Below are 128278 nucleotides of genomic sequence, written 5' to 3'. Positions count from 1 at the left end.
GCTACTGACGCACTTCATCAACATGATTATGTGAGCGGTAACCATAGAGACCTCAGGGTGGCTGTGGAGGGAGCTGACCAATTAGTTGAACTACTTCCTGTTTCGTCACAGAAACATTTTTCCATTCAGGAGGAAACAGTTTGTGCCGCACTTAATTCATGCACCTTTTTACTCCATTTATTTATACTTCACTTTTGCTCTGTGATTTATTCGGAGCTTTTAAAACCCTTTTGGTTAAAACATTTTTAATAAAAATGTTATCTTTATTTTGTTATCATTACATATTCTAAAAACTCTACCAGAGTAGAGAAAAATCAAAATACAGAAATACAGAAATGAAAAATAAAGCAATTCAAACTGAATGAGTGTGTTCCCAGTGTATTTCATACCACTTCATACCACATACACAAGTCCATGACACACACCAGGGCACATATTCTTTTGTACTCATTAACACATACACTGTTGTTTATTTTTACTCAATCCTACATACATCCTTCAAATCCTCAAAGGGAGCATCAAATTATACTACCACGAAAAATCGTATCATTTAACTTAAACTTCAATATCCACATTTTTAAAAAATGATTGTGGCTTTTTTCAGAATGAAACTATGCATGTCTGAATACATTCTCAAGATCTGTGTATTCTCTGCCACTGATGAGAGGAGTGAGAAAGTGGTGAAAGACTGACTATCAATCTTTTTTATTTATTTATTTTTTTTAGCGACATGCTGAAAAAAAGAAAATTCTAAATATTACTCACCTGGTTCTTCACATTTAAGTGGTAAGTCTTTACGCTGGTGATTCTACTTTTAATGTAATCTGTGAGAAATTTTTTCTATGAGCACAACAAATTAAAGATGTCCTCGCAGACATCTACCTCCCATTCGCACTGACCTCCGTCATCATGAAGTTCATCTGCTCTCTACCCTGCCCTTGCCCACCTAGACCATGAGGGAACTGTTGGGATCACCTCGCACATGCTCTAGAAAGAACATTAGAGAGGCCCACATGTCCCTCCTGAAGCCGGGGCCAGAGTTGTCTGACTGTTTGAAAACGGCGCCACGACCGCCATGATCCACCCCTAAGGCGTGGATCTAAGTTTCCTAAGGAACAGACGGCAGGCATTGGCTGGATGCCAGCACCCTCAGCAGGGGTCCCCGGTGATGTTACACAGGTGCGGACACCTGGAGCAGATCCCTCTCTCTCTTTAACTCCTTCACTCTGGAGGAGCGGAGCAGAGACAATTAGAATAGCGAGCATTGCATTTACTTTTACCGTGTCTTTTGTTTATTTGGAATTCAGTTCTAGCTGTTTGCTTTGGTTTTTTTTTTTTTGAATCCCATAAGTTACAAAATTGATTGGTGCTACATATCTCGTGTCGGCCGTCACCGTGATCAGTGATCGAGCAATTTCACTAGTTAAAAGGACCAATACCCCACCCGTGAACCCTGTTCACCGGCTCGGCTATTCCGTAGTGATACTGTAATAATCAACTGTGATGACCTCATCCGCAATCTCTTTCCCCTTCCCTCTTCTTCCCCTCACACACATTCACAGGCGGTGACCAGTCGTCATCTTGGCTCCGACAAGTGCGTAGTCACCGTCACTCTGTTGCCATCTTGGCCATTTCAGACGTCACTCACGTGACTCTCCGGCCATCTTTACTGCTCACACACTCACACCCAGACGCTCACACACTCCTTCTCTCTCCTCCCCACACGCACACTCCCTCAAGATCCATAGATAGACTGGTGCGATTGCGGTTGCTGTGCTATTGGGATTGTCATCGCTATCACTATTTATTAGTGTTACTGCATATGATATTACTACGGTTACCGCTAAGGCTATCCATGTTGCTAACCCATTCTTATTACATGTGTGTTACCTTTTGTATCTCCAAATTACTCCTACTAGTGCACAACAGGAACGTATGTGAGAACGCTGTTGATAGACTTCAGCTCAGCATTCCACACCATCATCCCCCAGCACCACATCCATACACTGACTGGGCTCAGACTCAGCACCTCCATCTGTGACCGGCTGCTGGACTTACTCACAGAGAGACCCCAAACACTCAGGGCCAGCTCCGACACCTCTAGTACCACCATGCTGAATACAGGAGGCCCCCAGGGATGTGTACTGAGTCCCCTACTCTTCACCCTGCTGACTCACTACTGTACAGCCAGGTTCAGCACCAACTACCTCATAAAGTTTTCAGATGATACCATAGTAATCTCATAAGCAATGGCGATGAGGCCAACTGCAGGAAGGAGGTGAGCCTCCTGGCCAGCTGGTGTGGAAATAACAACCTTCTGCTCAATGTGGAGAAGATCAAGGAGATGGCATCAGGACACCTTCTACTGAGGCACCACAAAGCGCATCCTGATGCGCTGCATGACTGTCTGGCATGGCAGCTGCACTGCAAGCAATACAAAGACCCTGTAGCAGATAGCGAATGCAACCAACAGGATCATCGGTGTCCCGCTCCCCTCCCTCACAGACCTGTACAGCACCCAGCTCACTTGGAAAGCTGTCACCACTGAGACAGACCCCACTCACCCCTCCCACCCACTGTTCAGTCTCCTGCCATCTGGGAGAAGGTACCGGAGTCTACGGGCTCGTTATACCAGTCTGGGAAACAGCTTCATCCATCAGGGTGTTAGGAAGCTGAACTCCTTACCAGCATTCCCCCACTGAGGAAGGACTCAGAACTGCTGCTATTGCAGTGGGCACAGCTGTTTCTGAAACATTGCAACTGCTCATCTGACCTCATTGAGGTCTTTACGTACAAATAATTATGCACATAATATGCAGAAATTGCTCATTCACTCTTCACTCCCTGCATAGTCTGCTTTGGTATATTAATTACAACTTTACTTTACTGTAAAGTCTAGATTTAAAATTTCTAACTTCTATTTTTAATTTTGTATTTTTTTCTGCTCTTCTATATTCTCCACCTTATTTCCCTTTGGTTATATGTTACACCGCAGAGGACAAAAGGGTAAAAGTTATTTTGATTCCTCTGTGTATTTTGTGTTTACTGAAGAATTGACAATAAAGTTGACTTTGACTTTGACTTACTATCTCCCTGTTACTTTCTTTATCAGAGAATAGATGAGACAAATCATTTTGGTCATTAGAGTTGTGGACATCCTGCCTATGATTGTAAAGAACCAAATATGATTACGACAAACACATTTGTTATTATTCATAACCTATTTGTCATTGTGACACGAATTGACCACACAGGAGTTTACTGCGCTGCAGGGAATCCCCCATAATGCATTAATAGATATTAATTCATATTGGTGTCAGGAGACCAAATGTGTTCATGTGAAGTTTTATGGCCTCTTCTTACAAACTATCCATTAATGAGTAGAGCTTTGTATTGATAAACTATTAAAAGAAAAAAATATCAGGAGGCTTGTTATGAGTGTGAGCAGATGAGACAGCAGGATGAGGGTCAATCCCAATGAGGACTTTGGTTCAATGCTATTTAAGTTATTAATCTTTTGTATGCCTGGTGCTTAAGAAGGTTGATGCTGAAGTCAAGGTGCTCAGATTGTTAAATTATAACTACAAATCCCCATCGGACTGTTCCCCCCAGAGAGAGTACAATCACACTGAAGGTGGAAGTGGCACATGGTGTTTCTCCCTATTGAGGTTGTGACTTAAGAATACTAATTTTTGTAACGTTAACAGATAGTGTTTGGAAAGTCGCCTGGAAAGTTTAAGACCTGATCATGTCTTGAGGCAAAACAATCTAAATCCTGGGATACTGACCAAGTTTACAAAATCTCTCTTTTGATAAATATGTATCTGAGAAACACTTGGTAGCCCTCTAAATTGGGGCCACATTATTTAATGTTACTTGATCCAAAAAGTGAATAAAGCTACATGATTAATAAATTAAAAATTTTGATACCAGTTGATAGTTTGAGGAAGTCTTGTAAGTTTTATCTGCCACCAAATGTTGATTGTTATTGATCAGCCATCTAGCAGGTGGATGTGGACTCTGGCTTCAAACATTTAAGCCAGCTCTTTTTTTCATTCTAAGACCATCAGGAAGCAACTCCACTAACTGTAAAAAAAAAAAAAAAAATGGTATTGAAGTCTATGTGAAAATGTCCTTACTTCTCACTTGACTTCTTAGCTCAGTAAATGTTTTCCAAATGAGTTTATGGTCTCATTCCTGAGTTAGAAGTATTCAATACATGTATTTTTTTTTTTTTTTTTTTTTTTTTTTTAATGATGGTGCAATTTAAAAAAAGAATAGACCACAAAACAAGGGATGCAATGGTGGTGTGGCTACAGTGTGAGTGATGGACTGTACTACCCAAAAAAGACAGAGCACAGAGCAGGTCACTCTTTCCTCTGCTCCATCCTCTTATCCTAAAATGTTGTTTTCTGGTTAAAAAAAAAAAAAAAAACAAGCCAGAAAACGATCACATCACACACTTGGAAGCTTGGAACTAGCAGCTAACAGATTAGGCAAGTTGGCATGTTCACTTCAGAGCTAGAACCAACATTGATTTTGCTTGTCACCACTGGAAACAGATCTTATAGGGATGAATATTTGGTGCTGAACTTGCAGGCATACTCTACAGCTGTAAATAAATGCTAACACTGTGTTTATAAATAGCTTCTACAGTAAATATATTTCAAACCTGTTTCAAATAGAAATCAATTTGATTGAAATGTTTTCTAAAACTGTTTGTTTGCAACAAAGTGCAAAGTTAGGATTTCTACAAATTCCCAGTGGAAATGATAACCTTGTCTGTATATGGCAACAAGAATGAATCATTAAAAAACAATAACAAAGTGGATTTACTTTCAAGAGTACTCCCAAAATTCTATTTATAATCATTTACAGACCTCCAAGAAACTGTGCATGAATTGAATGATGAATTCATTGATTTACTGTCAGATATTTCCAATGATTTTAACTGCTTTGTCTTTGGGGATATCAGCATTGGCATAGATAATAAGATTGATGGCAAGGCCAAAGGAATTTCTTCTGTATTAGACACATGTGGTCTGGTCCAGCATGTTCAAGAGGAGACCTAGGCCACATTCTGGACCTGGTTATTTCTAAAGGTGTTGACATTTCCTCTGTTGTGGATACTGATCTGGCCTTGTCTGACCATTTCTGTGTTTTGTTTGATTCACTGATCATTCGGAATGTTAAAAAAAAAAAAAAAAATCTGTTAAGAAAAGCTACATTAATGAGAGAACAAGTGTTCTGTTTGTCGAGGCCATAGCTACACCACCAACAGTGAGTGCAGAGTCAGTTGACAGACTCTTGGATCATTTCAACTCAAAAATCCTGGATGTAATGGATGCTGTTGCACGGTTCAATATATGAGCTGTACAAACAGAGCCTGTGTAACTAACCAGACAGTCACATTTATCTGACATAATTAACAAGAGCGTCAACAATTCTCACGCACTGCGTGGTTGATAAACTTACAAACCCTCCAAAACAGATAAGCACACAACCCCTCTCCACTGAGAAATGAACCTTTTTTGCCAAAAAAAATCTGTCATTAGACGAAACATTATTTCCGAACAGAGAAACTAATCTGTGTCTAAAACCTGGGAATAATTCAACTGTTATTCCACAATTTAATCTGATTGATTAAAAAATTGTAAAAGAAAAACAGTCCAGCATTTGAAATGAACAACATACGCAACATGCTGGATATTATTCCATCTCACGTTTTAAAAACTAGTTTCAGCTCAGTAGAAACTGATCCCCAACAAATGAACACCTCAGAGGTATCAGGCATTTTCCCAAGTCACTAAAGATACAGGAGTTGCCATTAAGGCACTGTTTAAAAAAAAAAGGAAAATCAGAAACTCCTCTCTCAAGAGGATGCAGAAAAACTATTCCATGCATTCCTCCAGGCTGGACTACTGCAACTCATTACTATCTGGATGTCCAAACAAATCTCTGAAAGGCCATCAGCTGATTCAGAACGCTGCTGCAGGAATATTAACAGGAACTGGGTAAAGAGATCACATCTCTCCTGTGTTAGCTGCTCTTCATTGGCTGCCGGTAAAATCCAGAGTAGAATCTAAAATCCTTCTGTAAACATATAAAGCTCTTAATGGCCAAGCTCCATAATATCTCAGAGAGCTCATAGTTCCTCACTGTCCTAGTAGGCCACTCCGCTCTCTAGATGGAGGTTTAGTTGTGGTTGCTACAGTCTCCAAGAGTAAATCTGGAGGCTCCTCTTCTATGGAACCAACATCCAGTATCGGTGCGGGGGGCGGACTCTTTAGCAATTTTCAAGACCAGGCTTAAAACCTTTTTCTGTGACAGAGCTTATAGTTAAATAGTCCATCTACTCTTTAGCTATGCTGTTATAGGCCTAGGCTGCTGGGGGAAGGACTGAGCACCTCTCTATCTCTCTCTCTCTCCCTCTCTTTCCTATCTGTTACAGAACGTAAATGTAAATTATCACAGCTATGCAGATGACACATAACTTTATGTGGTTCTGTCACCATTGACTGCAGCCCATGAGGCTCCTTTTGACACTGTCTTGAGCGAATAAACAACCGGATGAACCAGAATTGTATTCAGTTAAATAAGGATAAAACTGTGATTATTCTGTTTGGCCTCAAAGAGAAGAGCATTAGGAAACTACCTCGAGTCTTGATCTCCCAAGTTCATAACCTTGGTGTGTTAATTGACTCAGATCAGATTTTCAACAGCCACATCAAAGCTGTCATGAATACAACTTTTTACCAACTCAAAAACATCAACAGAATTAAATGTTTTGTTGCCCAAAAAGACCAGGAAAAGCTCATCCACACTTTCATCTCCAGCAGACTCGATAATTGAAATGGCCTTGTGACCGGACTCCCAAAAGAAGTATTTAACAGCTGCAGCTCATCCAGAATTCTGCTGGTAGAGTTGTAAGTAGAACAAAGTGAACAGAGCCCATTACACCAGTTTTAAATCTTTACAGTGGCTCCCAGTGAGTTACAGAGTAGCTTTTAAAACCCTGCTACTAATTTACAAATTACAGAATGGTTGGGAACCAGAATACATTCTTGCCTTGCCTTTAGAATTCTGCCAGAATATTCCTTGAAGTCATGATAAATGAAAAACTTGAGGAGTCAATTCCAAACTAAAATGACTTGGTCAGGAGGGGAATTTGAGCAGAGACGTTAATGCCCATGCACATCAATTTTAAGAATGATATAATGTCCAGGTGTAATCAATCACCATCCATCTTGGCTCAGAATTCAGTCCATTATTCCTGTACAAAAACCACAAATTACATGACTCTGCTCTACAGCTTTCATCTCGGCCCATGGTCTTCATAACCACCGATGCCGTTACACAAGAAGAAAACAGCACTTTAATGACTTTAATGAATCACTTTCATTTCTGAACAATTGTTCCAGAGAAAGAAAACGTAAGGCCTTCTGGCTGTTGAATAAACGTTAGGTCACAGTGCCTTTTCTGTAAGTTACTTTTCAACCTAATGTAATGTTTTCTTTTCTTATGTAACCACACCTCAGGCACCTCATACATAATTATTCATCTTCAACCACTTATTGCAAACCTCATGTTTATCACTATCCTCCATGGCTGCTCTTCACACTGTTAATGTAACAGACTGAATAAGACTGTTCAAACAAAACAAGTAATGTGAAGATATCCAGGGGGGACATCATCAAAATAAAAGATTACAGTACTTATATTATAAAGTACTGGTCACTGAAGCCTTAATGAGCATTGGTCAGTTTAGCTTTTTAACACAAAAATATTAATGCAAACAAAAAAGGTTCCAGATCAGATCTCTATTTTTTCCAACTAAATCTCACATTATATAGTGTAATCTTTTATCATATTTTGTTATTCTATTTTATGTTTGATAGCTCCAGGATTGTAGTTGTAACAGTTTTGTCTGTCACACGCTTGTATAATAAGAAAAAACAGTGAGAAGCAAAACTACAACAAGTATATGAATAAATGTATGTGGTAGTGGTCTTCAAGTCCTGTTCTTTAACTTCCAAAGGACAGAAGGACAACTCAAATTTCCACCTCAATCACTTATTTCCTTTTGGCTTTGTCAGTTGATTGCGCTGTTCAGAAAATTAGGTTGTCAACCTTTAAAGACAGAGTTAAAAAATAATAATAATAATTAATTTAAATTCTAAAGGAATTAACAATGAAAACATTTTAAATGAATTAACTACTTAATTCTTTTAAATGGAATAAAGAAAAAAAAGTCTAGGTTCATTATTTTTTTCTAAGGTTTTAGCATTTAACTGTGTGTTTCCCTTTTGTATCTTATACTTTTATTTGTTCATACTCAAAATGAAATGTTATTTTAACACAAATTCATTCAACACAAAGTCAATAAAGTCAATGCTGCTTAAGTATAAACTTGATCATATTAAACACCATTCCAAACACCATGAAAGTGAATAAAACATTGCACTGATCATTTGCATCTGTGGACTTGAGGCTTCTTCTCTCATAAGATTGTTTCTCTGAATGACTGGGCACCTCCATTCCTTCTCAGGTGCTCTAAAATCAGTGATATTGACTGATCAGATGACAAACAGCTGCTTTTCTGCTGTTGGTGTGTTGTTCTCCGAGATCCATTCTGAGATTCCGGTCAACAGTGGTCTTCGTTACCTTCAAACATCACACTGAGCTTGTCAGCAGTACAGGCCACTGTAACATCAGCCAGGAAGCCCTCTGGCTTGGACTCATCTCATTTTAGCACCTGAGCAGTTAATGCAAAATTTTACATGAGTGTTATGATATGTGATGATGAGTTTTTGAATAAATGACATTTACTTGCATTTATTTTCAGTTTATTATGAGGCATTGTTTCGCATGTTCTCCATTGTATATGAAATAATATTAGAATTCTAAGAATAGTATAACTTTCATTTTGTGACATTTGAATTGAGGTCTCCTCCCTGACTATATAAGCAGTTGATTGTTTAAAAAAATAAAATGAGTGCATCTTTAAAACATAATATAACTAAAAAAACACTTAACGAAGCAAATGTTTAATCCAATAATATATATTTATAGACATACCGCGTTAGTTTATCTATAATATTTCTAATAAATTGTCAAAAAGTAAAATGCTCATAAAGAACAGTGACTTAGACTTTGTTGCAACAAGTGATATTTATGGCCACCTCCCCAAATCAACAATATTCTTGGCGGATGTGCTTATATTGGAATCACTGTTATTATGAACGGTGCACTGTATTAAGGCTGGAGAATGTGCAGTCAGTCTAATGGCTGCGTTGGAATTTAATGGAAAATTATGACTTATTTCGTGTAGACAAATGTCAGATTCATTTTCTGGCATTTAATGACGATGATGTGCAAACGTCAGGCCTTTTTTTCCATCACCCGTTTCTGTTTTTCATGAATGTTTTATTCATAATGTCAGAACTGCCTCAGTGGATGTTCTCTATGTCAGAGACTATCAGCGCCACTTCTCCTCACACACCGAGCCAGAAATAGGAGACGCAGCTCGGCTTTTGGCTGTTTAAGTTCTCGCCTCTATTCAGCTATTCCTGTCTTTAGAACAGCAGCGTTGTTGTGTGTACACTTTGTATCACATAACAGAATTAACACTGTTACCTTGGCAGTTGTCACTTGGTTGAAAGCCCCTCTAAGATATTAAAACATTTCTTAAGACATGACAGACTGTGAGACATTTTGTGTAACTTCTTATAAATGAAAAACAATAAGCTCAGCTAATTCAGGGCTTTATATTGTCACCAGAAATGTCAATATTTTCCATAAAAATAGAAACAAAAACCACCATCAGATCAACAGCACACAATATACATGGATTTAAATCAAATTTAAATTCAGGTTCTGTGAATAAACTCTGCAGGCTGTGTGTGCAACAAGCTTCCAAATAAAAATAAACAACTTGCACTTATCCAAACAAATGACAAAATTTGTGCTGATCAGTCATGACACAGCAGTGGAACAAGAACTGATAAGGTACAGAAATTAAACATCCCCAAACATCTTACTCAGTCATCACCTGTGAACAAAACAAATACAACAGCTGAAACGCACAAGCTGCCCTGCTCTGTCAGCTGCACATGTAGAGCAAATGCAGGATGCAGGATCTGTTTTGAGGTCACTGAGTCATTCCATGTTATAATAAAATATGTACGGTTAATATGTCCTTTTTGACCCAGTGTTGTTGACATGGATCATGGTTCAGTCTTATTTAATTCTTCTCCTGCATGATGGAAACTCACATTACCACGTCAGGTTTTATAATAACTTTGGAACTTGAATGTCACCATCTTGTTTTTACAACCAATATTTGGAAGAGAACTGAGAACTGAGAGCTGAGGAGGAGTGAGGGCTGGATCTGCTCTTTGCTCTACTCTGATCGGGTGGTACAGTCAATCACACTGTAGTCACACGCCCTAATTCATCCCGTGCTTTATGGTCTGTTCACCTCTAAATGCAGATTGCAGCAGAAGTGACTGTTGACAAGCTAATATCCACGTTTTCGCAAAAATGTCAACATGAAATGAACACCATGCTGTATTGAAACTTGAAACTAGACACTGAGTCGTTAAGTAAACATTTACTGAGCTACTATATCAAGAGAGAAATGGGGACATTTTCACATAAAAATCTGTTTTTACATCCAGTGGAGTCACCTCCTTGTTGTCGTTAGATATAAAGCAGGTTAAGGCTCTTCAGCTCTGGCTTCTCCTTTCAGTCACAGAATGAATGCTCTCTTTTATTATCAGTTTATCTCAGGAACCCAAACCAGAGCTATCAGCCAACTATCAGTAACGCTGACTACAAAGTGCTGCTCAGTGTAAATTTGTGTTATCCCTTGGGCAGGTCTGCGCTGATACATCATAACAAATACCCAGCGAAGAAGAACCAAATATGGAACTGTTTGATTACACTGCATTTTACATAAAGCTGAGTTCTTTAGTTCTTTACTTCTTTTACTGAGATCGTTACATAAAAATCCGTCTCTGGCTGCTTACCTGTGTCATTATTCAGCTGTTGGCCGCAAAACACTTAGGATCATTATGTTATCTCTTTCTCTCTCTCTCCCAAAGCGGTTGAGGCAGATGGCCGTCCTCCCTGAGCCTGGTTCTGCTCGAGGTTTCTGCCTCTTAAAGGAGGTTTTTTCTTGCCACTGTTGCCAAGTGCTTTCTCATCAGGGGATCTGTTGGGTCTCTTTAAATAATTTATAAAGAGTTTGGTCTCGACCTGCTCTATATGTGAAGTGCTTTGATGTAACTTTGCTATGATTTGGTGCTATATAAATACATCTGATCTGATTTGATTCATAACATAATAAAAACCACTAGATCATTGAACAGTGTTTTGCTCTGGTGTTTTCTTGCAGTGGTGATAAAACAGCTGGAGTCGGTTTAACACATTCTACTTCCCTCCATTTTCTTGTTATTCTATAAAGTGAAGTTTTCACAAACTGGGTGAGCATTGATTTCCGCTGTTCTACAATTTTTCATTTTTTTTTATGAATTAATGAAATGTATATCTTGAAATGTTGGGAACAATTTGTTTTGTTTTGTTTTTTTCTTTTCAGCTAATTCCACCAAATTGGTATTGACTTTTTCAACGAAATACAACTCCTTAGACAGATGCAAAAATAAAACAATTTAATAGTTAAAGGTTCCCAGGCTTTGAAATCTTTGTAATATCTTATTTCAAAAGTGATGGAAGAAGAATTTCAAACAATTTTTACAGCCAAGCACCATTAAGAAGTATTTAAGTAATGATTTTTAATTGATAATAAGCTGACTCATTAGCCAGCTGTGGAAGATATTCACGTCCACTCTGGAGGTTTGTTCTGGATCTATTTGTTTCTAGTTTACCTTTCTTTCACCCTCTCGTCGTGCTAGATACAAGAGCTCTGTTGGCCCAAACTTAAAAGTTCCTACTTGTGTCCTTTGTCTTGGTTACTTGAGGTCGTATCGGCCTCTCAGCATGGCCATTCCCAATGTCTGCTGGTTTTTACATTGTTTTGAATGACACCATATACAAACAGTGTAGGTGATTTAACAGTTTTTAATTATAACTTTTGTACAATAGATTTTACATTTTCACAAGCTAAGAAGTTAATGTTGCCTGCTGAATGCTGAGCGAGCCTGCATCCCCACAAAAGCAGATGGAATGGAGATGGACGGCAAACATATTCACCATCTTTACCTTTTTTGTGGGCTCTTAAACATCAGGAGGAAACAGTCTCCAATTTCAAGGCTTCTTCAGAGACAGATGAAGCAGTGAACAACCTCTTTAGTCTTTGCCCCATCTCATGTTCCAGATACGACTCTGGGATTCAAATATAAAATGATCGGACAACATTTTAAGACACAATTCTAAGAAATGTGATCAGTCCCAGATTTTTGCAACTCTGAGATTGTTTCTTGCAGTAACTCATGACATTTCTCTTCAACTCTCAATCCAAACTGCACACATTCAATCTGCAGTATGTAACTCCAACCTCTGCTAAAATATACCATAGAAAAGTCTTCAAATGTTATGGCATAGAATATATTTGTCTTTAAACATTTGATTTATTTCCTTCACAGTCACCATGCAATGACAATTTTCTTCCTTGCTCAGCTTCTTGTGACTGTCATCATAATTATTTCAGCGGTAAAACCAAAGAAATTACTGTAACAGCACAGGTGCAATAGTCAGAAACAACTGTCAATCTGTGGCTGGTCCATTTCATTCAATTCAACTCACCTACGCAATAAAAATTTGTAAAGTATAGAAAAATAAGTTCAAATCTTAGCTCAAAAACAAAAAGAAAAAAAAAAGTCAATACTATACTGAAGCAATATCATGAATGAGGCTACAGTACAAAACAATATGCTGAGGAAATACAGTTGTATAGAACTACAGTAGGAGAGTTACATTGATATCCTTTATCTCAGATGCAATAATATTCCATAATCATGTACATACTGGGTGAAATATACACATAAGTTGACATAAAAAACAATATTCTGGTTTATTCTATTTACTCTATGTTGTATCAGGATGTCAAAATAGCTCACAATGCTCTGGAACAGAATATCATTAGACATTTATTTTGTCCAATTTATAGTTTCAGCCATGTACATACAGTGCATATACCATGTTTATGCTCAGTAAATAACATTTAGGTCCTACTATACATTAATCATGTTCTGAGAAACTACAGAAACCCAAGCAGCGTGTCGTTAATGTTCTTGATCGGTGTTCACGTGTCAAACGGTAAAGTGACCTGTTGATCACGCCGCAGTGATGAACGCAAGCATCCAGAGCTGGTGCCAAAAAAAAAAAAAAAAAAAAAGAAAAAGCATCACCTCCATCTGAGAGGGTAATGACAACAGACCCTCATCTATATACGACAGCCGCTTGTTGCATTGCGTTGGTTGCAGTGCTGTGGGGGCTTTAAAACATAAAATCAGAAGCAGACAATAACGCTCGGAGGATTTACGATAATTGACCATTTGTTAAACCCCGCCCCTAAATGCCCACTGTCCAATTGTAGCTTAGCAACTGTAACTATGAGCAGCAGGACTGTCGAACTGCACTGGCATGCACGAGATAGTACACGAAGTAGCACGGCATGCTAAATATCCAAACAGATGGAATTGGTTAAGGACTGTATCAATGCGCTGCTGCTGGCAGCTAACGTTAGCATGCTAACTTTCAGCCGCAGTCGCTGCTGCAGACAGTTGGATTCGACGCTGTTACTTGGTTTCTCAAACGCAAACATTTAAAGGAACAGTTCGGGAAATCTCCCACTGAGGGGTATGTCAATCCAAACAAGGGTGAAACAGTTTCGTGATGTTTCTCGAAGTGGTGCGTGATAACTGGTAGAAACAACAAATGAATCAGTTTCATGTTAAGAGACTTCCCGCAGGATGCTGTATCAAACATGTACTCTTACAGCCCAAAAATAAATAAATAAATAAATAAATAAAAGCCATGGCAGACGACATGACTAAACCATTACAATTATGGTTAAAGTCAGACTTCCCCACGTTTGAAATGAAATGTACCGTTGGGGATACTGTAAAAATATAGCTCGATAAAATATAGAACATAGCTCTATCAATTTAATTTCAATGAGGAGACGGTACCTTTTGTAGCGTTAAATGGGGTGACATTTGGACAAAAACAAATGTAATAAATAAATAATGTTTATAATTTTTCACCATATCCTTTAAATACTAACACTGTCTCTCAATAGCTCTCCAGTTTGCATGGATTGCTAGATGTTTTTCTAGCCGCTAAGAGCTGTCAATGTCAGTCGAAATAATACAAATTAAGCTGGAGAATTTCCCAGTCAACACAAAGTCATTCACTGGATCGTAATGAGTGCATTTGTTCTGAGAATTACCAGCAGCATCAAGGGTGATGGTCATCTAGGTAGGTGCTATGCTATGACAGATGTGGGGACAGTGACAGGGGCTCGTGGAAGTCAGCAAGTGGTCAATTTAAGGTGAGCATTCCCAAACGCACGTGGACAGTTTCACAGCTGATGCAAGATGTGGCAACACTGACCTGACAGATGAAGATGGTGTGGAGTCTCAGAGCGACGGAGGTGAGAGCTACAATGGAATACACTCTACAACAATAAGCTTACTTTTTTTCATTATTTATTTATTCTTTTTTTTTTTTTTTTTTTTACATTTCCTCAGCTCTGGTCTGATTTTGTGGACGCAGTGCAGCAAAGCACATCAAAACTCAACTTTTAAACAGTAACGCTCACATGAAACTGCAGCAGCTTCTCTGTCGCCTTCCACAGAGAAACGCTGAACATGGCTCGGACTAAGAGTTACACGTATGTACAATCACCAAAGAGTGGGGTGGACGCTGACATCCACAGCAGCACATCTCCTACTGTACTGTGATCTCCCACTCTGTCACACTGTCAGCACAAATAAAAGGAGGAGAAGCTGGGACCGTACATGTTCGTGTGTGTTTTTGTCTGAATGTGTGAAAGTGTGCAGTATGTATTTGTGGGTCTTTGCTTGTGTGCTTTTGCTTGCGGCAGTGTGTGTTCAGTATGAGCTACAGTGAAGACAATTTCGGCACAGATGCTTGTAACTTTTCTGAAGGAAAAAAAAGGCTCTTGAGTGATGTTTTTTTTTGTTTGTTTGTTTTTTTTTTTGTTTTTTTTTCTTGGTAAATATTCACAGACTGTTCATTCACCTAAAAAAAATAAATAAATACCAGATCACATGATTATCAAAACATACACAAACCACAGAGGAGACTGAGTAACATCTAAAAAGCTGCCCATGTGATAAAATGTAGCTGTTACTGAACTGACTGTGACTTTTAAAGCGAAAGATCCCACCTATAGCCTCAACACACAAACAGACGCAGATGAAAACTGCCATTTCTGCCCAAGTGAGCAACATGAAAGCTTTAAATCCTTGTTTTTTCCTTTTTCAACTAACCCAATACACACAGCCAAACTGAGTTTACATGTATAGTCGATCACCGTTTTAGCACAGAGCTGCAGTGCAAAAAAAAAAAAAAAAAATCTTTAAAAGATCAAAGCTCTCCAAAATGTAATAAAAAAAAAAAAATGAAAACAAAATGGGAACCCAAATCAAGACAGATTTCATAGGGAAAAAAAAGTAAAACTGGTATTACTGAAAGAAAGCATGTAACTTCTTATTTTCCTTATTCTTTTATACAAATGTGTGTTTGTCAGTCAGTTGTAATGTGTCGCTGTGAAGCAGAACGGCTACAAGTCGCCCAGCGAAGAGGCCGTTGGCAGGATGCAGTAACACAGCCAGAGCAGTGAGGGTAGCACATACACCAGGCCTGCAGGCCGTCTGGAGATAGCCAAGTTTCTTGGGATGGCATTGGATGTACTTGGACTGTCTATCTGAGGGTCCTGAGAGAGAGGTAGAGAGAGACAGGGAGAGATTAGTGAGAAGGAGTAAAAACTCACTTTTCTTGTTAGATTTCTCATGATACAAACTAATTGTTTATTTATTTTTTTTTTTTGCATCACTACATATTCAAGTTAACATGATATGATTTAGTAAGCCATTCAGCTGGACATATCTGCCGTTGTTTGCAAAAGGGAAAGCCTAGTGGTGGCATTTAATCAGTTATGGTTTGATCACATTGATGTAAAAACAATTACAATTACAATTACAGCTCAGAGTGTCTCGCTCTGAGGCTCCACCTCTTATAGGAGGGAAGCTCAGTCAGTATGTCATGTCATGTAAAAACCAAACCAAAAAAAAATTTGCTGATGACTGATATTTTTGTTGTAAAATGAAAAAAAAAAAAAAAGGTTTTATTACCCAGTCATTAATTTAACAAAAGGTTACCTTGTTTCAAAGATCATCAGCAACTTTCTAATTTTAAAATGCACAAAGTGTAACACTTGAAAAAGTAAGAAATAGCAGGCACCGAAATTAATGTCATACTAAGTATATATCTAAAATTTTACAGTATATAGTTTATGGAGAAAAAACAATAAGCCTGTGAGCTGATCACACTGCTTGTACTCCAGCCATCCCCTTGTTCTCAAAGCTGAACAATCATCCTGAAAATGTGTTTCCACTGAGAAAATGGCTTCAACTGGTCTGAATATCCATATTGCTTAACAAAGTTACATGAATCACTTGTTGCTGGTGCCTCTGGATCGTGTCTGGAGCACAGGGCCCTCTTTCATGACAGTTTGATAAATGATGATGAACTTCAAAAACAATAGCATCAAACTCTGCCAAGCATTTTAAACAAAGAGTCACTGTAATTTTTCTGGGTTTTGGCTCTTTATTTCTGGATCACACAACCTGATTATGATGTTTACCAGTGTGGACATCCTATACCCGCTGGGACACACCGTCACCTAAGGTTGCAGTTTAATTCATGCAATTGTGACATGTGATATTTGTGAAGATATTAGACTGTTTTGTTCAATAATATCATATTTTAAATACCCTCTAAATATATTTATCTGGTAAAAAAAATCAAAAGGTTGTTTTAATAGATAAAATGCCATAGTGGAAACTTCCATTTGTGTGTGTGTGCAGTGTGTACATTTGCATGTGCCACCATGCATAGCAAAGCAAATGGAGGGCCTCAACATCGGTCTGCAGCTTGCTAATAAAGCTGCAAGCTAGCAGCTGGGTCATCTCCTCAAGACCTGCCCCTGCTTCTATTAAATGTCACTCCAGTGCACAACAGTGCCTTATAATTGTACAATGACATTTACAGTGAACTTTAAAAGCCACCAGATAAGTAACAATCTCATTTGAGCCCCAAAAAAACACAAAGAGCAGGAGTTTACAAAGGAGGCCGTGGCTATCACTGTAAGAGGAAAGTCAGAGACTTCCAACAGCATGGTTGTAGTGTCTGTAATGATGCGATGAACTTGAGGAATTTATTTTGGTGTTAAATAAAATAGCTTCCTGAGATAAACTGGAGAAGGATGAGTTGTTAGCAGGAGTTTAGAGACTTTGATATTATTCCAAAGTTAAAGACACCATACACTAATAGGAGTTTTGACTCCCTTTGCAGCCAGCGGTGGTCAGAAAATGCAGCATTGCCTTGCACATTCAGGTTTAACTGTCACAGCCATGCAGCGTTTTTTTTTTTTTTTTTTTTTAATTGATCAGAACATAGTTTTCTATGCAAAACTTCATTCATTTGTTTTTATTTGTAGCGCCTTCATTTAAATCTGGTTGTTCACTGAATGCATTTTGTTATGCAACTGACAGCAAGCTTACCACACATAAGATGCCATCAACAGTTGAATTTGACTTCAATTTCTGAGCCTGCAACAGCAAAACAGAATTAGAATTAGAAAAGAATTAGAATCCGGTCCAAAGTCCATAAATCAGAAATAAATTGATGAAGATTGTTTCAAGACTATAACTCAGATGATGATTTTCTATAATTAAGTTAAGCCATCAACAGTGTAGTTAGACTGAAAACATTCTGGAAACAGATTAACACAACGCAGGGGCTACACTTCATATCCTCCTCACATCCAGTCTGCGTATTTAGAAGAGATCTGTACTGATCTGATCATGAAAGCAGGTAAGACACTGAACTGGAAAACACTCCAGTAACCATGGAGAGTTTATGCACAGTCCCGTAAAAATCTTAAAGCCACTGATATTTACACTCAACAAGACAAAGAGAGAAGCTGCGAGCAGAAGGACCGCCTGGACCAGACTCTGATTTCATCTTCATCATCATTCAGTGACTGTCCCACACTGTCGGGGATTTTCCTCTCTCTTTCTCACAATCACATACCCACTCTCTCCATGTGCGGAACAGAATGTTGGATGGCCTCAACTACTGATGCTTTGATTACTTTTCGCCGTACTGAACATTACTAATGGATTATTAACATGACAGCATGTGCTGTGTTTCTGATAAAACAGGGGATTGGGGATGTGATGTGATTAATGTCCGTGCTTTTCAACTAAAACTAACCAGTGAAGGTTTGGTAAGATGTGACTCCTGTCCTCTGAGTTTAACATTTCAAATAAACTTTCGCATTGAAACACAAGACCTCTTCATTGTTTAAAGGCAAAAAACTAGACTATCTTTAGAAGTGAGTCAGACTGGCTGGTGGCAGGGGAATAAAGTTCCCTTCCACCATTCACATTGATTATTTGTTCCCTCAAACACGGGCGCAGTGGGAAGACAGTGAAACACATTAGCAGCTTAAACATAATTGGTAATGATTTTTTTCAATATCCACTGTCAGTGTTTTTAAATCTCTCCACCTCTATGGATAAGAGAAGGTTAAGGAAAGATTGTGGTTATGGCAAATCAATGATTATACACTGATGTACAGACCAGGTAAGATGATTACGGTTAATAAAGAGGAAAACTTTAATAACAAGTCAATGACAGAACATAAAGACTGGCCTTCGGCATCCCACTCCTTGTCCTCCACCTCTTTCTGCCTCGTTACTCTGATAGCAAGCTGGACATGAATTCTAAGGTACAGATGAGTACATTATAGGACAGTGAATTATAGATTAGCAGATCATAGAGCTACAGTAAATTCCTGGGATACTGTGCCGAGTCATTGAAGAAACTGGAACGTGAGTCTATGTATGACTTCATACATATTTTCTTAGCAATGAAGCGATGAAAGCAGCCTGTGACATGGTCACTGGAGAAAAAAAACTTTAACTTTAGGTTTTTGGTTTAAGGCCAAGAAACAGAAACAAGTAAGAAAAGATCATGGTTACAGTAGAAAAACTTTAATTGTTGGCCTGTAAAACAACACAAAATCCATTGCATTAAAAATAGACGCACTAAAACCCCAGCCATTTTCTTCCTACCTGCAAAGAACTTACTTTAGTAATGTAAGTAGTAAAGTACTTTTTGCACTAAAACGTTACAGTGTGATTTATTGAATCCTGTCAGATTAAATAGAGTACTTTTCAGAAATTATAGAGCTGTAACTTTAATATTAAGGAAAAATGGAATCATGTAAAACACATTTTTACCAATCAACTCATATCAAACCAGAGGCTAAACACACAGCAACAACAGCAACAACAGCAATAACAACGTGAAGCATGCTTAGAGGTTACTCTGGACCGCCCTAACTATAACCACGTACCTGTGAGAACAATCACATCATGAAGAAAAAAAAAATTATAAATGTGCAAATAAATGCAACATTTGTCCAGTTGATGACACATCACATTGATAATCATTGTTATCTCTGTGTCTGTACACTTCAGGGATATTTCTAAACAGATCAGAAGTGATTGTGCTGATTGCATGGTGAGCTGATGTGCTGATTTCCTACGCAGGCTCTGTAATCAGCCCCCCACCATCTTGGCCCTTTCAGTATATATATGTCTATATACTGGACAACATATATAAAAATAAAAATGGCTACATATACTGTAAGTGTCTCAAGTGTCTCATATTATTGTCTTTTTTTGTTACACTGTAGAACTTTGAGATTGTGTTAAATGTAAGTGCGCTACAAATAAATTATTTCGACATTATTGCTATCATTATTATTATGGCAGAAATTGTCAGGGACATGAAACAGTTCAAGTTCAAGTTCAAGCATGAAAACTGATCTCATTTCATGTTCACCTTTACAGCACTGTGTTCATATTGTGTTCATAACTTTGTCATAATGAAAACTTCCGTAGAAAAGGTCATAGCTGAATCAAACTTAGCGATGTTGGTGCAGTTGGTTTAAAGCTTAGCATCTGCTTTTTACTTCTGGTGATTGTCTTTAAGGCTTCAAATCCTTGCATCACGATGTCGGCATGAACGGAGATGTTCCTGCTTGAAAATATTACAATTTCATGTTGCAGTATGGAAATGTTGGTATTCTGGTAAGGTTTTATTGTTTTTAGCTAATATAGTTAGACTAATATGCTTGTTTTTGCCTTCTGTTGCAATGGGTATAGCCACGTAAAGTAAGAGGGGCGAGTGTCCATAAGCTTTTCCCTCTACCGACACCCTTTCAGTTGCAAACTTATTCATTCATTCATTCAAAATCCTGTTGCCGAGGAACCAAAGATGATGCAAACTTATAGGTTGGCTAACAAAAAAGGCGGCCTGCATACTTTTCTGTATTCAGGGTGGATGCTATAAGTGAATGCAGCTCCAACTTTGGCTTAAGGGTATTTATGTGTGTGTGAGCTCAGGCTCTCGGGTGTGACAGAATAACAAATGGCTACAGATACGGGATCATGAATTCAGACCAAAGGTAGGGACGTACAGAATGTAGCGGGCACGGTAATACAGAAACTGAGAAACAGTGTTCTGTTATTACGCTTTAACTTTAGCACTTAAAAAAAAAAGAAAAAAAAAAGCCAAAGCTCAAGTGGAATTATGTCCATAAATCATGGTGTGTTCGCAAGGTCCTGTAAAAGACCCAAAGTGAGAAACAAGCAGAGAGCGTGGCAGCAAAAAAATATAAGATGCCTGAGAAAGATGATGACAAAACACAAGTCATGCTTCATGATGAGGGTCCCATCTGTGTTTAGAGCTATTGCTTTGACAAATTAAAGGTGTTTTAACGTCACAGAAACAATGAGAGAAGACAACAGTAATGTTTGCTGCTTAAGACTGAGCTCGTGAAGGCAAGTATGTGCGTTTTGGATCAAATCAGTCGAACGTTTAAATTATACGAATGCGAATATGGGGGAGCCTAGATTCCATTCAGAAAGTAGGCTCCATCTGCCATTCCACCGGTTTTAGTTTTCATAATGTCTCCACCAAAGGACAAGTAAAAACCAAACCCGAACAAATTCAGAAATTTACAAGGGAGAATGGAGAAGTCTTGTCCACCTGAAGTTGAGGCTTAAGTGAGGCTTAATTTTATGGTTGTTCTTTTGAGGAGTAATCATGGCAGTTTTTTGTTTTTTTTTTTCTCTTGAATATTTGGAACCAGAGTCTCCGCTGCACTAATTACCTCACCGTCATGGTTGGCAGAACCATAGATCCTTCCAGGCACAAGCACAAATGTGTCAGACTGTGTTTTCTGGATGAACTTAAATTGATGTGGTCACAAACTCCAGGCATGTACACTGTTGGATCAGCTGTATACATTAAACTACTGTTTACAACAGCATAACAATAATCCTGAGTTGCCCATAATGCACTGTTAAACTTTTTATCCCCGATCATCTGTATATATATGTGCCAGCTGCCACAGTTCACCTGCAGGCAGGAACAAAAACCTATGTGTATGCTCACTGGCCGTCTTTCTTTGTTTTTTCAATCATAAACAATCTTTTTTCATTTGACTTTCAAGTGTCTGAATCTGACCGCCCCCTGTTGGATCCAATAGCAGGCTTCAATCCATAGCTTTGATTCTGATTGTTAAATCACATACAAAAACTACTTGTGCGAAATAACCTTGGTTTATGCGAGAAAAAAAAAAAAAAGTCCAGCTCCTACCCTCATAAGATTAATTTTCCATTTGCACGCTTTTGAAAGTATCTGTCTCTCAATCCTGTGAGCACCACACAGAAGTGTCCTTTGACCTCCTTGGTATTTAGTGTGGAAGTTTTGCCTATAAGCATATAAATATTGACATTACTCGCCCTTTAATAAGAAACAAAGCGATTCTTATTTCCAATTCAATAAGATTTGGAGGCCAATAAATTTAAATATATGTGGTGTTTTATATTTGCCTAATACCTGCCTGTTCTGAAAAGTCATATTAGCATGTGGTAGATTTCCATATTTGTCTGGGGCACTTTCTGCCAGTTTTTGGAGTCAACTATATTCATAAGAACAAGATGATCGGGCCTTGGGGTTTGTAAACCGAGTGCTGATGTGTATGCAGGTATGTGTCTGCATTTTCTCTTGAGTGACTGTCTGTGCTTTATTTGTGTTGGCTCTGCTGATGGTCCTGCTCTGATGAGAGTTGAAAATGGTCCTTGTAGTGTTTTAATTTCCTCTGAAAACTTAGTGGGAGGAGATGGCCTCTTCGCTCTTTGTAACGCTGGTAGTGACACAAAGGCAACAGAGCAGAGAAATTAAAGAGAGTAAGAGACCGAAGAGAAGAACTGAAGCTACACTTTGGAGTATAAGGAAGGAAGACGAAAAGGAGAGCTGCAAGTTTCTAATTTATTTTGAAGAGTGTCGTCAAAGCCTTTTGTCAGAACATTTCACAAAAGAGTCAAACTCCATTTGTGAACACTGACAAAGGGCACAGTAAGAGGAACACAAACCTCACCAGGAGCTAAGGAGCTTTACGCTGGGCCACCTTTTTTTTCTTTCCTCCTCTTTGACTCTTTCAAGCTGAGGTAAATGCACTGTTGTACATGTTGATGGGTTGCCATTGCATTACTGGTAATGGTTGTTATCCTGGTTTCTGTGTGTGTGTGTGTATGTCTGAGCGAATGGATCTAAAAGAGAGAGATCAATGAGCAGAGTGGAGTGAGTCTTCTGACAGGGCTGTCCCCAGAGTGTGTCATTACAACAGCGCAGCCTGTCTTGATGAAAACGCACTTTCTACACGCACACACAATAACACTTAATCGCACACACATACATGCATGTAAACGCATTCCAACACATTGAGTAACCATATACACATACATACACACTAGAAAAGTGGTTTAGCAACAACCCTCTCATTAACTTGTACTTGACGTCCTATCAGAGCAATGTAACAGCACACATGCACCGGTACACCACCAGAGCTCATTAGAACTGGAAACTGTGTGTGTGTGTGTGTGTGTTCGTGTCAGTGAATATGTGCACTTACTGAACTAAACTGTCAGGCCTGCATGCCAGCTCATACTTAGAATATACGTGTGTTTGTCTCAATGGGGCAGTACAATTAAATTTAAGACTTGTTTTGCTGAAAACAGTTACAGACATTGACACAAGTCAAAATATGTAATTGCAATCCGTTATGAACCAAATATTAGTTCTTGGTGATATATCTAATGAACAGCAACCTTTTTATTGCAATACGATTATGAATTTATATCATGTTGTTCGATTTAGTCTTTTCTGGTTCCAGTCAGGGCCCAATTAATAGTGATTTTAGACCCAAGCTCCAACTTTAAAGCTGCATCAATTTTTATGGTTAGCAATGTATCATCTGACTCTGCCTGTAATGTGAGGGGGTAGGACCAGGATGTCCTGGTCAGGGTCTGCACCGAATGGGAAGTCTCATCTTGACTCCAGCCCCTCCAGACCCTTTCATTCTAGTCTTTCCCCTCTTTACTCTGTCCTGTATTTCTCTCTCCACATTCCTGATTAGATAAAGTTATTAAAAACAGCCAAACGTGTTAAATCCAAATCACGTATATCACAGAGCTATTTTTTGACCTGCAACTTTACTCTCACACCTTGTAATTAACCCTGCCTCCAGTGGCAGACAGGCTGATGTCAAACTGTCAAAGCTCTGACAGGTCCATCACTAGGATTGTAACTATATGGTGAATGTTGCAGTGTTTGCCAGCTGAAGAACAGTTTCCTCAGGAGTCAACGGAAACCAAAATGTATTTTTGTTGCATCACTGGAAACTCCCGGTTGATACTGGTGTAGGTTTGTGTAGCTGGAAGTGTAAATGAGCAGTTGTCAATACATTTAAGAATCCAAAACAATTTTTCAAGCTGGTCATTTTTCAATATTTGCTGGATGCATTATTTCCCCCAAGTAGAAAATTAGTGCATAATCGATTACGACATGCCAGAAGGTGAAAACTGGTTTTGATTGAAGAAACGCAGTAGGTATAAGTTTTTGTGTTGAAACAGTTGCAGAATAGAGGTTTAATGCAACAGTACAGACACTCATCTGTCTGAAAGGAAGTAATGCTTGATGGTTGTGAATGTATTGGCCTTCTTGAACAATAACAACAGAAACAGTTAAGATGGTCATTTATAAACACAAAGATTAAGGTGGATTTTATCTTGAATTTACAAGAGGATTTTCTCTAAGCGTGTGTAAACAGTTAACAGCTTCAGTGATTTTATGGTGCTGCGTTGGATTGGAACGTTATTGAAGGTGAAATGGCTCTCCAAGTCTCTCTCATCGCTCTGCTGGTAATGACGGTGTTATCTTCACCTCCTGCCTGACCCAAGTGCCCATTCCCTGTGTTCAGGATTGCAACAAGTAAAGCCTCTGTTTCATGAAATAGGTCATTGTTGTTGCTGTAGAGCAGGAGCTGCTGAAGAAATACACAGTCTGTGTGCCTGACACTCAAGTTTTTGTGGAATGATCAGGGGAAATACAGACAACATAACCTGCTACTTTCACATGGAAACACTGATCTCCTGTATAACATTACTGTGTTTTCTTGATGCATGTATCTACCTCGGCCCCCTCCTGACCTGGACTTTGTTGCTTTAAAACTACATCACCGCACTTAAACCTTTCACTCCTGTCATCATTACTACACCAACTAAATGTGGCAACAAAACCTAACTATGAGATCATAACACCCTCCAGACAAACGACCTGTAGGTTTGTTGTACAAGGTGAAAAGTCTTGTTCTATTATGCACACAGAGCAAAGAGTCGCTGTCCTGCACACTCTAAGCTCAGTTTTGGTCTCCACTCCAAAGGAAAATATTTGCGATTTGGCTCCTAAGATTTCCACCATCTGATTAATAACTATAATTTGTTTTCTATCCATGCTTTTCAAAGGTTTAGTGGATAGCACTTACAATAAGGACAGCATTCACATTATATTTTAACATTTTTGCAGCTTTATCTTGACATATTTCATGTTGCGACAAAACTAGATAAACAAATTGATCCTACCAGAGTGTAAAAAAATTGTTTGAAAGTGATGAATAAGCAATGAGGTATGTGAAACTAAAAGAAAAGAAAAAAGACAAACAAACTGTCAGTCGTGAGAGCTGCAGCAGTAGATAAGTAGACACTGTAGACCTATGGATATTGCGAGTAATAGAAAAAGTTAGAAAATCAGCTGCATATATGAAGCGAATTGGCAACTCTGAAACTTGAGCCATTCGTAAAATCTTTCTTTCTACAAAAAAATAAAAATAAAAAAAATAAATAAAAGTAAATAAAAGGATCATATTTCTCTCACAGTAGCTAGAACACTTGAAACCATTAGTGTAGTTGGCCTCTGAATCTAAAGCTGGCTGGAGGCTGTGTGTGTGTGGTGTGTCACCTGTAGGCTGCCACAGAAGTGGTAGATTCCAGGGTCCGTGTTGATGTGGTTGTCGATAGTGTTGGGGTTGCGTTCGCGTTTCCTCTGGTAGGGAGTGGTGGTGGATGTGGTGGTCTGGACGGGGGACATCGGCTGCCACACTCCCACATCCGTCCCATTTCCAAAAGCCTGGATGGCATTCCCTACAAAGCAAAGCGGGGAGATCGAAGCTATTAACCGAGAGACCCAAATGAGTGGGAGGATGGTGATGGACGATGAACGATTTTCTTATTTCTAATAAGAAAATCATTACATAAGGGGAAGCATCTGTGACAAATACCATGAATGGGGTTGTTGATCACAACCCTGTGCAGCCAATACAGCCCCACCCCACCCAAGTATATATAGTGCAATTAAAAATGAGCTTGCATGCATGGCTAATGTCTCAAAATGTGGCTCACTTCAGAAAGAAAACGACGATGAGGGGAAATTGAGTATGTGGGAAGTTAATGAGCTCAAAGTCAGATTGTACATCAAACCTGAGAGGACATTTAAACAGCACATCTGACACACTGGAGTGCTCGATGCCTTACTGCTGGAACATAAAGCACAAACACAGCTGCCGCGCATCGGTTCAGCCTCAGTCCACACGTGTCAATACGTGCAGTTTGAAATCATTTCTCTCCTGCTGTGCCACTGTTTATTTTTCTTTTTTTCCTAAAATGTTCTTCTTAGTAAAACCCCATTCGCATTTTCTTGTTTCAGTAAAATGACAACTGAATGAGATGTTTGCATGTTGGCATTGGTGATAACATGTAATGTAAATTACACAATTACTAAATTACAGAGCACACAATTTTATTTTATTTTATTTATTTTATTTACCGGAAAACTACAATAAAACGGTTAAAGGTTTGTTTATTAGAAGCTGATCCTTATTTATTGAAAAGATTTTAATGCATATGTCTGTATGACTTGTTTTTCTTCGAGTAGAAACTACTACTTTCAAAAGAATGTTTTAAACGCTGCATTCTTTGATTTTTCTAATGATTATGGAAGCTCCAAGCATCTCTTGGGGAATCTGACTTTGAGGTAAGCTGAGGTAGTAAAGCACCACTTTGCACCACCAGAAATATCTCATGGTAATTCCATACTGGTCTATTTGTCAGTGAATGAGATCTCATCATTAATCACAAGCTTGCTAGTCCCTATCTTAAAATAAAGCCTTATATTGCACCAGCCTAAACCACAATTAAAGGTGAGTTAGAAGGTACTTAGGTTTTGTTATCACTTGGTTCCATTATAAATTCACCACACAGTCAAAAACCCGAGTGCTGATGTAGCTATTTACCATTAGAGTCCATTAGTGGCCCCATTAATAGCCTTCTATGGCTTTGATGTAAAAACACGCACACACACATGAACACATACCTGCACACATCAGAGAAAAGCTGAGCTTTGGAGAGATTGCTTGTGGACGTGATGATGTTCTTTCTTCCAACAGCAAATTATGACCCTGATACTGTGATGAAGACAAACTGAGGCGATCTGAATCGTGGGTCTTTAACCCCATAGAAAAATTCAAACATGCGCAATGAAATATGATTGTGTCTAAATGATGTTCCGTCTTTCAGTGTTATGCTTTGACAAAGTTTGTGCATTACACGATATGAATGTGAATATAAAAATAATAATAATAAAATATTAACAACACAAACATCAACAATAATTGCTGTTGTTATAATATTGCACTCATATGTTATTATAATATTATAACCATTATTATAATAACCTTTAAAATGCTTCCTCAGAATCCTTCAGAGATTCTTTGATATAAAAATAATTGAGCCTTTCCACTTGTCAGATGTAGGTGGTATTCAAAATAAAACATGCGAGAAACAAACTGTAATTTAGCTGTCTCACAATAAAATAACGTTCATCAAAGCAAACTGCCCTTAGCGCAAGAACAGCATCAGTCTATTCTGTCTGTACACATTGTCTTCAAAGCTGAAAAGCGTCCCACTAATAAACTACACAAAAAGGACTGGTGTTTGAAATCATTACATATGTATATCATTTGAATATGTGCTTAGAAAGCTGCTACTGAAAGTATATACATGAGAACAGGAGGAGTCATATGAACCAAGAGAATCAAGCAATACAACTTTTTTTCTTGCTGAAAAAGTCTGTCATGTTTTGAGTTCTGTCTAGTGCGTTCGGTTTGTGCTGTCACTTCCTGTTTTATTTTGAAGTCCTGGTTCTGTCGTGTTCCACGTTGTTTGCTTCCTGGTTGTTCCTTCCTGTGATTGCCTTCCCTGCCCTAATGTGGTTCACTTGTGTCTTGTCTAGACACTGTATTTAAGTCCTGTTTTCTGGTTAATCCTGGTCAGATCCTTTTCTCTTGTCCTTGTTGATGTCGTTTCTCTGTGTCTCTGGTTTGTTGTTGGTCTGCCTGCCTGCCTGCGTTTCTGTTGTCTCTTGTCACATGTCTCTCTGCTTGTCTTCCTGTTGTTCCTCCATCTCAGTTCTTTTGCAGTGTCTGTTATTTTGTAATTATGGTTTAGTTCATTAAAAATATTCATTTTCACACCTACCTGGTTCTCTGGCTCCTGCGTTTGGGTCCTAATTCCCACACCACCACCCCCACACAAACATGACAAATTTAGGTTGCAAATATCTTTGGGTGTTGTCAGTCTCAAGTCACTGTACCACAGTTGCATTGTGAGGCCAAGTGGTTATCTGCAGCACAACGGGCAACATTCATCCCTCAGATACTGAGAGTTTTGAAGGATGATGGTATATCTCAGTGGTGGTCAGTGATGTGCCCTTGACTTTTCTCAAGAGCCAGCCACTTCTCTTGATTCCTGCTGATCTGTTTCTAGATATTTCCTTGTGCAAGAGGGACCTGGATACTGAGTGCACTTGGTATCTCAGCAGGACAGAATTACTTTCAGTCATCTCAGCCATACATTGTCTGATTTCAGCTAAGACAGACGTCCGAATGATGTAAATTTTTCTGAGAAAGGTATTAAGTCCGCGTTTGACAGCTGACCAACGAGCTGTCAAGGACAAGACATTAGGATGTTAGCATGTATGTTACAGGGCTCACTTGTGTCTGGGGACATGTTTTAACACATGCTGCTCAGAGTCACCATACATGGCGGGGTCTAACCCTCTTGTCTCTCTTTGCCTCCCCCCAGTTGAACTGGCTTCTGTTTGAACACCCTCTGATCTAGAAAGAACCTCTGAGTTAGTTTCACTCTGAACATTCAATAAACGGGACTAAATACAGAACTAAATACTAAATAGACCTGGACTGTCCTTCGTTCCATCTGTTTTACACAAGTGACCTCATTCAAACACAAACGACACAAAATTCTCTTTAAATGCTCATGCATTGATCTGCACCGCCATACAAGTTGGTGACATTAATGCCCCGAGCCACCCCAAAAGAGGTCACCAAGTTTGGAAAAAAGTGTGACCCCCCCAGAACTGAACTGCTTTGTTTGCTTTTTGAAAACGTACTAGATTAGACGTCAGCAAAGCTTTGAACTGCAAGTTAAAAAGGCCTGAAAAACAAAATAAGATATTCATATTCAAGTCAAGTCAGCAGAAAAGCCAGCAGGGGAGGGGAGTGTCATGGTCGAATAATTTGAGTGTAATTTCTGATAAGTATTATTTGGGACCACACTGCACTCATGCGCTTCATGCGCACCACATAAGTGTACAGTAATACAGTGTATTACATGCATGTGACAGTGCTGACTTAAGTATCTCTTTGAGATGCAGCATTAATACTTGTGTATAATATGAAGGAGTCAGTTGGTTCAGATTGTGTGTGTGCTGGTGATTAGGAAAGCACATTGGTTTGAAAGCTAACTGTAAGTCAAAATATTTTAAAATGTATAAAAAGTTGTTTCTATGTGCCCGAGATGCATTATTCAGCACAAAATAAAACATTATCGATATCCTACAGCCCTTACATGTGCAACCGTTGCTCGCAATTGTAACTGTGAATATTTAATCTTTTGCTTATGCCTGTGAGCGTGTGATTGTTTCGCTGGTGGTATTGTGCCTAGACAGAAGAAGCCTGATGAATGTATTGTACATGTTGATCGGCTCTGTCCTCCCTGTCTCCTCACCTAAGGCCGAATTAGACGCACAGAGCACAGTGGCCATTTGTGTTAAATAGGTTGCATCTGATATTAAGCCTAATGCTGACATAAAAGCATCTGTGCTTTGCTGATTTCTATTCAGGAGATTGCTATTGTGAATTCAGAAAAAAATATTATCTAATTACTTATATGGGGCCTGTCTGACACCTCTTTTTTCATTTACTGTCCTCTTGGTTGTTTATAATTGACTGAGGTGGAAGGTGAAGGAGGTGGAATAAGCGGTAACAGAAACACTGCAATCACAGTTTTAAGTTTGTTCGGAGATTAAGAAATGATAAAAGAAACTACAAAATCTTGTGTGTGTCTGCCTGAAGACGCAGAGTATTATTAATAATGTATCAATGGGACTGGAATTGTCATCAACAAAGCAGCTACAATTAAAACACCAACAGTTTGGTGACAATGATTATTTACACTGAACAGACTCAAGCTGTCAAAGCTGAGGACAGAGGGGATCTCTGTCTAAGGTAAATGTGCTGTTTTTGGTTTTCATATATTCAACTCCTAGAAGGGAAAAAGGAGCATATTACTTTGAGGGCACAGCACTTATCTTTGAGTTCATTTGGATAATAAAGCTAAACACACACTCAAGATCCTCTGCTTCTGCTACTGTTTAATCAGGACACATAAAAATGTTTCATAGCCACTGCAGACTGGACAAGCGCACCATAGTATACAAGATGGAAAACAGTGTGTTGGGGCTATATCTCCCCAAATCACACAACGCACACTTGCACTTTAAAGTTCCCATATTGTATAAGTGTAGATTTCAGTTTCTTATTTGAATATAAATCAGGTCTAGGCTCTGCATTAATGCTGTGAACGTATCAAAGGTCTCAGTCCACAGAGAAATCTTAACATCTTGTATTTAGAAAAACATAACCTTCTAGCTGTCAGGGCATTTGGAACTTTGTGTTGTCCCAACAAATCCAAGTCAGGCCAACCTGGACTCACCTAACAACATTACCCACAAAGGTTTCTTTTTGTGTTAGTCTAAAATGTCCTATATTTGTTTTGGATTGCTCCGAAAATACAAAGCCAATCAGTAAAAAAAAGCTCAAATCCTCTCCTCTGATTGGCTGACTGACCTTGTTTGTTACTAGAGCTCTGGAGAGAAGCCTAAGAGAGGAGATGTAAAACTTAATTAAGGTGGATTTTAGCCCTCAAAATTTCATATGTATCTTCCGAAGGGTACCAACACATCAAATATAACAGACAGAGAGTAAAGTAGGGGACCTTTAACCTGTATGAAATCCTGACACTACCTCTGATGGACAAGTATGCCACATCCTTAACCTGCAATCCATTCTGAATCTATCCAGAAATCTGAGAAAAGAACTCAGATCTCAGTATGTGCTTTGAAGTCAGTCCCGCCACAAGACAAAAAAAAAATGTCTTGTCTGATTGCAGAAAGCACCTTAAAATTCTTGAGCAGGTATTTAAATGTCTCATTAAAGCTACCTGAGCTCCAATGTGCAGCTCACTGATTGGTCCTCTGGGAGCTGCATCATCTCTTCCCAGAACTGATGATATCAACACATTTGAAATCCTATTAGCTCAGTAGTTTCAACAAATAATAACTACATGAGCTGTGGACATGAAAGTTGAATGCTATTGGGTAGACCTGAAAATGTTTTCTGAGCTGAAATTCCAGGTTCTCAAAAACAACAGCAAACTCAAATCCAGTACTAAAATCAAAATTGTCATGCCTCTCCAAAATCTAGAACAAAAATAGCTCGATACGAGAGGTCAAACACCAATACACATTTCCTTAAAGCGCCCGGTCAAACATCATCATACAAAAACATCAACATAATCTGAGCTTCGCAAATGCAAAAATAATGGTGTGTTTGAAAGCATATCATCGGCCAGCTGCATCTGTCTTAGCATTGGCAGTCAGCAGCTTACAGATGCCTACATGAACACTTTATATATATGTATATTTTATGTTTACTGTCATATGAGAATGATGGTGATGTTGGACAAAGTGAAAAAATCTGAACACAAAGAGATAACAAAGAGGAACCACATTAGAAATGTTTTGAACACATTAAAGCACCAGTGTTCAGAATGCTAAAGCAGTGGTTTCAAACCTGGGGGTGGGGGGGGCTCTGAGGGGTCACAAGATAATTATCCACTGAAAACTTTAGGTTGACATATGACATCACTGCTGAACATGGGAGAAGGGGCAAGAAGCAGAGTAGCTGGCACCATAAGATGATGCTGCTGCAAATAAGTGCCCATCTACCGCATGAGCCAGCCATCATATCCTCAAACAACAAGATATCTATAAGAACATAAAGTCCTCTGTCTCTCTCTATCTGCCTCTGTCTTCCCATACTCTCTCTTTCTGTCTCTTTCTGACCCTGTAGCTGGCATGTGTCAGGACCTTCAGAGTTGTCAGTTCCTCTTACTGCTGAGCCAGCTTAATCAGAGTACAAAGAAGCAAGGGGGGCGGGAGGGGGCATGAAAAGGGAGATGGGGGCAAAGGGATGGGATGAGCAGAAAGAGGCGAGCAGGAGGAGAACAAGTGAAAGAGGGATTCGTAATGGTGACATAAGGAAGCAGAGAAGACTGGGAAAAAGACTCATTATGAGAAGCCAGAGGAAACACGCTCCTCCACATTGCCCTTCACCCCCATGCAGTGACTACAAGCAAACACCACACATATAGAGAGAAAAGACCCTTTTACGAACTAATTCAACTGCTTTGATCTCATAAATCTCATCACAGTGAGACACACAAGTGTAAAATTGTGTGAACATGCAGAATGGAAGGCACATCTTGTATACACAAACAAACGCACGCACACACACACACACACACACACACACACACACACACACAGATGCAGACTTACAAACAAGCACATAAAAATTAACACCTAAACACTCACAGACATGCACAATAGCAGCCTTTATTATCTATGGCAGCTCAACCTCATAACATTGACCTGTAAAGGGATAGCAGGGAAAAGAAAACAAGGGGAAGCATGGGGGCGAAAAAAGAAGCGGAGACAAATGAAATAATGAAAGAGAGAAGAGTTAGTGAAAATGAGGCTGCATTATGTAGGTGTTTTCTCATCAGGAAACTTGGAGAAGACAATCAAACCACCCACTTTGCCCATGTTCCACTCTGCCATGGCACCTTTCTGGAGCATAAGCCTGCTTAGGAACACGCTGACCAACTGAATGCTAAATAAGTGTAATGTAATAGCTTCCTTCATCAATAGAACTACCCATTAGCTTGATGCACCAGTGAGTTAACTTGAAAGTAATAGTAGGAAGCATGTGGTTGTCTAGAGGAATACATGATGGGATGACAGTGAACTGAAGGGCTCACTTATGACAGAGCCAGATTACTTTGGTTGGTTTTCAGATCAGCACCACACTGCACATAATTTTAATGAATCTGAATCAGTGTGAAAACTGCTTATTATATTTGAATTCCAACACAGAGGCTTTCTGATTCTGGAAGACGATGCCTCTCAAAGACGCCTTCAATGATGTCATTCCAACGTGAGTTAGCATGTTAGCACTTCAGTTTCCCTCATCCTCAAGTTTGTGGGTTTTTTTATGCCTTTCGGTAAGATGACTGAAATGACATTTGACATATTTTACATGTTCTTCATGAAATACAAGTAAATATCCCAGCCAATGCTATCAAACCTTTAGCTCGAGACAACAAAAGCTGACAAGGACATGAAACTTGGAATGAGTGTAACATAGAATTGATTATAGGTACCAGTCCACCTTTACAGCCTCAATACAGCCTCAAAACACAACAGTGTATTTTATAGCCACACCTTCAGCTTGTTAGTCACAAAGCTTGTCTTTAGACTTAGAAGTAAAATCATATTGTGTCATGTAATTTTAACTGAAGAAAAAACTAAACAAAACAAAAAAATCTCTTTTTCTTACTGTCTCTGTGTATGTGTGAATCTATATTTTGGGGCCTCTCTGTAGCATTACAAACAAGAATGTTGTGACACATTGTGATTTGGATTGTGGCAATATCATAATGTATCTATAATGCCTGACCAAAATGATTATTATTTTTTTTAATATTTAATGAAGTTTAGTTTGAATTAGTTAGTTAGTTGAATAAAGTTTATATCATAAATGTTACATTGGGCATTACACCCAATTCAGGTAATAACAAAACCTTTTTCCTTGGTCATCTGTAACATCTGTACCTTTTTTTCCAAACAGCTGCCTTTTTCAATGTCTTTTTCCTTTATTTTGCCAAGGGGATGGTCTCATAAATGTATGCATCAAATATGACACAGCATTTCAATTTAGATTAAATTTCATTTAGCCCTCTAACTGACCCTCAGACCTACTTTTTATAAAAGGGCAAAGCATTGCAACATTGCTTTCATTTCTCAAGGTGCCCCTTTCCAGCCAACGCATATTTTGAGTTCTGAAAAATACCTGATTAAAAAGAAGGTCAGTGGTGCTCAGGCTGAAACTGTTGTCATCTTGAATCTCAGACACCTTTAAACAAGAGCTGCGCTCATTCATCCAGCTTAGGTGTCCTTCAGAGCGATACTCTATGTGTGACCCTGTGTTGTGACCTTCATACAAGAATCAATGAAGAATCACATTACACTTAAACTGTGATGTAGAGGGGACACAATTACCTCAGAAACACACAATCAATGTGACTCTCATCACCACAGCTCAATAGAAATGGCCTGCAACTTACTAATCCTGGCTTGAAATAGGTGTGTTTAAATGTGTGTGTTTGAGGGGAGACTGTTCATTACAGTCGTTTGGATGAAAGAGTCGCATTCTGTCAATGGTTTGCAGGAGTTTAGCTACAGCTTTTAGCCATGCACGTGTTCTGTTCAAACACAGTATGACTGGTTTCTCTATAATGCAAAGAGATAATGCAAGCATAGCAATTGGATATATTTGGTGAGAGAAGGAATAAAAAGGGAGGATAAAAGAGCAGAAGAGGAAGAGCCCCTGCTGAGTGGAGAGGATGGAAATAGAAAAGAACAGACAAAGATTCAAAAAAACAGATAAGCCTGAGCCACAATAGAGGAGCAGAAGAAAATAGACAACAGAGGGATAACTCACGGAGGCAGGTGTTCTCCGTGAAGAACTCTGTGAACTTGTCACACTCGTCCTTGTTGTTGCCGCTGTTGCTGCAGTCGCAGTAGGGGGACACACTGATTTTGGGCGAGCGCAGGTAGTTGGGAGTCATCACCGTACCTGCAGCGGGTGAATGCAAACACAGTTTTGAATTTGTGCATTCAACTACTTTTGGTTAAGCAAGAAATGTGATCTCCAAAACGAAAAAGTTCACTGAAATGTTATCAAGAGCACCCCAGTGATTGTGAGGGTAAAAAAAAAAAAAAAAAAAGAGAAAATTAAACACCTAAAGAGTAGGTTGGTATCCTCCTTCTGTACAGTATGTCACAAGAACCGAGTTAAATCATTGCTGCATTTATTTCCTCTTCCCCCATGCAAAGGAGTGGTTTAGTGTGGTAGAGCTTCTCTTGGAAGCAGAATGCAGAGAAGCCGCAGTGAAGAATAGGCTCTCAGTGAAGGAAAGCAAATAGCTTCATACAGTGATTTCTTACTCCCCCGTGAATTGTTCCCTTATGCTGGCTGCGCTCCAAAACAGGCCTTCTTGTTTTGCAGTAGGCAGAATGAATTGGCGCTGTGAGGACAGTGTGTTTCTGTGTGGTCTGGTTTTTGCAACTACTGAGGACTGATTTTTGACAGGCTCACTGTTGTGGTGAGGACATAATGGCTTGTAAGTGATTGAGACTGAGATTACTACTGGGGTACGTGACAGGGAGCAAAACTTGTGTTTTCGTTTCATGGGGTTGTTCATCGTTTCAATCAGCCACTGTAGGCCATCAAGTTAACTGCTGAGTTGGACAGTCAGAAAGGTTGGAAATAAATCTCCATTTTAGACAAACCTCTTAAGAGAAAAAGAAGACAAATGATAAAATTATGAGTGAAAATATCCATTACTGGTTATAGTCCCATCTCTGGCTTCGACCTATTTTACTTGCAGAGCTCAACTTTCGGTTGGCCTGTCAATAACTCATCAGATCATCTGACTGCTCGTTTGTCATATGGTCAGACTCATTGTGCTGTTTCAGCATTTCCAAATCTCTGCATTTGCTTTCCTAAGTACAGTCCGTGTGTTGCCTTGGTGTGATTTGCACTCCAGCATATTGGCTCTCTTGGCAGCTGCTGAATTTCAATTATTCTAAGATGATAAACTGTTCTCAAACCTTTCTTTGAGACTGAGAAACTGACTGTTTTTGACTGTCCCAAACTGACTGACTGACTCACTAACTTGTCACTGTGTTGGAGGTTCTGGCTCAAAGAAGTTCAATTTGCAAGGTGTTTGCAGTTCTCAGTTTTGATAACTTAGCAGAATGTCTCTAGATTTAGAGACTTCTTTTGAAAGATGTGCATAAACTTGGTCCATGACTGGACTGCATAAGAATGCTGACTGGGACTGACTGCGTTAAAAGTTTACTGAGCTGCTTAATTTGACCGGATGTTCAGGATCTGCAGCTAAGCGGAGGGTCACTTTATTTTACTTTACTACAAGTCTCTGTTACAGGTTAGCAACTTTTTTTTTAAATAAGTTGGACACACTTTCCTATTCATTTGAATGAGAAGGTGTGTCCAAACTTTTGGCCTGTACTGTATGTATCATTGTATCATTGTATATATCAGAAGAGTCATCAGTAAATGCTAATTAATCTAAAAGAATACTATAAATAACTTAAACACCAGGAACAGTGAATTCAAATAATAAGCCTCTGCAGCACAGCAATAAAAGTTTCTGCGGCCTGAAACGCTGGGGGGCTTTTAATTTGAAACACTTTCAGAGAGTGTGAAGTTTGCGTTAACATAATTCAGTAACTTCAACACAGTAATTGGTAGCAAATGGCTGAATGTAACCTTCAAACAAAGGGAGTTGGAAACCTGTCTCTAATAAAGCACTGCTACTGTGTGTTCAGGAGTTCAAGTTAATAAAGACTACAGTATACTGTTGTGGATCCCAGATGGCGAATGTCTTTGTTCTTTCAACTTATGTGATGGGGGTTTTTTCAGAATACGCTGTGGTTATTAGATCTAGATTTGATCATAGGCGGTCCACACAGATACAAGGTCACTTCCATCAGATCTGTTCTTCCAGTACTCGACTAATTCAAGCACTGACCTAATGTAACTTAATTTGGTGCAATCTTAACAGAAATAAGCAAACAAAAAAATAACTCATAAGTCATACAAGAAAAGTAACAATAGGCTTTGACTTAATGCCAAAATAAGGCTGTCCAATAACGTTTGAGTGTCCATTTTAACTCACCAATCAGCCCAGAGTAAGCGAGGAGACAGTCAGCATAGTTCTCCTTCAGACAGCCCGACAGCGAGCGGGACTCAGGTTGGCAGTTGACAAAGAAGTCTGCCAGTCGTGACCTGCAATACACACACACACATAAAATCATTCTACAGCCCAATGGACTTTAGATGAGGAACTCAGATGGCCTGTGGGGCTAGAATATGTGGCAAAAATGGCCGATCCAAATGAGTGCATGCTGGAAGTCATTTCTTTCAATGTAATTAGTCCTCATACTGGCTGCCTTCAGCTGAGTAAGATGACCTGCTTATGCATGCTGCGGCTGTTCTCTATCCTGGAGTGTGGAAGCCACTCTCCACTAGGTCTGTTCTGTTTCATTTACTGTCCCCACAAACGTTTGTTTACACAGGAACAGTCGCATGTGAAATTGAAATTGGAGTTTGGATTCCCAAGAAATCCACCAGTTGGTGAGATTGCATGTACGCAAAGGGACACCTGTTAATGTCATCTCTACACCCTAATGTCTTTGTTACAATACATACATACATATATTGATCTATAGATCTATATATATATCTTATTTTGGCCTCTGTTACTTTTAAAGCCTCTAAATATTGTAAATATTTTCCAACACTGAACTCAAGTGGTTGGAAAATCAAAGCTTGTACACACACTACTTTAGCCATTATATTTAACATTATGTCTCACATTATGTGTTTGACAGTGAAACCAAAACTGAGTGCACTGGAAATGTCACTTGTAATTTTAAAATAAACAATAAAGTTCAACCAGACGTACAGATGTTGCCATGCTCATTCTACTAAGTTTGTCACATTGGCTTTTGGTTTGTTGTCAAACTAAATAAAATGTGTTTTGATGAAAACATTTAAAGGTATACTGTTAATTAATTACAACCCTCGATCTCAGATGCAAATAAGTCAGGTTCAGCTTGAATAAGAAAAAATCTAATAATAATAACAATAACAACAACAACAATAACAATAATAATAATAATAATAATAATAACAATTAATACAGAAATACAGGATTTCCCAGCTCATAAGCATGTTCCTTCAGTGTGCAACTTGTTTTTAAAAACACTTTTGTGTTTTGTCTCCCCAGGGAGAACAGATTTTTATGGTTGAGTGAATGAGACAGTTACAAGCTCATACCGGGAGACAGTTTCAGGCATGTATTGAAACACATGCACTCTCAATATGCACTGACAGTTTGATCTATCTAATCACAGCAATTTGGTGCAGAGCAGCGTGTAGTGAGAGTTGTCAGCAGCATCAAGTATACTGCACCTGACATATGGCGAGGGAACTTGTGAGAATGCATGGCTTTAATCTATCTGTGCTAGCTGACAAATGGACTGGGAGGAAGCAGCGCGGCAGTGAGACCTTTTGTTGAGCCCCAACCATATGTCTGACAGACAGAGAAAAAAAAAAAGAGATTGAAGATTGAAGGAAGGACAGAAACTTGTTGGGTGAATTTACTGTTGTCTTGCTGTCTGCTGTCAAGTGGACAGGAGGGGTCCAGGAGGAAGGATGGAGACCTGAGGCCATGAGACAAATGGAGCTCATTTATGATGCCTAATGCTTCCTTTTAATTCCAAAGAGCCACAAAACTGCTGGCTGTAGGCACAAAGAGACGATGGCACACACACACACACTCCTGTAAGGCTGATGTCAGATGTCCATCATGGAATTGCTCTTTTTTAACTATAAATGCAGGAGCTCTGCAGCTCTGTGCACTTTGTGTTTGTATGTATGTAGGTATGTGACTGGGTGTGTTTGTATCTGACTCCGGGCGTGAAGGCAGACAATTTTTTTCTGCTGGTGTTGGTAACTGTGGTGACTACACAATGTTAGAAGATTTCTGTGGGGTGTGTTTACATTTGTGTTTGTGGGCACAGTACATTTTAATGACGATGTGGACACAGTCGGGACTTCCTTGTTCCACAAAAGGTAAACAATGCAGTTTTAATGTTCCAATTGACTTTGCGGTTAAGATTCAGGCTTATACAAGGATAAAGTTCAGTCTCCAGGGGAATCTATGTCAGTCAAAGCAACATCATCATACATGACCAGAGCAATCCTTTGAGCTGGGATTGTGGACTTAAAGAAAGCTTTTGACTGCAGAAACAACTTGGTCTTCCATCTTGTGACCATACGAATAGCACAGTTAACACAAAGGAAGGTTGGTCAGTCCAGGACGCTGACATGCAAGGAACCATGCAGTGGCAAAAGAAAATGCAAGAACTTTGCATTTTTCTGACTGCTGAATGTGTTTTGATGCAGTGTTACAGTCGGAACTTTAACTTTAATACGCGGCGGTTCTGAGAATGTTGTGATTGATAGGTGTGTATCAGTCATGAACACCTTGCATCCTCATATCTTGTCAGATGTCTTCATTCCCCATTTCTATGTAGACTAATTCACTCTCTAATAAAGGTATAAAAAGACCTGACACCTTCATTTGCTTATCTGTCAGGGTCGTGGGGGGATGCTGGGGCGAGGTTTAACCCAGACGGGCCACTAGTCGGGCAGCATGGCGGCATAGTGGTTAGCGCGGTCACCCCACAACAAGAAGGTCGTTGGTTCGGTTCCCGGCAACTAGTGTGGCAATTTTTTTTAGGATGCACCCTGTGTCTTTACAGGCCACTTTAGCCCATTGCACTCCCCCACACTCAACCTTTGGCCTAAATTCTTATCTTATTTTCTAATATATATGCCGTTGTTGCAGCAGCATGGTGGCATAGTGGTTAGCGCTGTCGCCCAACAATGAGAAGGTCATGAGTTTGGTTCCCAGCTTGGGTCCTTTCTGTGTGGAGTTTGCATGTTCTCCCCATGTCTGCGTGGTTTTCCTCCGGGTGCTCCGGTTTCCTCCCACTATCCAAAGACATGCACGTATAGGTTAACAGGCGATTCTAAATTGACCGTAGGTGTGAATGGGAGCGCGAGTGGTTGTTTGTCTCTGTATGTCCTTGAGTATTGGCCCTGCGATGGACTGGACACCTGTCCAGGGTGTACCCCGCCCCTCGCCCGATGTGAGCTGGGATTGGCTCCAGCAGCCCCGTGACCCGGATACGGCTGAAGATGAGTGAGTGAGTGAGGTCACTTGTCTATCACGGGGCCGACATGTAGTGACAGAGATCCACAACTTTTGACGCTCACATTCAGCGGCAATTTAGAGAGACTAATTAGCCTAGATGTGCATGTCTTGGGATTTTCAGAGGAAACTAGAGTACCTGGAAGAAACCCAAACAGGCACAGGAAGGAGAACTCCACACAGAAAAGCCCAAAGCCTGGGAATATGACCCATAACTTTCTTGCTGTGGGGTAACAGTGCTAGCCATCATTCTGCTGCACTGCTTCACTCTGACATACTTATGAAACAGAATAAATACATTTTAGGGCCTTTTGTTCCCTACCTGCAGATGTAGTTGGTCTTGCAAGAAGCTTGCAGTTCAAGACAGTTGGGTTTCTGTTTTTCTTCGTATGAGCAGACGGGGACGATGGTCTGACGCCTGCGTTCAAAGCACGCTGTCTGGTCGCTCGGTGGACATGAGCAGAACAGCATACCGTAGCTGTGCTTTGGTGGAACCTGTTTGGCAAAAAATTCACATTCGTTAGAGAAGTGAAGTCATCTTTACTACCTTCATTTTTATCCCTTTTTATGGCTTCATCTTCGGGCTACTTGCTGCGCTTTCAGATACATTCCCACTGTGGATGTTTTACTGTAATGTTCACCAAGATTTATGATTCAACTGAAACCCAATATGCTTTTATTTACCTAGTCAGTAATTTACTAATAATAATTTACAGTCACTTGTTTTTCCTCTGCTTACAATAATCTACATTAGTAAATGTTTTGAGAGGGAGAGTGAGGTTTAAGTAGACAAAATATCCAAATATTGATTTTAAGACCTGCCATTATTCTTGAAAACAGAGCAGTAACAGGAACATAGTCATTTTTGTTCAAGCAACGGGCAGAATTTGATAGATAATTGTGTAAAAACAACTCAATTTTAGATTCAGTAATTTCTGAAGCTAATGCTGAATGACATCGTAGAGAGTAGTGCCACTGTAACAGCAGATAGTTAGGCTGCAACGGAGGAATATCATCATAGTTTTATCCCCAACACTACGAAGCCCAAAGCTAAAGGCTGCTCACACAAAGAAGACTGTGATGTGAAAAAAAGAAGCCAAATGGCACTCCATGTTCAGATTTACAACACCACAAGTTCTTTGTAGTTTTGCATTTATTCATATTGTTGTGTAGTTGAAGTGGTCCCACTAAAACTTTTCCCAAGAGAAATCATGGGAATCGGCTTTTAATTGCAATTTTTCGCATATTTTTTTACGATATGGCACTGACAGTAAAAACATCTCTTGTGTTTGATTACTGAATAAATGTCAACGCTCAATGCTGGAAAAAGAAGAGCCAGAGCAAAAAGGCCTGCGTGACTATTTATTATCATTCTGACAGCCAGCCCATCTGACTTATCCACAGAATCATTCTTACTTTTGAAGTAAGTCCTTCAGGAAGGACATTCAGCTTTTATCACATATCAGTTGATTGGAAAACCTCCAGTGGGTTGTTTTGTTTGTTTGGTTTTTTGATGATCTGGTATCAGATGTGCCTTGCCTTGTCAAAGAACTGCCGCAGGGCCTTGTGACACTTCCTTTTATTGCAGACCTCGGCGGTGGAGACGCGGCTGGTGCAGGGGCTGATATAGGATGAGCGGTACTTCTTACACGTGTCATTCAGGTTGCAGGCCTTGGCGGCATTCAGGCAGTTGTTCTCTCTGGCCACTGCTGGTTCACCTGAAGGAGAGGAGGAAGTAAGCAAAATAATACTTCTAACTTGCGTCACAAAGATGCAGTAGGTCAATCGATAATCCCTCAATATTCATCATGTTTGCACTGCAGCTCAATTTAAATGCAACAAATTGCAAACTGCCCACAGAGCAGACTTTCAGATTCCTCAATGTATTTTGAGACCATCGTGTTACTTTGTGTTGCTCTAGAAATTGACATATCATTCTGTATGAAATGTGCTGATGCTATGCGCTTAAGTAAAGATTAAATATAAATGAATACATAACTGCACAATTAACAAAAAGGCCACAACTTAAAATGTTTCAAATGGCATGATTAGGTGAAATCAATTAACACGAAAAGGAGAAAGAAGATGCAAAATAAAGGCATATGCTATGATTATTTTGAGATATCATTAAAGGTGTTGTCATGTTTGGAGTTTTGTAGTCAGGTTTTGAGTTTGGTCTGGTTTGTGTTTCACTGTCAGGGTTTAAGTTTTGTTATGTTTTGAGTTCTGTCTAGTGTGTTTGGTTTGCGTGGTCACTTCCTGTTTTACTTTGTGTTTATTTGTGTTCTGTCGTGTTCCCTGTTGGTTACTTCCAGTCGTTCCCTCCTGCGATTGCCTTCCCTGCCCTAATGTGGTTCACCTGTGTCTTTTCTCTTCACTGTATTTAAGTCCTGTTTTCTGGTTAGTCCTAGTCAGATCCTTGTCTCAGATCCTTGCCGCAAATGTATTACACCTCTGCCTCAGGGCTCCTTGTTGTCTTTGCCAGTGTTTAGATGTCTTGCTTCGCCTCACAGACCTTGCTTCTCTTTTAAATAAGATTTAGTGTTTTTCCCCTTTGCTGTTGAATAATCCTTGAGCTGAACCAACCATATCCAAGAATTTGGATTTGGGTCCTTTGCAGCTTACCCATTACCAGAAGCACTTGCATGAAAACTGGCAAAACCCAATGTAGCTGAAAGCTTTAGAAAAACCAATTAAGTAAACCTTGTTGATTCACTGAAATTTGTTCACAACTTCTTCACAACCAGTCAGACTGATACTAGTGTAAGATATAAGTCATACTTAATGGAGGGTTTGCCTTAGCTGAAAGTATACTGGCATAATTCAATGGCAAATCTGCAATAAATCTAATAAATTACAGCCTTTTGATAATTATGATGACTTGGGACTTTTAAGCCCTCTCAAGGTTCTGGAGCCTGAGCAGATAATTCACCCTTTGGCCACACTTTGCTAAAGATATCTATTTGCGCTGTGTGTTCATGTGGAGAAAAAACATCAAATTTTTTTTTTTTTTTTTTTACTCTTAAATAGCAATAAACAAATCAGGTATCAGTGGGAATCCACACACCACACAGAGAAGACAACACATGATCAAATCATCGCAAAACAAGAGAAACTCAACTCTGCAGGCTGTTGTGTTTCCACAACAGTGTTCAGAAATAAAGAGAAGTAGTGGAGAAAGGCAAACAGACGTCTTCTCAAAACAGGCTGGTGACCAGGGCAACATGCTCTACTGTCTGTATCTTTGGATGTGCAGGCTGATACAAATGTGTCTTTTTAAGTCAGTCTTACAATGTATCAGTGGAGCGTTGGTTAATACATGTATATATGTTAATGAGGATCACAGAACCCCATTTCTTGCTTGGCCTGCATCAAACAGTAGCCCTTGTCTACGTTGTCTTTGTGTGGTGACAGTTTGTGAGTGTAAACACTATAGTCACTACTGTAGTATCATGCTCATCTGTCAGGCTGGACTAATTGGCAGGATTCTCCTGCCCCCTTATTAATTAAGAATTTATTTTCTATTAAAATGGCGCAACCCCCCCCCCACCCCATCCCCCCCTCTAGTGTGGGCTGGACAGGAACCATGTTAAGTCACCAAACCAATCGGCTGATGAAGGATTGTGTTGTGCAGGGCAAACTATATTAATGAGATTCTGCACATCAAGGCGGGGAGGACGGAAAAGACGACTGGCGATTAAAATGGACACGAAAAATGAGGGGAGGGGTATGGGCTGATGGACTGATGGGCTGATGATGTATTAATTGTCGACAGACAGTTTTGTTTGTTCTACCAGAGAGGAAGGGGGTCCAAATGATGAATACTTTCCAAAACCTCCAGCAGGCCCGGAGAAAGGCCACTACTGGCTGACTCATAGCCTCCAAATGTCAGTTTGGAACACAACATCTCATGAGCATTCAAAATAAAACGGCCCTTATGCAAGTACGCTGTTATACTGCATTAAAAATGCGCAGTTAAAGCTGTTTTTTTGTCCTCTGGATGACAATTAAGTCAAAAATGACTCCTGTTTTATTCAAACTGGAGTTTTTGCTGTAAATGAAGATAGATTTTCTGTACCATTTAAATGATATTTTATGTCTGTTATATGAGAATGAAATAATATTGGGTTTGAGTAAACAGAGGTGGGCAAAGTGCACAGTCAATGTATAGATCCTCCCGGTCAAATGCTACAATAAAATTCAGGTTTTATTTTTACTGTACTGGAGAACTGAAATTACAGAATCAACTGACCCAAATCGCCGTATAATCACAAAAGAATCAAGTTTGGACAGTTAATGTCATTTCCTTTTGTTAAAAGCAGTGGTTGAGATTCGTCAAACTCCTAAAATAAAATAACTCCACTTCAAAATTTCAAAAACAAGATTAGAGATCTGGCCTCAGCTGAGGAGTCCTCTGGCTCACCTTTTTACAACGCAGTCACTATCAATCAAAGTTCAACCTGAGCGGATCAAAAAAAAAAAAACAACAGCTTTTTGCATTTTCAAATTAAAGCACTTTTCACACAGCTGACTTTGGTCTCTTTGGAGGAATGTAGATGTGTCAAAAGTACAATATTTGCATGTAATACAGCACTCAAGTCAATTCCGCTAATAAATGTCTGAATGTAACATGATCATTCTTTTAGTTTTGACTTAGGTTATCACTGCATGCAGTTGCAGGGAAGGGGAAATTATTACAGACATGGGAGCATCGCTCTGGAATGGTTAGTTATTGATGCACCTCCATATTCATTGACAGATTTTGTTCCCCACCTCATTCATACTACATTTAAGTATAATTTGTCTCAAAGCTCTGCTGTAGCCTGTCATTTTGGCATGAGAGATTTACAAGAAATTGCTGAGGCTAAAAAGTTAATCCCCTTAAATCAGCATAATAACAACATTTCAACACCAGTCTTTTGTAATGACAGCTGCATTGTAGTGTTGATGAGGTTTTAGAGGGGGATAGTTTGTTTCAGTACACATGATAGTCTGCAGAAACACACTCACACAGGTGCACAAGGGCAGCAAATACTACAGCTTCATTATTCAAATGTATTTTATGGCAGAGGGAAATCATTTGATGAGAATTTTCGGGAAAATATTTAAATAATGAGAAGAAATGAAAGGCGTGGACAGAAATGTTCCTTCAAACAGCTATTTATTTCATACAGCACTTTAACCAAAACAGCCGTTTTCAAGTGTCTCCCACAAATAATGAGCGACATGTTGAATAGATAACTGAATCAAACAAACAGAGGATATCAACCAATTGAAAAGCTTCACTTTCCTTCCATCATCCACGCTGTATCTGTCGCCTCTCCCTAGATCAGTGCACTTCATACACTTGAAGTTTACACTTTTGTTCTTTCAGCTGCTTCAAACTGAGAGATCCCTCTCCATGAACCCTACAGTTTCTCCCCTTGGCAGACCAGCGATGAGTTTGACTCTTTTTGGTGTCAATTGCCTTATTTGAAAGGATTTGATCAATAATGGATGGGGGAGAAGAGCCATTGGGTTAGGCTGTGTGGGGGGCATCACCCTCAATTTTTCATCCAGATTGAGATTGATATGGGCACAGTTCCATCCTCTTTCAGTCTTAGTTATCACCAAAACATATATCCAAAGAAAACAACAGATGACAAGAGGTAAGTTAATGTCAGGAGCCAAAGGAAGAAGAGGGAGGAACTGCAGTCACTGCTTGTGTTGTCGGATTAATACATATGAAGAGTTTTGAAGCGCCTTCAGTGTCAAAACCAGTTGGCATTTAAAACATCTACCAAAGCTTTTAATATATTTTTTTATCCTAAAGGCCAGAAGGACACATTCTTTTATACTGTAAGAATCCTGAGACTGAACTCACATGAGACAGATAGAGCACTTGGCCTATACGTTCTTTTTATATCAGGACTTTTTCTACAACATAAAAGCCTCATGTGAGCCACCACCAGCCTGACGTAAACTTTAACTGTATGTGATTGACAGCCTCCTTCACTCAAACAATAAATTGAACTTTTCTTTCACCCCAGATGAACACATTGCTCACTGTGCTGTTGCCATTCAGCAGACAACAATCTTTTCTAATATATTCTTGATATACCTCATGTGAGAAATATGTCAGAGGCTTGTAAAATCCGACTTTGGTTATTTATTTCTTGATGAGGTTTGTCAGTTTGCAAGTTTCGGCAAGTTATGCCGTCACCTGCAGCTTCTGGCTTTGTGAAGCTTAATTTATTGACAATAGAAGAAAACTAGGTCAAAAACCTGTGTGGCTAGATCATGTAGGTTTCTTTATGTTTTCTTCTCTTCTCCTTTGTGTACTTTCATATTACATTATATTTTATTACACCCCACAAGACTGTGTTGTGATTTCATCTTTAATTATTTGGAAAATTACTTTTCAGAAAGAAAGTTAGAAGCTCCTTCATGTCAGTGTTCTTGTACGCAACACACCAAGGTGAGCAGGTGGAGGGATATATACACACGTTATGTGGCAGTGGGGCAGATAGATGGAGATAGAAAAATAGATAGACAGATACTTCATTCCTTCATTCCTGAAAGAAAATGTGAGGCATCCAGTAGCCTAATGAAGAAATACACAACCTGCATAGAACCCGCATATAAAAACCGATACACAACACACACATAAATTATGAAGCAATAACACCATCCATCCATCTTCTACTGCTTTTCTGTTCTTAGGTTGCTGGAGCCAATCCCAGCTCACATTGTCTATCACAGGGCCAACACACAAAGACAAACAACTGCTCAGGCATGCATTCACAACTACGGTCAGTTTAGAGTTGATCTAAACATGCATGCTGTTGGATAGTGGGAGGAAACCGGAGTGCCCAGAGGAAACCCACACAGACACCGGGGAGAACATGCAAACTCCACACAGAAAGGACCCAAGCTGGGAGCCAAACTCATGACCTTCTCATTGTTGGGCGACAGCGCTAACCACTATGCCACCGCGCTGCTGCAACAACGGCATATATATTAGAAAATAAGATAAGAATTTAGGACAAAGGTTGAGAGTGGGGGAGTGGAATGGGCTAAAGCGGCCTGTAAAGACACAGGGTGCATCCTAAGAAAATTGCCACACTAGTTGCGAAAAGGAAATAAATTTGCTATAGATTCTTGAAAAGTCAGGAGATCCATAGCACCAACGTACGATATATAGACATTGCCTGTAAACTGCTGTTGGCAAAAAAGGGACAGCTCTATAGAGTAAAGATGGAGACAAACTCCTGTGTGCAACAAGGTACTCAATGATGAGGGTCATGGCAAAAGCACAGCTTTCACATAAATGGGCTCTTATTCCCGATATACATAACTTATAGCATAACATATAACATAAAACATCACCAAGTAGGACAAACAATCCTCATCACAAAGTGGGAGCATGTGTGGTGAGCGCTTTGCTTTAGCCATCTCTCCTCCCCATTAACAGCATGGTTGGGGTCCCCATTCTCACAGACAAACACACTCAATAATGCATATAGTATACTTTAATACCCTCCTGCGCCTCTAGTGTCAGCAAATACATCTGCTGAACTCCCCTTGCACTCCTGGCAGATGGCATTGTCTCTCAAAAACACACACACACACACACAGACATTGTGTACTCTGACAGGGCCCACACAGGGTGGGGGCCAGGGCCATCTGGAGGCCTGGTAGGGGGAATGAGGCCCCCCAGAGTGGCTAATGTTTCCGATTCTGCCTCAAATTGATTATCATGTCGCCTGCTTCCTCCACTCCCACTGCCCTTCCAACCCCCCCACCCACCTCCTACCTAATTTCAATTACCATGGGATGCCCCTGAGTCGAATCCTGACCCCACCCGCCTCTGCACATGATTCCTTCAGTCCTTGTCCCAAATTTCCGGCACTGCCTCTTTTCACCCCTTCACTCTCTCTCTGAGACTTCTCTGGACTTTCGTACCCACAAAAAAAAAAAATCCCCCTTTTCTGTTTTGCTCTCTGAGCTTCTCTGTCATGTCTGTATCCATGCAGATTCTGGATGTTCTCCAATCATTACCTCCCTTCCTTTTTCTCGCTCATCATCATCCATCTCTGGACTTCTCTCTTGTGGCTTTCATGTCTCTTGTTTCTTCCTGCGCCTCTCTTCCCCTCTGCCATCTGCCCATTATTTCTTCTTTGGAGAGAATTTGAGTCATTTAATGGCCTTCAGTGGCATTTCTGCTCAAAACTGTGTCACAAAAATGACATCATGTCAAGCTTTGTGAATGATCAAAAAATTGATGATGGCATTGTAGTGTAACTTTATTATCCGCTGGACTCATGTTATTCTACTCTGTGTTATGGGTGCTGCTTTTCCAAGAGAAAATTTATGTTTGCGCAAAAATTTACATTGAATGCTAAGAATTGAGTTGACGCTGAGTTACAGATGATCAATCGAGAGGCCAAGAGTGGACTTGACTTGTATTGAATGTCCATGGTGGAGTTTATCATGTCTAACACTCATCTGACGAAAAAACACTGACATGGGACAAGTTTTTGCCACTGTATGTAACATATTTAATTTGGCATCAAGAGAGTACAGAATATACCGTCTGACTTATAGAAAATACACTTTTGGGAACATAGATGTGCGGATAAAATGCTTGCAAATAGCATTCCTTTGCAAACTAAACCAAGGCTGGGCTGGTCATCCAAAGCAAGAGCTGAGGGATGTAACTATGAAAAGGTACAGTAATCCTCTGGGGTTCAGGAATATCCCAAACAAGGTTACAGCAAATATTAATGGCATTTAAAGATATCTTGTTTTCAATCAAGAACATCACATCTGCAAGTGTGACAGCAAAAAAAAGAAAAAGAAAAAGAAAATGCTCAAAGAGGCATGAAAGAGGAAAGATACAAGTTGTACACCGTGGTCCCACGATGCCACAATTTCGTCCATGTCATCGATCTGACCATGCTATTGTCCTTGCCACCAGGTTTCCTATAGTTGCTGTGTATGTAATTGGCCTTGTCTTAGCCATTTGGAATATAAAGTCATACCATTGTCCCAGTAGTATTTGTCATTGTGTTTTGTTTTCTTTTTTCTTTTTTTGCTCTTTTTTACATAAATCTGCTAGAACACATTACTACAATTCATCCAGCCAATCGGGGGTTGCTTGACAAGTGTGTTTGTTTGCGCTGTAGCGGTGGAATCAGCAGCCGCATGAAGCGCAAGTGGGTGACAAACTACAATATGGAGCCTCTTTTTGTTTGCTAAGAACATAAAAAAAAAATGTAGAGGGATTTGTCTTGGTGACGAGGCAGCAGGCAGATTACAGAACAACATGCTCACACGGTGGGTGGGGGCAACTACATTACACACAGTGAAATGATACATGGCTAAACAATAGGGCTCTAAATTAAGTTGTGTTACATGCTGGCATCTCAAATTGCAGATACTGAACACAGAATTATAGCAGTCATACAAAATGAGCTAATTAGTTGATTACCAGTAAAAACTAAATGGGATTTTTTTTCGCTAATTGATTAATTATTTCAGTCCATCATTAACAAAAAAATCTGTGGTTTCAGCTTTTCAAATATATACCATTAACATGATATAAATGCTTAAATTCAACATAAAGTAAGGCATTCATGCAACAGGCTTCCTGAAGCACATACTTGCCTTTTTTTGTCCAATTATTATCAAACATAAATCAACTTTGACACCAAAAAGCTAATCATTAGTTCATTTCACTCATATAAGTTCTCATATTTCTCATATTAGTTCAAATATGAACATCCTTGACTGCTTGCACTTGGTTTACTTATGTTATGTGCCCTGATTTGAAAACATGGAAATAATATTTCACTTAACCTCAGATATTTTATGACCAAATTCATGCTGCCCTTGTTGACACACGTGTTGATTGTTCATTGTGTAAATTACTTTGCTTGCACCTCCTTGCCACTTTGAGAAATTACAGCACAACTCTATTCAATAGAAGAATCTAACGTAATAAACAAGGCCTGGGGTCTCTTCTCCACGAATCTCTCCCTCCCTCTGTTGATTATCAGTGGCAAGTTACCATGCCATCCACTTTAATGGGCTCTACGCTTGAAAGTGCAAGACAAGCAGAAATGGAGAGCGAGGAGCGCTGAGAGAGAAGAGAAGAGAGAAACTCAAGGTTTTCTCTACTTCCCCTTCACTCTTTTCTTTTTAAACTTTCCACCCCTGTTCTTTCTATGCTTTTCTGTATCTGTTGTCTTTCCCTCTCTTTTTCTATGTGTTTAATAATCTCCTTCTTTGTCCCAATGCTGTTCCAGTGCACATGGTACAGTGTGCAGCAAATACCATAACTCACAGTTCGTAGTAATTTAACAATGTGGTGTAACAGTCTTTATTTTCCTTTCTTTTCCTTTCCATCTATATATCCTTCTATTAGCTCCCATCATCTATACCAAGTTTTTTCTTCCAAATCCATTGGTTTTATTGAGCTTTATTGGCACACTTTCCAATACAATTCTGCCAAAGGTGATTATTTCTGTTTCCCATTAGCTGTTCTCCGTTTACAGTCTCCTGACCCCACATCCCATTGCAGTATTATATCTCTTCCTCCACCAATACATCCCTTCACCTCATTTCCTTACCTCACCAAGACAGGTCTGGACAAGAGTGCTTACCTGAATATATTATATGCTTTCAGTACCTCATCAACTCTTCCATTTTCATACATGAAACTTATTTTCTTGCTTAAAATCTTGCTTTTGGCCCAAATTACTTATCCTCAAACCTGGGATTATAAGTGCTGGAACAAATGAAATACAACCCTGAGACAAATTTTATATGTTGGTTAAAAGTTTCCTACTTTCTGCCTTATGTTGCGCCTTTATCCCAAACGCATTCCTTTTTGAACCCCTCTCGTCTACCTTGTAATATCGACAGGCTATCAGCTCTCTGCTCTTTGTAGCAGAGTTGTTCACTTCAGCACCTTTGGAGCTTCATGCACTGTTGCTGGCTCGAATCCCAGCAAAGTTGCTCTCCAGTTATTCCTTTACTCTGAATTTGTTTCTGCTCTTTAACTCTGATAAACAATGCCAAAATTTCAGAGTTAACTCCTGCTTAAAGGCCCTACATAATCAAAAGGTGGATTTCCATGTGTACTTGGATTATAAATCAGGTTTGGTAAATCCAGTGAAAGTATCAAAGGTCCCAGTCCAAAGAGAAATGCTCAGAGCCTTTATTCAGAAACTGAGCCTTAAAACCAGCTGTCAGGACTTCCATAACTTATGTCCCAAAAAGCAGTTCTGAGTGACAACCCCAAGCTCAGCCCAAATTAACCCATTATCCAACTTTTGAAGATTTGGTTTCTCTGAGTGTGTACCAGAAATCTGCAATAAATATTTATATATATTATATATTTATTTTTTTTGATAACTCAGAAAACAGTCAGCCAATCAGAAGACAGTCTAAGAACTTATGCATACGTGCCACACCGTGCACGTATGCACGGTGTGGCATTTTCAAAAGTTTAAAATTGATATGGTGGAATGAAATAAGAAGGGAGATAGGGAGTGGAAGAGGAGAAGGGAAGGAAAGGGGGGGGGGGGCTCTCCACACTGATGAATCTTCAGCCAGGCCTGTTTTAAAACCTGTGTGCCAGTGTGGAGATCAGCCAGTAAGAGGAGGTCCAGTGGGGCTACTGCAGAGATCTATGGCGCTTTAATATCTCACACACAACACATTCCAGTACAGCATTGTACAGTACACTGCCCCCTAAATGCCCACCCCCAGCACACATCTCCATTCCTCTTAAAGTCTTAAGCCTTTGACTACAAGTCACATGCTGCAAACATACAATTTACTCTCACATATCGAATTCTCATCTCCGAGGGAAACCATCCAAAAGAGTAGATTGTGACTCCTGTTCTTTCCAGAGCTCTACTGTGAGGCAAGAGTGCTAACCACCATGCCGCCATGCTTCCCTTCACCAAATCATTCATTCATTCATTCATTCATCTTCTACCACTTATCAGTACACTCTGGACAGGTTGCAAGTCCATCGCAGGCCCGACACATGTAGACAGACAAAGATGAACAACTCCTCACATTCAGATCTACAAGCAATTTAGAGCCACCAATTAACCATAGACACGCATGTCTTTGAACTGTGGAAGGAAACCGGAGTACCAAGAAGAAGATCATGTAAGCACGGGGAGAACATGCAAACTCCACACAGAAGGGCCCCAGAACAAACTGCAACCTTCTTCTTGTGGGGTAACAGAGCTAACCACTATGCCACCTCGCTACCTCCTTCACCAAGCCAGTCAGGCTAATTACAAAAACATGTCATTGTACCATTAAACGATTTAAGAGACCATACATCCTGAATAAGCACCTGAAGCATCTACATTGCAGTGATGCTGAGAGGACATTGCCAATTGTTGGCCTTGGTCAAGTACCACAGCCAGCAACAGGATTCCTCACCAGGGTGAGCATTGGTTTGATACAATCTGGACTTTCTGAAACAAACATCACAGAGCTGCACCTTATCTTTCATCTCAGAACACCTCTTAAGAACACTGCCATCCACTGGTACCGGCTTTATGCTGTGTATGTATGCTCCTCAGCATATTTTAAATGTGCCCTAATTGTTTTTCAGCCCACATTCCCCTATCAGTGCCACTTCAGGCACAAAGAGTGTAATGAATAAATGATTATTTATTCTACAGTGCTGCCAAGCTTTAACAGCAATGTCTTCCTGTAACAACGTCCTGGTTATTTAGGATATTACCGGACCTCAGTGAGAATAGTTCTCACTGAAAATTTATTTCCCACTGATGGTATAATAAACGCATGAAAACTGCTCACTGTGAAGCTATCTGGATTATCCAAAGTAATCATGTAGCTATTCTTCAAATAACCTGATAACTATTTAAAACATTTACTGTCTACATTTCTGGACAAGGGGTACGTTTTTTAATCTTGGATGAACTAAAAATTATTGCAACAACTTTTGTTGCCTTTTAAGATAGTGACCGTGTCAGATTATATGATCATAGTCATTGTTCGGGAACTCTTCCTCTGACTTGGTTGAGAGACATGACAGACAATACATTGGACCCTGACCAATCACAGCTTGCTGTCCGGCCCAGGTGGCAGGGACCAAGTTCAATGTTCACTTGGCAGCACGGCAAATATCATTCCTCTTTCACTGCTGCTCCAAAACACAATTTTAAAGTTATTCAACTAAAACTTTTGTCTTCAATGTGCCAAATCTGAACTATTATCTTAATGTCACGCGCTGTGGTTTGCAGCCCTCTGTACCTCAAAGCTAATGTGTCATCTAATCACTTTACCCCAGCTGCCAACCTCATATCTGGACAATACCCTTACTGGCCATTTCCTTCTGTTTAATATATCCTGCCATTCTGTCTACAGAATCTCCTACCTCTGGTCCTCAGCTCATATCACCAGGCGCTCTTCCCAAGCCACCAATATCTCCCAGCCCTTCTGCCTCTCCCACCCCCCCATCTGTGGTCCCTCTCTGAACATCAAACAGTCCACTGTGGAGATGGATGTGGACATCTAACAACTGGATAGCCTGTTTACTCCTGTGTGAATACAAGTTGCAACACAAGCACATGGCACATAAATGTATTCAGCAGCTTACCCCCAACTCTGTCAGATTGATTTACAACAGTGGAACCAATGTGCCAATGGATGTGTTATGCAGCCAAGAACGGCATGAGGCCGGGTGGAGGAGTGTGGGGCAGTTACTGTTAGTCCCTAATTAGTCCTGCTGGTGCCCTTTCAGGTGTGAGAGAGAGAAGTGAACAGAGGGACAAAGAGATAGCAAGAAAAACCTGAGAGACAAAGTTCCATTTAAACAATTGACACTGTTAATTGTCCCATTGTTTACACTTTTTCTGGATTTCACTTTAAGTGTTAACTCTGCACTACAGCTCAACTCCATGAACTTCATGCAGCAGCATGTTCCTGCCTATACACCCCCCCCCATGCCTATCTCTCTCTCTCTCTCTCTCTCTCTCTCTCTCTCTCTCTCACTCTCTCTCTTTCTCCCACTCTCAACCCAACCGGTTGAGGCAGATGGCCGCCCCCCCTGAGCCTGGTTCTGCTCGAGGTTTCTGCCTCTTAAAGGAAATTTTTCCTTGCCACTGTCGCCAAGTGTTTGCTCATCGGGGGATCTGTTGGGTTTCTTTAAATAATTTTAGAAAGAGTTTGGTCTAGACCTGCTCTAGATGTAAAGTGCCTTGATGTAACTTTGTTGTGATTTGGCGCTATACAAATAAATCTGATTTGATTTGATTTGCTTTAATATCCATTGGATGCTGCATCTGTGTAGTTATATATCTCTCTCTGGCTTCTCTTTGGAGCTCTAGCAACAACAGGCTGGGGTGGCCAGAACTCAGAAAACCCAAATCCTGCAAAGTTGAGTCCAGTCTTAGGGGTGTGGCTAAGGGTGGAGACAGTTTCTTGTGACCACACAAAGTTGCACTTCAAAACAATCACAGTATTAATATGTCACTTGATTTAAAATCAGACCACATGGTTGTCTACTTTAACACTATTTGATACTTTCATATTTCCGTTGACTGGAAGGCAGAAATTGAAATTCTTTTTTCTTTTGCCCCAAAAGCTCAATCAATCCAATCAATCATTTACGCTCAGTTTGATAACAATAACACTCCACCTTTGCTGCTGCTAGCAATCTTTTTCTCTTTTACAAAAACTAAGTCAGGATGTAAACCATCCAGCTTTTCCTTTATGCCTGGAGGTAGTAGGTGCTGAAACTAGTCTGGCGGCCCAGGACTTTCAGATCAATACTGAAGAATGGCACCGTGGTCAGATAGCAGTCGCAAATAGAGAAAAAAGGGGGAGACTGTCACTTTGTCATCAGGATGAACAGATCATTGGATTGCTAGCAGTCAGACTTGACAATTAACTGCAAGCTCTTTTTAATCTTTCAGGTTGACAGGACTATCTTAAATTGAATAAGAAATTGGTAATAACTTATTGGTTCATCTTAAAGGATCCAAACAGATACTGTAAGGACGATGGACTGAGAGATAAACTTTACTTGACTGGGAACAGCTGAGTGTCTAAGAGAGAGAGAGAGACAAACACAGGACTTCTGATGTGTCCTAGAACAAGACTGGATCCCTATGAGCTTTGCATGCATGTAGTTCAACCTGTGCTGCATGATTTATTTCAAGTCAATGAAAAGTTATTTTACTCAACAGAGCATAACAGAGCACAATCCTATCTGCCTCCCCCTTGAAGAAAATAAAGTTTGATTTTGTGGTATGTCGACCTCAGGAGTCTAATCTGTTGTCCAGAGTTCTCTGACAAGTTGCATTTGGTTACATTTTTTCATCTGTCATTTCTTCAAGCTTCTGTCCCTCTTTGTATTCAGGATTTGATTATTTCTGACAGTGTCAAAAGGTACCTCGCAACAGAGATACATCACAACTTTCAACACAGAACATCTGTGAATATAATTAATCTGTTTACACTGTTGCTGTAGTTTATTATTATTATTATTATTATTTAAAGTAGTGCAGATCCTGTAATCATTTTCAATCACTAGTCACAATCAACCACCCAAATCAGGAAAAAAACTGAAAAATCATGAAGGTGAAAGCTGAAAATCAGCAGTGAACTCTCTCTTCATTTGTGGGAAGATTATTTGGTGGTGGTGTTGGTCTTTGAGGTAGGTGGATCTTGCTTAAAAAAATGGAGCATGTTAATAAATAATTCATTCAATCATGTGTGGTGAGACATACGTATACGGTATGACTAATACTACACATTCTGTGATATTAAAGGGCCCTAATGCATCAGGTCTATCTAGAGTCCATATAAATACAGCAAAAGTATCCAAGGTCTCCATCCGTATTCACAAACTGAGTTTTAAAACCAGCTGTCAGGACTTCTGGGACTTTGTGATGTCAGAACAAAGTCACTGTCCTCAGCCATGTTGCAAGCTCCACCCACCTAGAGCCACCATTTTTGCTTTCTCCTGCTTTTCGTTTGAAGTTTGCTATATTTTTTTTTTAGATCCTTCAGAAAACAGACAATATAAAGTAAGTAATACGGGATATACTGTTTACAAATACATCAACTGGCATGTGTCATGTCTGCTCCTTAGTTAAGTTGTTTCATTCACTCATCGTGTCACATCCTTGTTTTACTCTGAACAGTTCCTCACCCTTGTCTGTTTCAGGTCCGTGTCCGGCCCCTCCCTCATCCTGTGCACACTCGCTCCCTGATTATTTGTCCCCAGCTGTGTCTCATCATACCTCCTTCCCTCGTGTATTTTACCTTGTGTCCTCCCTGTAGGTCCTGTGCCAATTTCTTGTACCTTTGTTGGCACATTCCAGCATTAGTCTCATAGTTTGCTCTTGTGGTTTTCGAATATTTGCTTGCTCTGGTTTTTGCCCCTTTGCTTCATGTTTTCGGATACCTTTGCCTGATCTGACTGCTCTTCTGTCTACTGACCTGGTTTGACTTGAACTTTGATTCTCTCCGTCTGTGCCATCCTGGTTTGGGTTCTGAAAATATGTGTTTTATTTGCTGGCTTTTTGTTGGCTTTTTGGTAAATGAACAACTGCAGTATTTATATTGAAAGAGACTCCAAAAATATTAAATAAATATTAATGGAATGGAAGAATATTAAGAATATAAGATATAAAATGTCAAAATCCCTTCAGATCAACAAGCTCGAAATTAAATTGCTGTGAGCTACAAACTTGTGGTAGAGCCCCTCCCAAAATATATTTTTGCGTATATTGTCTTGTGTACAAATGTGGGTGGATGCGTGTACACACGTTTTTTGCCTGAGAAGAAAACAACCATCACCTCGTGCCTTATAATTGGCTGTAAAGATGGCCAATGTCATACTGTGCTCGGTTTTCTACAAGCTTTTGCAGTGATGCAGGAAGCTTTTGATGGATGATGTTCATTTTCTAAACCACATCTAGGACACTTTAGGTGCATACAACCCACTTCTTTTCAGCTATATGTTTTTAATTTAACATCCAGACATGTCAAAGTCTGGCTTGAAGATGGATGAGAACTCCTCTACTTCTGCTGGCAGGTTGAGAGTGGAAAAGCAATGGGCGGGATTGAGATGAGGCTGGGGAAGGGTGGGATGGCAAGATAGTGTATGAAAGCTGCCTTATAAGGGAAAAAAAGAGAACTGAGCGCTGCAGACATCATCCAGACTGCTGACAAAGGAGGTTGAGATGAGAAGAGGAAAAGAGGGAGAAAGAAAGGCCAAACACAACAGGGCAGAATTGATACAAAGGTTCCAAGGAAAAGTGGTGTTTGAGGAAGAAAAGCAAAGTGGGAGAAGGGAGAACAATGTGATGATAAAACAAAGAGAAAGAGTCAAGGGAGAGGAAGAGTCATTATCTTTCTCTCACTGTGGATCTGAGTTGTAACAAAGGCCTTAAATAGAGAGGGCAGTGCTGAAAAAAAATTCTAACTATCCTGAAAGGAATTATCATCAAGTCATCTTCTACTCTTCTTCCAAGACTAATCCAAAGCATATTGTAACAAGTGTGCTTTTGTATGTTTTATAAACACATACTCAATATAACTACTCCCTCATTACAAACTACATAAGTGATAATTTCCTAAAACACAGCAGTTGTTTTTTTTTTTTTGTTAATGTTTATCTCCTGTTTGAAACAAGCCACTGGTGTGCTTTCATTCATTCAGTGCTAACATGTGGGGACCTGTATGAAACTAATCCATCATCGCAAATTAGACAACATTTCTGATGACTGCTCTGAGGTAATACAAATCAGGCTTTTTAAATCTATGCATTACTATAAATGTAACAATGTACACACACAAAAAAAAAAAAAAAATCCTCTTCATGAAAATAATTTTCTTACCAAATGGCTGAAACAAAACATTTTTAGCATGGCATTTCATTTGCTGTATCATTCTTCGAACGGAATCACTTTTACTATGCAAAATTATCAAGATCAAGGTCAAGGTCCCAAAGAGTCTAAAAGTTTACCTTCATGTGGTCTATAAATCAGGGGTACATTCTATATTAGTACAGTGAATGTGTCAAACGTCTTAGGCCACAGAGAAAAATGCTGTCAGGACTTCTGGGACTTTGTGATGCCACAACAAAGCAGTCACCACCTTCAGACATGCACCAAGCCCTGCCCCACTAGGCCACCTTTATCTGTGTTTGCCTGAAATCTATTGTTATTTTATTGGATCAGTCATCCTCTCCCCTAACTGGCTGACTGACCTGCTCAGACAGAAGCCTAAGAAAGGAGATGTAAAACACACTGAGACGGTTTTTAGTTCCAGAAAACATGAATACATCTTCCGGATATGAAACGTTTAATTGGAACTAAAGGAAAGTGTCAAACACAGCACCTTTGAATGAATGTCATTTTAAACCATACTGTGCACTAAACAGGGTGTTTCATGTAGCAAAGAGCAAAGAGAATTCATAATTCCCCGCTGTACACAGTCAGTGTTTATTTGCGCCTCTAACGTCAGTTAAACAATTTCCCCACAACACCGGTCCTGTAGGATGCGTGGCAGTGTTATGCGATGAAAGCGGGTGTGTGTGTGTGTGTGTATGAGGTCATGATTAAATGAGATTAGTTAATGATTACTTAATGACTTGACAGGCGACCCCAGGCTCATTTAGTGACCAATGACTTCCCCTGTATGCTCATTATTAGGCAACACGAGAATAAAGGGTCAGTGTGTTCAGACATGGTCTAATTATATTGACTTTGGATTCTGTCTCATTTCAAACCAGTAGAGGAGTTGCCACAAAAAAACAAAACAAAACTATAAATGTGGTTTTCCCAGAGTCTTGTTTTGCTTAATAATAATAATAATAATAATAATAATAATAATAATAATAATAATAATAATAATAATAATAATAAAATGCAAAATTTCCTTGAATAGCCATGTTTATTTCTCTCTTTCATTTATTTACTTTTAGTTTCTGGATCTCTCATTTCCTCTCCTTGTTGTTGCTTTTTCTAACCTTACCTTTCAATAAAGTAAATCCAAATAGAAAGCACTCAAATAAACCGTGGCCTCCAGCGCATTGGCCATCCATTTGGCCTCACAGTGCCTGCTAAAACACAGAGCTTCTACTTATTTCATAAAGGAGCCTGCCGAGTGAACCAAGGTCTCCGAGCATTTCCCATCCATCACAACAGGGTGAGAGTAAAATTGACATATAGTGGATTAAAAAAAAAAAAAAAAAAAAAGCTTCACAAAGTTTACAATGTTCTTGAAGAGTTACTTGGGCTTTTTCTTATATAGTCATGTTATGAATATGGGAGCAAATGTCCAGCTTCATAGCCTATAGCCTATAACCTGGGGGCAGGATACCATAGTTTACCATAGTAGTCTACCTATCACTTCCTGTTGTGCTGTTGAGATAAAACCATCCCATTAATTTGCATTTAAGGTTCAGTAAGCAAACTGTGTCACTTTGCTCAGTTACACAGATCTAGGTACAGTTTTCAAACATCAGCCAGATTGCATTAAATATTGGAATAGAAAGCAGAATTGTATTGCCAGGAGTCATGTTTTTCAGGTAAGTGGAATAGATAATTTAGAAAGAAATAAATTCTCTTTTAAAGCGATATTTTTTTCCACGCCACTTGTATCTATCTGATGAGGCAGTGCCTTTAGATTAAGCTGATTTGGTCATGAATCCTTACGAGCTCGTGTTTGCTGCCACAGTAAACATTGCCAAAGGTTTATTTATCCTCTTTTCCAAATCCAGGGTTTGTTATCTAAAGCCACACTGTGTTTTCTTTGTGACTGAAAGGGGAGAGAGGTCTGTGTATATATGAACGTGACTCTCTTTATAGCAAAATGTAAATTTGGTCCTGTAGCTTTGGAATTGTCACTGTGTGTGTGTGTGTGTGTGTGTGTTTGAGGGTGTTCCTATTTGTGCACAACCAAACCTGTGTTTGCATGTGTTTATGACTGTTTGCACACTTACGCGAGCGCACGGTGACTAAAATTTGAATGTTTACATGAGTGTGTCTGTGTGTGTTTGTGTGTGTGTGTGTGTGTGTGTGTGTTTGGTTGCTGAATGTTGTCCAGATGCTCGTCTGTGGTTTATGGATATTCATTACAGAACCATTACAGCAGAGGTTACACAGGACAGGAGGGATGTTTTATCTGCTAATGCATAAAACACAATCTCTCTCTCTCTCTCACAGACCCACACACACATGTCCATATATCTTGACATCTCAGGAATGAAAGAATCTATCATCCTGCCTGGCGGGTTGACCCGTGTGTCAGTGGCGCTGCGTTGTGAGAGGATGAGAAACAAATCACCCAAACACATTCCTGTGTGCTTCCTTGCACAATTGGATCACTGGAAGTCGAAGCGACGAATCACAGCGTCACTGACCCGCCACTCATAAAAGAGGACCCACTTGTAATTGAGCTTTATTAAAAAGGGAAAACAGTTTTCGTGACACAAACTTTAATGACATTCAACAGCCAGTTGGCTTTGTTTCCCCGTGTTGACAGATCAATCTCATTCCTCACATGATCAATAACATTGCATCATGTAATGGTAACCGCTGGCTGATGCCCCACCTAAGGCGCTGTCACTTGAAACAATGGGTGTTTTTATTTACCGCTGACCCCGTGGAAAAGCAGCAGAGTAAAGGGTTGTTTCATATGTCCAGTGTTGATCATTACAAAATGGAAACAGCATGTCAGAGCAGTTATGGCAATAGCAATATGATTTGATATTGCCTCTGGAATCAGGGAGTGTATTAAATCAAGACGGGAATAGGAACCATCAGTTTGTTTTATCATTAACTTAAAGCAAATACACAGAGAATGACTTTGCTCACACAGAGGTAATAAAATTGTAATTGTATCAGGGATTTAAGGATGCATATTAGTATTCACTTTCTTCTAAAAATGTCCAGCCCTGTCACGGACACGGAAAAAAAAAAAAAAAAAAAAAAAGCCATGATTGTTAGATTAAACCCAAACAGGCAGAACACATTAAATATTAGTACACAGACAGTCTACTGAGGTTTTTCATTCTTGCTGCGCTCTGGGTATTGTTCAGTAGACTGTACGTGTTTCTATTTAGCTCTTTGTTTGGAGAAACTTATTAAAAATGAAGCTGAGGGTGGCTGGTAGATGATACATGATGTGCTGGGTGGGGGGAGCTCCCATGTCTGCCTGTGGTCATGTTCAGGAGATAAACACAGGACATTAGCTCCGGGCTGGATGAGCCTCGGGGGCAACATGAACTAATCCGCTCTAATAGACAGCACGCACTCACTCATTACACCCAGAGCGTTCAGCAGCGGAGACTTCATCATTGTTTGAGATACGCAAAGACAATAAGAGCTGGAGTCAAAAGAAAAGATCAGAAGGAAGGAAGGATTTGGAAGAGGAAGAAACAGAGGTTAAAATTTAACCCTGGAAAAGGTCATTAGAGTCTAATCAGCACCTAAGACTCAGTGAATTGTAGTGAAAAATCTTGGGAGAAGCAACACAATTTTCCAATCCAGCTTCCACTAAGGTTTAACATTCACGCACTGAATATTCAACACATCAGGTAAAAGTCAAAACCCTGTGGCCATGTCATAGAATGGATAGTGATCCTGGATAACATGAGGGGCTGCAGGCCAAATGTCTGCCCAATCTTGGCATATTTTCAAAACACAAGTTATAGCTTCTGTTATCCCTTTTTGGGCTTTTGGTTTATATACTCGTAGTTCCTTGGTGATAAATCTGGATCAGGCTTTAGGCCCCGCCCACCACCTGCTTTGAGAGATTTTTTGTGTGTTAGTTTGTATCTGGCAGTGGCCAACAGTATTAGTTGAGTATTAGTATTATCAGATTCAGATTCAGATTTCAGAATACTTTATTAGTCCCAGGGGAAAATTAACTTTACAATCATTCCTGTCCATAGCAACAACATAACAGGACTGAATTGTATTAGTTGTTGTTGTAATGGTAACTCTGGTTCTCCATGCAGACAAGCCTTGTCAGAACTGAGGTCTGTCATTAACACGTCACATGAAATGTTAATGACGTGTGTGAGAGGGCGTCTTTTAATTATCCAGGATGTTTTATGGATGTAGATGCTGGTCGAGCAGATTTAAGCACAATCCGACCATTTTGGATTCATTTTCTCCACATTTTCCTTCGAATTTTACCAAACTGAAGAAAACTGCAAACACAACATCTGCACAACTCTTTAGATAAAATGCTGAAATACAAATGCAGCCTATGATGAGGTAAGACAAGGTAATGCCTGTGGGTCTCTAAGTTAAGAGGTTGGAAAGTGCTGCTGTATGCCTCTCTAAGTTTTATTGTGTAAGAGCATTGGCTCCATTGGCAGTGACGCATTGGTTTCACCTGACTGCTGGAGACAGTGACGATAAGATGGGGATGGAGAGTAATAGTGATGGAGATGCAGAGAGGGACAGAAAAACTGTCCTGGTGTTGGACAGAGACAGGTGGAGACAGAAATGGAAGAGAAAGCACCTTCTTGAGGGAAGAGCAATCTCTGGTTCATACTAACAGCCGAGTGGCTGCAGTTGCTTCTCATGTATATTTAAATAGCCTTTCAAGTCTGACTAATGTGTTTAACAAATACATCAAGATTTAATCTCAGCCACCCCCCCGCCCTTGCAGATTGTTTGCGTGCATGTGATAAATTCAGTAAAGACTGTGCTGCTGACCATGAGGGTGTTCTTAGTGGATCGCATAAGGAATCAGTAGTGACCACATTTCCCAGGAATGGAAATCTAATGTCTGAACATCTCAGCATGCATCACGCATCTCTGTCAAGCGACCACCTACAAGCTTGCAACAGTCTGATTACCCACTAGATTCACTCACTCAACAAATCCCACTGTGGCCGAGGCCATGTTTCAGATTTGTATTCATCAACACACACTTTACCCAGAGTCAATCTCCACGGTGCGCACTAATCAGGACCTTCAGAACAACACTGGAGACTATTAAGTAGGGCTCAACACAGTGAAGCCCACTCCATTACTGAAAGCATGCCTGAAGAGGCACCGATGGAGCCATCACCTCCACCGGCTGTTAATTCACTCCTTTTCACGCTGTCACTCCCTGCCTCTTTAAGTCTCTCTTTCTGTTTGTCTCCCTGTCTCTCTCTTGCAACCTGCTCCACAGTTAGTCGCTCTTGCCAGTTTTCACTTCTCTTGAACCCCCCCCCCCCCTTTTTTTTTATGTTTGTGCAGCAGATTCTCTCCATTTCCTGTCTGACTCCTTCCTAGTCCAATATGTTGACGAAAAGACCTGTATCCAATGCTGTGTCTGTATTAATCGTGGACACGCGGAGCCCTTCCAGAGGTTTTGGGCCCATTACAGAAACAATTAATAATTGATGGAGTTACTGAGACACACACACATTAGTACACTCACAGATAACCACTGTAAAGCTAACTTTGTCAGCACGGCATAGAAACCACATTCACACAAAAAGACTACATCTTCACAAGTTTTCGTCTTTTGCAGCGACTTCAGAAAATTATTTTTTTTATTATCCTTTTTTTTGTTATAAATATATATATATATATATATATATATATATATATATATATATATATATATATATTTATAGTGGTTAGAGCTGGCAGCCGTTCTGCTAATTTAATGTTATATTCATGTTATATTCAATTTAGAGTACTTATCATCTAGAATACTATATGACTACCAAATCGTGTTCTGCTGCCATGAAAAAGTTTTGATGAGTCAGAGGAAAAAGCCTGAGTAACATGATTTGAGTAATCCTTCCCGGCTTTGGCTCAAAAGCCTAATATATTTTGATCTCAGCGTTTTAGGCAGGGAGGGGCGAAAACAAGATGCTATCAAGTGCCCAATATTTTCAATGCATCCCAAAAAGAATATATTAATGTTTTCTAGTGAAAGTCAACAGATGGAGCTTCAAGTTAACTTTTAAAGGTCCTATATTTCACAGTTTCCAGTTTCCCTTTCTTTCTTCTAGAAGAAGCTATATCTGTGATTTTAAGTTTTACATCTCCTCCAGTAACACTCCAGTAGCAAAAGGTTAGCCTCTTCTCTGATTGGGCCAGGACTTACAGTGACGTCACAAAGTTCCAGAAGTTCTGACAGCTGATTTTAACACTCAGTTTCTGAATACAGGCTGTGATCATTTCTCTGTAGACTGAGACCTTTGATACGTTCATTGTATTAATATAGCACTGAGAGCTGATGTAAGTTGAAGAAAAAAAAAGAAGAAATAGACAACTACCTTTATGCGGTACGGGGCTTTACTACACAGTGTGGCAAATTACAGGGCGTAGCTTTGCTCAAAATTGAAATAGTTTATCAAACAATGCTAAAACTTTTTTTTTTATATATATTTTTTTCAGTTTTAGCATTTCAGAAAATGCATCCACAAAAAGTTGTAATCTAGTAGTTAAAATTAGGTTTTTGGAAACAGTAAAAGGTTCATGCAATTAAAAACTCTGGCAGAAATTAATTAAGTCAACTTCATGGCATAGAGCATTGAATCACAATAAATAAGAAAAACTAAAGGAGGAAAACTTTTAAAAATGAGAGAAAAAAATACTTCCCTCACAGCAAAACACTTGTTTGCATTACTTCGAGCTGAACTGAAGGCAGATGTACAGCAGACACCCACCCACAGCCACTGACACAGCAACCTTACTTTCCACCGCATTATCTCAAAAACAAATTAAAGTTTTTACGGCTCTGTCTTCTCTCTGTGTGCCTTTTCATGCGTATTTCTCATACTTTTCCCAACTTTTCGTGCACTGACTGACTTGTTATTTTCATTTTAAGATGTTGTCCTCTTTTCAAAATAACTTGTAGGGGACTACACTGCAGGGAGACAATGAGGGTGGGATGTAAAGACTCCAGATGGTAGGAGTTTCATAAATCCACAGTGTGTAGTGTAGGTGATGGAGAGACTAACATCTGACTCTCCAACCCAAAGTATGTCCAGCTGCATCATAGAGCAGCTAATAGGAGAAGCAGTTCACTGATCCTTTCCCTCTCAGATGCATTAAATATTTTTGATTGCATCCTGTAAAGTTTCAAGTGAGCAGTTAAGTTGTAAAACTTCAGGATATTTGTTTGGTTTTTCTACTTTAAGGTGCTTCTGGATGCAACATTTAACAACCGCAATTTGCACTGTAAAAGACCCTAATCCATCAGGTTATTGCTCAACAGGCAGAAAATGGGACTCATAACATCTGGAAACTTTCTGCTAGTTATGCAGGAAGATCATCATATGCAGGTGTTACACACTTCCCTTGGGTTACATGGAAAACCTCAACACCTACTGACTGCATCCCACAACAAGGCCATAACAAGGGTGTTTATTGCGTCTGGTGGGAGCGGAAGATCACCAGGAATTTGTTATTGGCTGACAGGTGGAACGCTCGCAAGGGCTTATTGCTGTTCTGTCATTTGGTCTTTTCTCTGGGAGTTAGCAAGAAGGTTCTGGGTTCAAGCCCAAGGCCTCTCTTTGGGGAGTTTGCATGTGCCTGTGTATGTTCTTTTTGGGTACTCTGGCTTTGCACAGTCCTCAGACATCAGAACATATACATTTAGGTTAACTGGAAACTTTAAGTGAGTATGAATGGTTGCTGCATGTTGGCCCTTTGACAAAGTGGCGACTTGTCAAGGATGTCCCCTGCCTTCACCTAATGTAAGCTGAAATGTACCCATCATCCCGCCAATAACCTTAGAAAGATCAGCGACAGACATAACAAATGGATGGATATTAATAATGCTGCTTCATTCAGTCAGTGAGAGTTAAACAGGTAGTGTCTCTATGAACCATGAACGGTATAGTTGGTTGAAAGTTTCTGGTTAGTTTTGGGTGGTTCAAAAGGGCTTCTTCTTGTTGCTGTTACCACTTCAAGGTTTCAGTCCATAACAATGTCATTATCACAAATATGGGGTTTTGTTCGATGATAAGAGTAGAATCACTTAAAAGCTTTGGTCGCTTTAACAACTCAAGAGAGCTGAAAGTTAAAGAACAAAAGTAAAAGCAATAAAGTATCCTTGTCTTTATGGAATGTGTTTTATTTAGAAGCAGCGAGCAAGGTTGAGACTGCACTCATTAGTTTTGTGCCTGAAAGAGACATCTCCCCTGTCCATTAGTTAGACAACTGTTATGATGTAATAGGCCACAGAGCAGTGAGTGACACTCCACAGGTCTAACTGTCTACATGCGCCCGGACACCGTCACGCTGTAGATCCTTATCTGTGACACAGATAAATGAGGGAGCAGTGCAGACACACACACTCGTGGTCCATGTTGTAAAACTTTCTGCTACATCCATCAGCTATGGTCACACAACCTTGTCTGCTGACAGTGTTTGAACAGCATTGTGCTGAATGGCCCTGATCAAGAAATACCCCTGTGACCTTTGACTTCCCGGAAACACTCCAGATAACTGTGATTGCTCCGATGGTATGGAGGGTTTTTGTCAGTGAAAAAAAAACAAACAAACAAAAAAAAAAAAAATCCTTCATGCGCTGCAGAATAATTATTGTTTGTAGTCCAAAAGTCCAAATTGACAAAGAGCCAGTTTAATGCAGCTCTCTACCAAAGGAAGACAGATTGAAGGCACTCAAAGAATGTTCCTGTATTTTCCATTTTCTTTCTTTTTGGAAGATTTAGATTTTTTTCTTTTTTTTTTTTTATTATTGTGGCAAATGAGGATAGAAAAAAAGTTTAAAGCCTAATGAAAGTGATTAGGAAGATTAAAGAAAACTTGCTAAATAAAAATGCCACTAAGACCTTCCACTTTAGTGGATCCCCCACACACACATTGATGTTGGGAAATGTATAAAGCAGAACAATAACAAAGAAATGTGAAACATTACACACCCATACTGTACACGTGCCTTTCAGGGGCCCCCAGAAGTAAACACTTTAAGGTGAGCTCCTCCTTTTACCTGCATCCCTAAACTAACAGAGGTTTCGTTCGGATTCAGTTTATAAATGTTTACTTTTGCTCTTAATCTGACTTATCGGCAGAGGAACCCTTTGCCTCTGTCAGGTTCCAGACCAAAACCCTTCATCTTCTTGATGCACTCCAGATGTCAGACTCTTTCCACCTCAGTGAAAAGGGGTGAATGTTCCCAAGTTGTAAAAGATGATCGAGAAGATAAACAGTGAGAGAACTAGGGCTCCAGCAGGAGAGAGAGCAAGGGTCCCATGTTGTTTTGCTTGAGCAGTCATTCATCAGGTGTTCAAGCTGCTAGCCAATCTATTTCCCTATCCTTTTAGCCATGTCTTTGAGCTATGGCCCCTGGGCATAGGGGGCAAAGGAAATGATCTGTCTTGCTGCTTCCTTGGGGGAACTGGATTTATTTTCTTTCATGGGAGGCTCAGCGATTATCCTACCAAACCTAAAGGCCTATGACCAGAACTGAACGAGCCAAGCAACTGTTGATTTAGCTGCTCTGTGTTTTGTTCTTTGTCTAGCATGGAACAGCACGTTGGTGGAATGAGTGCAGAAACAAGAGCTGAGAAAAAGCATAGGTCTCACTTGATGTCCTCACCTGAATACTTAATAGGTCATTTACTCAAACACTTGAAGCACTCGTGGATGGGATGTTTACCCTCACTAGATTTCTTGTTATGACATTTTTTCTACTACAGAGAAGAATAAAATCAGAAGAGCTTACAGAAAACATACACATGCATTCTGTACACTACATCTTGCCATAAATACACAAATACTAAAGCATACATATACTGTTCCTATTTTATGAGTTATAACCTCAGTCAACCTTGTATCCAGGCTCCATCTAACAGGGCAAATGTTCTCATGCTGAGTGTGCATGCAGTAAATTACATCTTATCTGCTTCCTTATTGGTACTACTATTGGTTCGTTCATCTTCTAATCTTTAAAAAGAATTAGAGTAAAAATTACTGCAGGATAAGAATGATAACTATGCCTTGAACTATTTTCAAATTCAAACTTGTTCATTGCTCGTGGTTATGTCACAGTGACGATGAACGGAGGAATTTGCTGGTATGGTTCACTACACATCTACAAATACAAAGGGCTGCAAAATTGTGCAGATCAACCACCACTTTCCAAATCTCTCCTCACTGTAGTCAAACCGGGCAATCCATTCATTCCTTCTCTATGGAGTCTGCAAGTCATTAAAATTAAAGAAAACAATGCATGCATGCATGTTTTCCTGTGTAGAGGTAGAGACTAATATTTACATTCTTTTTTTGTGTCTGATCAACTTCTGCATGTCAGGAGATTATTATAAAAAAAAAATAAAAATAAAAAAAAATTGCAAACTTGTATGTAACACCAGTGGCTGGGAAAGTTTCAACATAAGTGATGGTCTAAATGAAATGTGACAAGCTGTAGTGCTCTTGGACGTTTCTAAAACACCTGACTTATCATTGCTCTTCTGTAGCACCAGGCAGCACTTAAATAATATGTTTCCCTTGACCATTTGTAAAGTGAGAGCTGCTCTTGTTTCTCAGACATAACATCTCCCGACATGAGTTGTAGATGTGAAATATGATTCCAATCAGTCCAAATGGTGGAACTCCATCTACTCTTCCTTCTCCTTCTATATATGTTTCCTCTGAGAGCGGCGACAGTGTTCAGGCAGCTGGCGTTCAAAGCCGAGCAAATGGAAGAGGCAGCTGACTATATAACCCGCTAGGTTTTTTTTTTTTATGGATTTGTGTGGCCATGTGAACACTATGGCTGAGGGGAACAATGGAGGTGCTCTCTGGAGAACTTGAGCAACTGAAGAGAGAAAAACTGACTGGAAGTGATGATGGCTTTTTCACCCACCAGTGGGCCATGGTGTCAGGACTGAGACAGACACTGTAGCACAAGGTAAAGAGCAAAGAGAGTGGACTCGTGGTACAAAGGAGAACATGAAATAGAGACACAGCAACTTAAAGCTATTCTCTTGAAGCTATTCATGCAAGAATGCTAATCAAACTTACCTTTTTGCAATCGAGATTGACTTAAATTCTAACTCCTCGAAAAAAGAAAAAAAAATCTATTTGAGCAAGAAACAGCTTTATTTATTCAATTAAAGGAGATAATGTTGGTGCGGAGAATTAATTCTCTTTTAACTGCTGCCAGCACAATATGACTCAATCAACATCCATATTAAAGACCCCAGTGCATTAATTAAAATCTGAGGCAACTAGTGCACTCAACTACAATTTGAGTACACAAAAGCATTCATTCATTTGGCCGAAAATAATCATTAAAAATATCCTGTTTCCTAACTTGGTGTTGAGTTTTCCTGTTATTTATTCATTGGATGTCTATTAACCTGAAGGCATTTCACAGAAAGAGTGATTTATTATTCAATAAGATATTGATATTGTTGACACACTGAAATAATATTTATTGGAGACAAATGCAAATAAATGGAGAAATTGAATAAATCTCAGGTTAAAAGACTATGAGATGGAAGGGGAAGCCAGAGAATGAGAGAAACCTGACACAGAAGTGAAAAGGAGAAGTTGTATTTTACTGATTAACAGGACTTTTTTTTCTCTCTCTCTGCTCTGAATTCTGACAAACATTTCTAACAATGAAGCCATTTTTATCCTCCAGGCTATAACTAACTAGCACCATTTTCACAAGCTATTGACTGGCAAACACAGTAGACGTGCTTTGACCTTGCAAAACATAGCCACAGATCTGGGTCAACCAGCTGCACATGCTTCAAATACAGCATAGACACTAACAATGAGCAGTGAGGACCAAAAAAAAAAAAAACCTCAGACAATTCAAGCGTTCCCATTTCAGGACACTTTCTGCATTATTAGCAAATTATAATATAATATTAATATATTATTATACAACCTAGCACATTTCACTAACTAACTAACAAGACCTCAGTTAACATCTCACTAGCACACAGAAACCTATTAAAAACAGTGAGAGATTTACAGGATGTTCCATGTTAAATGTTACAACACCAGAGTCAGTTTGTTAGGATGTACATCTCATTGTCTTTGGAGATCGAATATATGATCGAAATATGGCAGATTTTTTAAAATCACCAAGAAAACACATGGAAGGTCCTCGTGGGCTGGGTTTGGGCCATGACTGCTATTGTGACATCCAAAAGTCACAAAAATCCTGACAGCTGGTTTTAGCACTCAGTACCCAAATACAGACTTTTGATAATATATTCATGTAAAACTTAGCCCTGATTTATGATTAAATAAGACATGGACATATTTAGGGCAACACAGCAGCATGGCGGTTAGCGCTGTTTCCCTACAACAAGAAGGGCGCAGGTTTGGTTCCCTGGCCTGAGGCCTTTCTGTGCAGAGTTTGAATGTTCTCTGCGTAGGTTTCCTTCAGGTACTCTCGTTTCCTCCCATCATCCAAAGACATCATGTTTGGGTTAACTGGTGACTCTAAATTGTCTGTAGGTCTGAGTCTGAGTGGTTGTTGGTCTCTGTCTGTCTCTGTGTGTTGGCCCCTGTGATGGACTGGTGACCTGTCCAGGGTGACCCCGCCCTCACCCAGTGTGAGCTGGGATTGGCTTCAGCACCTCGTTTCCCGGACACAGATAACTGGTAGAAGACAAATGAATGAATGGACATCTATTGTTATACTATAAGGGACCTTTAAACCTCAGGAGTAAAAGAAGAGATCTGCTACTTCATGTTCATGTCAAAATATGTTTTATATTTAATGTGCTGTTTTCAATGGTGCAGTAGGTGATTTAAGAGACTCGATACTTCAGCACCCAGCTGATGAACCACCTCAAGGAAAAAAGATTTTCTGTAAAAAGTGAAAATGTAAGGCTACAGTGTGCATTCAGCTGTAGCTGCATGTGGACATTGTGTACTAATCTCCAATGCTAATCAAATAAGAGAGCCACATTCACTATGTATAAAATTTGTTTTGATGATTTTAGATTTTTCCAACCCAAACGTTAACTTCTTTCAATTTACAGAAAATGTTTTCAAGAGCTTTTTAGAAAGTACAAAATCCTCAGATTTCGAGGTAGCTGTATAATTACAGTGGTAGCTATTGAAACAAATCCCTCCTCTGCATCTAAGCTGCAATTATCCTCCACCTCTGCCAGACATTTTTTCATTTTTTATAATACAGCTGAATTTATTGTAACAGAAAAAGGGTCATTTTTCAAACCACAGTAGGAAATGACACTTTTTTTGTACTTTTAATGGCTGGCAAAGGCTTATATTACATTTTTTCAGGTAAAGGAGACACCCAAGCACAGTTGAAAAGTGGACCACAGCCCTGGCTGTGACCAAAGTGCATCCTTATCGTTTTTGATAGTTTCCTTCAGACAAATGCAAGTCACCCCACCCAAGTGCACTCCAAGTGGACTGGGGAAAAAAACAGACTCCATTACTTCCTTGGCCAACTTCCAGCGTGTGGATATTTTTTACAGCATTTAGTGAGGGGAGATAAAACAAGCACACACCAAACCGTTTCTGTCAAATTTCCATTGCACCGTATGATAGCTGCAGGTGTAGGATGCAGCCAGCATGTTTCTCTCTGGAAATCTTCCTGTTTAATTTCCCAGTCCGCCCGCTTGCTTGCCTGCCTGCCTGCCTGCCTGTCTGCCATCCTGAGAGGATATGTTAAATGTGCTTGGCCTGGGGATGTTTGAGTTCTCTCTGCTGTGCTCCCTTCCATCTGACAGATTGGAATAATAAGGAGAGCTAATTGGAGAGGCTGCTCATATGCTGATTAGATGGGATGTTTTTTTTTTTTTTTTTTTTTTGAAAGACACGTCCGCCCCTTTCTTGCTCTCTATATATCTATGTCTTCCTTTCTGTCCCTGTTTGATTCTGGCCATGCTGCTTCCAGAATTTTTGGAAGTATATGCTTGTGTAATAGCAAATACACTGCAGCAAAGTATGTGTGTGTGTGTGCCTGCCCTCTGTGTGTGTGTGTGTCCTTGTGTTTCATATACCCTGGCCATAGCCTTGACTCTCTCCAGCTTTCTGTAGCCAGCTGAAAACAGCATACTGAAACAACATTTCCAACTCTCTATTGCTTCGTGTTACGTCTCTAAATCTGGGGGAAATCAATGCCTAATAAGCTATGAAAATGTACATTTGCTGTTTTACCATTGCCAGAGGCTGTGCATGTATCCCCTGAGCATTAGACTATAAATATGTCTGCATTAGCGCTAAGAAAAAAAAAAAAATAAATAACTGAAAAAAGTCTATGGTTTCAGCTGATATTGAATAGTATAGCTAAGTGGAACAGAAGCAAAGCAAATATATCCCTTTGCTGTTCAAGGTAATTTTGCAATCTGTCTTCGTTTCAACCTTGCGCTTTGGTGGGCAAATTGTTTGAGCGGGGATAGGACCATGAGCATACTGGCTAATGCTACCAAGTACTCTTTAAATGCGGGGCTGGCAGGCCGCTTTGAAATAAATCCTAATACCCAAGCTGCTTAGTTATCACACATTTCAAAAAAGTATTCTACTGTAGCGCTGAGCATTATCATACCAGTAGTCTTCATTCAAGAAGAGTACAAAGACCACACAGATACTTCCAAATGTGCTTCCTTTTCCTTTATATTCCTTTCAACTGCATTTTTCAAACCTCTCTTTGAAAGCTCTTGATGTTTTTGTGAGAGCGCTTCAATTTCTTTTCTTTTTCCCCCCAACCAATAAGCGATGCCACCTCTGTAAGAAGACAAATAATAGAAGATGATGTTGTTTTTGGCGCTGCAGCTTCAACTTCTGTTGTTTCTCCTAAATGGAGTGAACATTGACTGGTGTTCAGCAAACTGAACTTTTATGAGGGTTTGCCTTTTGAATGTTGCCTCATGCATTTAGAAGCGGTGCAATAAGAGCATGGCTTCTGTTTGCCTTTCAGAACAAAAGGAACCAACTCAACCCCCCCCCTCCTTTCTTTTCTCTGTGAGGTGGATAAGTGTATTTTACACACAAAGTGGCAATGATGTTATCAAATGTGAATACTCACACGAGCTGGAACAAGCCCCCATTATTTTCAAACTGATTTTCCTGCCCCCACTTCCTCTGGTAACAAGACTGAACAAATCAAATGTGGCATACAAAATTACACATACGATTTCTCCATTAAAACTATGGTGTTACTTCCAGATATCAAAATGTTTAAAAATAGCATGACCTATGTTATACGTGTTGTTGAGAGAAACGTTCAAAATGCTTCCAGTAATTCTCAAAACTGGACAAAGTCATGATACGTTTCATTTGCTGACCTGTCAGTGTCATCCAGTGTCATCCAGACCATATGCAATTTTTACACTTTTCAGCTATATATTTGAACTGGATAAAGGCTTTTAGTTGTAGGATGTCTTGATCAAGGTTGATCAATGATATTCTGTCTCTGCTGATCTGCGATGGCGAATCATAGATTTTTTTAAGTGGGATAATTTATTCAGTTTTTACAGGTTTGTATCACCTACTCGTTTAGGTCTGGACAAAAGGATCCTTCCCTGACGTCCTGTGTCCACTATTTAGCATTGCTCAACAACTGCCCACGGAGGAATACAAACCAGGAGCGGTTTGCAATGGTAATGAAAGCAACAACTGCATCTATGTGTGTGTATAAGGGGTTCGCAGGAGTTTATCTGGCCTGTTGGTGAGCTGCAGTGCTGAGCATGGAAAGCCTGACCTAGCTGGATGTAAACAGCATCAGATGAATACAGGGGCTTAGCAGGCAAACTGGCTGGGAGGATGAATGACTACACAACTTAGCTACGGCCTGCACAAACGCACACACACACACACACGTGCAGTACATCATAACACTTCACAAATACACAGCCACCACCCCTGCGACTGAAGCTCTCTATATTGAGAGAGATGAAGTACAATCCTGCGCAGTCCTGCTCTTTTGAATGCATATAGACTTTGCCTGCAGCCCGAGGCTCATTACTGGCAGCCCTGATATTTAATCCATCAGCCCTGACTCTACCTCCAGAGAAAACAGAGAGGGATGTTCCCCCCTCACACACACTCACAAATGAGGAGAACCCACTGAAACAAAATGACAGAGAGTTTTCCGAGATTTGTTCACATTTTAACTGATAAGGAAGCTGATTATTGGCTGAAGCTCCAACAGTTTATGGATACAAAGTCAGCGCTACAAGAAAAACACCTACTTCTTATATATCTATATTAGTGCATCACTCATTCTATTCTAGGCGCCCTTCTTCCCAAAGCATCTTTTTAATAACGTTCATAACTTGTGCCTGGCAAGAGCACTTCTGCCTGGCCTTGACAACTTCGATAGCTCTTTGGAAAATCAATGCTCAGATAGGACTGAATCGGAGCTTGAGGGTGAGAGGGGCGAAGAAAGGTGGGCTATGTGAGGTGAAAGAAAAGGTAGCGAGGAGGTAGAGGGAGAAAAGGAGAGGAATTTAGATGTTGGGGGAATTGAAAAGGGAAGGAGAGAAAATAAGGAGGAGAAGAAATGTGCTGTTAAATGATCTTTATACTGCCAAAGGCCTGTTAATAAATAAACGTCAAGTTGTAAGCCAATTTTGGGTAATAAAACGGAGAATGATACCAATAGTGATTCGTCTGTAATAGGAATTTCAGCATGGTCTTCCCTAATGTTCTTTAGGTAAAGCCCTCAAGCCATTTCCCATTCAGGTGCCATGTCCAGAGGTTGCATTTGAAGATTGACTGCTTAAATTGCGGCCAAGTAATACGCCATCCTTTACTAGACCACAAATATTCCAACAAGTACATCCTTAATGGCACCAGTATTGATGGTAATATAGCAGCTAAAGACCAACAGAGAGTCAGCAGACTGGAGTTAGAGTTGGGTTTCAGCTCAGTTGGGCAGGTAAGTATTAAAGCCAAGAGTCCGAGATTCAGATTCAGAAAAATGTATTGTCTTTTGCAATTGAATTTCTTCTTTGATTTGAATCTTGTGCAACTACACTCAAAACTAAAAGATGTGATTTGTAAACAACTATCTGTGCCTATCATTGCATTAGACCAAGAGCACCTCAGACCCAAACAAATGCTTCTTCTGAATGAAAGAGATAATTGGTCCAACAAAAAGTGCAGTCCAGCTTGAAAAGGAATTCAGACTTGGATATCTCACAAAAAAAGAAACTTTCTAGATGTTCTGATGTGTCACTAGGTGACTGAGATCTGAGTAGTCTGAGCTCTGGCCTAATCTCTTTTTGGGTCTGTGGTCTTTTGAGATGGAAACATGGATTCCTCAGTGTGGGAAATAATGGAAGGTTGCTTTCACCTGAAGGCGGCACATTGCACTGTGTCAGTGGGTGGTGCCTGAGTCCTTTAATGCAGGGAAGTCCAGTGATTTAAAATGAGGAACGAACGTGCACATTCTCATCCCAGACATCAAAACAGTGAACAGGGAAACTCTGATTAATGCATTCACAGTTTGAGTTCAACTTCATTCTAAGGTCATATTAGAAAGCATGCTTTATATAGAAAAGGGTCAGGCAATGTGAAGGTCACAGGAACTGATGGAAAGGTAAGATAGACACAGCCAGGGAGGCAAAGTAAAAAAACCTCCACAGTCTGGACCATCTCAGCTCAGTTCAGCCCTTTGTGGTCAGCCATGTCCTCTGTTGGATGAGGTCTTTGAGTGGGGACACAGCTCATGATTGTCCTGTTGGTACTGCAAGGCTAAATTACCATCAACTATGTCACAGCTCATGCCCCCAGTCTCTCTGAAGGGGAGATTCATGTAAGTCAGTTAACAAAATGCAACCAAGCAAGCTTTGTCGTTTGTCACTTGCCATATGATACGCAACAGAGTTTACTTCCAGCACAACAAAGACTAATGAAAACATGTGGAAGCCTTGCTGTGACCCAATTCAATATCAAGATCTGAGTGCCAGGTTTGAGTTTGTATTTGGATATTTATGTTTAACATATGCAGGACAACAGGCAGTGCAACCCCAAAGTACCTTCAATGGAAATGTATCCAATGCAATGTATTCAGTCTCTTGAAAAGAAGGGATGTTATAATTCACAACAAGGGAGCTGTGTGTTGTGCACACAGCAACTGTGAGACCTGTATCCATGGTGCCTCGGTAGTAACAATTGCAGCATGGTGCAAAAGTGTCTTTATTAGGATAATCCCTGGCACCCCGCATCATTGCAGCAACAAAACAAGCTAGGAGCAAGTTATTTGTAACCAAAGCTTCTTTTCAGTGCTTCCCAGAGATGGACTTATAAAAGCCACTTAAACAGTGCAATTAGTCCAAAGAAGGCTGGTTAAAGTTCTGCTCTGACCCTCAGATGACTTTGTATGACAGACAAGTGCAAGAAAAAAGAGCTGAGCGTGAAGGTGGAAAGGATCTATTGCTGCTTGACGATAAGAGTCGATTGGAGCAAGTTGAGGTGGGCAAATATAGGTAGTATTAGGAAGTATTAGTTGGAAGTATTTCCTGAGGAGATGACAAATCAGTTATGAGCATGAGATACACAAGTGGTGTTGCTCTCAAGACCAAGCTGGTGTAGCTCTTCTGTCTCTGAACAATTTGCTGTAGAAGCTGAGAAGAGGAAAGAGGATGACGGGAAGCAGATAAACAAAACAAACAAAAACAACAAAACTATGTATTTGACAGTTCGGAATTCAGATGCGTAGTTGAACACACTGTGTGAAAACAATATTTGGACGTGGAAACATAATCTGTGTGCCCGGCACTTGTCAAAGATAAAAAACTCATTTTTTCTTGGTTTGTCAAATTAGGTTAAATTTTCCAATTTATCCAAATGTCAAAAGTAAGAATGTAAGAAGCTCCCTCAGGGACTATAGTGGAACTACATGCCAAAGTTGCATCACCTATCAGTGTCAACTAAATCAATCAGAATATGACTTGAAATCAAAACGAGAACGTAAGGCAATTACCTGCAGAGAACAATGCGACGCAATCTCTTCCCAGGAGGCATCTATATTATTTGGTTTAGTTTCTTTGAATCCATCAGAAGGGGTGAAATTTCATTATGCTGTGCTGTTGCCTTCATCTATCCTTCCTTATCACCCTTCCCTGTCCTAAAGCTGTTCAAAAATACAGCACGGTGAAAATGAAGAAAATTACGACTTCGCCTGACAACACAATATTGGTGATAAATGGAATATCAAATGTAGAACGCTGCCATTAATTTTTCCATCAAGGTAACATCCAGAAGTGCTGACACAGTGACGTCCATGACATTAGTCGTCTGCTCTACAGGAAGAAGGACATGCTAATTCTGGCAGGATTTCAGAACATTATCAATGAATGATTAATGACTAGGGGTTCACTAGCAGTGGAAAATATAGGAACTGCATATCATACAGGGAGAACTGTCTTGCTTAACTTAATGATTAGTAATTAATCAATGTCAAGGCTTATCAATGATCAGAAGGGTGCTGGTAAACTGAATCCTTCCCAAAAGCAGTTGTCAGTTATTAGATACTGTACATGACAACAATAGTATTAATTTAAAGAATGTAATAGGATCTCAGTCGATTCTCACCAGTCCAGTCCTGGAATGAGCAGCAGCATTGATACGCAAATAAAATTATGTTTCAGCATCTAAATCAAAGCTGGGAAATACATTACTACACTCGAATTCCAATAGCATTTAAAGTATTTCAATGCAATAATGCTCTTGTGTGCACATTGGAATAAAGACAGTGAGAAGGAATTGGATAAAAGTGTCATATTGTAAAAAGGTTTATCTTGCAGCTCCTGCACCTTAAGACAATGCACTTGACCATATAACAGTCTAAATAATATTGCTTTTCAGCCCTTCCTTTAAAGTATGGAAGGTCTAAAAGTGCTGAGAATCTCATGTTACTGTCAGCAGGTGTAATGTACATAAATGATTTCTGCCACAGAGCCTGTGGCAAGATATGCAACAATTCCACCTTAAATTGACATTTTGAAAGAGGCCTGTGCGCAAGTGATTGTACATTTGGGTGCCTGTGTACATTCATGTGTGTGTGAACCCATGTTTGTTTGTGTTGTGTGTGATTCTAACTTTCAGATTGCAATTTTTCCCTGATGATCCACACTACTTTACCCTCATAGATGTAAAATATACTCACTATCAAGCAGCTGATTAGTTCAAGTGTCAGCACCTAAACAGATTACTCTGGCAAGAGGCAAGCAACAGAGCTGGCACTACCAGCCTCAATCTGCTGCTTTTAACTTTATTTCACAGACCCAGTCCTCTCAATTTCAATAGCTACACCAGTATCACAATTCAGCTAAAATGCAACAAGAGCTTTTATTGGATGAATTGTCCTGCCACAGCTCACTCTTACAAGCTCCCACTGGGATAACCTTTACCAAAGGTTGTAATCATCATGTTCCCCTTTTCAAGAAAGTTCTGAAATCTGCATATTCATGCAATCTCTTTGACTTGACCGACTAACTACAGGTTTTGTGTATAGGATGGGTGCTCAAATCGGTGTGCTTATGGGGAAGTGGACATTCATTTAGAGTCCATGAAAGCTTTCCGACCTTTATATGTGTTGCCTGGTGAGTCATACTGAATTTGGATGTTTAGGCAGTGAGTCAACAAAAGAACATAAATCCCAGCTGCATATTCAATATGGTATCAATGTATAAAAAGATGAAACATCCATCCACATGAGTATCATCCATGCTAATCTGCAAAAAAAAAAAGCTGACAATGCAGTTTGTCCATCAAACAGTATAATCGAGAGGAAAAAGGGGGAATGGGAATCAACACTTATTACTGTCATTTTATTCTTCACTGCAAAAAAAAAAAAAAATAATCAATGTTTCCTTCCATATTTCTTTTTTTCTGAAGCTCTGAAGAGGGCAAAGCAAATATGTATTTGTTTCATCATATATATCTCTTCACCCCCTTCCTTTCAATATTGTGCCAAAGAGTTTTATTAATTCATGAATTTGTTCCACCTCTCTGCCCATTTACAATATGGCACCATATGCCACATGCTGAGCCTTTCATGCAAAATGGACACATTGTAGCCGTACATCTGCTGACCTGTAAGTCAAGGAAATTTGTAATCATTATTCATCACCTGATCACATCTTCTCATTCATAATACACTATCTTTGAAACTCAGCTGCATTAAAGACAATCTTGTTGATTTTATTTTATTCTATTTTTGTTTTTTTTAGCATGGAATTTTGAGTGCATATTTAAAAATTTTATAAAACATATGCCTGAAATTTCACTGATGTTGTCAAAGAGCTTCTCTAATAGGCTTCCCTCTCTCCAAGACTAATCAGAACAGTCAATAATTGGAGCAGCAGGAGGGTGGGGGTGGTCATGGTGGACATTGCTTCTCTCTCCCTATGCTTCAACAGCCTTAATTTAGATGCTGACACTTCAGGATTAATGCCCACTGTTGTCTGCCGACATGTTTCCTCTGTAATTTTTTTTACATGTATATCCATGTCAAAAAAAAAAAAAAGAAAATTTTGCTGCAGATCATAGCTGCCAACAGTGTTGTGTGTGCGCTCATGCCTTTGTATTTGCAATTACTGAAATGTAAATGTATTATGACGTGTGCTTATTATATAGCTGCAGCGCTATTATTTTGTATGTTTTGCATATTCCACATGGTACAATCTAAAAACAGAATGACCTCTGCAGATATCATTTTATTGGTGCTTAACAACTGCCATGTTTTTTCATCTACCTCACAACTCAGAACAACAGAAAAGGCCATTCAAGGATATGAGCTGGAGAGCGATTTAATGAATTAAATACAGGCAGATACATTTTCCATGAAAAGACTTTGCTAACATTACGTACAGCTGAACAGTCCAGAGACTGACTTATGATCCTGGGTCACACCAGCAGTGGTAGAAGAAGGGCATAATAAATATGAGTCATTTATGAAGTTCATTCTTTTGTTTTTAATGTTTGTAACAAATTTCGAAAAGTTTCCATCAAAGGTTTGCAGAGAAAGCGCTCACAGGGCCAAAAAACACATTTTGCTAGGTCACTGTGACCGTAACATGGAGAAAGTGTGCCAAATTTTAGGAGGTTCCTTCAAAGCTTTCCTGAGATATCATATAGACAAGAATGGGACGGATAGACAACCCAAAAACAATACGGCACCAGTTTTGGTTGGCGCCAGAGCAGATAAATCACTACAGATAAATACTGTGAAGACCACACTATACGCATTTAAAATCTTCAAAAAAATCTGTGAAGCATAGACACTCTTCCGACCGACCAATAAAGAAAACTGATGTTCCGAACCCATTCTTGCACAGAAATCTTTACAGCTTTCTTTACACATATCAGCCAATAGTGAATTCAATCCCTACAACTTGCAGCTGCTATTTATTTTTGTGGATATCCAAATCTGTTAAAAATGTGTGCAGGGGACACAATGGATATCTTTTTTTAAAAGACCAGTCAAAGTATGGTCAGGCTGGTGTGCTTCACATAGTGACATATGTCTCTCACTTACATAAACAGAAAAATTGACTTCCACAACAGCTGCTTTGAGTAAAGTCCCACGGTGCTCAGACAAAGTCCGGACAACACAAATTAATTGCTCATGTGAGAGTTCACGCTGACTTATTGCAATTAACTTCACCTACGTCTGTGTGCTACTTGAGCTGCTACGTGATCCTCTGTGCGGACAATGAGATTAGCTGGAGCCACTATCAGGACAGGACAGGCCAGGCCATAAGCCACATCTGTTCTCTGCTTCCTGATTTACGGCTGAGATATTAAGGCTTTTCATACTAAGTCCCTAATGACACAGCAGGAAGAGTTGCACGGTCTATTTATCAACTAGAGCATTATTACAGGTGAATTGGGTCATAAATGAAAAAAAAAAAACAAAAAACAAAAGTGGATTGACATTAAAACTATTGGTCACAATCAACATACGAAATATATATAATAATTTTAAAAAAATTCCTCCTAACCCAGTTTGCAAAACATGAATCCACACAGGTCCTCCAAAGACCTATTTGACAGCCAAATCCCTTTATTCATTACCCTCCCACAGTCTAATGGTAATAAGAAATAGTTTCAGGCCTTCGTCCAACTTATTCAATTCCTTGTGTAAATACACCATAGGCATGCAAGTGGAGGGCAGGCGAGCCGAGCATGACTGGCAGCCCGAGCACAATTCCTGCTACAACATGGCACAAAGCAGAGAGGAGGAGAGAGGGGGATTGTGTGTTTCGCGTTAGTCAGTGTGTGTGTGTGTGTGTGTGTGGGCGTGCATGTAGGGGGGGTCACCAGAGCAAAAGGGGATAACAAAAAAAAAAGGACTGAAAGAACATAGATGATAGGAAGAAAGAAGAAACAAGAACAGAGGGGAGGACTTTTACAAAATGAAACAAAGTAGAACATCAGGTCAAGTTTTGAAATTGATCCACAAAATCATCAAATAAGTTATGTGTCGTTGCATACAATGAAATAAAATCAGATGAGTACTGTGTGCTGCTCATCGGCATGTTTGACCTCAGCAGCTCAAATAAAAACCAGCAAAATGGAGGTTATTCAGGAGAATGACTGCAGTATTTTAAAACAGCAGCAGCAGTGTGTTTTGCATGTTAAGTCATGATGCAACAACAAAACAGTCACTGCCCTCAGATCAGGACCGACCATTTAACCATCTCCTACTTGAAATCTGCAATTCTTTTTTACTTCACTCAGCAACACACATATACACACAAACAAGAAAAAAAAAAAACATCAGCCAAACACAAGACAGTCTCAGATCCTTTCTGTGATTGGCGCACTTATATTTTGCTACTAATACTTCAGAGAGAGGGGATGAAAAACTACAATGAGATGGTATTTAGTGCTTAAAAATCACAAATATATCTTCCTATGTATGGCAACACTTCCAATGAAACACATACATGTAAAAATATGGGACCTTTAATATACTTCATATTAACCCTATATTTTCTTTTTTTTTTTTTTCAGCATTTTATCAGCCCAATAAAAAAATCCTCACACCAAATAGAAAAAGACCATGTCTGGATACCTGCATAAAAATAACGGTTGTGCATCATTTGATGAATAAAAAGGAAACTTGCAGACCTCCAGTGAATCTGGAAAAGAAGATAAATAATTGAATTTCTGTCAGAAAATAAAATATGTCCTACATTAGTCTCACAAGAATGCATTTCAGGAAGATAAATCTCTTTGTTGTTTTATAATTTAAACACACAAACTACAATATATCTTCAGGCTCTGTTAAATATTTGGATTTTTTGTCTCCTTAATTTGCAATATTATGCAAAGGGAACTATTGCTTAGTTGATAACTTTGTTTTTAAACTACGTTATATAACCGTGAGGAGGATGGACAGCATATATTCTCCAATTTTCTTTTTTAGGTTTCACATCGACTTGTTCTAACTTTTCAAGTCGCCACTTCCATGCACAGTAAACCACTCAAATTTTAAGGAGCTCGAAAGTTGTGAAATGAAAGAGTTCTGTTCCCTTGTGAAAGTAAGCAAAATTGCATAATTGACCTCAGACTCCATCTGGAACAAATTCACTCTTGCTCAACAAATGAACCAGTGCATTAATATATACTTTCACATTCATTTAACCACTGCAGCTGCAACCCCAACCCCTCTCTCCTCTTATCCTCATAACTACACTGAAGCGCTAAGGAGAGTATTTCATATGCTGGAGCCCTTTGGTTCATGCCAGACTGAAATAGTTTACCTCAATGGAAATATTAGCAAGAAAAAACAGTTTCATCAGCTGAGCTTTCACAGAAGGGGCTTCACTAAACTTATTAGTAAGTATGAAAGCGGGTGGCTAATTCTGTCTGAAAGTGCCTCAGCCAAACTGCTGTGGGTGAATTAACGTGGCCTGGTTATTCTGGGGTATAAATCTCCAGTCAGGAAAACAAGTCAAACATCTTAAGATGGAGTGTGGTAGAGTGTAGGAATACATTACTTTGAGTTCCCACTTATAAATGAAATTGGTTTCCTCGCCACTCGTAAGCGCATTTGCACTGAGTACATTTCAACCTTCACCTCCCCAAGTTAAGATCCAGGAGCACCAGCGTTTTGCATGTAAATCTCTCAAGTTTAAGCACACAGCCTACGCATACTGCTCTGTCTGTCTCTTTCAGTAACACGCACATACACACCATCTCTCTCTTATACCTCCATACACAAAGCTGCACAGCAAATCCAACTCTGACTTTAACTCTCTTAAACCCTATAACTTGTATTTCCTGTGACACACACTGTAGGGCAATACCAAAAGTCACTGGCAAAGACACAAACTCGCACACATATTGAGGCACACAGCTCACACATACACTCATTAACATGGCTGCAAGGGCACATGCATAAACACACCTACACACACAAATCAGCATTCCCTTGCCATGTAAAGTGGGAAATGTGACAAGCCAGTTTCGTTTTTTCCTCTTTCAACGACTCATCTAGTCTGTCAGCAAACATATCTCAGGTTCGACCATAATATACAAAAAGGGCCCAAACTTGAGGAAACCATCTGTGTTGCTCAAAGTTCTGTATCTTTTCCTCACACTCATCTCAGATGACTGAGGGAGATGTCAGCTCCGGCGTGATGCGACATTTGTTCATGGCATGTGGTTGTGTTGAAACCTCACTGGTGAAACCTCATCATTGCAAAGAAAGCCACAAAATCTAATCTGGCCCAGGACACTAATTGTTAAGTGGTTTAAAAATGAGTCCTAATAAGCTCAACACCAACACATTAAAAACCCAGATAAGATGCATATCACTGGACCACACATGACACACAGCTAAAAAAAAAAAAAAAAAAGGTATCGGTCTCAAGCTCCAAACCAAACCAAATAATGACTCCAAACAGTATATGTTGAATACTTCAGGTTTTATCTAGGGTCTCGAATGCCCAATATTTACATCATTATGTCTTCCACTTTCCTTGTTCACAGAGCTGTCTACCCCACAGCAATCTGGCACATGCATCCTGCTGCCGTCATGTGCTTTTCAATAAGTAAAAAAAAAATATTTTATTAGTATTCTTTTTTGGCTATATGTTTTGCTGTTGTTTTTTTTTTTTTTTTTTTTATCAAAATCAAAATCATCAAAAATCAGGATGATGAAAAAGAACTTCAGCGTTGTCATGGGTTTAGGTAGGACCCAAGAGCAGCACAACAGCAGAAGCGTAAATATAAAAATTCTTTATTCATATCCTTGCAGCAATTGAGTAACAATCCAAAATAATTTTCTCAATGTTCAGAGTTCAGTTAGCATCCCTTCTGGGATGGGAACCCAGCTCTGTGGAGTGACAGTGATAATACCATTCAGCCACAGGGTAGGCTGCCTGAGGTGGCAGCAGGAAGGCTTGAAAGAGGTAGCAGGCAATTCCTCTCGAGAAAGCTAGAGAGACAAGAACCAGGAGACACACAGTTCGGTTTCCAGGGCAAAGATGAGGAAACATGGTCAGGGGCAGGCAGAGTTGATACCAGGAGATCATTCTGGAAAAGAGTTCTGGAGAGCAGTGGGAGGAACAGCCACAGAGCTGTAGATGCGGATGAATCTGCGAAATAAATTGGCAAATTCCAGGAAACCTTCCAGCTGTTTACGAGATTCAGGTTACAGCTGAGACTTTGGATGGGCCCATCTGTATGCTGCCCTTGGCCATGATGTTCCCAAGAAATGACATAGGATATGGAACTTGAACTTCTATGCCTTAACATACAGGGAGTTCTCAAGGTGGCGCTGGTGCGAATTGTCGAGATAAGAAAAAAACATAAATGTTGAGCGTGTGATGGAGTACATTGTTGACCATGGCTTGGAAGACAGCAGGGGCCAGTGGACAGTCCAAATGGCATCACCCGGTATTCCTAGTGCCCAGATGGTGTGATGGCCGTCTTCCATTTCTCTAATGTGGACCAGATGGTAGGCATTGTGAAGGTCAAGCTTAGTAAAGATGGTGGCCCCTGGAGCAGTCTGAAGGCAGTAGAGATGATAGGCAAGGGATACTGGTTTTTCACTGTGATGTTGTTCAAGACCCTTTGGTCTTAGAGTCTCATCTTCTCAACAAGAAATAAGCCTGCTCCTGCAGGTGAGGAAGAGGGGCTGATAATGCCTGCTGCCAGGGAGTCACTGATGTAGGTCTCCATGGCCTTCCTTTCCAGGGCAGACAGGGAGTACAGGCACCCCTTGGATGGAGAAATGCCAGACAGGAGGTCAATGGTGCAGTCATATGGCCAATGAGGGGGCAATGATGTGGCTTTGGCGTTGATAAAGATTTGGCGGAGGTGAGGCTACTCTGGGATGTCCAGAGAAAAGTTTGGAGGTGGTGAGTGGAGTGGCAAGTAGGCTTACTTCAGGCAGTGGAGGTGACAGGAAGGACCCCACTCATAGATGGACCTGGTCTCCCAGTTGATGCTGGGTTTGTTTTGACAGAGCCAGGAGAACCCCATGATGTGGGGCTGAGACGGGGTGTTCAGAATGTGGAGCTTCTCATGGTTATTGCCAGACAGGACCATGGGAACCAGGGTGGTCTTGTAACAGGTGTGAGAGCGGACCCAAGAACAGCACAAACCCAGACCGGAACAGTAAAGAACTTTATTGACAATGTTCAGGAGTCCAAACAGACAACAATCAGGAAGCCTGGTCGGCGAGTACAGTCCAAATTATGAATGGAGCAGGAGTCCAGGCAGGTTGCAGGCAGACACGGAGTGGGTAGATGCTAAGTCCAAAGACAGAAAGCAGGTCAGGTTACCACGGCAGAGACAAGGAGATGTAGTCAGGGGCAGAAGGCAGGTCAAGTGCCAGGAGATCCAACTTGGAGGTGAGTGCTGGAGAGTTGTGAATGATGCAACGACAATCTGGCAGAGAGTGAGTGTGGCGGCTGGGTGACTACAGTCAGCTAGGAGGAACAGGAGAGTCCAATGAACTTGATTAGGAGAGGTAGGCAGGTAGAGAGGAAATTCAAGAGGTGGACTATGACAGGTCTGGTGTGTGACAACACCCATCAACCGCTTGAGCAGGAACCAGATTGGACAGAGGAAGTCACTTGAGCCCCAGCTGCTGAACCAGCCCGCCAAGCATGATGCCATGATGCAGGCATCAGGATAAAGACAAACCAGGAAGGAGCAACTGGACTTGTAGCAGAGGTCTCTGATTTGCATGGCGGTAGGGCTCAGTAGTATTCTCCAGACTACTGGGGAGCCTTGGCTTTTGCTGGACAGCTGAACTTGAAGTGGCCAACTCCCACACAGTCTATGCAGTGGTTGTTTTGTTTGTATTTCCTCTGGTGATAGGAAAGTGCAGCCTAACTGCATCAGTTCAGGTTTCCCTGGCTAGTGTCCTGGCGTAGGAGTTGGGCAGCTTGCACCCCCCCTGGACTGGATGGTGGGCTGGTGATGAATGGAGCCCTGACATCTCTCCCATCAACAAACCTGGATGCGAAGGATGATATGGCGGTGGCAAGCTTGAGGACTTCATCCAGTGTCTAAGGGACACCATAGGAAACCAGCTCATTCTTGACGTAGTTGTCGTGACCACAGAAGAAGAAGTCTCCATCTGGGCAGTAGAATTCCACCTGCGGAGGTTGGCTTTGGTGCGGAGGTCTATAGAAAAATCTGCCATGGTGTGGTCACCCTGCCACAACCCCAGGAGTTCCCAAGCAGTCTCTGGTCTGGAGGAACCCATGCCAAAAATTTTGCGTCGCTCCTCGAGCAATGTTTGAAAAAAGAAAAAAAAAGGAGCAAACTGGAAACTTGCCGTTTGACGGTAAAGGCTACATTTGCCTGCACAGAGGCACAGGTATGTAATAGTAATATATAATAGTATAGTATATAATAGTAATACAAATACTGTGTTTTAACAGGATGTCAGAGGACTGTTGCTCAAGGAGATGTGTCTTCAAGAGATTCTTGAAAATAGAGGTACAGCCCCGCCTTGATACCACATGGTAATTTGTTCCACTGTCAGGGAAGCTCAGAGGTGGTCCTGTGAGTTGCCAGGGCAGAGCAGGATGACACTCCCAAGAGAAACACAGGTGGAGAAGGAGCTGAAGTAAATGGGTACAGTCACTATGAAGGCAAGCAGCAGTGACCTGAATGGGATTTGGGCAGTCATGGTTTCAAAGAGGAGGTCCATGCGTAGCTGATTAAAGACCAGATGGAGCCTTTCTAAGGGTCCATCATGGGGCGGGACATGACAGATACTGTATCAGATTATAGTTTGGGTCTTTTGCATGATATCACATACGTTACATTTCAACCATTGTTCATTGAGGGATTCTGCATTGTCATCTCTGGAAAAATGAGGTGAAATAATTGATTTTAGTTATTTATCTGTGTTGCCATTTTAAACGCCCGGAGCTCCTTCTGTTTAAAGACACATCTGTTGAGGTGAAGGCTGAACTGAATTCACATGAAAGGCGCTAAGATCCTACTCTATAATCTGTAACCTTTCCCCTTACTGTAGCCTTGGCCAGGGAACCATTAGAGGAAGCTGGTCTGGGGATGTAAGAGATCTCGGGGTGGAAAAGGGGCAGGGGAAGCCATAAAAACATGCTCACTGGCAGCCAGTGCAGGTGAGGTGCTGTCTCTCTGCCTAGTATCAGTTGAACAGATCTGCACCATCTCTGTGTGTTGAGGTATTATCCAGTTCACTATTGATAATGTCCAGATCAATGGGCCACAGGAACGAGGCTTTGATTGTGACCTTATTTACATGAAAGTGAAGTCTTACAGCTCATTATATGATGATTGTTTCACCAGAATGTTTTGGTGGGACAGCTTTCCTCTCTGACAGTGGCAATACAATATGATTTTACCATGGTAGCAGTGGTGTGTAATTCTTGCAGCATACACAGGCACCGTTCAGTAATTACACAAGTGTCACGACTTACCGCCAAAAACTTCTCACTCTTTAGCCAAGTCGCCCCTCAGCTTGTCCTCAGGATCGTTACGTGCAGAGTGAAAACAACTCTCCAGTGCTACACCAACCTGTCCACAATCACTGCATACTGGGAGCAGTGGGAGGGCAACACTCCCGCTCATTTTTCCATTCAGAAAATGGAGCAGAGGCAACATTGTTCTTGTGTTTCCTGTGTGCGATTTAAACAGATATGATCCACAGGCCAAACAGCAGAGTACTGTGAATCACAACATTAGGACACCTGGCTCTCAGCAGGATGCACACACACACACGCACACACACACACTGTGCACATTAGTGCATCTGTCCTCTTGCTGGTCCAACTGCACATTATGTCCCTCTCACCTCTCTGTCCCTCTGGCCAGGTGGTGATAAGTCCCCCTTTCTGTGAATAATGGATGAAGTACAAGTCGTGAGCAGTCACAGCAGTGCTATCACACGATGGACACAGACACAAAGAGAGACACAACAGGGACAGCAGGCATCTGCCGCTCTTCTATCCTCCATTCTTGGCCTGTGTCTGGCTCTATCTTCATCTGAATCTCCATCAAAGCAAATCAGCGTTTTAATCATTCTTTTTTTTTTTTGATGTGTCCGACACATCATAGTCACTCAAGCTGTCGTCACATCCTGAAGTGATTTGACCCTGGGTCAGCCAGCTTCACTGTTCACTGCCTTCTTTAACCTCAGATTCACTCACATCGTGTCTGTCTCAATCTATGAGTAACAGCAGCACCGACACGTGTGCACACATATCGCTAACATCCTCTTAAGGTGGCGCTGTATGCCAGCTCTGATTCATATGGGGCTCTTTCTATATATTATTTCAAGCCCTTGTGGAATGCTCTCTGTAATTATCATGTCTTTTAGGATGCGTGTGCTGTGCACGAGCGTGTAACTCTGAAAGTAAAGGCAAACATGCAAACACTCAGTGTGACATTCTTTGGGATTTTTTTGTGTCGGTGCCAGTAACCTGTGGGGGATATAGGTGGGTATCTCACTCCTTGCCCGGTGGGTCGACTGCCACAGTGTCCTTTCGGGCTCATGCTACACTTAGTGAGCTGTGGCGCTCTGCTTCAACAAATAAAACAGGAGGAGGTAAGTGAGCAACACAAGTGAGTCTTGAGTAAATAGAAAATTATAAAGTCATATTATTGACCCTGCCTTGTTTTGTAGATTTGCCTAATGAAGTGTCTGGGTTTGTTGGTTTGTTTAACCTCTTTAAATATGTATTATTTAACAGTTTTGTTTTTTTTTTGTCTTCTTTCTCCACCTGCAGCTCTGGATGCTGCACCATTATTGCTCTTTAATTTCCACATCAACTTAACTTTGCCCTATTCTAATTGAATGGCTTTTTTCGCTTGAGGCTGGGAACTCAGGTCCACATTGACTAGATTAAAGGGCAATATAATTTTTACAGATATCAAAAACTAGATATTCACATACATAACTGACATGTATGTGATTAATGTCACTGTTACAGTTTTCTATCATATTCAAAATCTGCCTCATACACAATTTGTTCACCACACCTAATGTAAGCACTCTTTATCAATAATGTTTATGTAATATGTTAATGTTAAAGAGTTAATTATGAATAATTGTTACTATTTCTGGGCATCACGGCAGCATAGTGGTTAGTGCTGTCCTACAATAAAAAGGTTGTGTATTCGGTTCCCGGCTTAGGCCTTTCTGTGTGGAGTTTGCACGTTCTCCCACCCTCCAAAGACATAATGTTTGGGTTAACTGGTGACTCCAAATTGAGGTTTGAGCGTGAATGGTTGTTTGTCTGTTGGCCCTGTGATGGACTGGTGACCTGTCCAGGGTGTACCCCACCCTCACCCAGAACATTGGCTGCGATTGGCAACCCAGATATGGAAAAGCGGCAGAAGATCAGATATATCAGCTACAATGATTTTTTTTTTTTTAGACTTTAATGCTTTGGGTTTCTCTTTTTTATTCTATGGTTTCCTATAATTACTATGAAAAGAACTGACAGAAAAAAAAAAAAAAAAAAATCAGAGGAAGAAATAGTCAGGGCCACATTCACGTATATCTTCCCAAAGGAAAAAGTGGGTATAAGCACAAAATTCGCATTTTCTTGGGTTTAGCATCCTCATCATCCTCAGTCATTTTGACCCAGGAACAGAATTCTTAACAGGAAATTACAGACCTAAAAGTGAAGAATCACCCAGTTTGCTTTTTAAGAGAATTATGACATCATGGATATTATCGAAATCACCCAGTCTACAGTAGGTGTCGTCAGACAGTTTGATGTAAACCTGTGGTGCCTCCTCAGTTGAAATACATATGTCACTCTCATGAATTATGTACTAACTACTTCACTGTAATTGAATGACTTTGGGCGTTATGACTCTACCAGTGACCCACCCTGCATGCTTCACACCAGGAAATTATATATTGTCACTGTGTGAATGATAGTCGGGGACCTTTGTGTTAAATATTTTAACAACTCTGTGTATGTGTGTTTTTTTCATTAATGGATCTCTGACTTCATGCTCGTTTCATGCAGGTTAGGCAACACTTTATGGGGTGCATCAGTTTTCTCTGAAAATGCTTATTTAAACTGTTACAGATCTAAATAATATATTGGCCTCTCATCTCTGTTTCTATTGAATCATCAGTATTTCACATAAAATGCTTTAAGAATTGTGCAAATTCTCCAGAAAAGAAATGAAAGTGTAAAAGCTCTGGGTGTGGGCCCACATAAGCCCCTCAGACTAAGAATGCTGATTTAGAATAAGTGCTTTCTCAGAAAGTCATGACTCATTAAGAGATTTTTGTCTTGCTCATTTTATGATAAAGGCTTATCCCAAAGACCCTGGGCCAGTGCCAAATCTGCTGAGCTTAATGAAGCTATGAGACCAAGACAGCGTGTTCTAGCTGGTAGAGAGAATCGTCGTTGTGGCAACTGTAGTTGGAGCTGATCTGACAATGTGTCTCCTTGAACTGCACTTTTAAGTTCAACCACTGAAAACAAATGTGACATCTGTTTGGTAAAGAATTACTATTATCATGGAAAATGCATCATAGCTAAAATCTGACTTCAACATCCCCAATTCAGAGTATAATACACTGATACCAGCTGAAAGAGGTTTCAATTTTCTAGAAGGGGTGACCTGATAAAAGCGTGGTTACAGACGACTGTCACATGGGCACAAAGACCTGCTTTCTGTCCCTGCATTTATTATTTGCCGCCTAAAAACTGACTACGCTGCCAAGAGCAAGATCAATGTGGAAAAATAGGGTAAACTAAGAATTTCGGAAATGTAGATTTAGAGTGAAGACAACATATCTTGATCTGTACATATCTTTAGTGTTGAAATGCCAAAATTCTGAACTATCAGTATTATTAGGTTTTATTTTGAAATGCTTGGAGACGTTATATCATTTGGACATTTTCCTTAATTATAGTATTTTTATGTTTCAGGTGCTTTGTCACAAAACTGTCAAATGACAGTCATATTTAACAGCAGGACAGACTGGACCAAACTCCCAAATAGAAAATAACAAAATACAATAAAAACAAATAAATCTCTTGATTGAAAACATCAATTTCGTGGGAGGTATTGCTGTATTACTGTATAGTGTATATTCCAAAATTGAAGTTATTACCCATCTCCAGTTCAAAGACTAGGCATCACGATAAAAACATTACCTTGGTGTATTATGCATAAAATAACATTCCCTCTTCAGAGTTATTAATTGCAGCAACGTACGACCCTACATTGATTACTACTACTACTACTACTGTCACAAAAAATACAACCACGGCTTCAAGCCCTAACCCTTTTTTCTCTTGCATTCTGTTCTCTTAAACTGTCAGCCTCAGAACTGCAGAACTAAACCACTTTTTCTGAAGTGTTTTCTTACAAAAGAAAATGTTTCACATCCTTCATTGAAAAGCTGATATATTCTTGGCTTGAGAGACAATTTGGAAAAAAACCTGCCCGAAAAACAAAAAGCCCAGAGTGAAGCTGTTCTCCAGCAGGTCTGATTTCTCTGTGACACAAAGCTGCTCTCTATGAGTGAAATTCAGAGAAAAAATTGGTTAAGTTAAACAATTTAATTGTTACTTTTGTTACAATAAAAAAAAAAAAAAATAGGCGAATTGTTTGTCAGGGTGCCTTTCATCAGAATACTTCTTCAGTCATAATCTTTGATGTTTTATGGCAGAGCTGATGGTCTCTCATGGGTAACTTTCCCAGCTGGTTTTCCTGTGGCAACATGTACGTTTGCTCTTTCTGTTTTATGAAATTAAGTCCCATGGTATTTTGTCTTTGTGGAATTGAAAATCCCTGTCAATCTTGGTTTCTGGCTGTAGTACTCCAACCGGAACTCTACCAAAAAGTTAAAATTTTAATGATGTGTAATCTGTTTGCAGGGGAAGAGTTTACATAGTTTGGTATAAAGATAGATGTCCAGGCGTTCTTTGATTAGATCTCAGTCCACAAAGAAATGCTCAGAGTCTGTATTCAGAAACCGACCCTTAAAAAACAGTTTTCAGGACTTCTGGGACAAAACAGTCACTGACCTCAGCCATGCCACGAACACTGACCTATCATCCAACTTATAAAGATTTGATTTTTGTGACTGTTTACCTGAAATCCACTATATCAATATTATATACTCAGAAAACAGCCTCAGATAGCTTCAGGTCCCCTCTTCTGTTTGGCTGACTTATCTGTTTTAACTCCAGCTCCAGAGAGAAGCCTGAGAGAGGAGATGAAATACTATAACATAAATTGTTTTTGGTCCTTAGAACCAAAATTATATCTTCCGATGGGCATCAACACCAGAGAGTATATATGTGGGACCTTTAAATCAAGGAAAAAAAGTCAGAAAACTATTATTACAATAAAAATAAAAAAAATAAAAATGCGATGAAACTGGCTGTTTGACTTAAACGCATCAAACCTATGCTTTATAGCTGAAACAAGTGATACTCATAAATGTTAGTGAAGACCAGTTCATAAAGTCCATTTATTTCCTATTTTCAAATCCTCACTGTGGCGCCCTAAACAGCAATTATTACCTGGAGCGATTAATCTTTTGAAATGACAATTTTGGAGAAACAGTATTTACTGTTAAGCCCTGGGCAGCATCCGTATTCCTGTCAGAGAACAGAGGAATTGAGGTTTTTAATTAATCTGAACACCAGCATCCCAGAGGACACACTCAAATACAGACTTTCTCTCTTTTTCTCTGAGAAACACACACATACCCATGCACACTCACACACACACACACCCCAGACTCTAGCAGGAACATTTAGGCGTGACAAGCAGAGAGTGGCAGTGACATCTCAACCTTTCCAGAAATGTCTCCCTGAGACAGTCTGTCAAAATAAAAGTATATAAAGAGAGGGATGAAGCATCATTGATCATCACAAAATACTCCAGCTGCACTACACAGTGAGGGAGCACACATCTACATTTATCATCCTAAATATACGCTGACCTTTATAAGTCAAGCACCAACTTCAAAGGAAAAAAAGAGAAAGAAAACAAATACATTATCTACACATACATGATGTTGTGTTTTCTTTTTGGAGCATATTTTCATATCAGCATGACCAGTGGCAAAGTAAACAAGATTTCATTTTGGTGCACGATGGTATTTCATTGCAGCTTTTCACCTACAATGTCTTATTTTTATATAACAAAGGTTATTTTCCAAGCTCAAACTGAGGTATGAGAAAAAAAATCTGAATAAAAGAGCAACAGTATCAGACAGCCCTGGGCTCTCAGCTGTTGCTATTTTATTCATATATATATATATATATATATTTTTTTTTTTTTTTGCACAGTGGGAGTATGTAACAATAAAGGTAAAGAGAAGTAAAAGTAAAATAAACAGTAAAAAAGTAGAAACCGGTACTGTTTATTTAAAAATTCCATTACCCTCTATCACATCCTTTCTTCCGCGACAAAACCAACTTTTACCCTCATTTCCATTCAAGTGTTTACTTCCCAAAGTGAAAATGTGCATTAAAAGCAGGTGTATGGAAATGTTCCTAATGAAATCAAGAGACCACGCATTCTGCCCCTCTGATGTTGCTCAGATGCTCAGATGTCAGAACACACAGCAGTCGCATGATTCAACCTCACAGCATTGTTAGTGTAATCCTCCCTTCCACAAGACTTGCAGCAGAAAAAACGTGTGTGGTTGCCAGTGAAACTGCATTTTTAGGTTTACTTCTTTAGTCAGTTGTTTGCAAACATGTTGTTCCATTATATATGCATAGATATAAATGATATGTACATATATACACAGAATGTGTGTGTGTATGTGTGTGATTGTGTTTATCTGTGCCTATACATTTGTACTTGAGAAACCCTAATATCTTTGCTAACTTCTACTAACCTGAACCTATAGGAGTGTGGGGGAATTTCCTTAGGTTTATAAACTTGTATTATTTCGTTAGGTTTGCGAAAAAGATGGCGGTTTGGCTTACAATAAGTACTTCCTTGATATTTGGCTATCTGTGACAGAGCGGCTCCTACTATGACGATGGCAAGTGCACACACACGCTTCCCAGCTGCCACTACATTCACACTCTCCTCCTCCGTCATCCCTCTTCCCTTTCCCATTTTCTTAGCGCAACCAAGGGTGCGCACTTGGTAGTTCTACCTCTATTCATGCATACGCTCACACCGTCATTATAGCACTCACCCTGTGAAAGTTTGTTGCACTGTCATCCTGCTGTCTCCCACCGTTTGGGTTTGGTTGGCAAAACAGGGTAACCTTCTGCTCTGTTAAATAGTCTGTTGCGCATGCCCATGTGACTTGCTTAAAATGAACTTTGATGTAAATGCCTTATGTAGGTAAAAAGGGGAACATCCATGTTAATGTGAATAATTTTTTTTACATCTATTTGATGTTTAGAATTATTTAAATAATGTATATGTTCAGAAAATGTTCTGATTCATTTTTTTGGATATCAGTCTGATCTTTGTTACAGAGAAGGTAACGTCTGTTGGATCGCTAGCCTGTGTACTGGTTTGCTTGTTTTGTTTTGTTTTGTTTTTTTCACTCCCCCCTGTGAGAGGTATTTTTGAGTTGTTTGACATCAGTTTTGTCAATATCGTGTTTGTCCCCTTTTTGTTTCCACACTTTTGTAAATATCACTGTTTTGCACTTTGGGAGGTTGGCATAATAAATTACACCATCAACCTACTTTTCCGACTACGCCTGTGTTTTCCCAGTTTTTTGAGCAGTTTGAAATGAAACCCTGCGACACTATCTTTGTTGTCATGGTTACAAACAACGTCATCATCAAATTTTCACAGAAGCTCAATCACCAATCTCCTGTATCATAATCCTGTGTTTTGATAAATTCCAACCTCCTCCAGACTTGGACTTCAATGCTCTATAGACTACAACACTATAATAACCAGCTGACAGACAACCTGTTAGCTCGTTTTTTACGGGACAGTCACATCTTTGCAGCTCTGAAGACTCTACCGGAATACAACTTGCCTGTGTGTGTGTGTGTGTGTGTGTGTGTGTGCGCGTGCACACACTGGCTGGCTATGTACACAGAAACTGAAATTATGCAATTGTAAACTGATGAACAAATTAACGCAAAAGCACAAGCAAGTTAACTTTTCAGCAGGCTGTGAAATATTTCCTGTGCCCAATCACAGCCAGCAATAAGCTGTTTTTGGCCATAAAACTAATGTAGCAGTCACAGACATTGACTGCCCTCTAAAATGGAAATTCATAAGCCAAAATGCCACAGGGGGAATATCAAAATATGACATATCCTCTTCTTCTTCCATTTCACCCCCTCTCTTCTGTCTCTCTCTGCCTTCCCACTGCATTCCACCATATCTTCTCCAGGGTTTTTCAAAAGAGCATCTGCTATAGAAAGCCTTCAGAAGGACATGTCAGCCCTCCCTGAAACAGCTGACTAAGCAGACAAATGGACAGGCAGGCCATCCCACTGACACCTCTCTCAGATGTGTCCCACAGGAACGCAAAACCTATAACTAGCTTAATCTGATACCAAGTCAGTGTGAACTTTACAGTTGTAGTAATCTCAGCCACAAGCACCTTTAGAGCAGATGTGCTAAACTAGTCTCAAACTATTGCACCATTATTTCAAACCCCATAAACTAAATGGACATACTGTGAACTACAAATCTAAAAGTTAACACTTTTAGTTTTGCTGCAGTTCAGATGTGGTGCAGTCTGTGCAGATGTAATCTAAACCAGCTGCAGTAAACAGCCTAAAACATGTAGGTTCGTCGGTACTGTATAAAGAGATGATTTTTGATGAACCACAAAGCAAGAAGTTGAAAGTCTATAAAGACAAAAATTCAGATAATTGTGATGTCATAAGATCAGCATCAACCTGCTGTTAGGGAATTAAGAGAAAGTAAAGGAAGAGAAATGTGAAGACCTGGAACATGTTCGACTTTATGTAAAGAGAACATCCAAGATTCAATACATGGACACAAAACTCATTACCCAGTATGGCCCAATTGGGATGAGCTCTCCTGTTCCTACTGGGATCCTGAAGTTCAGTAAAGGAGGGGCTCCCTCTGCCCAGAGCAGGCGCTCGACCCTGGGCAACCCCTCTGCCTGGAGCTGAAGTTGCCGATCCGCTCCAAGGTTCCCCACTCTCTGTAAGAGATGCGCTTCATTCAGCACCACAGCCATCAGGGATCATCGGGGGTTCACAAAGGTTCACAGGGAGGGCAAGACTCCACATGATCATAGGTCAAAAGGAGGAGGGGTAAAACAAGAACCGGAAAGACAGCCGTCAGATCATTCAGCTGAAGGGCAAAACGTCACATACTGGGTGTTTTCCAGGTTGGACAAAGGTAAAGGCAGGAACACACAGGAGTAGGGTTTCTAATGAGTTTATTAAAAGGAGGAAGTGTTGGATCAGTTCAGGATGCAACAGAAGAGACCAGGAAAGAGGAGCTGTTGTCTGTTATATCGCTGAAGTATAGTTCTTATCTGCAGCAGACAGATGACAATCAGAAAGTAACAAATGGTCCAGATGTCCTGCTTGGCAGATCAGCATGAGCTCCACCACTGACATTGTTTCATACCGCTGCTCTTTTCTGTATGTTCCCTTTAGCTCAAACACAACTGTGTGTGTGAGAGCTGGAAGTACGAATAAAAAGCACAGGTGCTAAGACCAGTTTGGGCAGTGTTTCCATGGATTACCCATTGACAAACTGCACATTTGGTGTGGTGAGGGATCGCTACTCAGCCCACTTATGTGTGAAGAGAGTCTACACACAACCGCATCGATCGAACATCATACTCGACTCACATGAAACAAGCCCAGAATAGAAGCATCTGAAGCTGCCTGGCAAATGGGGGGCACGCAGTTATAGATTTTTAGTTTGGCGGACGGCTGTGGATGAAACAAATGCAAATGTATGTATCAATGCCCTCATTTAACATCTCTGAGAGCAAAGACTGGCACAGAGCAAGCACTCAGCTGGATGCTGTGAGTGTGTGTGAGTGTGTGTGTGTGTGTGTGTCTGTGGGTGCCAGGGATGCATGCAGTCTTGCATGTGCGTGTATGTGTGTGTTTGCATGAGTGAGTGTGTGTGGATGCATGCTTGTTGTTGGTGTACTGTATTTGTACATGTGTGTGAAGGGCTGCGCTTGCTTTTCAGGGATGCTGCTGTTCTGTGATCAGACACAAATGGAGAAGAGAAAGAGTGTGAAAGTGAGAGCAAGAAAGAGAGAGGGCGATGAAGCTATTATCCTCCAGAAAAGAGTTTGTTCATCAGAGACACTGCTTTAATTGGACGCACAGTGGCTATTGACAAACATCCTTACACAGGACAGAGTGTAAATTCCAATCGACCAGTTAGGACCTTCAAAGGATGTTAGGCTGGAAAAGGAAATTTACATTGCTATGGTGCCACTAAGAAGCACTTGATTCCTGCAAAAAAAAAAAAAAAAAATCCCGAGGGACAGGAAAAGAGGTCGTTTCCCAAAAACATAAGAACCAAGACCACTGGCAAGCTTTGCTTGATTATCACACTCTCTTTAACCACATTTTCATGCATCAGTAACCGTTTACAATGGAAGTTACAATGTACTAAGCATAAATCCAACAATTACATTGTTACATAATCAAGACTTGGATCTATAAGGAGGTAAAAAGAAGTAAATACAAAAACCAATGCTGCTGTTAATACTATCCCTGTTCAAGCCTGACATTGAAATGTGTCTTTTTTTGGATTTACACAATATCTACAATACAACAAGTCTTCGGCAAAAGAGGTCTAATAGAGAGTTGGAGTAAGAATGTGAGATTTTAACACTTTCTAGCAGCGGAAGAAGAACATAACTCTACAAATCCACTTGTGTGGAAGAAAGACAGAGTACAGCTCAGTACAGTCCGGTTTGCTTTGATAGAGTATGAAATTCTATTAAGACATGACAAAAGCCCTGACATTTGGAGCGGAGGGAAGTTAATCCTGTGGGTTGACTGTGTGCAGTTGAGGGCTTAGAGCAGCAGTTTAGCACAAAGCTGCTGCTCTGATGCACCTGCCACTGGTCAGCCGCGGTCTCATCCAGCTGAGCAAAACACAACGTTATTATGACATGTTGAAAGTAACAACGCCATACTAAAAAAATCCTCTCCTCATTGTTGATTCCAATGTGGTTATTAGCCACATTTAAACAGATATGAGAAGGTTAATCAAGTGTGCAAACAAGCTGATGTAGGTTTAAAAGAACGTCTCTGGGGATTAGCAGGTCAAAATATGCTCAGAGGTCTAGAAACTGGGCTGTGCTTGGGGAAAAGTGAATAACTTTGTTTAATGTAGATACAATAGTTAAGAACAGGTCTGCGAGCCAGCCAGAAGGGAGGATGTGATTCTCTCCTGTGGAAGGCTGCTTTCTGAGTGATCAAATAAAAATATAGCAGATTTCGGGTAAACACTCAGACGGACCAAATCCTTCAAGTTTGGATGATGGTTCCAAGTAGGTGGGGTATGTGGTATGGCTGAGGGCAGCGTCCCAGAAGTCCTGATAGCTGGTTTTAAGTTGTGAACATTTCTCTGTCAAGTCAGACCTTTGATACTTTCACTGTAGTAATATAGAACCTAGACTGGATCTATCGTCAAAGACCACATGGACACATGGACTTTTTGGGGTAAAACTGGGTTTGAAAAGGGTTTTTGCTGTGTTTTTGCACAAAAGCAAGAAGATTTATATATACAGCATACAGTATTTTGAGAGGAATTTAAATATACAATACTACACTACATATTATTTCTGCTCTCCAATATTTGCCTGTGATTTCCAAACTGCTTGTGTGCACATATCCATGTATAACTGCCTGTGCGAGGGTCTGCAACTGTGTATGTGAAAAGTTAATTGTCCATATTTGCATGCAGTATAAAGCAGCAGTGGGAGGCAGACCTGGCACATGTTCACTCCCGTTGATTTAAGCTGTCAACTGGATTTATTAACAATGATGAATAACCCCCTCCACTTCACATCCAATCAAAGACCGCTCAGAGGGACTCAAATCTGGTCACCTTTAAATAAATGCTTTCCTTGGCCAATGGAGTGCTGGCCAATGATTAGACTGGCAACCTGATTATATGGCTGCTGTTAGAATAATTCTACCAATGGCCCACAGCTGGATCAGTCATTTTTGAAACACTGTGGTGTATTAAATGGCCAGCTGACATGTAAGTATAATGAGAAGGATAATTTTTTTTCTTGGAATGAGGAGATATATGAGCAAATAGTAAAACAGTGAGACATGGGATATAAAAGTGTTCTTTGGTAGTTGGTTTAAGGATGCAGATTAAATCTGATCTAGGTTCACTCCCTGCTGAATAATACAGTACAGTTTTACAATGAAAGATGACAGCTACCACTGATTCAGAATATTTTTTCTTCCACAATGGATTAGAATATTCTCCCAAAGAATGTCAAGCGCTTTAAATTTACCGAACAATATTCTTCATACATCACTTACAATCTCTGGATAGTTCACATTACTCCACGTTCTATGCTGGAAATCAGCTGTACAGATGTGAGACAAGGGCAGTGAAAACACAAATCCCCAACAGGCTGTGTCCTTCTCTCAGGACACAGGAGTGGCCTTCAGCCTGGAACTGTACACCTCAAATCTTGCTAAAGGATAAAATCTTTTGATCCAAGCCTGAACGGAAGAGCTTGCACGAAAAAGAAGAAGGGAACAGAGTAAGAAGAGGGAAATCAATAGATTCTTGTAGACACAGCTTCAAGTTCCAAATCTAACACAGCCCTGTATTGATTAGGCTCCATACGAGACAAGGCACTGGGACAGGGATGTCGGCAGTGGATTTGGGAGTCATTAAGATAACAAACCCCTGCTCAGGGGATAGGAGGGTGAAATCTACAGGGGATATGACCAACAGTAGTTGTGGACTTGGACAACAGAAGAATGGAGGGAGGGAGTAAAATGCGGTCAAAAAAGACAACACTCAAAGGCAACTTAGCTGCCCTTACTGCAGGCAAAGAAGAATTAACTGAAAGAAGCAACTGAAAACAAAGTGCGACACATATAGAAGAAGGTTTATCATGACTCAACTGTATTCAAGATTTAAGATTATTATGCAAATATTCAAATAATTATCTATTTAATAATAAGATAATATCCTTTAACCATGTTTAGCTTGTTCACGGAAGACCTTTTTCAGATATTGTGTTGGGTTGATGCATTTCTGTATTTCTGTCCTGGATGCAGCAGCACATTAGTGCTCACTCTGCTGAGGCACTACATTGAGTGTCGGCCACCTGCGTTTTGGCAGGATTCAAAATTCTTTACACAGTCATTTTTTTAATATATGTAAAATGTACAAAAATAGACTTGAGTCATAAAAAAGTCCTCTGGGTCATGTTTTAGAGGAAATACCATGAGTGAAATATGAGCTGTGGATTGACAGATTGAATGAATAGGAAGGATTTGTTTTGTCAAAGGCTAATACATGAAAAATGTTGCTAAAATGCTTTTCAGTTGCGTGGACATGCCACCTGACAGCTAATGTTAAAATAAGTTGATGTTTTGTGTCTAAGTTCACAGGCAGAAGTGAAGAATAATGAATTTGCATATCACAAAATGTATGAAAGAGCAAAGCTATCTGGATAAAACTGTCTGGAAAAGCATCCAATTTAAATTCAACATTAATGTTGCTGTGAGTCAGACTGGTAGAACAGCACATCTTGTCTGTGACTGACATGCAGAAAAAAACCATGGGTTTTAATGATGAAGCTTCAATGAAATGAGCTTCAGGTAATTGAATCATTTCGCTTAGTGAGATGAAAGAGTAGTTTTCTGGGAAATGATGCTAAAGGGTACACTGATGAGGGCATGACTGTGATGCCAAAAAAACTAAACACAACCAGGAAACTCATGACGTGATCATTTGCACTTCTTATTTCTAGAAGAACAGATTTGTCATATTTGACAGCTTTCGCTCTACTCCAGTCACTTCCGACCCTTCTGATAATGTGAACAGTTAAGTTATACTCACTCCGAAATCAACCTTAGTAAGATAAGCACAAAATCTGCTTGGGAGTAAAATGTGTAGGTGGGGTTTATATCTGCAACAAATACATCTGACCAAATAACTGAAGCCATGAAATGACAGAAAAGAAGAAGTATGCTCAGTCAACCAACTCTGGATATATAAAGGCAGAAGAAAAAAGTTAAGAGACCAGCCAGGAAAGTCTCTCCAAAAGATACAGCACGGTGAATGATGTTTCTACCTCTGCAATCTTCTGCGTTCGCTCGCTGACTCAATCCCGCATTCACATGAACAAATGCACACACGCAGACGTACACACAAACATAGGAGGGGAAGGAGATAGCAGCAGACACGCTTATCTCTGAGCACTGGCAGCTCATGATGAGAGTGACTTCCTCTGCAGCCAATGGTTGAGTGGTGCTGACAGCCTCTCAAGCCTGCATGTCAGCACAGATGTATCGGAAAGAACTTGCCTTGGCTTGACGGATGGGGCCACGTTCGCACAGATGTTTTCATACTCGCAACAAGTGAATATATGTACATATTACTGTGAAAGTTGAATTCAGTGGTGGGAGGGAGGAGGACAAGACGTGTTTGAAGTCTTGACACATGGAACAGACACAGACACATTGAGCTTTGGCGTATTGGGGCTTATGGAATTGTGAGTGGGTGATATCCAGAGAGATGCAGCAGCAGCCAAATAGCAGGAGGACAGAGCTTAAGGAGAGAGTTTAAGCAAAACAGACATCAATACACAGCCATGAGGAGGAAAATTCATTACAAGCCAGGGAACACAGTTTCTGATTGTAGCATAGCTGTCTGTAAAAAAATAAAAATAAAAAGAAGTTAGTTGGAGTTGTCCTTCAAATGCAAGGTGAGGGGAAGAAAGAGAGCAAACAGTAGTTTCAGAAAAGTACTGCCCACCTCAATTGCTATATTATAGCTTTAAAACTGGCAAACAACTGTAAAAGGTTAGTCCGCAGGCCGGAGTGAAAATAATAGCACAAGCTCATCTCTGTGTATAGGTTGCACCTCCTGGAATCTGTGATGTTATTATCCATTTTCATCCACTCACTCCGTCATTTGACAGACACAGCTGCTGCATTTACGTCAAGTAAATTTTTGGCTACCACCCAGACTATCAATTATGGTTCCTGTCACTTTTGTGACCCTTGCTCAATTACCTCTCATCGTACTTGCACGACCCGTCAATTGGCTCATCCAGTCTTATCAGCAAATAGAGCAATCGGTGTGCACACTAATCTTTGGAACAGTGTGCCAAACTGTTTCTTGTTACCCACTCCTCGGATGCAGTGCATCATACTTCAGATGCGGTATTCTTTTTCTGCAGGGATTAAAAATGTGAGGTCCCAATGATCCAGAGAGCCCAAAAAGTAATGCATCTTAGAAATTCAAAATGTTAAAAACAAGATGACGCAAAGGTGGAAAAGAACAAGAAGTCGATGTAGAGAAGGAAAGACGAATAACCTGTGGAGAAAATGTTTTGAAAGGATCAAAAAAGTACCATGAGCCGATTACATAAACACAAAACTGGCCAGGCGGTGCATTCGCCCATTTCCTACACCGCTTTGATTTTCCAGCGGCCAAGGCCAAACGAAGTGGCAGTAATTCTAAATCGACTTGAATCTGAGAATAATGTTCTCTGTTTCTGTGTGGCTCTTTCCTGCATGGATCACTAACTCATAAACATGGGTGACTGGTTAAGAGAAAGGATGCCATTTCATCTAAACTCTCCTTTCTCTAAGCTTGCATGAAATCATTTGGGACGGTGAAAAATTATTGTTTTTCTCCTCAGTGTGATGTCTAATTTTTGTTTGCTGGTTTTCAAGCTGGCGCAGAGAGTTTATGCATGCACCAACCCTAACACACATGTTCCACAAATAAGGAGCCCAGAAGAACTCACTGAGCCCTTAAACTGTCAAAATAGGTTGAGCTACTATAGACAGAAAAAGATAAAGGGGATATTTCGTTGGAGGAGGATCTGTAGGAAAGCAATCAACAGCCTGGTTTAAAATGGAATGGAAAACATGAAAAAACACATACTATTTTATGTCTCTATGTTTTAATTTACTATCTGTGCACAGTCTGGGCAGCATGGCGGAGTAGTGGTTAGCACTGTCGCCTCACAATAAGAAGGTGGCGAGTTTGGTTCCCGGCCTGGGTCTTTCATGTTCTCTCTGTGTCTGCATGGGTTTCCTCTCACCATCCAAAGATCATCATGTCGAGGTTGACTAGTGGCTCTAAATTGTCCATAGGTCTGAGTGTGAGTGGTTGTTTATTTCTGTCTGTCTCTGTTTGTTGGCCCTCGGATGGACTGACAATCTGTTCAGGGTGTACCCTGCCCTTATTCAGTGTGAGCTGGGATTGGGTCCAGCACTCCCAGTGACCCGGAAATGGAAAAGCAGTGGTAGATGGATGGATCTGTGCACAGTTCATGTTGAAAGTTTCCCATTTAAAGCTGCCATTAAAGGAATGAATATGTGATGGCCAATGCAGCTTTTAAGAAGAAATATGCGTTTTCCCAATTACTATATCATTCATATTGCCATCTGAATAACGGCTATATCCTAGTAAATAAAGCTGCTTTTATTTTTCTCGATAAAGATAAATTGTGTCAAAACAAACATTAAATGTGGTGTGGCGCAATGAAGAAGCCCAGACCTACAAGCATGTTCCTTTGACATCAAATAAAAAGCTTATATGTCAGTATTTTTAAATTGCAATTTTTTATCTCGTATTTTTTTAAAGAGGGCAAAATTAAAAATTATTCCTGCTGACTAACAATAGCCCAGATAGTCATAATATGACTTTTATTTATTTATTTCCCCACATATAATTCTTGTTTGTATTAAGGAAATATATATATATATATATATATTATTATGATTACTGTGGCCGAAGCTGAAAAATCCAAAGTTCCCATTAGTTGACGTATGTGTGATGCATGTTTGGAAAGGAAGCACAGTAGACATCATCTACACAATCTGAGTGACTAGTTCTATAACTTCCCAACAGGTATGGCTATCATGACACATATGATGGACCACGAAAAACACAGAAAATTACACATTCTATATTCTGTTTGGAGTTCATTGACAAAACTACAGTCAGCTCACATTCTTGAAGGTGCTGCCGTTCTCTCCACAAATATAGGCCTCCGCCACCACTTTATTCCTCCTAAACCTTCCGATCAAATATCAAAATAAGACATTTAGAGTATTGTGCTACCAGCATTTGGCTACAGTATATAGAGTCATTTTGCACAGATTTGTGTGAGATTTATATCTCTAGCACCACTGAGGAATTAACCATTGGAGTCTGCTGATCCACTGCGACATCAGCTACTGTTTTTATGGTGCAGAGAAGTGAGATGCTCACACTTGACTGTTACTCACTGGACTCGGGCCCAGAGGTAAAGTGAATCTGCCCTAGGTAAGGCTAAATGAATTCACTGGCAGTGCTAGGTGGTGTGTGCGAATCTACTTCCTAGAATGTTATATTTTATTTCTAACAAACTAAATCAAATTGAGTTAGTCATCTAAGCTTTCTCATTTCAGGTTTTCTATCTCTTTTATCTAATCTGTTTAAATGTTTCGTAAATAATTAATTAGTCCCTTTCAGAGATTCTGGGTAACTAATAACTGGAGATGCATTTAATGATTTTCAGTAAATCCTGCAATAACAAATATATTCTGTTCAGCCAAACCTACATATCTCGCTAATGAAATCAGACTGACAACTATGGACGTGCCATTGGGAACAGGTGTTCAGGGAACAGCGGTGTTGCGTTTGAGTATCTGTGCATCTGTGCTCTCCATGTATGGGTGTCACTCGACATTAATGTCATAGGGTGAAACATGGAACTACAAGACTACCACAGTGGGCTATTGTTCCTGTCGTCTGGATCACTGGAGTCATTTGCCTTACCCAGACAACCAGATCACAGACGCAACATGCTGACCTGAATCCCGAGTGCTTCGCAGCTGGCTGTCTGGAAACTTGAATATATAATTGAATATATTACTTCTAAATTTCAGTGTGAAATGTGAGGTACATAAGATGCATTTAGAAGAAATGTGCAGTTGAGAAGACTTGAGAAACTAGAAAATGTTCAGAGGAATACAGAAAGAGAGCAAGAAGAAAACAACTGCTGCTCTCTAATAACACACCTACTTTAAATATAAAGTTCTGTGTGAAACAGGACCTATATTTGCATAACATGATAATGTGTAGATTTTTTTTTTTATTTTGGCCCCATTTTTATTTTGGCCTTTTTTGTACATTTCTTCTTCTCACCCTTACCCTTACATCGTCAGGCTAGACCTGAGGAGTGAAAGACACAGAGCTGTCAGACTGATCAAAAACACACTCCAACCGCCAATCATTTCTGCCTTTGTCCTTTTCCTGTTACCTTGGCCTTTACTTCCCACAGAAATTCTAGAGGAGGCAAAATGATCTCATGCTCTCTGTTTACTGCCCGTCCTCGTTGCCATACCATGCTAGTCGCTGATTAACCCTGACCCCTGCAGCCTCCCTTCTAACCCCTCCACTCCCTGCTCATGTTCTGGGATTTTTTCTAATGCTAGGAAGCTATTCTACTTCTTCCTTAATCCCTTTCTGCAGGACCCCCTCAGTTCTGTTATACACATTATTGCAACACCCTCAATCCCAGTAAGTCACTTTAAGATGCACTCAGGGTTTGGAGAAGTATCTGCTCACAGGCATATGTTGACCTTAACAGTGTCAGAGAAGTCAACATAATGATCTGGGGACAGCTGAACTTTTGCTGTTCAGAGGTCCAGCAGGTGGAGATGCAGATTCTGTGGTTTCTAGTTGTTTCCATACCTCTGCATACTTAGCCACCCACAGTGTTGACCTCTGCAGCTCAGTCAGCTGAAATCATGTCCTGTGTTTCCAACACTGACTTCTCCTGTACTTCTGAAACTTCCAGGTCATGTGGTGAACACATACTCAAACTCCCTCATGTATCTGTATATTGCAGTGGTGCTACTGCTATGCTACACGAACAAATGACTACCCTGCTGTTAGAAATGCTCAAAACAACCCAAACCCAAGCTTTTCTGCAGCTAACAGAACTGATGTTTTAGAGACCGGGGACATCTTTGTATATGCATTTCAATAACTTGAACAGAGACCTGAGTTGTTGGTGCTTCATCGTAGATCATGTAAATGAGTTCCACAACCCTCAAATGTATCAACTGTAACCATAATTCTACTCTCTGTGTCATGCTGTAGAGTTTCATTATGGAGTGACAAACTTTACTTCAACCTATCTGACAGCTCCCCTCTGTTTCCTGGCCACATCAAGAATACCACTGAATCACATATTTTGCCATTAGACCATGCTCTTGCCAAGTGAAACATTATACAACAAAGCACCCCCAGTAACCCAGCTTTTCGACATTTTCTGTCATTTCTCAGACACACCACTCAACAATTGCAGCTGTCGTATGAATACCTTTAATTGATAATATGATTCTCTCCTTGTTATACAGTATCAGTCAAAAGTTTGGACACACTTTTTCATGCAAATAAATCAGAAAGTGTGTCCAAACTTTTGACTAGTAGTGTAGATAGCTTCCCATTTGTGAATAGCTATTCAGCTATGATCTGTCTGATGCTTCAGTCACAGTTTGAGAGATTCTGCACTTCTCTGCCTGATTTTTTGTTTTCAGCTTTTTTGAAAAGCTGTGCTTTGAAATAGGGTTCAACACTGAGGATACCACCTCATCAACCCATAGAAAATAATCAAATGATGATAATCAAATTTAAAACTGATTTTTCAGCTTAACAAGAAATGTGAGGGTTTTTTTTCCCATTGTTTGTTTTTCTATAAAATACATTTACATTTTGGATTGCTGGTCAGACCAAACCAATTTTAAGACTTCACCATGGACTGTCAGACATTGTTTTCACCCATTTTGACATTTTATCTGATAAACAATGAATCAAAAGAGGACACACAAAAAAAAACAACCTACATTTTAGTTAAAAACAAGGATAACCATCCCCACACTCCTAACTTTATTTTAATAACTGAATGATGTATAACCTCTCCTGCTATTAAATATGTACACGCAAAGCCAACATAATCAACATAAGGAGGCAAATAAGAGCTGCCTGTCTTCACTACAAGAATGACAGAATTAATCTGTCAGTTCCCTCTCCTGGAGATAGATATAGGATATATAGTGCAATATAGTGTGACATGCTTAGCGTTACTTCCTCTGAAAGTTCTCAACTTGGAGTGACAAGAGGAGAGGGTAAAAATGGTGGATTCTCAAGTGGTGTTTCTGATCATGAAGACAACACACAGTCAAAGACTTTGCTTATCTGTGTTTCACCACCCACAATATGATGTCTCAGTATTGTACAACCTGGTTTAGGACAGATCACCCTATTATGGGATTAAAATAAGAAAGGTAACAGAAGCAAAAGGCCCCATCAAAAGGGGTCAAATATCAGCCTTGTTATTTGAAGATGTGGAGGCAGAGTGTCCGGTTGATTTGACACAGCGCTCTTCACCTGCAGTGTAATAATGACAATGTGACCAGCTGCCTGACTGCACCACATACATAAGTCAGCCTCTTAAATGCCAACAGCAGCCTCAACTATGGGGCCTGAGTATCAAAGCGGCTATGATGAAGGGAATAACACCGCCATCTAGAGGCTTGGGGCAGCATCGCTTCCACACATGAATCTGAACAAATAAAAGGCTTGTCATGCTCCCCCACAAAACTCAGCTCACTCACTCAGTCACTCAAACTCTTTTCAACAAGTGGATTCAAACAGCCACAAGAGGAAAGCTGTTCAAAACCAACCACAAAATGCACCAGAAACACAGAGCCCTCTGTCTACATCCGGAGCATTTATCCACTACTTGATGAGACTTAGAACTATTGCTCCCCATGTAAGGACACTTCCAGCCAGCATGCAGTATTGTTGGGAAAAGAACAGGGGGAGAGAAAGACAAATAGCAGAGAGGATGAGGGAGGATAAATACTTTACATGCAGATAAACTGTGGTGAGAGCACACACGGCTTTGAGTTTAATCGTATCTCAACTGAGAGGTTACCAATGAAACAAACAATCAAACATAATAAACAAAAAAAGATACAAATGGATGGAGTGAAAGCCTCCTTTTGCTCTTACCCATGATGGGAGCTAGGCGGAAAATGTCAGATAGACGACTGTTGACAGGTTCATATGGAGAATCTTCCAAGAAATCATTACCTGTGAGGAAGATAACCACATGTTATAGACATAAGGATAGATGGACAGAGAGCTAGCTAGCTAGCTAGCTAGACAGATGGATAGATAGGTAGATTACAAAGATTCTTTTTTGTTTATCTTCTCTCACCACTCACATTGGTCTGCATGTGACATGGGTTATTTGGGTCAGTCAATATCCATGCTGGCACACAGCCACACGCTTGATTAGGCAGGTTGGTCAACTGTGCTGCACAACTGGAGGTTGACTTGGTGGCGATGGGCTGGATGCAGTTTAGGGACTCGAACACCAACCCCCCCCCACCACACACACACACACACACACCAATGCCAACATCAACACTTTAAAATGGCACTGCCAGCACTGAGGAGCTTTACGCTCCATTACTTTTAAGGGAAGTGATTTAAGAGGTTAAAGGTGCCTCCTTGATGCAGGACCGTGGCTGTAAACCAAGTCACTGGTCAAATTTTAATTTGAAGCGGAGCAATTGCGTGTGGTCTGCATTGGAGTGTTTGTGCTACTTTTTTGAGTTCTTGCGTTTGTGGGGAGAGTCACAATGGCTGGAGGGGGAGGGAGAATGGGTGAGCACTGATGCTGCTCCTCTCAGTAGCCAATAGAATACAGCAGGAGGAGGAGCTGGCATAATTTATTGTCTCACCCCCTCACAGGGCAAACGAGAAAGCCTGTGAGAAATGTCAATTTCAACTTAAATATAGCTGCCCAATGTTCCCTAATTTTAACAGTCCTGTTGAAAAAGACCCCGGGGGACATTGGGGGTCTCCCCTCAAACAAGTCCACTCTACAGAGGTAGACACACGGTTTGGATCTGCCTAAAATCACTTGAACCAACCTTGTAACGCCTGATAGATCCCCCAGTAGATGCGCAGGCAGTTCTTCTCTTTCTTCATGCCCCTTTTACACCGGCAGTTGTAGAGGGGGCTCTGCTTGAGCGCATCCATGGCGCTCCGGCACTCGTCCTTGGCCTCCAAGCCGGCTACCATGCTGAAGTTGGTTTCCTTGCCGCCGGCCGCGCACTGCCTCATGGTGCGGTACTTGGTGCTGCACGCCTGCTCCCGCAGACACTGCTCGCTGGCTCTCACACAGTCCAGCCGGCTGGCCCCGGCACGCAGGTTCTCCTCGGCGTAACACAACACATCTGACAACACAGGTGGATTTTCATTAGAAAGCGTGACAATAAATTAAATAACAACACATGTCTATCTTTCTCTCCTGCTCACTTTGCCCAAACACCCAAATATAGAGCAGTTTCCAGGTTGCGTACAGGGGAAACTATCATAGATGAGCTTTTATTATCGCTCCGATGTAGTTCCGTGCCAGTTTCATTAGACCGATACAAACGTTTAACTTGAATAATAAAAAAAACTTATATAAAAAAAAAAAGAAAGAACGAAAAAGAGATCTTGCTCTCAAGCGCACTATTGTTATCCCTCTTGGCTGACTTTCGGTTTGGATCAGCTTGGACTGTACAGTGGCGTCCGCACGTATACTTCATACACTCATATATACCCGGCGAGCAGCCGTCGCCTCCGCCGGACTCGACCCTTTTATTAAAGCCAGTAAAACACTGTATTCACCCCGGGGAGGAATCAGCATCAAAGGGAAGACGGGCGGTGGTAGTAAAGCAAGTAAAACTTACCTAAAAGAGGCAGCAGGACATACAATACTGCGAGGATCATCGTCTTCCTCTCAATGCGAAACATAAGCCGGTGTTAGAAGAAAAAATGCGACCTAAAAGCAACTTATCAGTAGTTTCATTCCCAGGGTACTTCCACTGTTTGGAGATCCATTGAAAAGACGTAGCAATGTGCGCTCCGCTGTACACACAACAGATCCAGCTTGCCTCATGAGAGATATTATCACCCCCTTCCAAAGTGTCCAGTCCCGACTCTGCACAGTTTTCTCTGACTCTCTCTATGTATATATGTGTATTTATATACAGAAAAAGAGCGCTTGTTTCTCCCCCTCCCGTGTGGATGGCCTTCTTGTCGCCGGGACAAGGCGGAGGATCAGCGGAGGCGAGTGTCCCCCCAACTCCAGCCGCTGGGATGTTTGCGTCTGTGCGTCTGTGCGCACACAGCCAAATGGAGCCACATCGCTGTCTGGCGCATTCAGCAGGAGGAGAGTGCCAGCTTCCCCGCCGCATGAAAGTACAGTAATCTTATCATAAATTTACAAAGTTATAAGCCATTCTTATCGCGGACGACTCGCCCCACTTATGTAACAACAATACTACGACAAAAAGACAGAAAATGATTTGCTCTCAATTCGTTACACTCACTCAACAGGACCGGGGATGTAAATCCGTGAATAACAGTGTGATGGTCATTTTCACGAGTTGCTCAAAAAACTGGATATCTCTTCAGGGTTATTATAGTGTTGCTCTTTTGTTTTTGTTTTTTTCTTATATTTAATCTTCCATCTCACATACTCGGGTTAAGTTGAAAAGAAAAAAAAATATATAATCTCTTTTGTAGTTCATTAAAATACATAAGGCTCGGTCTACATAACCGCAGATGGCATATGGTTGCTATTATAAAATGAAACCAGCACAATTAACCCTGGATGAGTGCGGACTGGGTTTACATTTCAGTATAACTGAGCTGACAGGGAGAGATGGCAAAGAGCATTACTTAAGTGCATTTGTATGACTATGATTAATAATAGCAACATGTGGAGTGGCTTATATGGAGCTTTTTTATGAGTCATCTAAACTTTGGTGACACAATGAGATTGCACATTTCAGATGCACGTTACTCCCATGACTATTCATAACATAATCTCAAGCATGTGCGTGTGGCTCCCCCCAGTTTCCTTTAACGTTAATCCCATTGGAACATGAGATGTATGACTTAAGTGTGAAGAGAATGGCTTGCTGAAGTTTGTTATACTGACACACTCCAACGCTTGAACAAAGTATCCTGATATGGTGCCTGTCAACGAAAGCAGCCTGACAGCGCTGTACTCAAGAAAACCTGCCTTCAGTCCACACAGAGGGACGTGGACATCGTGTCACTGTCGCCATCTGTTGGTGGATTTAAAGATCACTATGAAAAGATTATCACAACCTATAAAATAGTTGATTTAAGATTCAAAATAAATATAAGCATCTCACTTTAAACAACTAAGATTAATCAATATATTGTGAAAGAACATGATTATAATAACAGGGATGATGCATCATTTGATTTATAACTCTGCCTATTGCTCATTGATTACCCATATAGTCTATTCAGAGGCTAATCCACTTGGCTAAAAACATGGGACCAGACTACATCAATGAACCTCTCTCTGCATTAAATGCTGGACTGAATCAATCAAGGATGCTGGCATCCACCACAGTAAGTCAGCCCGTACACACAAACATATGCTGTCGAATGAAGAGAGCAGGTGCAGTCAGAGATAGGATGAAACATGAACTTTAAAAGCCAGAGAATAATCCCTTATTGAAGAGGAAGTTGTTATTAAATTGGTACAGTAAATTAATCCCACAAGGTATATACACATTTAAAAACGTCTTTCAATTTTGCTTAAATAGAAATGCCAAGGGCCAATTTTCACAGCTTATTTTCTGTACAGAGAACATGACTGGAAAAGAGAGAGTGAGAGAGAAAATGGGTACAAATGAGAGACAGATTCAGGAAAGTATTTGTCTGCTTACAATTCGATGACTTAGCTGTTCTAAAGTCTCCAAAGGGAGTATTGCCAGTCAGAAGGGGAGGCTCTGTCTGGTGATTTATGAAAAGCCACAATCAATATGTGATATTAATTTTGAAAATGAATGTCAGAATGATGTAGTCCTCAGGTCATTTAACATCTCATGCTGTAATGTGTTTCATGGCACCAGATCAGAAGTTTTCTCTGTTCTGGTGGTGAAACAACAAAATTGCTCAAAGTCGGGGTAATGTGACAAATGTAGGCAGCATGCCTTTGTGGATTAATGTAAAGCAGGCAGAGAGTGCCGATACTGCACTTAATACAAGTTCAACACGGTGATGAATCAGAGTGCTCTGTAGGTTACTGCAGATGACTAACATTTATGTAAGGCATGAATAAACATAAAATTAACAGCATACAGTTAAGCCAATCAGTCTGACCTGACTGTGGGCCCTGGTGATGGTCTCACTCATATTTAAGGAATGCCCACTCACACGAGTGATTTCACTTGCCAGCTCGTGTTGGGTCACATCGTGAAGCCTGCCTAAAATGGGCTGAGCTGCTCTTTAATTCCATCACTATGTATCCTATCTTCGACTTGGCTCCTCTTTTGGGACACCTTCACCTACCCAGACTCCCATCTCTCCAGAGATCTACACAGGATCCTTCACCCCACTAGTTCCTACCAGCACCACCTGCTTGCTTTACCCTGACCACCCTTCTGTATCTTCTCTGTCCTTTATTCCCCCCTTATATTTACTGATGTGTAGCACTGACCCCCCTGCTACGCAAAGGTCATTTCACTCAATGAAGATCAACAAACCAGCTTCCGGGGGAAGGCTGTTGATCATCTCACACACGCACAGAAATATTGAAATTATTTAGCTGCAAGACTATAACTGCATCAATCTCATACAATGTTGACACTCTGTGGTGCTAAACTACCAGAACAAATGCAGACAAAAAAGTTTAACCAAGTTTAACCACCAGTTTTCTTTAAGGCTGTCAACTAAAGCATGGCTAACAACCAGGCAAAATAACATCAGACTAACTATTAATCGGGGTAACTAACAATCAAGCTAGCTAATGCGTGTCAGCAGAAAACAAACCAGAGCTAGCATGAGCTAGCTCCGTCTAGTGATTTTTTTCCAGTTGCATCTTTAACTAATTGAAAAAATGTGCCTTGGTACCAAAGCTTAACCAGAGCTACACGGTCATATATTATTGGTATTTATTTTCAGTGAGTAAACAAAAACAAACCCACAGTGTCATGAACCGCTGCTCAGAGATGGGCGCTACCCCACTTTTAAGATTCGATACGATTACTTTTTGCATAAAATACTCGATACCAATTAGTAGTAATTTCTCATTGGTGATTTTTTTATTTTTTTATTTTAACCAATCATAACATTAGAACCTTCAAACAAATCACGTCAAATACTGGCCCTATAAAAACTTTATTGTGCACAGTTTAAAATTAAACAAATAATTAACATAAATATTAATTAAATAAAACAAAACACATTTGAGCTTTCTTTGAACTTTTGTTAAGCAGCATTATTTTCAAAACAATCAAATGATCCTGACAGAAATGTAAATCAATACATTTACAATCAATACAATAAATAACAAAAATATGAATGAAATACAGTTGTAGAAAACAGAATAGTGCACATTTGAACTTTTACTTAGTCAAATTAACCGTACCTTGGGTGACCAGCATAATTGGGTCCTGACAGAGGTCTAAGTATAAACTTTTGCACAGAAAGATTGTTTGACTTCTCTTTCTGCTGGTCATTTCTCAGTTTTCTCCGCTCCACCAGAACCTCTCAGAAACGCACGTGCTCCTCGCCGTGTTGTTACTAGCAGGATGTAAACACACAACCTGCGGCTCTTCTGAGAGGTGTACTACGAAGCGAAATTAGTGCCTTAGCGAGCTATGTTGAGCCTAAAGCCAAGATTTCCTGTGTCACGAAGGCGGCTCTCTTTTAAGCGGGCTGTATCACCGGGATAATTTATGCTGCGAACATAACCTGGTCTGGAGAAATTTTTGTTCCGACTTTCAGCTTAAAGTCGGATATAAAAAGCGCCGCCCCTTCACCGATCATGCTCCCTGAACATGGCCCCACCGTTTTTGGAAAATTATATATATTCTCTATGAGCGATACAGATTCTCAGCTGAGAGAATATGTTACATATGTGATCTTTTTGACCATATGTAACTAATGGGACCAAACGAAGCAATGCATTGACAGCAGTAGTTCTTTTTTTAACCCCGACCCCCAACCACCGATCACAGGATGTGTTTTATTATTTATTAAAGTTCTGGAAAAGAAAAGTTTGACATTGTAAGTATACAATGTCAATCATGCTTAACAAAACATTTTAAAGTAGCATTTACTGTACCCTTTTCCCCTTACTACAGTTGCTCGATCTTGAGTTTTAGTTTCTTGATTTCCAGCTCTAGATTCCTTTTATTGAGGGCCCTCACATTGTCTGCTCCAACCTGTGTTCACAGGTCATTGAGGTGTTCATGTAAGAGTACATGACAACGTTGACAGTTACCCCTGTGTGGGGGCCAGCAAAGGTGTGTGCTGGCAACTTGAGCAACACTTATGTGTGTTCTTCAACTGTAAAATAGACTTTTCTCATGTAATCTGCTGGAGCGGGCCCCTCCAGTCTTTCTCCACAAATTTTTCTTCTTGTTTGCTTAAAATAATATGAACACTTAATATGTTACGCAGTGTATCATCCACATTTCACAAAAAGAGGGATAAATGCACAGCAAATACATACCGCTTTGGATTCTATTTTTGTGCTTGGTCCACTGCAGGCACTACAACTAATAGAACATTAATTAGAAAATTGCTTAAACTTTATCACAAAGAAGACAAATCAAATTAATTTCACTTTGATTAGGCCCTAATCTAAGTGATATCCATGTATTCTTCGTTATTAGACAATGTCGGGAGGGGATTAAAGTTATATAATGATATATTATATTATATCGGCTATATTAATTTACACAATCTGAAATTTTTGTCAGGCTTCCTCTCCTGCCTTCTTTGTAGAAACAGTGTTGCTTTTAGCTGTTCTTATCGGTCTGAACTCTTCATAGCGCTCCATTGTCATCATCTGCTCCTCTTGGCTGAAATATGCGGCACGTAGTCGGACAATTTTTCTGCGGAAATGGCGTCAAATGACGCCTAAACGCCCCTCTTTATATGAACGCAAGCAGAGCCTGACGAGACAAATCAAATCAAGTTGATAACCACACTCGTGATACTCGTTATCTCTGGTTGAGGCTTTCGGTTTTGTCGAGCCAGCTCACCCAAAGAAAACCCGGCTCTGTTGAGCTTGCTCCGTAGTATAGCCCTCTGGTCACGTGACTCGTATGGACCAGTTCAATATGCTGCGGGCTGGGGGGCGTTTCGTCACAAAACACTGGAGGAAGTTACCATAAAAATATTTTGGATATACAAATGCGCTTTTATTTCGCACTTAATTATTTTATTAATTAGTGGTCGATACTTTAACGGAGTAGATACCAAAACGAGCGATGTGTGGGTATCGATATATCGATACCGTGGGATCGATCCGCCCATCAAGACTGCCGCTCCGTAGAACCGGGAAGCATGTTAGCGCGGCCGCTAGCTAACTGTTAGTTAACTGTTAAAAAATAAAATCTATGACCTGGATTCAGTGTGACTTTTTAAACCAGCTGTTCACGCCAAATGAGTTTAGACGCACTCTTTCAACAAATCCTTCTGACCGAACAACAACTGACTCAACAGACACATAAATTCAAAGAAGGTATGGTGGCTATTAAATATAGTGTTGCTCACAATAGTCATAATAATAACTCTCAATTTCTGACCCACAGATCAGTTTTCAGAAACTTTGATCTCTTGACACATTTCCTTTTATTTGCTTCTAGGTATAGAACCTTTTATAGAAAGAGAACCAGATATGCTTATTTTACAGTAGTGCATACTTTTTTTTTTTTTATTTTAGTCAAAGTAGCCATCATCAGATGCAATGAGAAGATCAAGAGTGCAAATGAATTGTATAAAAAGACGAGAGAAGAGCTTGATAAAAAGGTGAGGCTACATTTGTTTTGTTTTGTTTTTCTTCACTTGTTGCTAAGTTTGTGAATTATTGATAATTCTATTGACTTTTCAACCAGCTTAAAATACTTTATTTTCGCAAACACATTTTCTATCCATCAGTCTTCTGGGGAGCTAGAGCCAATCCCAGCTCACTCTGGCCGATGTTTGTCAGTCCATCACAGGGCCGACACACAGAGACCAACAACCACTCACACAGACAATTTAGTCACCAGTTAACCCATACATGTCTTTGGACAAACTCTGCACAGAAAGGCTACTACGCCATGATTCAGCAGCACATTTTATCAAATATTATTTAGCAGACTAGTTGTAATTGATGTTGAAGGGTTGTAGTGGATTCCCCTCAATAACAATATGTTTCAAACTAAGTAAGTGTAAATAACCCATAGTTTTTATTGTTGGCTAAATTAATCTACACTATCGGCGATTTAGAATAATCTGATGAACAGCATGGTGCTCAGATATTTTCATTATGGCATATTATTTAGTTTGGCTTTGAATTATATGTTTGCATTAGTGTTCATGTGGGCTCCTTGCATAAGTTGTATTAATTTATATTCAATGGTGTTAGGAGAGAAATATAGGCTATAATCTTACTGACTATCCAATATGACAGCCTTGGAAAGTGACATGAGTTATCATTGCTGTTTTTCTTTTTTTAAACATTATAAATATGTAGCTAACTGTTGTTAAATAAAAATATGTAATCACTTTAACCTGAGCTGTCATATAGGATAAGTCGCATTCACTCATGAAATAAAGAAGTGCATATTGACAAACTGATCTACTTTATGATTTAAAACTTAATGTTTCCCATTTGTTTCATCAACACTGCACGGGATCGATCTCATGTGCCAATGTAAAATCAATGGCTAATTTCCGCCAGATGGCATTAGCGAAACCTTTTAGTATACGTGAGATATGATCCAAGACAGGCTTGCTGACCTTTCAGAAATATTGCTAATTTCCTTCCTTGCTTGTCATGTTGGACATTCAACCAAAAGGGTAAATTAGAAGATCTAATTTAATATACCACCATGTCTGCCTGAGAATCTTTTCTGACTCCTTACAGTGGAATATTGAAACTGTTTACTTCACACACACAGGGTGTGTTTACAGCACAGTGTGTTTACAGCCCCCATGATGTAACGTTTCAGAGTTTATGAAACCTGTCTTAAGATAATTACTGTGTTTAAAAACTTGGACCCTGATTGCACTCCCTGAAAACCTACAGGAGCTCCTCCATTACCATATAAGTAGCAATAAACTAATTTCTGCCTCAACAGCTCAGGTAATGTGAAGAATAAACATATTGGAGTCAGGAAACGTTTCCTTGCAGTCTTTGGTGAAGCCTTTTATTTTATGGTATCAGCAAGAACACGGATGACACAGTTTATGAAAGTTTCCCACAATTGCATAGTCTTGAATATGTGTTAGCATGTACACACACACATGTATGTGTGTGAGGTGTATACATTCACCAAATGGAGCATTCAACATTTGGCACAAAATTCCAAACTCTCCAGTAAATTCATATGTTTACACAACCCATCTGTGTTTGCAAAATTTACAAGGACATCAATAATCGCACATTTCCAGCAATTCTCTATGAATATAATCTCCTTTAGGAATTCCATTTGGACAGTCAGAACTTGCCTAATATCCATGCTTGAGACTTATCCAGGTCAGTGACCTGGCAAAACAGCACACACACAGATTACAGTAATAGACTGAGGCCTGAGGCAACTTTAAAAGAAGAACCTTCACGAATTTATGTCTATTATAATGTCTCAACAACTTGAAACCGAAGTGTGTGTGTGTGTGTGTGGGTGTGTGTATATATATATATATATATATATATATATATATATATATATATATATATATATATATAGAGAGAGAGAGAGAGAGAGAGAGAGAGAGAGAGAGAGGCTTAAAGGGAAAACCCTCATTTCAATCAAGGATAGTCAAACAACAGATAATTTTAGTTCATCACTTTCCAGTAATTGTCAATAACAAGCTGCCTCATACAGTATGCAATTAACAATGATTGTGCCACCTTTCATACTGGAATTTTTACCACTTCTCATATTTTGCTTCTCTGGGATCAGTAACATCTCTATTACATGTAAAATCCAGAATCCTTCTGTCTGTCACACTGTGTGTTTTAACTTCCTCCTCTTCTATTTGTGCTCCAGACACAGCAGTTGTCTGTTATGAGGCTGAAGCATGCTCTAATGAAGAAATGTGAAGGCCAGATGTTGAAGCAAATTGAGGAGCTGCTTTTCCAGAAGAGACGTCTCTGGGAACATCTAGTTGGTTGAAGCCTGAATCAATATTTACGTATTATACAATGTTGGTTATGTGTTATATAGATACACATTACTATAGCAACCATATCAGCATTTATAAGCTTTTTTTAATCCAGGTGCACTATTTTTCTCTCAGTAAATTAATCACTATTTGTTTCATATATGGATTCATCTAGTAGTCTGCTTATATAATATGAAAATTATATATTTTTTGTTCTGATCAACAGTTCAACATCGCCTACTTGAGCTGAAACCAGGATGAGTTTCACCTTTGAGTTTGTTAAATAACGTCAGTTGATTTGACACACACACATAAGTTTAGGTATCCACCACATGTTTTGATATATAAACACAGTTTGATTAAAGGGTTGTCATTCTTGCTAAAACATATTCTTTCGATATTCCCAGACACAAGCAGATATTGAAACGGACCTTTAACAGAAAGCATGCTGTTTTATTTTGAGGCAGACGACCACTGGTTACATTATATTCCCACAGAATCTCATTCACAGCGAGAACCCCCAGTGTGTGGTGGGAAAGGACACAAACCCATGAATAAGTGAATTTATCACGTGGCTCTCTTAGAGCAAGACATTTTCATTTAAAATTGTGTCAGTAATATAAATCACAAATAGCAAAAGTCATTGTGGCATCACAAACTGTAGTTGTATTATTGTTGGAAGCATTTCCCATGATCCTTTTCATACCAGGCCAGGATAAAGAGGGAGTCTAAAGAAGAAGAGGAATGCTTCCTCCAAGAGATCTCAAGGTTCAACAGTGACTTCAGTCTTCGAGGGAACAGAGAAACAGTGTTCATGAGCCAAACACACACAGAGTTTCTGGACCTGGAGAGGGAGGTGGAATCATTATATAAAGGTGATAAAACACTGTTTATTGTACTGTTGTCACAGGAGACAGATGTTAGATAATGCAGATGGGGCACTTATGGCTGATTGCAAAGTTACTATTTAATTTGTGCGGTATTATTGAGTACAGGTAGATAAACAAGTGATGGTAGGAGGTAGATGAATTATAATTATGGGTAAGACCCCTGACATATTGATAGCATATCACTGACACTGCAAAGAAGTAGTCAATATAACCTCAGGAAGGTTAGAATTTATTATATAGCTTATGGCTGTATGGAAGTAAAACTTATATCAGACCTCAGTAATTTGATTCATAATTCAATCAAGTGAGAATGAATATGTATTAAACTTTTGAGTTGTTAAAGGGGGGTTGTACATACTGTACACCAAAGTGGAAGGAACCTAAGGTGGAAGGTTTTAGAAAGAGAACAGTTAACTATTTTTGAAACAAGAACAACAACAAAATAAACTAAATTCATCAATATGAGAAAAATGCATGCAAGGCCAAAAAATTATGAAAAACAGTCTGGCATGAGGAGAAATTTTAATAATAGAGTTGATAAGCTTTTGGAGTTGAGGGTCATGTATATTGATGACAGTCTGACAAGTGTTATCATTTATTATCTTGACTACTTCTCTACTGGAGCAAGAGGCTTCAGCCAGCCCCAGCTGATGTCTAGGTGGAGTGCATATATATACCATTTTTCCCCAGTGTTCACCTCATTTCTCTATTTAGAGTCTTAACAGGAAAGTGAGTCTCTCCATGATTCAACAATGCCACACCACTGGCCCAATGTTGGGAGGACCATCCTGCAAACATTCCACGTTATAGCTTTCCCACTATTTGCAAAAAGATTCTTGAATAACACTCACGTGTAAAGCTAATGTCTGTTTTGCAATGTCTGCAGTTGTATCAAGGTCACGAGAATGGCTTCAAACACTTTCTTTACTTGGGTTATCAAACTTGTTATGAGGTACAACCCAATCTACCACTGCTCCACCTCTTGTTTAATATGTCCACCTAAACTGTTATTTCTGTTCCTAAATTTTTATACATGTTAAATCTGAGAGTTTCTGAAACACAGTTTAACCTTCTATCTAAAGTGAACATTTTAAACTTGTTTTTCTTTGTGCCATCACATACTTCTTCATACTTAGTTTCATTATTTAGTCAAGTAATGCAAAGTCTCTCCACTGAATTCTGTGCAACACACAACCAACCACATTTGGCTAGAAAATTAAGAGTTTTGAGAATACATGACTCATTAAAGTCAAGTAAAGATTGGTGTATTTCAGTTTTGATGATAATTTTAAGGCAATTCTTAATACATTGTTTATTAAATAAATCTTATCTGTTGATTGCATATAAAAAATGTCAGGTGTATTCAGTGTCATCATAGAAGACTATATATTTTCAAGGCCTAGAAGACTTCAAAATTTTATTAAATGTATACTTTTATTTCTAATATTTTTATGCTTTTCTTTAGTTGAGCAAAATTGAGAGTATAGCTCCTATCACCATTGGCAACCCATGTGTTTACACCATTATGAGATTGCATGTACAGTTCTAGTTCATTTCAAAAATGCTTAATGCACACCTTTAGAAAAGCAAAGGTTTTTTTTGCCAGGAAGCCTGAATTCAGTCTCGATACTCAATATTCTTTCCCTCTGCAAGCAGAGATGGAGCTGATGAGCAGTAGCAACAGTCATATGAGTGCCATACAGGAGGAGAAGAGAGCGCTCCAGCTTGAACTACAAGATCTGAATAACAGTAAGATAGGTGAATACCAAATGTTCACCATACTTTTGAAAGTTACTTTTTTATGCATTCTATACACATTACTTTTACAGATTGTTATTAGCATCCTGTCTTTTCCAAGGATAGAACTGTAATTGTTTTCAATCTGGCCAAAATCTGGAAATTCAACCAGGCCAAGGCAGTTGAATACTGAGTCCAGATGCTAATCATAAAGCACTAGTTCCTGGCCCTGTGGTCAGGGTGGACGAGAGGGATGGGGGGAGGGCATCTATAGTATGTGTCTGTCTTTTTTGAGTGAAGTGATTTTGTGTTTTATATATGATTTTGGACCATAGATCTGGATCAGCAGTTGAGTGTGACTAAAGAGTTGACAGAGTCCCTGAAAGAAGAGAGCTTGTTTGTCAGTCAGAAACCCCTCACTGATAACACCTGTTTTAGGTGAGTACCGACAACTGTCTGAATATGGAGACATGCTTATAATTTTAGACAGACAGGAACAGTTTGCAGTGAGAGATTTACCTAGAATTACATTTAGTCACAGAATATAATCCTTATGAGACAAACAATAAAGGGTAAACACTAAATGCTATGGGGAAATAAAAGCAAATAAAACACAAAGGAGGTAAATAGAATAAAAGAAAATGTAAACACAGCAGTGGGTCATTTAGCAGCTCATAAAGTATGTTATTTCTCATAGGCTGCCTTTGAGCTTCCTGATATTTTAAATCGTTCATGTTGAGCAGCTGTGATGTTGCACAAGTTAAGCATGTTGTGTATTGGGAAGGACATCAGACCCTGGCATATAAAAAAACAACCACTATCTTCTCCCTACCAAGGTATTTTTGTAGAATGACTGATAAAAAATAATCTCAGTAATAGCACTAATAGTAGCAGTCATCATGTAGTGACTGATGTTATTTTATGAATGCTTCAACTGAATCATGCCGTGAAGTGCTGAATGGACCAATATGCCCAGCTCCTGTCTGTGCTTGTCTTTCTCTGTGCCTCGTAGCTGGAGTCCAGCTCTCGAAGTGTAAATAACAGAGCATTAAGACCATTTGGCTTAATGAAGGCTTTGCTCTCCAGTGTATTTCACCCAGTGTAAAAAAGAAAGACTAATGTGATTGATGCAGAGAAAATTAATGAGGGACAGACAGCTGCTTATCTAGTGACTTACCAGCAAGTAAATACCATTTGGTTTTATGCAAATCATACATGGTGCTTTATCTGGAGGAAATCTAACTTTTGTGTTGTAAACCCTACAACATACAGAGGAATTTCATTACTAGTGCTCCTTGACATCCACTTCCTGAATCCCTACTGGAGTATGAACCGTATTCTTTTAAAAAAATGTTCCATCTTTCATTCATCTTGTACATCTTATCCGTTTCCAGGCAAAGGCCCCAGGCCTGGGAATCGAACACACAACCTTCTCATGGTGGGGCAACAGCACTAATCAGTATTCCCTTCATTGTTTCTTCTGAAAAGATTATTAGACTGTTAATTATCAAATCTGTCACAAAGCTTTATGGTGAACACTCACACATTCCTTTTCCAATGCAAACTGATTCATAAATATAATCAGAGATTTATTTCAATTCCCTACTGCTTGGTTTAATGTCAAGATGGTGATTAAGATTGAAAACAATCACTGGCAGGACAAGCATTTTTAGCTCCATATACATGATCATTCACATCACTGAGCATGTGCAAGTCAGTGTAAACATGAGGCAGATTGTCCAAATACTCCAAGAAAGAAACAGCAAAGACAGTTGTAGCAATAACATCCAGAACTTCACTGCACAACAACAAGCAACGGCTAGCAAGATGGCTAGCAAGACAGCCAATCAGGAACTGACTGGGTTTGTCAAATTTTCCAAGCACATCCCCAGAGTTTTCAAAGTAAAACAGGGCCAGCAGCGTTTTTTCAAGACTGAAAACTCTGTAGTAATGTGGGCCGGTGGTGAAAATGCAGCAAGAGAGATGCATTTTTCAGTAGAATATGAATTGAGGCGCTCCTCTATTAATACATTATGATGGTGGTCAAGCTCTGACCTGCCTAGTTTCTCCACAAAGGGGCTTCCTTTATCTAATTAAAGACTGGAAATCAATAGAGTTCCAGGAAGGAACAGTCATTGTTATTGCAGATGCCACCACTTTGGATAATGCCTTCTCTACGATACTAGGGTTGTGAAGTGATTAACAATGCCCTGCCAAAACTATCTAGATGATAATGTCCAGACAGTAAGAATTTGAATCAAAATTTAACAAATATGTATTGTAACCCTTTCTAAATCATTTTGTGTTTTCACTATGCCAGTTGTGAGGACAGCGTACAAAGTAGGCAACTATTGTTTTCATTGTAACAGCTGTATGGCTTGCTCATCTTTATTCATCCTCTCTGTTCATGATCTGCTCTTGCCTTTTTACTCCCCTCTGTCCCTCCTCCTCCATCTCACAGCCTTGCCGTAAATCATTCAAGTGGGTAGTATGTCCTGTTCATCCGTCAGCCTCATTAAACATACTGGCTTTGGAGGAGAGACCCCCCCCCTCCTTTCTGAACTGAAGCCATTCATCCGCCACAGCGACTCTTTAAAGCCCACATTAAAACTCTCTCGATTGTTGGAATTGAATGCTTGTCAGTCTGAATGAGTGCTACAGTCATTTTAAAAGTATTCATTGTGCAGAACAGGCTGCCTGCACTGGCCGCCAACCTGTCACACTGGAAAGATATCAGAAATATTCAGTTGATCTGCTGATGGACTGATCATTTAAGAGTTTTATTTTTTGATGTGTAGGGTTTTCTTCACTGATGTATCACTGCTACACTATTTGTGAAGGCTCATTTAAGGATGCTGTGGCAGTGCAGAAATGTAATAAAAAGCTACAGAGACCACTGGGATTAAAAATGCCAAACCGCTTTGCTTGCTTGCTACTGGAGGCATCACTCTTCTTCTCTTACTACTCTCACCTTAAAAAATATGGTTTGTGAGTTTTCGCAGGGAAGTGTAAAGTTTCATACACTTGCTGTTGGTTTTTCAGACCGTGAAAATGCAATTTGAGTTTGGTTGTTTTATTGTTTCATTAATTTCCAATAGAAGAAAAAAGAATAGTGTGGGCCAAGTCCAATGATTTTTCTAAGGGCAAACTGAACTGCTATTTCAGTTTCAGATAATACATCTGCTTCTTCCAAGGGTATTGCAGTATAATTTCCTTATTTATGAAACACTGCTTGAACTGATCCAAGTGCATTTTTTAAGTTGAGACTGTTACAGAGGAACTGACTGAATCTCAAGACTGTTTGCTGTTTAAACTTTCTAACACAACAAAGCCTTAATCCAGATGCCACAGCAGTTTCATGTATTTTAAACTAATTTTTTGTCATGTTGCACATCAGTTGTAACCACACTAAAGGTTAAGCCCAGACTGTTGAAGCTGTCTTGTGACCATTCTCAGTTTGTGCGCATTGTTATTTTTATCAGTTCTTCCCTCTAACATCCCTTGTTCCTTTTTTTGTTGCAACATACATAAAACTGACCAACAGCCATTGAGATTTTCTCTGGCTGGTTGCCTGCAATGAGTGAAAAAATTCTAGACTTGCCTTACTGCTATCAGTTCAATGTATCTTCAATTTGTCCCTTGGGACCTCCCATATATCTTCAACCTCAAGCCCATAGGGACAGCATTACCAAATACACAGTAATAGACATTGCTGGCTATTTATCTCCTTTATTTCTAAATTCAACACAGGTTGGTTTTCTCAACCCTCTGATGTAACACATAAGGGTTTCTCCTGACCATGAAAGGTGTGCTGGACCAAAGTTGTACTTACGATAAGAGCAATTGCTTGGTTAGGGTTTGCAGAAATTGGTACAAAGTACTTTCTCAATAATAGATGGCCATCATGGTTAGAATAATGGCAGCATGGTTAACTTGAACAGTTAAACAAACCCAAAATAAACTTGTACTTTCACATGGAAATCAAATACTTATAGCCTGTGCCATGTTCCTGTGTTTTGTTGACCTGTACATCCACACCATCCTCCGTCTGATGTGGACTTTGTCAATCCTTAAATTATGTCACTGCACTTTTCCCTGTCATCATTAATATGACCATTGGATATCTCACAGCAGCAAAACCTAACAATTACTGGTTTAATCTTAATTAATTTTAATTACAGGATTAATCTCCAGTTTTAGCTGCTAGTTTGGCCACTGTTGAAACGCAAAATTTCTCAACTCAGCTATTTGCCTGAACGTGACTATTTCCAGTGAAACTCATCTGAATTAATGAAATTAGTCGTTAGTGGATGTGGATGTGGTGTGTGCAAGCTTGAATACCAATGCTGAAAATAGGATTTAGTCTCATCCTCATCAAGTAATGTAAGTTTTGTTGTTTTTTCTCTGTGATATAACACATTAATCACAATTGAAAAGAAAAATACTTAATTTTCTCAAGTTAGGAAGAGCATCAAAAGATTTCTATTCAGTATATATAAGTGAAAATGCTGAAACTCCTCTTCACAAATATCTATTTAATTAGTTTTCATCCATTATATTTTTAGTAACTGACATTGATTTTATTTGTTTACCAGATTGAGGCAGGAGCTGAAGATGCTTAAAATGGGCGAGCTGGAACTTCTGCAGGAGGCACTCAGCTCAGAAATACAGTCCCTGCAGTCAGTAAGTTGCTGTGTTTTGAGCAAGGCTTTTGTGCAGGCTAATAAAAACTCTTTCAGATAGGACACTGTCATTTATATTTTTACAGAATCAGACTGGATTATATGCAGCTCATACCAGGACAGGAAAATTATGTATTCCAAAAAGAACTAAGGTGTATCACATAGGTCGTCATTTTTGAAATGTTGCCAGGAAGTACAAAACCCTTTCATATTTCTGCAGTTGGTTCTATGTATGCCTTTGTACAGTTTATCTTTTTATTATTTGCAGATACTGGAGAACAGCCAAGGGAATGAGCAGCATTAGGTTTGGCACAATGACAGTACAGGAAGGTTACCCAACTCCACGCATAGTCTTGTCTGTTTAAAGATAAAAACAAACAGTGAAAGACAGGAAGGAAGAAACAGCAAGATAGTAAACTGGATCTGCTGTGACAATGTGAATCCACCAATTTCATGTTAATGTTCAGATAGTTTGTGCGTTCATTTTTTCTTCAGTTTATATAGTTTGACCCCAGACTGTGTACCCACAAATGTAATTTTTAATTAGAAGCGGTCAAACAAAATGCAGAGATGCAGTATTGAAATCAAAATAAAATGTTTTTGATTTTCTTTTAATCCTCTTAAAAACACATTGTTCGGGTTAAGAAGAGGCTTTAATGGCAAATATTGCTTTTTGTACATTATTTATTCACAACCAACACCAATATGTCTAATATGTTTATCTGCTTAGCAGTGGTGGAATAGCTGGGCAGTGTTTGAAAAATGATTTTATACTGCCGTCTAGTGTACAAAAAGCAACATTGCTACAACTGGTGTTGCGTTCCATATTGAAACGGCATTTAAAGGTACCATACCAGTCAAAAGATTGGACGCCTTTTGACTGGTACTGTATTTAACTATTGACAAACATCTGCTTTATTTTTAATTCATTGTTTAAAAATAGATTAGATAGATATTAAAATAGATTTTTATTTTCTGATGACTGTACTTTGTGGGAAATCTCCTTTGCAGAAGTTAATGCTAGATAGTCAAAGGTATTTTGATGCAAAAAGGCTTTATACTTAGTAATTCTTCTGCACATCATTCAAAAACAATGGGCAATAAAGGAGTTTGATATTTACTCCTCTTCAGCTGCAACAGGACTCAGTCCCATATTGATGTTGATCATAATCCTGGTGCATATTTCTGGACAGCATGGTCTAATTTTCATATATATATATATATATATATTTCATATCATATCAATGTATGCTTAACACAATTTATCAGGAAAGAAGGATATTCACATAGTTTGTCAGAATTTCAATACAAGGGTACAATCGATGAGATTTTAAAGTGGGTTCTCATGTTCTCAGATTGTAAAAGCAGACTTTCTCTAGACTGGGATGTTGGAATAGTGACTTGAAAATGTTTCCCGGTTTTCCCATCTTCATCCTTTCAGGCCAAATGTTGCATATCTTCCAAAAGATACTGCCCTTTTATTTATGCACTGTTCTAAATCCTACCCATTTTCAAATCACCCAATGATGCATCACCTTTGCTACAATTTTATCATCCTGTGCAGCTGCCTGAAAAGATGAAACAGATGGAAGTAAAGGCCTCAGCACGTCAAAACAGATTGTCTGCTGCCCCCTAATGACAGATCTGTACCCTTACAATTTATTTTTGACAACACCTCAGTCCAGAGAGAGTTATTTCTGTAATTGATGATGAAACATTTCGTCACATTTTGCTTTCACCAGAGAGTCATCATGTGGCTCATTTCTCTCTGATTAGACTGATTTCTAATAGAATGAGTGAAATGTCATGGCCACCTAATGAGATACTATATTACCAGTTTGACTTTTTAACCTTGACTTCTGTGAGCTATGTCTGGGTGTATTAACAAAAAC

General features: G+C 39.8%; 2 protein-coding genes across 3 annotated transcripts; one reads left to right on the top strand and one right to left on the bottom strand.

Moving 5' to 3' along the window:
• Positions 1 to 14682: 14682 nt before the first annotated feature.
• Positions 14683 to 111012, bottom strand: LOC115055219 (GDNF family receptor alpha-1-like). Of its 2 annotated transcripts, XM_029520833.1 has the most exons (11): positions 110617 to 111012; positions 109810 to 110115; positions 108881 to 108961; positions 96654 to 96809; positions 41796 to 41974; positions 40579 to 40751; positions 37152 to 37261; positions 34889 to 35023; positions 25651 to 25832; positions 17775 to 17822; positions 14683 to 15925 (listed from the first exon to the last, which is right to left on the bottom strand). In XM_029520833.1, the coding sequence occupies exons 1-11, from the start codon at positions 110678 to 110680 to the stop codon at positions 15773 to 15775; spliced, it is 1587 nt and encodes a 528-aa protein (XP_029376693.1). In that variant the 5' UTR covers positions 110681 to 111012; the 3' UTR covers positions 14683 to 15772. The 2 variants fall into 2 exon arrangements, with proteins under 2 accessions (XP_029376693.1, XP_029376694.1); XM_029520834.1 differs by lacking the exon at positions 96654 to 96809.
• LOC115055826 (coiled-coil domain-containing protein 172-like) lies at positions 110954 to 126690 on the top strand. The gene is made up of 7 exons (XM_029521850.1): positions 110954 to 111127; positions 118963 to 119079; positions 119787 to 119952; positions 121624 to 121725; positions 122040 to 122142; positions 126300 to 126387; positions 126655 to 126690. The coding sequence occupies exons 1-7, from the start codon at positions 110954 to 110956 to the stop codon at positions 126688 to 126690; spliced, it is 786 nt and encodes a 261-aa protein (XP_029377710.1).
• The last annotated feature ends 1588 nt before the right edge of the window (positions 126691 to 128278 follow it).

The sequence above is a fragment of the Echeneis naucrates genome, chromosome 15 (assembly GCF_900963305.1).
Source record: "Echeneis naucrates chromosome 15, fEcheNa1.1, whole genome shotgun sequence".
Taxonomy (NCBI): Eukaryota; Metazoa; Chordata; class Actinopteri; order Carangiformes; family Echeneidae; genus Echeneis; species Echeneis naucrates.
Note: the sequence above shows the minus strand (reverse complement) of the source record. Positions and strands in the feature narration are given on the sequence as shown.

Excerpts from the sequence above, each read along its gene's own strand:
- LOC115055219 (XM_029520833.1), bottom strand. The coding sequence starts at position 110,680 with ATGTTTCGCATTGAGAGGAAGACGATGATCCTCGCAGTATTGTATGTC. Across the intron at positions 108,962-109,809 it reads GATCTATCAGGCGTTACAAG|GTAATGATTTCTTGGAAGAT; the intron begins GTTGGTTCAAGT and ends TCTTCCTCACAG. Across the intron at positions 25,833-34,888 it reads CACGGAGAACACCTGCCTCC|GGAATGCCATCCAGGCTTTT; the intron begins GTGAGTTATCCC and ends TTTGCTTTGTAG.
- LOC115055826 (XM_029521850.1), top strand. The coding sequence starts at position 110,954 with ATGGCCTTCTTGTCGCCGGGACAAGGCGGAGGATCAGCGGAGGCGAGT. Across the intron at positions 119,953-121,623 it reads GGTGGAATCATTATATAAAG|AGATGGAGCTGATGAGCAGT; the intron begins GTGATAAAACAC and ends CTCTGCAAGCAG. Across the intron at positions 121,726-122,039 it reads TCTGAATAACAGTAAGATAG|ATCTGGATCAGCAGTTGAGT; the intron begins GTGAATACCAAA and ends TTTGGACCATAG.